Source organism: Ovis canadensis, chromosome 13, assembly GCF_042477335.2.
Source record: "Ovis canadensis isolate MfBH-ARS-UI-01 breed Bighorn chromosome 13, ARS-UI_OviCan_v2, whole genome shotgun sequence".
In the NCBI taxonomy this organism is placed as follows: Eukaryota; Metazoa; Chordata; class Mammalia; order Artiodactyla; family Bovidae; genus Ovis; species Ovis canadensis.
The window spans coordinates 62019828-62150350 of record NC_091257.1 but is presented as its reverse complement, the minus strand read 5'-3'; the positions used below and the strand labels follow the sequence as shown (position 1 = coordinate 62150350).

The following is a 130523-nucleotide window of genomic DNA, read 5'->3' as shown; positions in this document are numbered from 1 at the left end:
AGTCACCATTTGCAGTGATTTTGGAGCCCCCCAAAGTAAAGTCTCTCACTGTTTCCTTTGTTTCCCTATCTATTGGGAAAACAAGATGGTGGAGGAGTAGGTGGACGGAGAGTACATCTCTCTCCACGGATACATCAGGAATACACCTCCCAACACAGAAGTGTATGCAGAACACCAGCTGAGAGTGGACAGGAGTACCTGATCAGAGGAAAAGAATATATAGAACCAGGCAAAACTCACTTAAACATCTGGACAACTCACTTCTGAACAACTGTCAACAGGAGAATGTTGGATCCCACCAAAAAAAGGATACTCCACATCCCAGGGCAAAGGAGAAGCCCCAGAAAGATGGTAGCAGGGGTGAAACTGCATTTAGAATCAAACCCTGTACCCGCCAGAGATGCTTAGAGGGCTCAAAGAAACCTTGTGCGCACCAGGACCCAGAGACCCCACAGAGACTGAGGTAGAACTGTGTTTCAGTGTCTCCTGCAGAGGTGCGGATCAGCAGTGGACTGCTGCAGGGCCAGGGGCTCTGGGTGCAGTAGACCTGGGTACAGCATGTCTTGCAGGAGGTCGCCAATAACCCCACCATAGAGTTGCCAGAACTTACACAGGACTGGGGAAACAGACTCTTGGAGGGCACAAACAAAACCTTGTGCCCACCAGGACCCAGAAGAAAGAAGCAGTGACCCTACGAGAGACTGACCCAGACTTGCCCATGAGTGTCCAGAAGTCTTTGGCAGAAGCGTGGGTTGGTGGTAGCCTGCTGCAAGGTTGGGGGCAGCAGTGCATGCATGGGACCTTTTGAAGGATGTCGTCATTATCTTCATTACCTCCACCAAAGTTTGGCCTCAGGTCAAACAACAGGGAGGGAACACAGCCCCACCCATCAACAGAAAGTTGGATTAAAGCTGAGCGCCAAAGAATTGATGCTTTTGAACCGTGGTGTTGGAGAAGACTCTTGAGAGTCCTTCGGACTGCAAGGAGATCCAACCAGTCCATCCTAAAGGAAATCAGTCCTGAATATTCATTGGAAGAACTGATGCTGAAGCTGAAACTCCAATACTTTGGCCACCTCATGCAAAGAGTTAACTCATTGGAAAAGACTCTGATGCTGGGAAGGATTTGGGGCAGAGGAGAAGGGGATGACAGAGGATGAGATAGCTGGATGGCATCACTGACTTGATGGACATGAGTTTGGGTAAACTCTGGGAGTTGGTGATGGACAGGGAGGCCTGGCATGCTGCGATTCGTGGGCTCGCAAAGAGTCGGACACAACTGAGTGACTGAACTGAACTGAACTGAGCATGGCCCCACCCATCAGAACAAGACCCAGTTTCCCCCTCAGTCAGTCTCTCCCATCAGGAAGCTTCCATAAGCCTCTTATCCTTCTCCATCAGAAGGCAGACAGACTGAAAACCACAATCACAGAAAACTAACCAATCTGATCACATGGACCACAGCCTTGTCTAACTCAGTGAAACTATGAGCCATGCTGTGTAGGGCCACCCAAGACGGACAGGTCATGGTGGAGAGTTCTAACAAAACGTGGTCCACTGGAGAAGGGAATGGCAAAGCACTTGAGTATTCTTGCCTTGAGAACCCCGTGAAAAGTATGAAAAGTGTAATAAATCAATTATTTATCCTGAGGTGACCTGGCCCTGGTGTCAACTGTCTCTATTAGAAGGGTTAATGGTGAACTCCATGTGGGTTTCTGCAAAGGGGTGTCTTCCTGACCTGATGCTGCCAGTCCTCCCATCCCTGTGGTAAGCCCCTGCTGACACATTACTCCACAGGAGACTTTCCAGCACTAGCAGGTAGTTTTGGTTCAGTTGCCAGTGGGGTCACTGCTCCTTTCTTCTGGGTCTTGGTGTGTGCAAGATTTTGTTTGTGCCCTCCAAGACTGGGGGAGTCTCCATTTTCCCCAGTCCTGTGGCAGTCCTATATTCAAATCCCACTGGCCTTCAAGGCCAGGTTCCCTGGGGATTATCACTCCCTTTCTTAGATCTCCAGGCTAGGAAGCCTGACATGGGGCTCAGAACCTTCACAACAGTGGGAGAACTTCTTTCCTGTTATTGTTTTCCAGTTTGTAGGTCATCCCCCCAGTGGGTATGGGATTTGATTTTATCATGATTGCCCACCCCCCATACCATCTCTCTGTGGCTTCTTGTTTGTCTTTAGATGTGGGGTATCTCTTTTTGGTTGGTTCCAGCATCCCCCTGTTGATGTTTGTTCCATAGCTAGTTGTAGGTTTTGTTCTCATAGGAAGAGATGAGTGTATGTCTTTCTACTCCATCATCTTGAACCAGAAGTCCTCTAAAACTCATTTTAAGTGGAATTCTCCTCACATTTCTAGTAATTTTTGTTTTATATCTTTAGTTTCCATGTTATTTGGTGTTTAGATGTTTATAGCTTTCTAAAGAAGACATATCTTTTTTAGAAAGTGTGACTTCTATCATGATAATCTCCTTTATTCTACTTAGTGCTTTGACTTTTAAATTTCATGTTGTTCAATATAAAAATCACCACTTTATTAGCAGTAGGAGGAAGAAAAGGGGTATTTGTGTCTACTTGGTTTCTCTTGCCCATCCCTTTATTGTCTGACTCTTTGCAACCCTATGGGTTGTAACTTACCAATCTCCAATGTCCATGGGATCTTCCCAGCAAGAATATTGGAGAGGATCCTATTTCCTCCTCCAGGGTATCTTCCCAACCAAGAAATTGAACTTGCTTCTCCTGCATCTTCCTGCATTGGCAGGCTGATTCTTTACCATTGAGCCACATGGGAAGCCTTGGGCAAGGACTAATAAATGAGCAGCCTTTCAGGCTGTTAAGAGACAATGTTGACGCCCCAATATCATCTCTGTCCCCTAGCCCACTTGAGTTCGCCTACAGCTGCAAAGGAAGATAGTTTCCAGCACACTGATAGCTTCCTACCACCATAAGCATCTGTGTATCTTGCTTTTTCTCTGCTTAAAACTTGGAAATCATGAGCATTTTCTCAACTGATGGTAGCTGTACACAGAAGTGAATTCAGGGGTTTAACCTCAACCAATGAAGGACTGGTACACTTGGCAAATGCCCTAGTGTTCCACCCTCCAATGAGGTAAGTCTAAGGCACATTCCACACAGTCTCTCAGAGAACTTGTACAATTGAGCTCCCGTTGCCCACAGGGGTAGCCTGCTTATTATCACAACTTTAATTGGCCTTACTCTTCCCCTTGATCCACTTATCCACTCCCTCACTGGTGCTTTCTAGGATTACCTCCCGAAGAATCCAACTGCATCAAAATTCTTATCTCAGGGTATAGTGATTTCAGAATTCTTTAACACTCCTTCCTAAAAGGTAGACCTAATTTCTCTCCTTTGAGTGTGGGTGAATTTTATAACTTATTTCTAAAGAATGCAATAGCAAAGACAATGTGCGTTTTTGAGGCTAGGTCATGAAAGACTTTAACTACTGCCACCTTCTTCTTGGATCATTCTCTCTGAGAAAAGCTAGCCACTGTGTTGTGAGGGCTCTCAAGCAACCTTATCAAGAGGTACATGTTGTGGGGGCAGAACTCAGGTCTCCTGACAAGTATTTCACTAGAATGGAAATTCCATGAGGTATAGAGACAGGAATTTTTGTCCTTTTTATTTACTGCTATGTCCCCAATGTTTAAAATAATGTGTGGTACCTGGGAGCTGCCTATAAACATTCACTGAATTAACTGCTAAAGAAATATACCAGCTAATACAAACATCCTATTAATGTCATTATAATTCAGAGATGAAGATTCCTTGCTTACCTAGCAAAAAGGTCAACCTATCCTTGCTGCCCCTAAAATCAGGCTAGCTACAAACTTCAGCACAGCAACATTCAAAGTGAGAAGAAAATCTTGTACCTGCTATGACGCCATCAAGGCTAGCAGTCTGAGTGATGATTAGTGGGTATTTCCCCTGTGCATGGCTGAGGAGACAGAAAACGTAAGGGTTCGGAGAGGGACTTGAGATTCATTTCCCAGGTTCATATTCCTATTCTAGCACCTGCTGGCTGTGGTCGTGAGAAAGGTACCTAGCCACTCTGTCCTTCAGTTTCCTCATCTATAAAATGAAAATAAAAATACCCCCTTCTCCTTAGGTTGTATGAGCATTAAATGAGTTAATGCTTGTAACTTGGCAAACAAGGAAATATGATTCATTTTCTCATTTGTCAAATATGTGTTGAGTACTTACAGTGTACTGGAAGTACACTGCAGATGGAGAAGGAGGTGAACTGATAAATAAGACACCAACTTGGTTCTTGGGCTGGTTGACCCAAGAAAGTGGTCCTTGTAGATGCATTTTGAAACAGTGCTATGAGAACACTGAGGAATTCATGGGGTGAGTGGGGCCCTCATGGAGAGGGGCACTGCCTAAACATGAACCTGGGCTGCCAGAGGTGTAAAGGCCAACAGATGTGAGATGAACAGATGATGTGACTACTCAGTAGAGACTAAATATTTTTGCCCTCTGTGCACCTGTCCCCATTTTGAGAAGTCCTGGCCCTACCCTGCTGCTGTCCACAGAGACTGAGTGTGTTGAAGCTGGGTGCAGGATCCAAGTGCTTGTAGACTGGAAGATATTCATCTGGGCAGATGTGGAGAGATGGCAATATAAGAAGCAAGGAAGAAGAGAGGGAGGGAGCAGGTAGAAAGACACAGAGACAGAGAGACAGGCGCCTGTGCAACACACACACACACACACACACACACACACACACACACACAGATTGAATCCTGTAGGGCATATTCTAGTTCATCCTGGGCCTGGCTCACTTCCTTCCCATGAGTTCTGGAAGAAAGTCTTGTTTCTTTAAAATCAGTCTCACTGACAGCAAAAGAGACACAGATGTAAAGAACAGTCTTTTGGACTCTGGAAGAAGGCGAGAGTGGGATGATTTGAGAGAATAGCATCGAAACATGTATATTATCATATGTGAAATGGATCACAACTCCAGGTTCGATGCGTGAGACAGGGCACTCAGGGCTGGTGCACTGAGATGACCCTGAGGGATGGGATGGGGAGGGAGGTGGGACGGGGGTTCAGGATGGGGAACACATGTACACCCATGGCTGATTCATGTCAATGTATGGCAAAAATCACTACAATATTGTAATTAGTGTCCAATTAAAATAAATTAATAAAAAAAATCAGTCTCACTTTTCCTAGGCTGGTTCAAATAGCTTCTCTTTCTTGTAACCAAATGATGTAGTGAGTTGATTTATCTAAGTCTCAATTTCCGAGCTTGCCAAATAACATTATTTAAGCAGATGCTGCCTAATATTTTTCTGGGCTCCATTATTCTTATTTCTTACCATGCCTAGCATGGCACCTTGCATACAGTTGATGTCTAGCAAATATCTCTTCTATGAATATAATTTTGAAACTGTATTTAATTTGTCTTATGACAGGGTAACATTTTCACACCAAATAATTAGTATTTCAATACAACCAAAAATGGGAAGGGAGCTTTGATGGAATGTAACCTTGGGGTTAGGGAAACTCAGATGGATTCCTGGAAAAATCATATGTAATCTCCTATCTAATTTGAAACATAGTTCAATTACCAAAGTCTATTTATAAGTACTTTGTTTAGAGGAATACCTACCCAGAGAGTTTAGCCTTAGGGTGCTTCACTAAATACTTTGTGTGAAAAGAGACACATCTCCTGGAAATAAACTAGTCAAGTCCATGTACCTTTGTTGTTGTTGTTGTTGTTTTGGGCCGTGCTGGGTCTTTGTTTCCACACACAAGTTCTTCATCGTGGTACACAGGCTTTCTCTAGAAGCTGTGAATGGGCTTCTCATTGTGGTGGCTTCTCTTGTTGTGGAGCACAGGTGCAGGCTCAGTGGTTGCACTGCACAGGCTCTCCAGTTGTGCACACATGCGTAGTTACCCAGCAGCAAGTGGGATCTTAGTTCCCTGGTCAGAGATCGAACCTGCATCCCCTGCGTTAGAAAGCAGACTCTTAACCAGGGAAGTCCAGGTCCATGTACTTTGAATCCTTTTCCCCTCTTACCAGTCCCTGTCTGCACTTCCACTGGAGGGGAGAAAATCTTACAAGATATGGCTCCTGTCTGGGGCTTGAGATGCATATTCCTAAGCTTACTTAAATGCGAAGCAAACAGAAATGTTAATCCACCCTCCTATCTCTGAGGATGAATCCAGATCCATACAGGTATTTTCAGTTCAGTTCAGTTCATTTCAGTCACTCAGTTGTGTCCGACTCTTTGCGACCCCATGAATCACAGCATGCCAGGCCTCCCTGTCCATCACCAACTCCCGGAGTTCACTCAAACTCCTGTCCATCGAGTTGGTGATGCCATTCAGCCATCTCATCCTCTGTCGTCCCCTTCTTCTCCTGCCCCCAATCCCTCCCAGCATCAGAGTCTTTTCCAATGGGTCAACCCTTCGCATGAGGTGGCCAAAGTATTGGAGTTTCAGCTTTAGCATCAGTCCTTCCAATGAACACCCAGGACTGATTTCCTTTAGAATGAACTGGTTGGATCTCCTCACAGTCCAAGGGACTCTCAAGAGTCTTCTCCAACACCACAATGCAAAAGCATCAATTCTTCGGCACTCAGCTTTCTTTATAGTCCAACTCTCACATCCATACATGACCACTGGAAAAACCATAGCCTTGATTAGATGTACCTTTGTTGGCAAAGTAATATCTCTGCTTTTGAATATGCTATCTAGGTTGGTCATAACTTTTCTTCCAAGGAGTAAGTGTCTTTTAATTTCATGGCTGCCGTCACCATCTGCAGTGATTTTGGAGCCCCCAAAAATAAAGTCTGACACTGTTTCCACTGTTTCCCCATCTATTTCCCATGAAGTGATGGGACCAGATGCCATGATCTTCGTTTTCTGAATGTTGAGCTTTAAGCCAACTTGTTCACTCTCCTCTTTCATTTTCATCAAGAGGCTCTTTAGTTCCTCTTCACTTTCTGCCATAAGGGTGGTGTTATCTGTGTATATGAGGTTATTAATATTTCTCCCAGCAATCTTGATTCTAGCTTGTGCTTCTTCCAGCCCAGCGTTTCTCATGATGTACTCTGCATATAGGTATTTTAGATGCTACGAAAACTTCTTATCAGTGGAAAAAGTAAACTCTTAATTAAGATAATCCTTCCTCATGAAAGATAAACTTGTGGAGTTCAGTGACAAAATCTTTGTTATTAAAATGTCCTTTAGTTCCTCCATTTATGAGAACAAATGGGATCACACTAATAGTCATAAATCTAAATATTATCAGCTCACTCAGGCTTTGGCCATCTGGAAATACCTCTATATTGCTTTGGAAGGGGGTGTATGTAGGAGGAGAGTTCTCCAGGTGCATCTCTCTCACAGGCTCATAAATAATCCAGAGGACTCCAGACTTGTGTCCACTAATAACCCAGTCATTTCAGCCATGGATACTTTATCCTATTCTTTTTTTTTTCTTTGTATTAAAGACTTTCATTTTTTGTGTTTCCTTTTTCCCCAGCTTTATTGAGATATAATTGACACACGGATTTAAGGGGTACAGTGCGATGATTTGATGTACATATATATTGTAAAATAATTACACCAATAAAGTTAGTTAACAAATCCATCACCTCACACAGTTACTTTTTTAAAAAAATCCTGCTAAGGTCTTTAACAGTTAGCTACTGCCATGTAACAAACTGAGGCAGGAGATAGATGGGTCCCAGGCTGAACAGTTTCTACCCTGTGTATAGAAGCTCCAGAAAAGCAGGATGATGGAGGAGGCTGGGCCCTGCTCAGATAAGAGTGAAAGATTCTTCATTCTCCAAGTTAAGGCGACCTGACAACACATGTGCAGGAAGACACCTTGGAGGTCAGAAAGGGAAGGAGCATCACATCATTGTAAGTGACGACAACCACCCATAAGCCTCTTCGCTAGAATCTATCTTGACTAAGAGATAAATATGCACATATGGGAGGTTCTTGAAACATACCAACTATGGCCTCAGAACCAGGCAAATCAAAATGACTGGCCAAAGGAAAATGGGAAGAAACGCCCCCTAAAAGTAATTCAAATTGCCACTAGGGCGTGACTCAGTGACACAAGTCTGCCCGTGTGTCTGTTCACACATACTGCACTCTTTTTCCTCCTTGTTTCACTATTTTCCATTTTTGTAGGAATTTTTTTTTTGGCTGATCACTGGTCCAGTGGCTAGGATTCAGCATTCTCAGCACTGCGACCTGACCTCAATCCCTGGCCAGGAACTAAAGTTCTGCTTTGAGTTGCTGTAGGCTGAGGCCATCCAAGATCAAAACTATCTCAAATTTAGTGACTTAGAATAACAACCATCTATTTACCTTATGCTTTTATTGGTTGGCTATTTGGACTAGACTCAGCTGGGCTCCCCCATCCATCAGTGGTCAGTTCTGGGTTGGGTAAGGGTCTTTACTGATCTTGTTTGTACTCTCCCACATATCTGGGGCCTTGGATGACTAGCTGGGCTGTCTTTTCTCTGGGACATTCTCCAGCCAGCTAATGCAGGTTTATTCACATGGCAAAACAATGTTTCAATAGAGCAGAAGGATGCAAGGTTTCTTGAGGCCCAGGTTCTGGAAAGGTACAGTATGACTTCTGTCCCGTTCTAATGTATTGGCCAAAGCAAGCTGCAATGTCAACCCAGATTCAAAGTGGATAAGGAGACTCTACCTCTTTGTGAGAGGAGCTGCAAAGTGTATGCAGAAAGAGGATACTTGTTATCATTCTGGCAACCCATCTACCACTTTCTGGGTAATGTTGTCAACATACCAAGACCTTGAAATTGAGAAGCTGAGTGTTAGAGTGTTGGTCCCTTAAATATTACTTAGTAGCAGGATCCCCAAGCATGTCTGGTTGAGCCCCAGAGTATCCCTGAAGTTTATGAACCAATCTCTTCCTTTAAGTTGTGACTTAGAGCCTCTTTAATCTTCTCAACCCCTCCCCTTACTATTTGTCCAGGGAATCAGGTTGGAGGCAAAGCTCAATGACAACCTCACCTCCTTTCTTTCAACTAAAGTTTTGTTACTGGGCCAAACTTGGTTTCTTCTTTCTCTAGAATGAAAATTATCTCCCAAGAGGGCCTTTTTTTCACCTCTCAAACAGATTTCTATCTAGATAGCCCACTATGCTATGTCCTGACGTATTGAGGTGCCAGGGGCAGACCTCACTTAGGCTTCCCTATTTCTCTATTAACTCACTGGATCTTTCTTTGCAGATTCTCACCTCCTACATAGCAGATGGAAAAAATGGAGTCTGATGTGATAAGCAGTCCTGTTGGTCTCCTTAGGTTAAAAATTCTGAGTTATTCCTCTCTTTCCAGCTCTCTCCAAGATGGATCTTTAGGGGATATTCTCTTCCCTTCTCAAGGCTAATGCCTCAGCTCCCTTGACTGCCCTGCAGAGGGACTGTTTTGTACCATCCTTCGAAAGCAGAATGCTGAGGGGTGGTGTCCCCATTCATCAGTGTTTGGTTGGCAGATAGTGCTAATATCTGCAGCTTGTATACCTCATGGTTTGGGTGCTCCATTCTCCTTCAGAGCTCTGCAGTGCTCCCTGTCTTCTCTAACCTTAACTCAGCCCTCACCAATGGTCCCTCTGAGTCCCCATCAGCTTCCAGGGTCAACTTGCCCTCTCTGAGTTGGGTCTTAGAGCAGATGTTTTGTGTCACCTTCCCTCAGCCCACTGTTCACTCCCAGCATAGCTGGGGTGGGCAGCTCCACACACAGTAGTTGGTCCTACCTCAAGTGTCAACGGCAGTGGTTCCGGCTTTTCTACCTCAGATGTTTCCTTGAGGTCAAAGATATTCACCCAACCAGGAAGTAAGAAGAGGTAAACTTTCTTGGGAATAATCCAAGATCCAATAATCCAATAATCTTGTGGAATGAGAGTCAGTGGATACATTTCCAGCTCCCTGACCTTCAGAGAGAACAATTCTGAGGTGCATTTTACAGAGTTGCTTAGAGGCCCCAAAGGAATAGAGGACCAGTTGTATATACTGTATTAACTTTTTCTCCTTGTTTGTCTCACATCACTGCTTTCTGAGATCTACTCCTAAGTACATGACTTGCACCCAAGTTCTTTCCTCACATTCTGCTTGAGGAAGCTCAAACTAACCTAGGTGCTACAGAAGGGCATGGTTCACCATTTAGCTTTCTTCTGAGGCCCCTGGTCCTTGGGAGCAGGTGAGAACTCTACCTCAGGTCCATGCCATGCAGGAAGTGTGGGTGACCCCAGAAAGCTAAACCCAGGCCCTCCCTTTGGATAACATAAACAATCCACTAAGTTGACTTTAATGAGGCTCCCCTCCACCCTCAGGTCAGTGTCTGAGAACCTTGGAGAAAGAGGGAGGCAGTCAGTGAGGTGATCTCTTCTATTTTACCCCCAGAGCTCCTTTTGGTCCATCAACATATCTTCTCACTCTGGCTGAAATCACAAACAAAAAAGTTGTAGCATTTCCTATTGTCTATATCCCCTACTTCTTCTTCCCTTCCCCCAGAAAACACTGCAATTAAAGAGTAGGCTTTGAGCCTCCCGACATCTCTGCATCTCCTGCTTTTCTTCCCAGGCACAAAGTAGAACTCTGATCTCGGTAGACAAAGTCTGCCTCTTGAGATGTTACAGGGGAACATAGAACAATGTTGAAAATCATTTTCTCTGACCGTGCTTGATACTTCTGTCACTGTTTCGCTAAAGAGAAAAGGGAAATCAGCTTTGAGACTCCAAGCTCCTCAGTGACCTCCTTGCTCTTTAAATTGTGCAATCCCAATATGGTAGCTACTAACCACATGTCACTATTATGCACTTGAAATGTGACTAGTGGAACTGAATATTAAGTTTATGTAAGCTTAATTATTAAAACAAATTTAAAAACTGATAATTCAATTATTGGGAAATTTTAAGCATGGTGGAACAACTTGGGTACATGTGAATATACTTTTTTCATGTGAAAGTTTCATAAAACCTTAATACAGATCAAGTATTTTAAAACTTTTATTTCAAAATTTAATGCTCAAATTGAGAGTTTCTGAAAAGACCTTGATGCTCGGAAAGATTGAGGGCAGGAGGAGAAGGGGACGACAGAGGATGAGATGGTTGGATGGCATCACCGACTCAATGGACATGGGTTTGGGTGGACTCTGGGAGTTGGTGATGGACAGGGAGGCCTGGCATGCTGCGGTTCATGGGGTCGCAAAGAGTCGGATATGCCTGAGCGACTGAACTGAACTGAACTGAAGTGTAAATACACACCTGATTTCAACCTTAGTACAAAAATGGAATGTAAAATATTTTATGAATAACTTTCTTTATATTGTCTACACATTGAAATAGTAACATTTTGGTTATATTAGTTTATATAAAATATATTATTAAAATTAATTTCACTTTTTCTGTTTTTACTATTTTTAATGTGACTAGAAGGCTTTAAATTGCATCTGTGGGCATGCATTGTATTTCTACTGGAGGATGGCTCTAGAAATACTTTTCTGCTGCTTCTTTGAGGTCATGTGCCTCCTGGGGGTAGAAGTTTGCAAGAAAACATGAAAAACTACCTGGCTGTTTTCTTCAACAGGAGCGTTAAGCCCCAGTGATAGAAGTGACGGCCACTCTTTGGCATATGTCTGGGGTGGAGGGAAGGCCAGTCTATGATGAAAGAGAAGAGCTGGCTCCTCAGAGAAGACTTTCTGGGTTACTGGAAGCCCTTCAAGTTCTATATTTGCTTCTTACGGAGCTCTCCCTGTAATTCTGACCTTAATGTTGGAGGGAAATCCTCATGTCCTCATAATACATTTCCCTGAAGGTGCTCCTATTACCTGCAAAGCAAAGAAGCTTACTGAGAATTAACTCCAAAGTTTGGGGTGGGGGAGGGAGGATTAATGATTGAGCTTTGTGTTTTACAGCTCACTGGGAAGGAACCAGAGAGTTTTTTCCTATAGAAAAAGTTGATCAGTGGTCTCCTTGTTCTGGGGTAGCTGACACAGTTTTCACCACTAACCTTCAGCTGCATTTTGGATTCAAAAGACTTTTGTGGCCAGCCTGGGAAGCACATCACCATTTATAACATTGTTTCTAAGGGAAACACATTCCATGCACCAAACAATGAATTTATAAAGTGTGTCTGGCTTCCAAGGAGGGATGAGCTGACCCAGCTGTACCCTGAGGTATAGTTTAACCCTTAGTCTCTGACACCAAAAGGCCTGGAGATCAACTCTACAGGTCTGGAGTATGTATGTTAGTCGCTCAATCGTCTCTGATTCTGCGACCCCATGGACTATAGCCTGTCAGACTCCTTTGTCCATGGAATTCTCCAGGCAAGAATACTGGAGTGGGTTGCCATTCCCTTCTCCAGGGGATCTTCTCGACCCAGGGATAGAACCAGGTCTCCTGCATTGCAGGAAGCCCATAGTATGTTTGTGGGGCTAGGGGAGAATTGCGATAAGAAGGAGGGAACAGATAAGGCACCCCTCATCTGGGGTGCTCTAGGGATCCCTGTGCACTGAGAGGCCATGAGGCTCAGGGATGGCTAAGAGGGGGAGGTGAGAGGACAAAGAAACTTGGCCTCCATATTGGTGTCATGTGTGCCAGCCCGCGAAAGGCCGCGAAGTCCAAGGGGCCTTGCTCAGCTCAAACCCTTTCTGGAATAAGCAGGTGTTAGAAAAAACATCCCATATTCTCTGCTTGGGGAATCCAGGGCGCTCGACGTGGGCTTCGCGGGGCAGAGTGACTGATCTCTGGGAGTGGCTATCACCGTCCAGAGCGAGCCAAGGGCCAAGACTACATCCCTTTCGGAGGTTTTGGAGAACGCGGTGAGCAAGCCAGCTCATTCTCCCCACCCTCTTACTTCTACCCCTCCACCCCAGGCCGGAAGAGGCGCTGGCAGCCTGGGCCCTGACTCGCAGGAGGGAAGGAGGCGACGCGCAGCCACAGCTTTGTCTGGGAGGGAGGGGAGAAGCCCCGCCCCCAGCGGGCGGGGGGCCGCGAGAGGAGGGGGAAGAAGAAAGGCTAGGGAAGGAGGGTGGAGGGAGCGGTGGAGAGCTAGAGAAAAGAGTAAGGGAGGGCGGTCAGATCCGATAGAGGCAGATAAAGACGGAGGGGCGGGAGAGAGGACAAGGAAGGGCGGAGGGGGGCGGGGCGCCCGACCCCCAGCTGCGCGGCTGCAGCCAGCTCTGCCGAGCTGCTAGGGATCCTGGCCCGCCGATTGCTGAACGAGCTCCGTGGCCACCCCCGCCCCCCTACTTTCCAATTCCACGGTCCCCGCAGCGCGCGCGAGATGCAGCCGGTTCCGGACGCAGGCAAGGCGCGGGGCGCGGGCGGCTGGGAGCAAGGCTCCCGGAGCAAGTTGCGGGGCGCGAGGTGTGGTGTACTGGGCGGTCCTCTCTCCCCTCGCTGAAAGTTTGCTCGCAGTGTCCCCTGCCTCTTCCGTGTCAACCCCTCAGTCCCTCGGCGCCCTCCTTTCCCAGACGCTGGGGGTTCCAGGCTGTGCGGGCTCCGCTGGGGCCGCGTAGGCGCGGAACCCCGGCCAGCCTGCCTTCTGAGGGACAAAGTTGTGGTCCAGGCTCTTCCTTCCCCTTCGATTCCCTGGGGGTTTCTTCCTTCTCTCCGCGCCAAGGGCGGCGGCAGGAAGCCCCCCACCCCCCAACCTTATTCCCGGGGTCCCCCGGGACTCCCTGGCGAGAAGTTGCCGGGCGGGCAGGTGCAGGGACGTCAGACCCCGACAGCCCGGGGGTTTGGGTGGGTGGTGGTGTCCGATCCTAATCCGGTTCTCTTCTTCCCGACTGAACCGAGGGTTCCCTGGAGGCGAGTTCCAACCAACAGCGCCTGAGCCTCCCTTGGCCTTCAGAAGGGCGTTGGACGCGTTGGGGCCCTCGGTCCTCCTTGCACTTCCCCTTTGCCGGCTCTTGGCCTGCCTCCAGAGCCTGAGGTCGTTGAGAACCTCGGCTTTGCGTCCTGTCTCACTGAAGAGGCAAGTGCCTTGGGCCGACTCCGGCCACCACTGCATTTTGAGCCCCTGCATTGCACTCAGTTCCTAAGCTGGGAAAGCCCTAGGGACAGAGAGAGACACACAGTCGCCTGACAGGGAGACATGAGGCTCCATTTTATCCTGGGGCGCTCCTTGGGTCCTGAGTTATTCACTGCACCTCTGCCCCTCAGTGACGGAAGGAGCTGAGGGCCAGGCTTCTGAACCCTGCGATGCACTTTATTCCCAGGTGTGTGGAATCTGGATCCCTAGAGCTTGTTCTCCCAGAGAACAGAGTTGTCTAGAGCTGGCCAAGTTCATAATATGTACTTTACATGTGATGAGTGAATGTAGGCACCAATGAGCTGACAAATAACAATCCCTGTCACAATTGATCTTGGCACAATGGGAAGAAAGAATTAGAAACAATGATTCTTTTAAACAGCTGTGAGACAGAACCAGGGGCCTTCTTTCCAGAGCATCTGGTTGAGGAATCTGGGGTTGGATTTATTTTATTCATCAATCTACATTTACTTACTGGAAACTTTTTCTTCAGGTGGTCTGAAGAATTAAACCTCTTATGGCTAAGCTATATTACGTTGTTTGAGAAGAGGTTTTGTTTGTTTGTTTGCTTGTTTTTGTTGTTTTGTTTTAAACTTGTGTCCAAATTCAGTGTTTCAGGGACTAAAATTGAAGTCAGCCTGCGAGGTACCCATTTGGGATCAGAGACTCTGAAGTAAGGCCATGAGTATGGGCAGCAACTGTGCTTTCTCCTCTGAACAGGTCAGCCTGATGCCTGAGAGCTGCAGCAATCCAGTGGGCCTCAGGGGGATAGAAGAGGGCCTCAAAGGATGACTGAGCTCAGAGAGGCAGGGTAGCTTTAGAAAGAGGGTAGTTCTTCCCCTCGGGTAAGGAGGGGGTGATGCCTGGGAGTCCAGCCTGGTTCAATTCAGGATTCCCTGTGCTAAGAAAGCTGGAAGGTGAATCCTGCTCCTCCTTCAGAAAAAGGGAGAGCAGAAGTGGAGTACTGAGTAGTAGATCTTTGACATGCAACCTAAACATACCCTTGTTTTTATGCTGGTGAAATCTGGTTAGAATGATGAGGACACCTTTGGGGGACCTGGTTGAGAGAAGGCCAGTGGACCAGAGCCCCTAGTCACATCCTTGTCCAGGGGAAGGTAATATGCCCTCTACACCTGGCCGAGCAGGCCAGGGCCTGCACAGTATCTGCCCCTGCTGTATTTCTAGCTGGCAGCATCCCCACCTTCCTGAGAGTGGTTTCACTCTGCTCCAGAGTCCACTTCTCTGGGGTTGTGCAGAGGTGGGACGAGATTATCAGAGAATCCCTTGGAGAGTTTGGGGAAACTGGACGGTCCCAAGAGCAGTCTCAGGATTTGTCCACGTTCCTTTTCCTCTGCTCAGAGTGAGAAACTGGGAAGGTCTCAGCAGGGTTTTGGGGGATGGAACAAGACATCCAGTCTGTCTTCAAGCCATAGTTGCAGTTTATAGGGTTTATAAAACTAGAGCAGTGGTCCTTTTCTGCACCTCCTCACTAATCCCACTACTCATCACAATATGGTCCAGTTATTTATCCCAGTGACATACCGTGCCATTTAAACACTCCCTGCCTCTCCAGAAGAATTTTAAATAAATCCTTAAGGCTGGGTTAGCTACCACAGGCCCATGATTGCTAACTTCAATTGTTTGATTATTTGTGGGTTCCTATGGAGGATGAGGTGGGGGAGGGGGTGGAGCTGGAGGCAGAGGGGAAGCAGAGCGCAGTAAACAGGAACATCCTCCAGATTCCCTTGGCTAGGTGGCCAGGAGGTCAGTTTTAATCATCCCTTGGATGGTAGACTCTGGAGCCTGTAATCAGAGGTTGATGCAGCTGCTCAAGGACTACGGCTTGAGGCTGTAGAATTCTTGCCCAAGGCAGCTGTGACTGAACTAGAGAAGGCAACCTCACTGAAGAAGGGGCAGGGAACAGGCATTTGGTTAATTCTTGTGGGATGAACAAAGTGACTTAGAATGGCTTTTCCTAATCCTTATATTGATAACAATTAGCAAAAAGATACATTTTATTTCCTTGGACATGTTAAAAAAGTCATTTGGCAAATACATTTACTTTTACCAGCATGGCACTTTGCCCATAGTGTTAGTTTGATTAGCTACTCCTTTCTATAATGAAAAAGGTATTGGATTTGGAGTTTGAATGGCTTTCAAATTTTCTACCTGCATAATATTGGGCAATGGAATAGATGCTGTCAGCATCCATTCTGTGTTCCCTTGACCTCAAACAACGCTCTTGGGAGCAAGTGTATAAATGCTCCAGCTCCCTCACTTCTCTGTTGGGGCAGCTTTGGGGCATAGTCTATGCTGTCCTTCAGAGTTGCTTAGTAAGACCATTTCACAGTGACTCCCGTCACTGGCTGCCTTCCCTTCCCTCTTTCACTTTCCCACTCCCTTTCTACTTGCACTTGAATCCTTGTCCTATGGGCAACCTCTGGGGGAATCGACCTAAGTCTTTAGTTTGTAGTTAAAAGTCATTTTAAGTCTGTGTCTCCATCGAGAATAGACCTTGCCAAAGGGGAGGAGTGCAGGAGAGGGTTGGATTAGGAGTTTGGAACCAGCAGATGAAAACTATTATAGGTAGAATGGATAAAAAACAAGGTCATATTGTGCAGCACAGGGAACTATATTCCATATCCTATAATAAACCATAATGGAAAAAATAAAGATAAACCTTGGTTCTGATAGAAAGTGGAAGATTCCTCTCATCCAGCAGGACCTGAAAAGCTTGGGGCCACATTTCCAGCTACTTCCAGTGTCACTGCATCCAGGAATTGTTCCCTGACTGTGCCCCATGGGAGTATGGCCCCATCTTTTGCATTCTTATTCACATTTTGCCCATCCCTTTCTTCCTTGTTCCATTGTTGTCTCTCTCTCACCTTGTACAATTTGAGAGCTGAGTCCTTGATTGATACTTCAGTAGCATCCTACAGAATGCTTTTGACATCTTGGATTCCTTTTAAATATGGTTGAGTTAATAAAAAGTGAGAAGAAAAAAAAGGCTCTGAGTCTCAGTTTCCCCAACTGAATGATGGAAATGATAACTGTCTCACTGTAATACGTACTCAGACACAGCGAGCATCCAGGCAAATGTTTGCTGGCTCTTTGAATAGTACAGGTGAGGCTATGATGGATTTGGGAATGGGCATTGTGGTGGAACATGAATTATGCTTTGGAGAGAGAGGCTTGAGAGCCAGTAGGACCCAGCTCCAGCACAAGCCTGGCCTTGACTGGACTGGGATGTGATCAGTGTCTTAATTTCCGATTTTGTACACAGGTGAGGAGGATAAGAATTACCTAGGTAATTACTAGGAGAAGGCAATGGCACCCCACTCCAGTACTCTTGCCCAGAAAATCCCATGGATGGAGGAGCCTCGTAGGCTGCAGTCCATGGGGTCTCGAAGACTTAGACACGACTGAGCGACTTCACTTTCACTTTTCACTTTCATGCATTGGCGAAGGAAATGGCGACCCAGTCCAGTGTTCTTGCCTGGAGAATCCCAGGGACGGGGGAGCCTGGTGGACTGCCATCTATGGGGTCACACAGAGTCGGACACGACTGAAGTGACCTAGCAGCAGCAGCAGCAGCAGCAGGTAATTACTAGGTAAAAAGAAATACTAGGTGTCAGAACTCCCCGGCAGTCCAGTGCTTAAGACTCCACACTTCTAGCGCTTCCACTGCAGGGGGCGTGGGTTGGATCCTTGTTTGGGGAACTAAGATCTCACAAGCCGTGTAGCATGGCCAAAAATATTTTTTAAAAAAGGATTATACTAGGTGTCGAAATTTAGGGTATGTTCAGCTGTGTCCTAAACTGGCTGAATCATTGTGTATGAGACACTTACGGGATTCAGTTAAAAATTACTGAAGTGTCTATGCTCTGAGTTTTAGGGGGGGGTGGGGCCTTGATTTCCTCTCCTCCAAGGCTAGAGATTAGATGATTCCACAGGTCCCTTCTAATCCTTGGTCTCCTCAAGAAGAGTCCATTACATTCTCCTTCTGTCCATACAAAAAAAACCTTTAACAAAAGAAAACCTTTCATGTGTCTACACATAGGTTACTCACCATGGGGCACCCAGCATTGAGCCATCCTAGAGTTTTAGTTTTACTATAGTCTTTCCTGCTGGCACAAGAGAGTTCAGTAGAACTGTCTCAGTAAATTTTGCCTTCCTTGTGTGCCAGTTTCACTTAATGACCTAGGCAGGCATGATGTGTCCCCGCAGGAGGACTGGGGAGTGGGTAAAGAGGATATGGAAATGATATGCCCTTTCCTGAACCACTGTGCAAAGTTGTAGACACCCACATGGAAAAGTCCATGTGGAGGAAGACACATGGCTTCTATATGACAGAATTCAGCATTCCTGGTTGGGTTCTACTCATAAGGCTCTGTTGATAATCCTCCTGAGGGAGTCCCTGACTCAGCAATTCCACCCAGAGGAATTGGACACATGCAGAAAAATATGTGCATGAGCAATGTCCTGTGAAACGTTGTTTATAATAATAATAAAACCAAAAATGGAGACTCAATTCAGTTCAGTTCAGTCGCTCAGTCGTGTCCGACTCTTTGCGACCCCATGAATGGCAGCACGCCAGGCCTCCCTGTCCATCACCATCTCCCGGAGTTCACTCAGACTCATGTCCATCGAGTCCGTGATGCCATCCAGCCATCTCATCCTTTGTCGTCCCCTTCTCCTCCTGCCCCCAATCCCTCCCAGCATCAGTCTTTTCCAATGAGTCAACTCTTCGCATGAGGTGGCCAATGCCCCCAAATAGTACATTTGTTAATCATGGTGTATCGCTACATTAAAAATACCACGTGATTACAAAATATTTAGGATACAGATATGTATCTGTTAACATGGGGAAATATGCATTTGTAAAGAGCAGGTTACCAAACATTGTGCTGTTGTTGTTATTGTTCAGTCATTCGGTTGTGTCCAACTCCTTAACGACCCCATGGACTGTAGCCCACCAGGCTGCCCTGTCCACGGGATTCCTCAGGCAGGAATACTAAGTGGGTTGCCATTTTCTTCAGTTGCCATTTCCAAACAATGTGGTGGTTTTGTAGGGTCCATTTATATTTGCCTCTGAAAGGGTGTATGGAAAAATATTAATAGTGATTGTCACTGAGAGGTGGAATTTTGGAAGATTTTAATCTTTCATTTTCTTATATTAAGTATTTTCCATTTTATATTGTATTTAAAATATGCACAATATAAAATTAACCTTGTTAACCATTTTTAAGTGTACAGTTCAGGGGCTGTCTTAGTCCGTTTGAGCTATACAGTATAACAAGTGCCATAGACTGAGTGACTTATAAACAACAGAAACTTACTGCTCACAGTTCTGGAGGCTGGGAGTCAGATCAGGCTGTGAACATGGTCAGGTGAGGGTTCTCTTCCGGATCACAGACTTATTATTATATCCTCCTGTGGCAGAAGCAGCTGTGGGTCTCCTTTAATCCCATTCATGGCTCGACCTTTGTGACCTAATTTACCTCCCAAAGCTCCCCACTCCCCCCAACCCTTAATGCCATCATAGGATTTCAGCATATGAATTGCGAGAGGACAGAAACATTCAGACCATAGCAGTGGCATTGAGTGCATTCACTGTGTTGTATGACCATAGCCACTATTCATTTCCAGAACTTTTCCAGAGACTCTGTACCCATTGAACACTAACTCTCCATTCATTCTCCTCACTCCAGCTGCTGGTAACTTCTATTAACACCTTCATGAGTTTGCCTACTCTAGGGTTAAGAGTGGAATTGTACTGTAATTGTCCTTTTGTTGATCTTAACCTTTCTGCTTTTCTATATCTTTAAAATTTAAAAAAAAAATCCGTTTTACTTGTATAAAAGAAGAAAAGGAACAAGGAAGCCCTGGAGAGAATTGTGGTATTTGGTCTCTCGCATGTTCATTTCAGACTGGGCTGCAAGGGCCTGGCCATCCTTGTCGCTTCTGCTGCCATCACCTGGGGTGGAGGTTAGGGTCTGCCCTCCATCTCAGCCGAGCAGAACAAAGGTAGACAGCCAGTGGGCATCAGAACTAATCACATTTGGGACTTGCTGGTTGCTAGCAGCTGGGCCTTGGGCCCCAGGCCTCTACTGCTCAATCATCATATCCCAGGGTTTTTTGTGTGTGGTGGTGGGATAAAGTGTGCTTGGGGTTTACTGTGCCTTAAACCTAACAGCTATCCTATAGTGAGTAAGGTCCAAACCAGATGGAAGTTGGATTGTTGAGACCATCTTCCTTAAAGAATGAGAATGAGAGCCTCAGCCTTTCTATTTGAAACATCCTTTGTGTATTCCAGATCCTATAGCTCAACTCAACTTATTAAATACCCACCATGGCACCTGTGGCGGCTGCTGAATGTTTTGTCCATGGGCAGGGTCAGCCTGCCTGGGATGCAGAGAAGACTTTAACTAGTGGAGTCCGTGAGATCCTAAGTACTCTGGGAGAAGGGTAGTGGCCTCATATAATCAATGCCCTCTTCCTAAAGCTCCATGCAAGCTTTTATAGACGTCTGGGCCAAGGATTGCTCTTTTGTGTGTATGGTGGGTTGTGTATTTGATAGAATAATCAGGAACATGGTGCAGAGGAGTGGAGGCAGGGGAGGTGGTATGTTTTTGTGTTTCAATCTGGTCTGAGGGGAGAGGAGATCAGGAAGCGTCAGTACCCAGACCTGGATAGGTTGCGTGACTATATTCAGGGGTCAAGGGAGTAGGTCAAGTAGCTTTGCTGTGGGACTCCTTGTTCTATGGAAAATGCTTTAAGCTCCTCTTTAATCAAGCTCCCAGAGGAAACTGCCTGCCCTCCACCAAGTCGCTGAGAAAATGTAGGTCTGGGAGGGACAGATGTACGTACTGTGCTCTCTGGAAATTACTTTTCCTGGCTCTGCCTGTTTTCTCTCTGCCCAGCTGCTCTTTGAATCCCAGACAGTAAGGGGGAAGTGAAAAGACTTTACAGAAATGGCCTTTGAAGACCATTTTGAGAAGTTCAGCTTTTCATGGTGCTGATTTTTCTTTCGGGTTAGTCAGCTGGTTGCAGGACATGAGGAGGAGGAGAGTGTGAGTGTGGTTTTGTGGAAAACTTCCCCTGAGCCTCCTGGAAATGTTCTGGAAACCCCTGGATGAGCTGTCTCCCCTGGGTCCAAGATCTGCTGTATGAGGCTGAATTTCCCTGCCTGTACATATTGTAGGGTGTTAACGAGGTTAAGAAAGGGTGGATATAAGATGCACCATGGCTGCCCCCAGGGGGAGGCTCAGTACTTGCTGGACCCTTCCTCTGCTTGCCCTTCTTTACTGTTTCCAAGGGCAAGGAACCTGCCTATACCTGGGGGTGAAGGAAGCCAGCACTTTAGGCTTTTGCATTTCCTATCCTGGCTTGGGGGAAGCAAGGAGGGGAAACCCTAAGATCTCTGCACACAAAGCTGAGTCTCAGTCGATAGCACCAAAAAAGGGAAAGACCGCTGGGGTATCCTTAGGAAGGGGATGTGAGGTCAGAGATGAGTCTCAGAGAAGCACTCAGTAAACAGGAAGTGTGGCCAGAGAGAAACCTGTGCTTGTAGGAAGTGGGGCGTTGGCGGCTGCCTCCCAACTTGGCCTGGGTAAGCCAGCAGTCCCTGCCGAGCTGGTGGCAAGTGGAGGCTCAGAGCACGAGGAGTGACACAGATCTCGGGCCCTCCCTGTGAGACAGGGCTCCACTTAAATCTTGTAATTATTGGGCTGGAGGAGAGCTTAATTTGCCCTTCGGAAGGTAGGACTTTAAATACCCCATAAAATAACCCTCGGTTTTGAGAAATGCAGGTCAAGGAATGCTTAGTCTTATTTTCCTCCACCAACTTCCCATTCTTTCCTCGTGCCAAGTCAGTTATAAGGAATTTTGCACTTTGTTGAGTTTTATCCTGTGAGGGGACGCATCTTGGCAGGAGCCCTTTGGGTGAAGGAGATGGAGGAAGAGGTGACTAGGCCCTTCCCTGGGGGCCTGTAGATATTGGAAGTTATCTTTCTAGGTCTTGTGGGTTCTCTGAGCTATAGTCAAAGTTGTTTATACACACACACGCACACACACTCTGTCTCTCTCCACACACTCTCTCATACACCCCTACTTACACATTCATTTGCACACTTACTCTCTCCCTCACACCGATACACATTTACACATGCATACTCTTACACATTTACGCCTATACGTTTCCTCACACATCTACACCTACATATTCACACACATATAGCTTTTTCTGTATGCAGTCTTTGCTTCCTTTATGTCTTTTTGGTCCCACTCCAACACCCTGCTTATTTGACAAGAGGCTAAGGGTCTTTGGGTTTCCTTCTAAATATCTATCCAGAAAGTCAAAAACTTGTGGCTGTAGATGGGACTTCCCTATAAACAAGTAGTTGCTCATCTGGGCCCGGGAGGTGATTGTTTGGGAGGCTGGGTGGTGACTGTTGTGACTCTCCAGCTCTACTCACCTGGCCACCTGCCTACTAGCATGGGAGTAGGAGACAGGTCTTCTCAGCAGGAAACAGACCATTTCCTCAGAGCTTCCACAGGCACACTGAAGAATTCAGACTAGTGTGCAAAAGGCCTGAGCAAGAAGGATCAATGCCCAAGCTGTCAGCGGAAGGAGCTGGGGCTTTTGCAGACCATGCTCCTGGCATGAGGGAGCCCATTTGACCACCTGCTGAATCTCATGTACCCATCTGGCAGGTGTGCCAGGCGAGGCTTCTCCGGGGATAGGATTGAGGTTGCCTGTCAGTAGGGGCCTTGGACCTGTTGTTAGACCCCCAGGCTTTTTCCAGAACAAGGAGCAGGCAGTTTTGGGGCCCATGAGTGTGAGGAATAGCTTGTTCTGTAGACAGGGTGAGATATGTCTGGGCATTCATGGTCCTGTGACATTGCAAGTGCCCAGGTCTCTGGGTGGGATCTCTATCCCCTGCAGGGTCTGCTTTTCCTGCAGGTTGTCTGCCAGGCCAGTCACTAATTCGCCTGCCTTCCCCAGGACTCTGGGGCATTCTGTGGCTAGCAGCTGAAGCCAGCCTCCTGCTGCCTGTCCTACTTGGAGACCCTCGTACCCAGTGCTTAGCCAAGGCACCAGAGAAGGAGCACCGTTTTCATGTCAGCTCTGTGACCTGGGACAAGTCACCTAACCTTCTGTTTCCTCATCTTTAAAGTGATAAAAATAAAGAGTTCTTTTAAGGAATAGGAGAAAGCTTTTAGAGTCTTGTTACCAGCAACGCTAGCGGCATTTGGAAGCTTGTTAGGGATATACCTTCTCAGACTCCACTCCAGAAGTGTTGAATCAGAAATTGAGAGGGTGGGAGAAACGGAATCTGTATTTAATGAGCCCTCTGGGGGATTCTGGTATATATTTCTCTAGAATATGGCCGGGTCAGGTGATTTTTAACTGAAAACTTCTTCACTGCAAGGCAGCTGTAGCAAATATAAGTTCTGTTTTGCATCAGACAGTCCTGAGTTTGAACTTCAACTCTGTCTCTTCCTGTGTGTCTTTGGACAAGTTATTAATACTTACCTTCTTTGTGCTTCAATTGCTTCATCTGCAAAGTGAGACTATTAAGATTTCTTTCTACATTGGGTTGTTACGGAGATTAAATGAGTCAAAACAGGTAATAGCTAGCATGTAGTAAGCTTGCATTTCTGTTAGTCATTTATTATTCACATCTGTTGTTTTGTTATTAGCTTAGTAATATTGTTGTGATTGTTCTGTTCACTATTTGTGAGGAGAATAGATTGGGGCTTCCTTTGACTAGTCTTCTGTTAGCTCTTTTTGCTGCCTGCCTCTGCATAAAAGTGCCATCCCTCCTCAGGCAGGACACACCAACCTCTTCCCAATTATTTATGTTGGTGCAAACGTTTTTTGTGGTTTTGGACTATAAATTTTTAAATTTAAATCATTATAACTAGGTTCAAACACATCTTTATTAATCAAAATAGGTACCATTGCAATCACATTTTTGCCAATGAGAAATAAGTTTGTTTATTCCTGTAGCTTAAAAATCCCTGCTTTGAGATTCCGCAAACTCTTGGAAAGCATTTTCTGTATTCTGTTGGTTGTGGAAGTATTTTCCCTGCAAAAAAAGTGGTCAAGATCCTTGAAGAAGTGGTAGTTTGTTGGTGAGTGAAGTGAAGTGAAGTGAAAGTTCCTCAGTCGTGTCCGACTCTTTGTGACCCCATGGACTGTAGCCTGCCAGGCTCCTCCGTCCATGAGTTGGCGAGAGCTCAAGTGAATATGGCAGATGAGGCAAAACTTCACAGCCCAATTCATTCAACCTTTGAAGCATTGGTTGTGCGACATGAATTCGGATATTGTGGTGGAGAAGAATTGGGCCCTTTTCTGTTGACCAATGCCAGCTGCAGGCACTGCAATTTTTGGTGTATATCATTGATTTGCTGAGCATACTTCTCAGATGTTATGGTTTTGCCAGGATTCAGAAAGCTGTAGTGGATCAGATTGGCAACAGACCACCAAACAGTGATCATGACCTTTTTTTGGTGCAAGGTTGGCTTTGGGAAGTGGTGTGGAGCATCTTCTCAGTCCAACCTCTGAGCTAGTCATCGCCTTTTCGTCGAACGCCACAATCCGATCAAGAAATGGTTTGTTGTTGCGTAGAATAAGAGAAGAGGACACTTTAAAGTGACAGTTTTTTTGATTTGTAGTCAGCTTATTAGGCACCCACTTATTAAGCTTTTTCACCTTTCCAGTTTGCTTCAAATGTCGAATGACCATAGAATAGTCAATGCTGAGTTCTTCAGCAACTTCTCTTGTGGTTCTAAGTTTCATGATGGCTCTCAGTTGGTCATTGTCAACTTCTGATGGCCAGCCACTACATTCCTCATCTTCAAGGCTCTCGTCTCTTTTACAAAACTCATTGAACCACCACCACACTGTTTGTTAGGAGTTCCCAGGCCAAATGTGTTGTTGATGTTGCAAGTTAATAAGAAAATTGCTCGAATTTGCTTTTTGTCTGATGTCATTTCCATGCTCTAAAATAAATATAAAATAAACAGCAAGTAGTAAGTCATTAGCAATAAATAAATAAATAAAGCAAGAAATATGCATTAAAATGATGCCACATAACCACATTTATTTAAGAATGTATTCCAGGATCAAACAGCAAATTTCAGCAATGCAAAAACTGCAGTTACTTTTGCACCAACTTACTACCTTCCCCTCTCCCTTTTCTCTAACCTCTAACATCTTTTTGGGGTGCAGAGGGGCAAAGCTTTGTATTTGCAGTCATAATAAAGCTGAGGAAATGGAGTACATATACCCAGTACCCTTGACCTTATCTCTCCCTTTTGTGCTGTTTAGTGCTCTTTTCCTGAGCAGAGTGACTGAGAGCCCTGTAGGTGGTTCCCTGGAGGCCTGGACACCAGGGGTGGGAAAGGAATGGAGGAGGCATGTGGGTTTGGCCAGAAAGTGGACCTTTTATTGAAGAAAGCAAGGGAAGGGAAAGTATGCTGTTCCTTGCTAGGCAGCCCAGATTTTGCCGTTGTCTAGGACAGGCTCAGGTGGCATCTCTTGTAATCTCTAGATCTTGGCAGGGCCCCAGGCCATAGCTCAAGTCTCCTTCCTTGTGCGGTGCTGTAGGACTGGGGTTTCCTGTTTGCCATTGATACTTCTTCCTGCTGCCATCCTAGCGAGCTGAAGTGCAGAGGGGCAGCCCTATCTCCTCTTTCACTGCTTGGTTATAAAGTGGAGTCCCTCTGGAGACCCGATGAGGCAGTATTCAACACTCTAGTATAAAGCACCATGTCAGAGAGCGTTCTTCTCCAATCCTGGAGCTCCAGATTGTCCCCAGAGGGCAGGGCAGAGCAGGGTTCAGAAAAGAGGTAGAGAAAGGACTCAAAAGGGGAAGCTGCAGGCCTCCAGTCAGTGTTTCATTTGCATCAGGTGCCTGTAGCTGACTTGCTGGTTTCTGTGGTGTGGTGCCCTGGTTTGCTGGATGGGGCCCCTTGCATCTGCTCTGCGCATCTCTTCTCATCCTTGGGGATGGTCTATGCTGTCCCCTCTCCCCTCTGAAGTTTAGTAATGGGAGGGGAATGCAAAAGACAACTCATTTGTTTTTAGAAAATTATTTTCCTTCCCTTGAAAGACTACTTTGAGATGCGTTTAGGGGTGTCCTCAGTTTATACAGCTCTGTCTCCATCATATTTCATGATGGCTCTCAGCCGTGGTTGTACATTGGCATGACGTGGGGAGGTTATAAAAATGCTCATGCCTGGACCTTCCTGGAGGGTCTGAAGAAACTGGTCGGAGTTGCAGCCTCAACATCAGGAATTTCAAGTCAACCCTCCTACCCCCTCCCTTGGCTCCCCAGGTGGTGAGGTAGTAAGGAATCTGCCTGCCAGTGCAGGAGACGCAGGAGATGCAGGTTGATCCTAGATCAGGGAGATCCCTTGGAGTAGGAAATGGCAACCCACTCTAGTATTCTTGCCTGGAAAATTCCATGGGCAGAGGAGTCTGGTGGGCTATACATAGTCAAGGGGGTCTCAAAGAGTCGGGCACAACAGCACGCACCAACATACCCTACTCCTACTCCAAGAGAGTCTAATGAGCCCCCAGAATTAGAACCTCTGAGATGTTGTGTGTCTTGAGGTCAACTGTTACTCCTTTCCACCTTGGTTTCAGTTGAGGCCTTGCCAACTGCATATCCTTCTCGCTGGTCAGGGCATAGCTCTGTGGAGTTTGCCCCACTGGGAATGCTTTGTGGAATAAGCCCTCCCCTTTCCCAGCCTGTCTCTTTCTTCTAGTTATATCTTCTTAGAGACTGGGACTGCCTGGGTCCTATAAATTGGCTGTTGTTCCCTCACTCCCATCCTACCCGGGGAGCTGAGGTGGGAGTCAGGATGTGGGGCCTGACTCTGGTTCTGGAAACAGGAAGACAGAAAACAAAGAAGCAAAGAAACCACTGAAGAGGTTCTTCATCTCACTCTGGGCTTTCCTGCCAGGGGTTTCCCCTGTTTCTGTTCTTTATTTGCCTGCTGGGACTTTCCAGTTGATCAATAAAATGAGAGACACTTAGTCTCTAGGCGGAATCAGAAGCTTTGTAGGGATTAGCCAGCCTCCTGGCAATGCTCTGAAACCAGATTAGCTTCAGTGTGTTCTCTGGGCTCCCTGACAGAAAGGGAGTGAGGGCATAGGAATTTGGAGGAACCAAGAACCAAGAACAGACAAAGCTGTTCTTTTAAGACAGCATTGAATGCCTTTTCTACCTCCTCAAGCTTCCTAAGGATTTAATGCTTTCTCTTCTCATAGGAAGTTGAGCTGGTTGATTTCAAGGGCCTGGATAGCCCCTCGTTTATTCTTGGGGAGTCTGGAAACACCTGTGAGTGGGGAGTCTGTGAAAAGAGAAAGGGAAAACTCCTTTGTGCAACAGCTACAGGGTAGCTGCAGGGTTTTTACTGGTCCAGAGCTCGGACATCTGTCCCCATTTCTGCAGCTCAGCCTTGCATTGCACCCAGTGATGCTGGGTGGGCAGCTGTTTCCTCCCAGCTTGAGAGTGGGTGGACAAAGGTGACAGAGCCAGGAGCTGTTTCAAGCCCTAACAGGGGGCATGTGTGGTGGTCGCTGCTGGTATCCACCCAATCCCCTTTATCTACCGCATGTTATAAGTGTGGACTGTTGACAGGTCTCAGTTGCTCCCTAGTCTTGAGAACTGCTCTTCAGGGAATGCCTCGGCCCTCACCCCCTCCTCCCAGTTGTGACTCTCAGCCAAGACTGACTAGTGCCAGATACAAAGGCCTGGTCTGCCTCTCTTAGGGTGGGACAGTTCTATGAAGTTGTTCACACCCTAGAGCTCCCATGGGATCAGGCTGTGGCTAGGCTCCAGTTCCTTCCCCAGCCCAGTCTTGCTTCCCTCACTTCCTTACAGGTTTCTCCTGAAGTCACTTCCTCAATAACTCATGTGCACAAGAATCCTCTGCCTCTAGGAATTCCCTGACAGCAGGCTAGCTTTCCTAGGGCTGACTGTTGAATCCATTGTTTCCAAATAATTAATAATGAGAATGAAAATATTTTCAAGAGAGAGACACAGTGTGGGATCTGGGGCCCAAAGAGAGAAACCTCTAGGCCCAGGAGAAGAAAGAAACACTAAATTAGTGGTTTCTGTGTGGTGGTAAGTGCTGTGATGAAGGACAGACTGAGGTGTGGGTGCCGTCCCCTCAACACTACCCAGGGATGGTGGGAACAGTTTGTAGGGAGAGGTAAGTTTTGGCAGGGTTTAGGGAATGTGTGAGTTTCCTTGGGTCTGAGAAGAAGGAGTACCCTCACAGAGCATGAAAAGCAGGCCCCGAAAGTTCTCTGTAGCTGGGATGTCATCATCTTCAATAGCTTAGGAACCTTTGCTTTGTCAAGACATTCTCTTGGATCTTAGGGAAGATTGTGTCCTCAAGTCATGCTGGGAGCAGGCAAGAAGGGTCTTCACGTGAGAAGTACTAGATCCTGCTGACAAGCTGCATGGCATCACGCAGGCATTTAATGGAGCTGAGTAGAACACAGAACATTCTACTAGGGCATGAAGTGGTGCCAGAAGAGAGGACTGATTGGTTAGTGGCCTCAACAAGTGTCCAGTGTGTCTAGGTGACTAGGAGGCTCATGTCCTGACTCAGCAAGCCCAACAGTATTCATGTCTCTAGACATTTTAGCAGATGTGCTTTGTAGTTAATGGGGCTTCCCAGGTGGTGCTAGTGGTAAAGAACCTGCCTGCCGATGCAGGAGACATAAGAGATATAGGTTTGATCCCTGGGTTGGAAAGATCTTCTGAAGGAGGGCGCTGCAACCCACTTCGGTGTTCTTGCCTGTAGAATCTTATGGACATAGGAGCCTGGAAGACTACAGTTCATAGAGTTGCAGAGTCGGATACAACTGAAGCCACTTAGCACACACGCATGCCTTCCATCTTTTAACGTTTTTCTAAAGAGAAGTTGTACTGATTTAGAATTCTTGAGGGCTAAGTGGTCATGTTCACAGGGGGGTTCAGTAGGTTTAAATATGTTTTAAACGTCAAAGATTATTTGTGTCAAATCTGCCCTTTCGTTCCTGTCCCATGCGTTCTCTCTTCTCCTTTCTCTGTATGGGACTCAGTCAGCTGTTTCAGTTCTGTGCCTGAGATGCTGGCTGATGTGGGAAGTCCCCTCCTTCCCCTCTCTCTTACTTTCCCCTCTTCCAAGAGATGGTGAAGAGTTGTTCTGCATTCTCAAGGCAATGTGGAAGTGATGCTTGAAAATGATCCTTACAAGGCATTTTGGAGTCCAGAAAGGCTTCATATATTCTTGTTAACAGAGAAGGCAGAAGAATTGCAACTAGCTAGCTGAGCAGATCTCTCTCTTCAAGACTGTGGATACTGGTGGGCATCCTTGGGGAAAGTGTCCAATTGAATCCATATCCCAGCCCCATCAACCATCTTCCTCTGACTCTTCCTTGTATAAGAAGCAATATTCCGTTTAAGCAAGATTGGACTGAACTCTAAATTTTGGCCTTTTGTTTGCTCTGTTACTGTGTTTGCCTTAAAGTGTAGGTAAATTTAGCCAGCTTTTTTTCCCTCCTCTTCTGCTGGCTGGGGGTAGCCAGTGATTTGTGGTGATGGTTGGAAAGTTTATGAAGACAGATGCAGATGTTATCCTTGAGACAGACAAAGGAGGGCTTGGGTCCTAGAATCAGTTATCTGTAATTTCAATTCAACAATATGGTAGACTGTGTAAGTATTTTCCTAACATTCCTAATCCAAAAAATGTAAAAGTAAAAAACAAAAACAAAAATGAAAAAACAGGTGGGGAGAAGTCAGGCTGGAGACAAAGACTGGGCCAAAGGAATCTATATGTGTGCTCAGTTGTATTCAACTCTTTGTGACCCCATGGACTGTAGCCCACCAGGCTCCTCTTTCCAGGAATTTTCCAGGCAAAAATATTGCAGCAGGTTGACATTTCCTACTCCAGAGGGTCTTTCCTACTCAGGGATCTAACCCACATTTCTTGCATCTCCTGCATTGGTATAACAGGTGAATTCTTTACCACTATGCCACCTTGGAAGCCTAGGTCAGATTTATAGTGATGGCCTTGGTGAAATCACTCACTAGGGAGAGAGTGACTGAACTTTAGAGAATTCCCACATTTGGGCCATCAGACTACTTGATGATTTTTATCAACCTGGTAAGTAAAAAAGTATGCATGGATGTGAGAGTTGGAAAGAAGCCTGAACACCAAAGAATTAATGCTTTTGAGCTGTGGTGTTGGAGAAGACTCTTGAGAGTCCCTTGGACTGCAAGGATATCCAACCAGTCAACCCTAAAGGAAATCAACCTTGAGTGTTCATTGGAAAGGGTGATACTGAAGCTCCAATACTTTGGCTACCTGATGCAAAGAACTGACTCACTGGAAAAGACCCTGATGCTGGGAAAGATTGAAGGCAGCAGGAGAAGAGGACGGCAGAGGATGAGATGGTTGGATGGCATCAGCAACATGAGTTTGAGCAAGCTCTGGGAGTTGGTGATGGACAGGGAAGCCTGGTGTGCTGCAGTCCATGGGGTTGCAAGGAGTCAGACACAACTGAGCAACTGAACTGAACTGAATAGCGCTGGAGAGAGAGGACAGACATTGCAGAAGATAAACCAAGAGTGGAAGGAAGAGAAGCAGCAATCAAAGATAGTATAGGGTAACATTTCCCTGGCTGGAGAAAGACTTGAATGTTCAGGATGAGGTCTGTCAATGGACAGGCACCACTAATCTGATTTCCACTCTATCTAAACTTAGGAACTGGCTCTGGCTGAGGTTCCTCATAACCTTGTGTGGTAAATCAGAGACTACTCTTGGTTTCTATTCCTTGGGTTCCCACCAACAGCTCCTGGCTCTGCTGATCATGGACTCCTTCTCTTGGTTTCCAAGATACTCTGTCTCCTCTTTTTCCTCCTCTTCTAGGGGCTCTTTTTTTCCTGCCTATGCCTAACCTACTGGGTTCATTGGATCCCTGCCCTTGGCCCTGCCCCTTTAGTCCTCCCTACTCTCTCCTTGGTGACCTTGCCACTCTTCTGACCTCCTTCCCCTCAGCAGAGCCAGGATTCCCTCCCTGGGAGCTCCACACTGTCTCTTTCCTGGGGCACAGACCAGGCAGGGCTTCCTGTCTTCAGCATCATAGGGTTCCATGACCTGCCTCAAACTCGGCCCATATTCCTCACAGCCGTGTTTGTGACTGTGCATGGCTACCCAGCAGCCCCATGTAATGTGAGAATCTGGCCCTTTCCAAATCTTTTTACTGACGGGATATGACTTCTTTCTCTACCTCTTTAAACTCATTGGACCCTGTTACTCCATCCCCACTGCCTGCTTCCCTGGGACAGGCCTCTCAATTGGTCCCTTTGCCTCTGTTTTCTTCCCTAATCCTTTCTCAAAGTAAAGAGTAGAGTGAAGTAATCATTCCAAAATTCAAGTCAGATCACACCCTTCCCTTATAACTCCCCTTGTTTTCCTGTTGCCACTGTAAATGATCACAGACTTGGTGGCTTGAAACAACAAAAATGTACTCTCTTACATTCTGGAGGCCAGAAGTCTGACATTGGTTTCAGTGGGCTGAAACCAAGGTGTTAGTAGGGTTGCGCTCCCTCTAGAGCCTTTGAGGGGTGAGAGGGAGGGTTAATTTGCTTGCCTTTTCTCTCTGTGTTCCTTGGCTAATGGTCCCTTTCTCCATCTTTCATCCATAGGGTAGCATCTTCAAATATCTTTCTCTGTTGAGGCTGTCTGTAGCAGAATCTCCCTCTGACTTTCTTTTAAGGATACGTGTGATTATATTTAAAGTCCACTCAGTTAATCTAATTAGGCTTATAAAAGGAAAGCTGAGCGCTGAAGAATAAATGCTTTTGAACTGTGGTGTTGGAGAAGACTCTTTGGAGAAGACTCTTGAGAGTCCCTTGGACTGCAAGGAGATCCAACTAGTCTATCCTAAAGGAAATCAGTCCTTAGTATGCATTGGAAGGACTGATGTTGAAGCTGAAACTCCAATACTTTGGCCACCTGATGCGAAGAACTGATTCATTGGAAAAGAGCCTGATGCTGGGAAAGATTGAAGGCGGGAGGAGAAGAGATGACAGAGGATGAGATGGTTGGATGGCATCACCAACTCAGTGGACCTGAGTTTGAGTCAACTCTGGGAGTTGGTGATGGACAGGGAGGCCTGGCATGCTGAGTCCATGGGGTTGCAAAGAGTAGGACACGACTGAGCAACTAAACTGAACTGAACTAGGTGGCAACCCACTCCAGTATCCTTGCCTGGAAAATTCCATGGACAGAGGACTGTAGTGGGCTACAGTTCATGGGGACACAAAGAGGTGGACATGACTGAGTGTACATGTGTAGGTAATCTAGGATAGTCTTCCTATTTCCAGATCCTTAATTTAATCACATCTGCAAAATCCCTGTCTCCATATAAAGTGACATGGACAGTTTCCAGGGATTAGGACCTAGATATCTTTGGTGGCCATTATTCAGCCAACCACATACTCCATCCCATTGCACTTCAAAGTCCAAACTCCTTGACATGGTCAAGGTCCAGCATATGTACTACCTCATCTTGGTGCATGCTCCTTCTGCCTGGACCGCTCTGCCTTTCACCTTTGCCAGCTCCATCTCATCATTGAGGTCTCAGTTTAGAGTTCACTTCCTCCAGAAAGCACCTGGGACACCACGCAAGTCCAGACTAAGGGAGTTTCCTTCTCCTTCCCATCTTCTAAAAGCCTTTCCCACATTTCCTTGGCTCACACCCTGCTTCCTCCAGCTTCAAAGCCAGCAGGAGTGAGTTGAATCTTTTTCACATTATGTCACTATAACACTGATTTTCTGCCTGGTTTTTCCATTTAAAGTTTTGTGGCTAAACATGCATAAAATTTACCATTATAACCATTTGTAAGTGTACAGTTCAGTAGCCTTAAGTGCATTCATATTGTTGTGCAGCCATCACATTATCCATCCACAGAACTCTTCATCTTGCAAAATTAAAACTACATCCATTAAATATCAGTAGTAACTTGCCATTTCCCTTTCCCCAACCCCTGGCAACCACCATTCTACTTTCTTGTCTCTTTGGATTTGACCTAGGTACCTGATTTAAGCAAAATTATACAGTATTTGTCATTTTGTGACTAGATTATTTCACTTGGCATAATGTCCCCATGGTTCATTCATGTGTGACATATGACAGGGTATCGTTCATTTTTAAGTCTGAATTGTATGTATGTATTATTAATCTAGTCATCCACATTGTTAATCTAGTCATCAGCTAGTAGGTACCTGAGTGGCTTTTGTTATAATTGCTGTGAAGAACACGGGTGTACAAATATCACTTCAAGGTCCTACTTTCAGTTCTTTTGGGTATCTACCCAGAAGTAGAATTGCTGAATTGTATGGCAGTTCTATTTTTAAGTTTTTGAGTAACTGCCATACTGTGTTTTTTGTTTTTTTTAAATTGGAGGATAATTGCCTTACAACGTTGTGTTGGTTTCTCCCATTCAACAACATGAATCAGCCATAAGTATCCATATGTCCCCTCCTTCTTAAACCTCCCTCTCTCCCACCCCCCATCTCATCCCACCCCTCTAGGTTGTCTCAGAGTACTCAGTTGAGCTCCCTGTGTTATGCAGCAACTTCCCAATAGCTATCCATTTGACACATGATAATGTATATGTTTCAGGGCTATTCTCTCAGATCCGTCCCACCCTTTCTTTCCCCCACTGTGTCCAGTCTGTTTTCTATACCTACATCTCTATTTCTACCTTGAAGATATAGGTTCATCAGTACCATTGTTCTAGATTCCATATATGTGCATTGATATGCAGTATTTGTTTTTCTCTTTCTGACTTACTTCACTTGGTATAACAGGCTGTAGGTTCATCTACCTCACTAGAACTAACTTAAAGGTATTCCTTTTTATGACTGAGTAATAATTCCTTGTATATATGTACCAACTTCTTTATCCATTTATCTGTTGATGGACATCTAAGTTGCTTCCATGTCCTATCTAGTGTAAATAGTGCTGTAATAAACATTGGGGTACGTGTGTCTTTTTCAGCTAAGGTTTTCTCAGGGTAGATGCCCCATAGTGGCATTGCTGGGTCATATGGTAGTTTAAGTCCTAGTTTTTTGTTTTTTGTTTTTTTAAGGCATCTCCATACCATTCTCCACAGCGGCTGTGTCAACATTCCCACCAACTGTGCAAGAGGGTTCCCTTTTCTCCATACATTCTCCAGGATTTATTGTTTGTAGATTTTTTTTTTTTGGATGATGGCCATTCTGACCAGTGTGAAGTGATACCTCATTATAGTTTTGATTTGCATTTATCTAATAATGAGTGATATGTAGATGACACCACCCTTATGGCAGAAAGCAAAGAAAAACTAAAGAGCCTCTTGAATAAAGTGAAAGAGGAGAGTGAAAAAGTTGGCTTAAAACTCAACATTCAGAAAACTGAGATCATGGCATCTGGTCCCATCACTTCATGGCAAATAGATGGGGAAACAGTGGAAACAGTGACAGACTTTATTTTGGGGGGCTCCAAAATCACTGCAGATGGTGACTGCAGCCATGAAATTAAAAGACACTTGCTTCTTGGAAGAAAAATTATGACCAACCTAGACAGCATATTAAAAAGCCAAGACATTACTTTGCCAACAAAGGTCTGTCTAGTCAAAGCTGTGGTTTTTTCAGTAGTCATGTATGGATGTGAGAGTTGGAATATAAAGAAAGCTGAGTGCCAAAGAACCGATTCCTTTGAACTGTGGTGTTGGAGAAGGCTCTTGAGAGTCTCTTGGACTACAAGGAGATCCTAAAGGAAGTCAGTCCTGAATATTCATTGGAAGGACTGATGCTGAAGCTGAAACTCCAATAATTTGGCCACCTGATAAGAAGAACTGACTCATTGGAAAAGAGCCTGATGCTGGGAAAGACTGAAGGATCTTTCCCAGCATCAGGGAAATAGACAATGAGATGGTTGGGTGGCATCACTGACTCAATGGACATGAGTTTGAATCAACTCCAGGAGTTGGTGATGGATAAGGAGGCCTGGCATGCTGCAGTCCATTAGGTTGCAAAGAGTCGGACACAACTGAGAGACTGAACTGAACTGAACTGAACTGATTAATGAGCGATGTTGAGCATCTTTTCGTGTGTTTGTTGACCATCTGTATGTCTTCTTTGGAGAAATGTCTGTTTAAGTCTTCTGACCATTTTTTTATTGGGTTGTTTGTTTTTCTAGTATTGAGCTGTATGAACTGCTTGTATATTTTGGAGATTATAACCTTTTGCCAGTTGTTTCATTTGCAATTATTTTCTCCCATTCTGAGGGTTGTCTTTTCATCTTGTTCATAATTTCCTTTGCTGTGTAAAAACTTTAAAGTTTAATTAGGTCCCACTTGTTTATTTTTGTTTTTATTTCCATTACTCTAGGAGGCAGCGGAGAAGGCAATGGCACCCCACTCCAGTACTTTTGCCTGGAAAATCCCATGGACGGAGGAGCCTGGCAGGCTACACAGTCCATGGGGTCGCTGAGGGTCAGACTCGACTGAGTGACTTCACTTTCACTTTTCACTTTCATGCATTGGAGAAGGAAATGGCAACCCACTTCAATGTTCTTGCCTGGAGAATCCCAGAGAGGGGGGAGCCTGGTTGGCTGCCATCTATGGGGTCACACAGAGTCGGACACGACTGAAGCAACTTAGCAGCAGCAGCAGGAGGCAGGTCAAAGAGGATATTGCTGTGATTTATGTCTGAGTGTTCTGCCTATATTTTCCCCTTAAGAGTTTCATAGTTTTTAGCTTTACATTTAGATCTTTAATCTATTTTGAGTTTATTTTTGTGTATGTTATTAGGAAGTGTTCTAATTTCATTCTTTTATACATAGGTCCAGTTTTCCTAGCACCACTTACTGAAAGACTCTTTTCTCTGTTATATATTCCTGCTTCCTTTGTCAGAGATAAGTTGCCTATAGGTGCATGGGTTTATCTCTGGGCTTTCTATCTTGTTCTACTGATCTATATTTCTGTTTTTGTACCAGTACCATACTGTCTTGATGACTGTAGCTTTGTAGTAGAGTCTGAAGTCAGGAAGGTTGATTCCTCCAGCTCTATTCTACTTTCTCAAGATTGTTTTGGCTATTTGGGATCCTTTGTATTTCCACAGAAATTGTGAAGTTTTTTGGTTCTAGTTCTGCAAAAAATGCAGCTGGTAATTTGATAGGGATTGCATTGAATCTGTAGATTGCTTAGGGTAGTATAGTCATTTTCACAATATTGATTCTTCCAATCCAGGAACATGATATATCTCTCCATTTGTTTGTATCATCTTTGATTTCTTCCGTTAGTGTCTTATAGTTTTCTGTATGCAGGGCTTTGGGCTTTCCAGGTGGCTCAGTGGTTAAGAATCCACTTGCCAGTGCAGGAGGCACAAGAGACATGGGTTCAGTCCCTGGATTGGGATGATCCTCTGGAACAGGAAATGCAACTGGCTCCAGTATTCTTGCTTGGAATATTCCATGGACAGAGGAGCCTGGTGGGCTACCGTCTATGGGGCTGCAGAGAGTCAGATACCACTGAGAAACCGAGCACATACACATAGGTCTTTTGTCTGTTTAGTTTATTCCTAGATATTTTATTTTTTGTTGTTGTTCCAGTGGTAAATGAGATTGTTTCCTAAATTTCTCTTTCTGATTTTTCATTCTTAGTGTATAGGAATGCAAGGGATTTCTGTGTATTAATTTTTGTATCCTGCAACTTTAAGTAAATTCATTGATTAGCTCTAGTAATTTTCTGGTGGCATCTTCAGGGTTTTCTATGAATAGTATTGTATCATCTGCAAATAGTAAGAGTTTTACTTCTTTTTCAATCTGGATTGCTTTCATTTCTCTGATTGCCATGGCTAGGACTTCTGAAACTATACTGAATAATATTGGTGAGAGTGGGCACCCTTGTCTTATTTGTGATCTTAGAGAAAGTGCTTTCAGTTTTTCACCATTGAGAATAATGTTTACTCTGGGTTTGTCATATATGGCCTTTATTATATTGAGGTATGTTCCTTCTATGCCCATTTTCTGGAGAGTTTCTTTTATTATAAATCAGCATTGAATTTTTCAGGAGCTTTTTCTGCAGCTATTGAGATGATTATACGGTTTATATCTTTCAATTTGTTAATATGGTGTATCACTTTGATTGATTTGCATATACTGAAGAAGTCTTGTACCCCTGGGATAAATCCCACTTGATCATGGTGTATGATCCTTTTAATGTGTTGTCAGATTTGTTTGCTAGTGTATTGTTCCAGGATTTTTGTGTCTATGTTCATCAGTGATATTAGCCTATAATTTTCTTTTTATGTGATATCTCTACCTGGTTTTGGTATCAGGGTGATTGTGGCCTCATAGAATGAGTTTTGAGTTTTCCTCCCTCTGCAAGTTTTTTGGAAGAATTTGAGAAGCATAGGCGTTAGCTCTTCTCTAAATGTTTGATAGAATTAAACTGTGAAGCCATTTGACCCTGAGCTTTTGTTTGTTGGAATATTTTTTATCACAATTTCGATTTCAGTGCTTGTGATTGGTCTGTGTGTGATTTCTCTTTCTTCCTGGTTCAGTTTTGAAAGGTTGTCCTTTTCTAAGAATTTGTCTGTTTCTTCCAGGTTATCCATTTTATTGGCATAGAGTTGCTCATAGTAGTCTCTTATGACCCTTTCTGTTTCTGCATTGTCCATTGTAACTTCTTTTTCATTTTTAATTTTATTGATTTGTGTCTTCTTTTTCTCTTGATAAGTCTGGCTAATGGTTTGCCAATGTTGTTAATCTTCTCAAAGAGCCGGCTTTTAGTTTTATTGATCTTTGCTATTGTTTCCTTTGTTTCTTTTTCATTTATTTCTACTCTTATCTTTATAGTTTCTTTCCTTCTACCAACTTTGGTGGGTTTTGTGCTTTTTCGTTTGCTTAGGTGTAACATAAGGTTGTTTATTTGGTTTTTCTCATTCTTGAGGTAAACTTGTATTGCTATAAGCTTCCCTCTTAGAACTGCTTTCACCTCTTCCCATAGCTGTTAGGTCATTGTGTTTTCAGAAACTGTTTTCTATAGTGGCTGCCCCATTTTACAGTCTCACCTGTAGTTCGTAAGAGTTTCAATTTTCCTGCATCCTCGCCAATGCTTGTTGTCTCATGTCTTTGTAATGATAGCCATTCTAACAGGTGTGAAATGATATCTCATTGTGTTAAAAAAATAAATTATTGCGGTATAATTGATTTATAATGTCATATTTAATTACTGCTGTATAGTAAGGTGACTCAGCTATACACATACATATTCTTTTTCATATTGTTTCCATCATAGTTTATCATGGAATGATGAATATATTTTCCTGTGCTGTACAGTAGGACTTTATTATTTATCCAGCCTGTATTTAATAGTTTGCATGATTTGCATTTCCCTGATGATTAGTGATATTGAGCATCCACAGTTAGAAACCTCCCAACAAAGGAAAGCCCAAGATCAGATGGTTTCACTGGTGAATTCTACCCAATGTCTAAAGAAGTGTTAATATTGATCCTTCTCAAATTCTTACAAAAAATTGAAGAGGATGGAACACTCAAACTCATTTTACAAGGCCAGATACCAAAGTCAGATAAAGACATTACAAACAAACAAACAAACAAAAACACTACAAGCCGACTCACTGGAAAATACCCCGTTGCTGGGAAAGATTGAGGGCAGGAGAAGAGGGTGACAGAGAATGAGATTGGATGGGATCACTGACTCAATGGACACGAGTTTGAGCAAACTTAGGAGATAGTGAAGGACAGGGAAGCCTGGCATGCTGCAGTCCATAGAGTCGCAAAAAGTCCAACACAACTGAGCGACTGAACAACAGGTCAAAATACTAGATTAATATAAGTAGAAAAAATCTCAACAAAATACTGGCAAACTGAATTTCGAGAGTGCATTAAAAGGATCATGCACTATGATCAAGTGAGATTTTTCCCTTGGAATACAAGTATGGTTCAATATATACAAATCAATAAATGTAATTATTGATTCAACTTATATATTTCTACTTGTTTATCTTGTTTAAAAAACCCAGCTCTTAGTTTCATTGACCTTTTCTATCTTTTTTCTGGTTTCCATTTCATTTATTTCTGCTCTGATATTTGCTATTTCCTTCTTTTTTGCTAGTTGTAGGTTTAGTTTTTTCTTTTTCTAGTTCTTTAAGGTTTAAAATTAGATTGTTCATTTGAGATCTTTTGTTTTTTCTTAATGTAGGTATGTATTGCTATAAACTTCCCTCTTAGAGGTGCTTTTGGTGTATCTCATAACTGTTAGTGTGTTTGCTTCTGTTTCTATTTAAGATGTTTTTTAATTTCTTTTTTGTTTCTTCTTTGTCTCTTTGGTTGTTCAGGAGTGTGTTGTGTAATTTCCACATATTTGTGAATTTTTCAGCTTTTTTCTACTGTTGATTTTTAATTTAATACTACTGTGATTGGAAAAGATACTTAGTATGATTTCAACTTCTTAAATTGCTAAGACATGTTTTGTTTCTAATTTACTTTGAAATGTATGAAAAATAAGATGAATTATTGAATGAATAAAGGGATGGACAGATGTGTGATAGTGTAAAGGATAGTAAATGTTAAAGGTTCGGTTCAGTTAATCACACAGTTGTGTCCAACTCTTTGTGCCCCCATGGACTGCAGCCTGCCAGGCTTCCTGTCCATCACCAACTCCTGGAGCTTGCTCAAACTCATATCCATCGAGTTGGTGATGCCATCCAACCATCTCATCCTCTGTCTTCCTATTCTCCTCCTGCCTTCAATCTTTCCCAGGCTCAGGGTCTTTTCCAATGAGTCAGTTCTTCTCATCAGGTGGCCCAAAGTATTGGAGTTTCAATTTTAGCATCAGTCCTTCCAATGAATATTCAGGACTGATTTCCTTTAGGATGGACTGTTTGGATCTTGCAGTCCAAGGGACTCTCAAGAGTCTTCTCCAACACCACAGTTCAAAAGCATGAATTCTTCAGCACTCAGCTTTCTTTATAGTCCAGCCCTTACATCCATACATGACTACTGGAAAAACCATAGCTTTGACTAGATGGACCTTTGTTGGCAAAGTAATGTCTTGGCTTTTTAATATGCTGTCTAGGTTGGTCATAGCTTTTCTTCCAAGGAGCAAGCGTCTTTTAATTTCATGACTGCAGTCACCATCTGCAGTGATTTTGGAGCCCCAAGAAATAAAGTCTCTCACTGTTTTCATTGTTTCCCCATCTATTTGCCATGAAATGATGGGACCAGATGCCATGACTTAGTTTTCTGAATCTTGTGTTTTTAAGCCAACTTTTTCACTCTCCTCTTTCACTTCAATCAAGAGGCTCTTTAGTTCTTCTTTGCTTTCTGCCATAAGGATGGTGTCATTTGCATATCTGAGGTTATTGATATTTCTCCCAGCAATCTTCATTCAAGCTTGTGCTTCATCCAGCCCAGCATTTCACATGATGTACTCTGCATATAAGTTAAATAAGCAGGGTAACAATATACAGCCTTGACGTACTCCTTTCCAGTCTGTTGTTCCATGTCCAGTTCTCACTGTTGCTTCTTGACCTGCATACAGATTTCTCAGGAAACAGGTAAGGTGGTCTGGTATTCGCATATCTTGAAGAATTTTCCAGTTTGTTGTGATCTACACAGTCAAAGGCTTTGGTGTAATCAATAAAACAGAAGTAGATGTTTTTCTGGAACTCTTTTGCTTTTTCTATAATCCAGTGGATGTTGGCAATTTGATCTCTGGTTCCTCTACCTTTTCTAAATACAGCTTGAACATCTGGAATTTCATGGTTCATGTACTGTTGAAGCCTAGCTTGGAGAATTTTGAGCATTGCTTTGCTAGTATGTGAAATGAGTGCAACTGTGCAGTAGATGGAACATTCTTTGAGATTGGGATGAAAACTGACCTTCCAGTCCTGTGGCCACTGCTGAATCTTCCAAATTTGCTGTCATATTGAGTGCAGACCTTCAACAGCATCATCTTTTAAGATTTGAAAATAGCTCAGCTGGAATTCCATCACTTCCACTAGCTTTGTTCTTGCTACTGCTTCCTAAGGCCCACTTGAGTTTGCATTCCAGGATGTCTGGCTCTAGGTGAGTGATCATACCACCATGGTTATCTGTGTCATGAAGATTTTTTTGTATAGTTCTTTTGTGTATTCTTGCCACCTCTTCTTAATATCTTCTCTTCTGTTAGGTCCATAGCATTTCTGTCCTTTATTGTGCCCATCTTTGCATGAAATGTTCCCTTGGTATCTCTAATTTTCTTGAAGAGATCTCTGGTTTTTCCCATTCCTCTATTTCTTCGCATTGACTGATGAGGAAGGCTTTCTTATCTCTCCTTGCTATTCTTTGGAACTCTGCATTCAGATGCTTATATCTTTCCTTTTCTCCTTTGCTTTTGGCTTCTCTTCTTTTCACAGCTATTTGTAAGGCCTCCTAAGACAGCCATTTTGCCTTTTTGCATTTCTTTTTCTTGGGGATGGTTTTGATCACTGCCTCCTGTACAATGTCATGAACCTCCGTCCATAGTTCTTCAGGCACTCTATCAGATCTAATCCCTTCAATCTATTTTTCACTTCCACTGTATAATCATAGGTGATTTGATTTAGGTCACACCTGAATGGTCTAGTGGTTTTCCCTAATTTCTTCAATCTAAATGTGAATTTGGCAATAAGGAGTTCATAATCTGACCCACAGTCAGCTCCCAGTCTTGTTTATGCTGACTGTAAAGAGCATCTTCATCTTCAGTTGCAAAGAATATAATCAATTTGATTTCGGTATCAACCGTCTGGTGATATCCATGTGTAGAGTCTTCTCTTGTGTTGTTGGAAGAAGGTGTTGGCTATGACCAGTGTGTTCTCTTGGCAAAACTCTGTTATCCCTTGCCCTGCTTCATTTTGTACTTCAAGGCCAAACTTGCCTGTTACTCCAGGTATTGCTTGACGTTGTACTTTTGCATTCCAGTCCCCTATGATGAAAAGGACATCTTTTTGTGAAAAATAAGATGAATTATTGAATGGATAAAGGGCTGCACAGATGTGTTATAATGTAAGGATAGTAAATATTAAGGATAGACTAGCCAAAAGTATATTGCTATTCCTGTCTTCTTATATTTCGTTTCTGAAAAATTTCAGAATAAAATACTTGAGAAAAATTCTAATAATACTATTACCTGAGAGAGCTGGCCTTTCATTCACTTACATATACATATGCCAAATGTTCTCAACTAGGGGCAGTTTAGTTCCCTGGGGACAGTGGTAATGTCCTGAGACATTTTTGATTGTCATGACTGGGGGCCATGCTCCTGGCATCTAGTGGGTAAGGGTGAAGGATACTGCTAAACATGTTTCAATGCACAGGACAGTCCTCCCAACAAAGAATGACCTAGCCCCCAAAGTCAATAGTGCTGAGGTTGAAAAACCCTAATATATATATATATATGTATCCATTCACATGAATGTATGTTGTTGTTCTTGTTCAGTTGCTCAGTTGTGTTTGACTTTTTACAACCCCATGGATCATAGCACACCAGTCTTCCCTGTCCTTCACCAACCCCTGGAGCTTGCTCATACTCATGTCCATTGAGTCAGTGATGCCATCCAACCATCTCATCCTCTGTCGTCCCTTTCTCCTCCTGCCTTCAATCTTTCCCAGCCTCAGGGTCTTTTCTAATGAGTTTGCTCTTTGCATCACGTAGCCAAAGTATTGGAGCTTCAGATCAGTCCTTCCAGTGAATATTCAAGACTGATTTCCTTTATGATTGACTGGTTTGATCTTGCAATCCAAGGGACTCTCGAGAATCTTCTTCAACATCACAGCTCAAAAACATCGATTCTTCAGCATTCAGTCTTCTTTATGGTCCACCTCTCACATCCACACATGACTACTGGAAAAACCATATCTTTGACTAGATGGACCTTTGTTAGCAAAATAATGTTTCTGCTTTTTAATATGCTCTCTAGGTTTGTCATAGGTTTTCTTCCAAGGAACAAGCATCTTTTAATTTCGTGACTGCAGTCACCACCTGCAGTGATTTTGGAGCCCAAGAAAATAAAGTCTGTCACTGTTTCCACTTTGTCCCCAACTATTTGTCATGAGGGGATGGGACCAGATGCCATGATCTTCATTTATTGAATATTGAGTTTTAAGTCAACTTTTTCACTCTCCTCTTTCACCTTCATCAAGAAGCTCTTTAGTTCCTCTTCTCTTTCTGCCATAAGGGTGATGTCATCTGCATATCTGAACTTATTGGTATTTTTCCCAGCAATCTTCATTCCAGCATGTGCTTCATTCAGCCCAGCATTTTGCATGATGTACTCTGCATAGAAGTTAAATAAGCAGGATAACAATATACAGCCTTGATGTGCTCCTTTCTCAATTTTGAGCCAGTCCATTGTTCCATGTCTGGTTCTACCTGTTCTTTCTTGACCTGCCTACAGGTTTCTCAGGAGGTTGGTAAGGTGATCTGGTATTCCCATTTCTTTAAGAATTTTCTACAGTTTGTTGTGAGCCTCACAGTCATAGGCTTTAGTGTAGTCTTTGAAGCAGAAATAGATATTTTTCTGAAGTTCTCTTGCTTTTTCTATGATCCAGCAGATATTGGCAATTTGGTGTCTGGTTCCTCTTCCTTTTCTAAATCCAACTTGTACATCTGGAAGTTCTTGGTTCATATACTGTTGAAGTCTGGCATGGAGAATTTTGAGCATTGCTCTGCTGGCAGGCAGCAAAGTAATGTGTATATATATGCAGATTTTATGCTTGCATGCATGCCTGCTCAGTCACATCATGGAGCTTTGCAGCCCCATGGACTGTAGCCTGCCAGGCTCCTCTGTCCATGGGATTTCCCAGGCAAGACTACTGGATTGGGTTGCCATTTCCTCTTTCAGGGGATCTTCTCGACCCTGGGATCCAACCCACATCTCCTCCTGTGTCTGCTGCGTTGGCAGGTAGATTCTTTATCACTAAGGTAACTACCCTTGAAAGTAAAATTGCTCAGTTTTGTCTGACTCTTTGAGACTCCTTGGTCTGTAGCCTGCCAGGCTCTTGTGTCTATGGAATTCTCTAGGCAAGAATACTCAGTGGATTGCCATTTCCTTCTGCAAGGGATCTTCCCAACCCAGGGATCAAACCTGGGTCTCCAATATTGCAGGCAGATTCTTTACCATCTGAGCCACTAGGGAAGCCTTACATGTATATTAAACAAAATTGGATTCATAGTTTTATAAGTTTGTTTTCATAATGTATTGTCATTTTCTCAGGTAATTAAATTGCCTTTCATATTGTCATGTTTTAATGATGATGTATATGCTGTGATTTATTGTGCACATTTCTCTCCGGGCATTTTTTTTTAAGGTTGTTTACCAATCTTTAGCATATCTCAGTAATATCAACCTTCCTTTTCAGACAAATCTCTATTCTGCGTAGTGAAGTTCTCTTCAGGAAGATTCATTCCTTCAAACCAGCTTGGGTGCCAGCATCGTCTGTGGTTTTGGGGCTGTGCAGGGATTGTTATCTTTTGTTTGGGTTTTTCTCTCAGAAGCTCTGGCAAGCAGAGGCAGCAGCCAACAGTATGGCATCTCCCTGGCCCTTTGTCAGTGCTGGGCTGCTCAAGCTATGTATCTGGTGCAGGGACAAAGAACCATGTGCTCCCAGCCCCCAGCCCATGTTCTGCTGACTTCTTAAAGACACAACTGGACTTTAACTGCTGTCTTCTTTCAAATATAGGCCTCTTCTGATGAAAAGAGAAAGGAAGAATGGACTACCATCACCAAACTTCCCTAGTCCCATGTGGACAAGATAAATACATTTCCAAGTAAGGTTTTTTGCTATGGTGTTGTCTTTGCAGTGGCTAGTCCCATGTGGATGGAAGCCACTGGCAGAGGAGCCTCCTCTGTACACGAGAGGAGCTCCTATGTGTGAGAAGGAGAAAGCAACTGTGTGTGGACTAGTGGGAACATCAAGCGAGTTTGCTGCTATAGTTAAAGAACATGCCCCCAGAGCCTGGCCATACAGAGTGAAGTTAAGAGGGTCTTCAAGACATAGTACCTTTAGAGGCTCAAAAAAGCTGATGTCCTAGAGAGTTTCTAGGAGGAGGAGTTGGTTGTGACAGCCCCAAATCTTTACACTGAATGACTGGACTTAAAGTGACAGAACGCCCTTGCCTCTTGCCTGAGAAGAGGCAAAAGCACGCCTCAGTTTCTCCGCAAGCTCCTCCCTCCTCCCAGGCCTCCCTTCATTTGCTTTCAGATAAACTTGATCAGAGCATTTTCAGGTTTGACAACTTTCACTCTGGTCACAAAGGGTGTCACATGCTCTCTCTTCCATGTTTAGTATTAACAGAGCTATGCTCCCAAGGGAACAACTTGGAAACCAGTATTTAGAGGCCTTGTAAGGTTTTAAAAAAATGTCTTTGTAAACTAAAAGCACATAGAATAAAGAGACAAAAGCACCTCTTGAAGGAGAGAAGAGTAGATTAGATTAGTACATTTGAAAAGTAACGCAGGGGCTTCCCTTGTGGTTCAGCGGGAAATAATCTGCCTGCAATGCAGGAGACATGGGTTCAATACCTGGATTGGGAAAATCCCCTGGAGAAAGGAATAGCACCCCATTTCAGCATTCTTGCCTGGGAAATCCCATGAACAGAGGAGCCTGGTGCGCTATAGTCCATGGGGTTGTAAAGAATTGGACACAACTTAGCGACTAAACAACAAAGGTATGTCAGTGAAGCCTAAGTCAGTGGGGCCCAGAGCTCTCCCTTTTTAACTTCCTGAAATCCTTGGAGTTTCTGAGTCTCATGAAGGTCTGCAGTGAATGTCTTCTCACAGCATGTGTGAGAGAGGAAAGTCTGTGGAGAGGCTAAAGAAACCTTGTGTATGGGCTTTAAAGTGCATTTGCTTCTATGAATCTGCAGTTTAACAAGGCCTGCGTATTTAGCTTGGGTTTGAGAAATGTAGTGAGAGCTGCTAACCTTTGTCAGCAGACCAGACCTGCCTTGGTTTTCTGGAGTTGCTCCTTACATTAAGTCTGTTCTAGGTAGTATTTACTCTTGATCTTGATCCTGGGAAAGTTTGTGATGGAAGATGTGTGGTTCTACACTCTATGGGTGTGTATATTTGTGTGTATACACATGTAGACAACACCCTGACTGGAGTGACTGAAGGCCAGATTAGAGGTGAGAAAAAGAGGGAGTAATTGCATTATAAGTGATTTTAGCTGAGATTGTGACACCTTTTGTATTTTTCTCTTAAGGAATGAACTTCTCCTGCATTTGAAGACCTACAACTTGTACTATGAAGGCCAAAATTTGCAGCTCCGACATCGTGAGGTAAGGAGTCACAGGGAAGATCTGTGGGGCTCCTCCCCTAGCGGCCAGCCCAGTCTTCGTCTCCATGTCTTCTGGGTCTCCATGTCTCCATGTCACCCTCACCAAGAGGGTCTCTGCCTCTCTTGCCGCAGTGAGTAGCCTCTCAATGTTAGTGATGTTATTGGGAGTCCCTAGAGTTCTTTGAAAGTACACCCTGGGCCCAGATTTTTTCTAAAAAGAATGTGTTTTCTGTTCTGGAGATATTCCTGTGGCTGGACTAATACTAGCCTCAGAAGGAGGACCCTCCAAAAGGATGCTTTCATGAAATGACTATTTCAGATGGTACTCAAGCAACCTTTTTCCTCTTGGGCAATTCAGGAACCTCACCCTGTCCTCTGTGTTGGCACATCTGGCCCATGTGCTGTTGCAGCAATCTGGACAAGTTACATAAGCTTTGGGTGGGAACTCGGCTTTTCCCCACAGCTGCAGCAGCCTTCCTAGAATGCTTTCTTAGCATGTCTTTTGTTATCCACATGTCTTTCCCCAGCCCCATCCTGTATCCATTTCTGTAAAGCCTATTTCGGGTAGATGGTGAATTATATGGGAGCCTGGTAGAATAATTTATACTCAAGTGTTCTTGGCTGATAAGAAGGTACATGTAATACCCTTCTAAACACATTTTCAGGTTATCAAGCCATATTGATTTAATCTGTAGAAACAGATATCAGATGGTAGAATTTCAGCTACCAAGGCAGGCAGGTTGGGTATAGTATGTAGTGGTTTTTAGTATGTTCCTCAAACTACACCACTTAGGCAAAGTCCTACTTTGGGTTAAATTCTGCCCTCTAATCATGTGGTATAAAGTATTGATGCCAGCCTTGACCACTTAGAAGACCATACATGTAACCTGTGCTTAAATAACGCTTTTCTCCTTAAGATCCCCAAACACCCTAAAGTTGTTCCACCCCTCTCCTGCCTTCTTTTATTACCCTCTCCCTCTCTAAAGATGATCTTGGGACCCAGATTGGTTGTTCACTGAGCATGTGTCGTCTTCTTTCATGGGGCTTGTCCTGAAGATGTAGCCATAGCCCAGACCTTAGGTCTTGACCCTGCTTATAAAACATGGGTTCAAAAGGTTTTGCTGAGATTCTAGAAAGAAGACCTGACTCTTTAGGCACTGTCCTCAAACCTTCTACTAATTAGTGGCTGGATCAGTAGCAAGATTTTGGTCCTTAAACAGCTTTTCTGCTGCTGCTGCTAAGTCACTTCAGTCATGTCCGACTCTGCGTGACCCCATAGACGACAGCCCACCAGGCTCCCCCGTCCCTGGGATTCTCCAGGCAAGAACACTGGAGTGGGTTACCATTTCCTTCTCCAATGCATGAAAGTGAAAAGTGAGAGTGAATTTGCTCAGTCGTGTCTGACTCTTAGAGACCCCATGGACTGCAGCCTACCAGGCTCCTCCGTCCATGGGATTTTTCCAGCAACAGTACTGGAGTGGGGTGCCATTACCTTCTCTGATACAGCTTTTCTGAGGTATGTCCTATAGATGACTCAAGGGTCTGGTGATTCCTGAGATCCATTTCTTTTTGAATAAAACATCAGATATTTTTAGAAGGCCTTCGCATTTAAATTCTTATCAATCAACAACCCTTGAGTATAAATTTGGAATTCTTGCAGAATTTATTCACCTCTTAGAGAGTTATTATGTAGCACATTAGCTAATTATTGGCTCTGGGAAGTTCTGCTGTTAAGAAATCTGATAACACATCATCTCCCAACTCACGATCACTTGATACTCTTTTTAAGGTAACAGTTCATCTTGCCAGATGAGCTAGTATTCTGTTGAACAAACTTGAGAAAATGTTACTTTAAATCATCAGCCGGTGGGTCAGATTGCTAAACATGTTATAATGAAAGACGCATCACTTTCTATAGTAGGGGAGGGGAAAAATAGCTAATTCAAGGTTTTAGCTCTTGCTTCTGTTAGCAGAATTTAAGAATAACAGGCTATTTTCTCACATACTTTAAGAAATATATTTATCGTTCTTTAAAGTCATTAGTATAAAAAACAACAAAGAAACCATTGTTAGAATTTGCACATGTCTATGAATTTTGAGGCAACTATGTGCAGACCTCCGAGCTCAGCTTCAGAGCCTGGAGAGTGGCTCAGAGCTGAGGTGTGACTATAACTTGGGTGCACCTACCTGGGCACATCAAGAAAATTGTCATTTACCATAAACAACATGGTGCTGGCTTCTTTGGGACTTCTCTGGACTTTTCCAATTGCTTTGTGGCAGGAGGAAGATGAGTTTATTGTGGAGGGGCTGCTGAACATCTCCTGGGGACTGCGCCGGCCCATTCGTCTACAGATGCAGGATGACAATGAACGCATTCGCCCCCCTCCATCCTCTTCCTCTTGGCACTCTGGCTGTAACCTGGGGGCTCAAGGGTGAGTAAAGAGAGATAGGACTGGGGATTTACCAGAGGTATCTGGGGGTTGCATGTGTTCTCAAGCTGGTAAAGGCTACTTTCTTCCAGCAAGCCTTGATCAAGCTCCCGTTCCCACTCCCCCCTGCTCTAGGCTTGGAATGAGGAGAAAGGGGCATATGTTGGTGTTACTGGGCTTCCAGGCCTGGCACCACAATCAATGAACGGAAGAGTGAGGAAGGGAGATGCTGAGTCCAAGAGGAGAAGCACTAAGGCTTGAGTGAGCAGCGTGCCATCGCTGGTGGAGACCCTACCTCTCTGAGGGGTATTGTAGTGGCTAGCCAGCCTCAGTCTGCAGATTTCTGACAGGACACCCAATGCCCCAGCATCCTCCCGACTGGGACCACTCCTCACAGAGTGACCCCACCCCAGAGTCGTTTAGGGCTCAAAACTTCTGTCCAAAGCTCTCTGTGTCTTAGAGGAACCTGAAAGTGGAGAAAGCATGTCAGGCCCTGACCAAGCCAGCCAAGCAAGCTCTGCTTCCTTTAGGTTACACCTGGAGTTGGGCGGTGGTGTGATGGTCTGGGAGGTCCCCTCTCCCGTGTTCCCACTAGAAGGTCTGTGGAGACTAAGCCTGTTCCTTCCTGTAGCCAGATGAGTAGCTCTGTACATCTAGTAAGGCACACCCTCTTTACTGTTGTGTGTGTGTGTGTGTCTGGCTGTGCTGGGTCTCCTTGTGGTGCATGAGCTCTTCATTGCTGCATGCAGGCTTCCTCTAGCTAAGGTGCACAGGCTTCCCATTGAGGCGGCTTCTCTTGGCAGAGCACACTCTCTAGGGTGTGTGGGCTTCAGTAGTTGTGATGCATGGGCTTAGTTGTCCCACGGCATGAGGAATCTTAGTTCCCAAACCAGGGATTGAACCCATGTCCTCTACGTTGGTGGGCAGCTTCTTAACCATTGGACCACCAGGGAAATCCCGACTATCTGGGATTTCAGTTTTTAGGGTAAAGTGACAACCCTTTGTTCCATCCTAAAATTTGCTAATGTTGAATGCCTTGGGGCCAGAGCATGGTGGAATGCACCAAGATCCCAGCCAAAACCACAGTGATGTTTTTTTCTGTTTTAAATGAGAACCAAGCCCTCTCTGTTGGCCCCATTGAACATTTTGTTAAACTCCACAGCCAAATCTCTTCTTGGCTGAATTTAAGAGAAATCTACAATGTTGCCCAAAGCCTGTAGCTGATCTGGTTTATTTCCAAGGGAATTTAAGGAGGAAATTCTTTGCTTGTACCATCAGTGCTGGGGTTGGGGGTATGGGGGGAGCCGCGGAGAGGTCCAGTCAAGGTTCTTTGGTTTCATCTAACTTTGCAGTTTCATACTCTTCTTTGCTTTCGGCATTTTCACTGTATTTGGTTTCAAGTAGGCCAAACCCATTCCATAGCACCAGCCTAGCCCGTGGAGTATTACATTTCGTTCCCTAAGAGAGATGGTTTTTAAAATTCCATTTGACCATGTGGCCTTTGGCTGGCCTGCTCCAAAAGTCTTTCAAGCTGTACACTTGTTTCTTTTCCCTTCCTTATGGCATCAAGCTGGTCTTGGTTGCTTCTTCAAACCTGCAAATACTTTGACAGAGTTTTCAGGAATGATAAATAATGTTATTCCAGTGCCTGCTATAGTAAAGTGAATGCCTGGACCACTATTTTAAGAAGAATGCTGAGTTTGGAGGAGAATGGATACATGTACATATATGATTGAGTCCCTTCGCTGTTTACCTGAAACTATCACAACATTATTAATTGGCTATACCCAAATACAAAATAAAAAGTTGTTTTTGTTTTTTTTTAAAGAAACATGCTGAGACCAGTTTCTGCTTGGGCAATAAAGAGGGTTTCAGACTAGGGAGTAGGCAGTGGCTGCTGTGGGTGCCAAGTGTACACCATTCCTGAGAGTCTCTGATTTCATTCTGGGGCTCAGACACCCACAAGTTATAACTATACAACAAGTAGTTCTTTTAGATGTTCAATTTTCAATTGTCTTTCCTTAAAGTTATCATCCCTGGCGGTCCAGTGATTAGGACTCATATTCTCACTGCAGAGGGCTCAGGTTCAAACCCTGGTCAGGGAACTAAGATCCCACAAGCCACATGATGTGGCAAAAAAAAACAAACAAAAAAGTATCATCCCTGGACTGTAAGTCCTGTCTCTGCTGAGTTGTAGCATTACCAAACCAAATTTGGGTCTGCTCACCTACATGCAGTAAAGCCAATTTACTGACACAAGTTTATGGTGAAGGGAGGTGCTGCATTTATTGCAAGTCCAAGCAAGGAGTATAGGCAGCTCATGCTCAAAAGACCTGAACTCTTTGATGGCTTTCAGGGAAGAGTTTTTAAAGGCAAGGTGAGAGAGACTGTTGCAGAGTGGTAGATGCTCTTCTCATTAATTTGGTGGTAAGGTAATTAGGTGGTACTTCAGGAGTCAACATTATCTGGTTCCAACTGGTTTGGGGTTCACCTGCTTGTGGTCAGAATGCAGTTAACTTCATATACCTGGTGGAGGAGTCAGTATCTGCAAAACATCTCCTGGGTATGGCTCAGGATATTATCTATAGCCCCTGAGGAAGAACTAAAGGTTCTTGAATTGTTTTATGGCTAAACTATTATTTTTTTGTCTTGCTTGGCTGTTTTCCTTTGTTTCTGCATTTTCTCACATCTCTGATTTTTTTTTTTTTTTTTTTTGGAACTCAGAGAAGGCCTAGAAGGCTAAAGCTTTTTAACAAATAAGAAGAGGATGCAGGGGTCTGTTCCTGGGAAGCCCCCATAGGGTCTTGCTTGGTTTCACCAGGGCACCTACATTCTTCTCACCATGGGAAGGTCTTAATTGGTCAAATTCGATTCTCCTTTCTAGCCAAATCCTCTGTTGATTTTGGTTGTGTTTCTCTGAGCTTCTTCCATTGTCCTTCTGAGCTTTGGGAAGTTATTTCCCAGTTATCAGGGCAATACCAGGTCTCAACTCAGATTGCCTACATGTGACCCTCTCTCCAGCAACCCTGAGCACACTGTCATCAGTGCCACTCCATAGTTACTCTGACTCTCATAGCAACCAACCTATTAATTTCCATTCCTGTTAGATTCCAGAAGAAATTTCTGAGTAATTCCTCCAACATAAATGGGTCTGTACTAGAATCTTGTCCCTAAAAATAAATGACCATTATTAGGGTTTTCTAAATAAGGCATAGACTTTGTAGGTGCTTAGAAACCCAGCACAGGTACCACACAGCTATTCTTTGTTGTTCTCTGTCCTGGGCTTGATGTTGCTACAAATGCTGGGAGCAAAACTTTCTCCCTCCAGAATTCACCTTCCTTGCTCAGTGCTTGGCTCAGGAGCTGGGCCAGCCTCATGAGGCCCTCAGCATAGCCTACCATGTCCTTCATCACCTACTGCATGATCCGCAGAAGTATTTCCTTTGCATGAGTGGTTTGGGGTGGGATTGAGGGAGTTCATCTGCAGGGGCTGAACCTTTTGTTTGTTTTTGTTTCCAGTACCATCCTGAAGCCCCTCACCATGCCCAACATTCCAATCTCAGAGGTGGATGCCCTGCCTGAGAGTGATCAGACATTGAGCTCCACAGGTACACGCATGGTGGGAGGATCCTCCGGTTTGGGGCCAACTGTGTGAAGACTGATGTGATGAATGTTGCATACTGTTACTTATTTTTTGGAAATATAAAATTCACATGGTTTGAGATTCAAAACTTATTAAGAAAAAAGAATTCAAAGTTTCACATCTCATCCACCTGCTGATTTTCCCTCCCTAGAAGCAATCTGAAGGCTTTCTTCCCAAGATATTCTTTGCAAACACAAGGAAATACACAGCAACAAAGCTTAATGTTTGGATGTCATTTTTTTCTTTCCCTTTCTTATATCAGTGGCAGCATTTTGCACATCCCATTTCTGTTAGTTTGTCTTGAGGATTGTTCCATACAAACCCAGAAAGAACCTCTGCAATCTTTACAGCTCTGCAGTATTTCATTGTATGAATAAATAATTTAATCACTTCTATTGATAAACATTTAAGTCGTTTCTAGTCTTTAGACAGACAAAAGTGTAGACAATGTCCTTGTACGTGTCTCATTTCACACATTTGTGTCTGTAGAATTCATTCAAATTAAGTTTCTAGGTCTGAGGCTGTGTGCATTTGTAATTTTGATAGATATTATCAGTTCATAATATCTTGCAAGTCCTTATATCATGCTTATCCTGTGCCTGACACTGTTCTAAGTGCTTTCAATTAATCAACTTATTTAAACCCGTACAACAGTCTTGTTAGGTGGATGCTATTATTCCCCTTCTATAGGTGATGTAGCTGAGGCACAGAGAGGTTAGTGATATATGATGTTGGAAAGAAAGACATTTTTCTCTACCTGTTACCGAGTCCAGGCTCATTCTACTCCACCACACAACAGGCCAATAAACTGAAAGCTGAGGTGCTGAGGCAAAGAATATGAGTCAGAAAGCCATAGACTGAGAAGATGGCAAAATAGTGTCTCCAAAAAACCCATATTTATCAGGGTCTGGATTCCAGTTTCTTTTGTAGAACAGAGAAGGAGAGAAGGTGAGGACATAAAGTACAAAGGCCATTTATCTTGTAATATAGGAGAGGATGTGTTAAATTCATCTTTTCTGCAACTATTCTGCAACTGATGGGCAGGGTCAGATTGTCTCCCTGTGAACTGAACAAAGCCACTTTAGCTTAACAGTTAGACAGAGGGGCAGATTTCCTTGAGGCAGGCCATTATGTATTTTTATAATAACAAAAACAAAGGTAAAGTCAAAGAGACAGATCCAACATGGAATCAAAACTGGCTTTTCCCTATTATAATCCCCCACTGTCAATGTCTGTTCCATAATCTTGTGGAAAGGGGGTGATGACCATTCTAACTGCTTCATCAGATGGACCTTTCTGGGAGTGTTCACCATTGGTGCCAGTGTTCCAAATGTTGAGATTTGTCTTCTTTTGTTCCCCTTTGGAAAGTGCCTTCTTTGTACTTGTAGACTTAAAAATATTCACAATCTCAAAGTTGAGAGTTTTGTTTTATTCAGCAAGAATTTTTTAGGACTTCAAACCCAGGAGGCAACATCTCAAGTTAAGGAATTCCATGCTACATGTGGGAAGATTCCGTGCTACATATGGGAAGATACAAGAGTTTGGGCTCACTGAAATCATTCTTTTGATATACTTCTCAGTTAACTAAGGCTCTGTATCCTCTATTCTCACATCCTGAGTTTCCTCAGGGCTCACCATAGGGAATGGCCACAATCTGATGGCTGCAAATGGCAAATAGTCCTTCCTTCTTGAGTTCCCTCAGGGCTCATCAGCTCACACTGGAGAGCTGCAATTGCTGATGACTGATCTCCTCTTGGTCAGGAATTTGGCTAACATTTGGGAAACATTTCATAATCAAGCTTTGTCGCATGGTGCTGGCTGGGAGGCCCATCCAAGATCAGGCGAGAATTCTTGCTATGCCACTCCAGCTGCTAAATTTTTGGTTAGGCCCTGTCAGTAATAAAAGATCATTTAGATCTTCTGTCTAATTATGAACCAAGAGACATTCTCCCTTGTTGCTTCTTCCCACACCTAGAATCACACTATTACAATTACTCTATGTAATAAATGTGGTCTGTGCCTCAAGATGTTTAGCCATAGTTTTGTTGGAGGCCTGGTTACACACTCGGTACTGTAAGAGACAATAATCTTGTAAAAAAGACAGGATATAAGTAACACAGCTAGTAACATTAACAAAGACATAGTGCCGCAGGGAGACACAAAGCACAAACAACTTGGAAAAAAGAATAATTAAAATGATGATTAGTATAACCAGTTGTAGTGTTAGTTGGTCAGTCCTGTCCGACTCTTTGTGACCCCATGGATTGTAGCTCGCCAGTCTCCTGTCCAGGGAATTCTCCAGGCAAGAATTCTGGAGTGGGTAGCGATTCCCTCTTCCAGGGGATCTTCCCAACCCAGGGATCTAACCTGGGTCTCCTGTACTCCAGGCAGATTCTTTACTATCTGAAGCACCAGGGAGTCCAATTGCAATAAAATATCAAGTCCACAGGAGAGCCAGCTGGGGCCTCCAAATTTTGGTTGGATCAGATAGAAAATGAGAAATATTTCAGCTTTGTTTGCAAACATATACTTTATCAACTTGTTGTAGGTCATACCATAAAAGTTTTTTTTTTTAATTAAAGCTAGTATATTTCTCAAAGTCATAAAATTATGAACCATATTCATCAGTCCATGTAAAAAACTTAAAATAGCCTAAAGATTTGAGTAAAATGCAGTTAGCAGGAAACTTGGTTATTTCTGTGAGATATAACATTTTAGATAATATATCAGGACATATCAGATGTTAGGGATTCCACATAAATTTTGGAATATCTACATTAGTGGCATTTATCCATACACTATAACCTAAGGTTCTTCTCCAACCATTTGACAAGGATTTTGAAGTAATTTAACATATCAGATAAACTTAGTTTGACCTTCCTCTTTGAAATGTCTCAGAGATGTTCTTTTGAAGTATCCCAGAGTCAGCTGGAGGCTAAAAAAGCTTTAGTCAGAAAAGTTTGTTAAAAATATCAAAACGGTTTTAAAACACAATAGGTCACTGTGAAACAATATTTATTCATTTAACCAAAGTCTCCAAATGATTAAAAGAAAGCAAATATGGATCACCTAAGGGCCCAGAAACTCATGCAACTGTAACCAAAAAGGAGCACTTCTAATAGAAAGAGATATATCAAATTCCAGCCTTATATTAGTTTACCTAACAAAATCCATTTACCTAGTCAACTTCAGTCTAAATCCTGACCTTGTATAAAACTTTCTCAGTGAAATGTAATCTCATGCCTCATACCTTCTTTTTTTCTTTTTAGCATTTATTAACTGGGTCTTTTTTAACACTGTTAACCGGATCTTCATTGCTGCATGCAGGCTTTCCCTAGTTGCAGTGTGGGATGGTAGGGGGTGGTGGTGGCTACTCCCTGTTGCGGTGTGTGGGCTCCTCAATGTGGTAACTTCTCTTGTTGCAGAGCCAGGCTCTAGGTGTGCAGGCTTAGTAGTTGTGGAGCACAGGCTTAATTGCTCTGCAGCACATGGGATCTGGGACCAGGGATCAAACTCATGTCCCTTGCATTGGCAGGGACATGGACCACCAGGGAAGTCCCTCCTCATGCCTTCTTAACCTCACACATTCTACCATAAAATGTTTTATTGTCTTCAGTAGCTTTAATTATATATTTAAATTAGAATTCCCAACTCCTAAAAATCTTAAATTCTAGTGAAAACCAAGAGACAAATAATAGTTACCAAAATATGGAGAAACTATTTTAAATGATTTTTAGCTAAAGTTATCAAGTTATTTTTTCTTGCTGACAAATTTGCCACAGGTATAACAGAATTTCCTTTAACCTCTATTAAAACTAGGTACAGTGAAAGAGTGCTACTTAATATTGATGGTTCCAAAGACATATCTATATTAATTAGATCAACAAACAAACATTAACATAAGATATTAATTTAATACTAAATACTTTCCTGTTCACTGAACCTAAAACTAATTTAGCTTAATTTCCTTTGTATTTAGAATTGTTTGGTTTGTAAGCACTTACTTTTCTTTAAGGCAATTTAAACAGAGCTCTTTTATGAATTAACCTTAACAATAATATCCAAAGACACTTACTGAGATATACACATATCCACATAGACACAATAAGAAATATTATACTTTATTTTCCAAACTTAGTCATGAATCAGATATCACAATACAGAACTTACTAATTTGTAAATGACAGAATAAGAAAAAATTTTAAAGGCTTCTTCCTTTTTTACTAATATTTATGGAAAACAAGTCAAGTTCTAAATTACTTGACCCTTTTAAAAAATTTGCATTTTAAAGAGATGGTAGAGATGAGGAGACCAGATAGGACATTTGCATCTCAAAGATACAGGGAAATTTCTCCTAAGATGACTTTGTTTCCCCTTTGTTTAATACTTGCCAGCCTCTTACTGGGTAGTATTTGGGGACTTCAGAGGGGAGGAAGGCAATTCACATGGAGATGGAGAAGCAATGGTTGGTCAGAATTGAAAGAGGCACGTGTACCCCAATGTTCATTGCAGCACTGTTTATAATAGCCAGGACATGGAAGCAACCTAGATGTCCATCAGCAGATGAATGGATAAGAAAGCTGTGATACATATACACAATGGAGTATTACTCAGCCATTAAAAAGAATACATTTGAATCAGTTCTAATGAGGTGGATGAAACTGGAGCCTATTATACAGAGTGAAGTAAGCCAGAAAGAAAAACACCAATACAGTATACTAATGCATATATACGGAATTTAGAAAGATGGTAACGATAACCCTATATGCGAGACAGCAAAAGAGACACAGTTTTGTACTCTGTGGGAGACGGTGAGGGTGGGATGATTTGGGAGAATGGCATTGAAACATGTATAATATAATATATGAAATGAATCACCAGTCCAGGTTCAATGCATGATACTGGATGCTTGGGGCTGGTGCACTGGGATGACCCAGAGGGATGGTACAGGGAGGGAGGAGGGAGGGGGGTTCAGGATGGGGAACACGTGTATGCCCATGGCAGATTCATGTTGATGTATGGCAAAACCAATATAATATTGTAAAGTAATTAACCTCCAATTGAAATAAATAAATTTATATTTAAAAAAAAAAAGAAAAGCAATGGTTGATAAACAGATGTTTGCTTGGCCCTGAAAAGACAGTGTGACATGCGGTGAACTTTGATCTCTGTTTCCTTTACCACATTTAGCCCATATTCTTTGTAGATGTCTCTGATGGTAGCTTTAGGCCTGTAATAGGCCTACTATTTTAAATCCTTGACAGTTAGGGGAAAAGTCAGTTTCTTTCTGAGTTTTTTGGCTGAAAACTTATTACAACCTAAAAATTAAGAATTTTAGGGAATTTTTAGGACTTCAAACCTGGGAGGCTGTATCTCAAGGAACCCAGACTGAGAGAGCTGCTCCAAAGAATCCAGTGGTGTGCAGCTAAGATATACAGGAGTTTTGCAACAAAGGACAGTTAATCAGAAGTTAATTGTTAATTTTAAAAACCCAGATATTTCAAGTTAAGGAATTTAGTGCTTTTCTATGTATGGGAAAATGCAAGAGTCTGGGCTCAGTGAAATCATTCTTTTAATATGCACCTCAGCTATCTGAGGCAAATATCCTGTGTTTTCACTTCCTGAATTTCTTCAGGGGTTGCCGTAGGGAGTGGCTGCAGTCTGATGGCTGCAGTCTGATGGCTGCTAACTGGCAGGTATTCTTTCCTTCCTGAGTTCTCTCAGGACTTACCAGCTCACCATCGGCTGTGACTGCAGTCGCTGATGACAGTGATAGCCTTTGTTTCCTGATATGGCGGGTATTGTTCCATTTATCAGTCTTTTGGGTCTTGATTATTTTCAGCAGACCAGTGACATTTTGGGGTGGCAAATTTTGCTTCCCTACAGTGGCAGTGGTAGAACTGGAGTTTGAACCTGGGAGTCTGGCTCTGAAGTCTGTGCTCTAAACTTTGTCACTGTATTGCTTTTTGGTAAATTATGTATCATGTTTTTTCCCCAGCAAGAAATACTATTTTTATAAAATATATTTTTGGGGAAGCTGTACATACTGTAGCATTGGTCAAGAAGTTACTGTAACTGCCACATCCCAGGTCCAGACATTCAGAGCTCATTTCCTCTTCCCATCTCAGACTCCAGGGGCCTGAAGTCCCTACAGGAAGATACCCCACAGTTGATGCGCACACGCAGTGATGTTGGGGTACGTCGCCGTGGCAATGTGAGGACACCCAGCGACCAGCGGCGAATCAGACGCCACCGCTTCTCTATAAACGGCCATTTCTACAACCACAAGGTAGGGGAAGCAGGGTAGCACGGGGCATGGGGCAGCCCTAGTGGGAGCAAGACCCCTTCCTGGGCAACTGCCACATCAGGGCTGCAGACACCACCTGGGAAGCCACTCAGTCTTCACCTTGTGGGTGGGCTGCTGGCTCTGTTAGAGATGAGGGCCTCCAGATCAGGAGCCCCCCTAGGTGGTGGTGGTGTAGGAAAAGCTGTGAGAAGATGATTGTGTCCCAGGTCTTAGGTGAGTCCTTTGGAACGGGCCACCAAATGAGGGTCCTTGGCTTCCCACAATTCAAGAGTGAGCCACAGTAGAGTGAAAGGAGGTTTATTCAGAGAGCTACACATTCTTCTGTAGACAGAGTGTGGGCTGTCTCAGAAGGGGGGGTTGACCTAGGGCATGGGGTCACCTGAGAAAGTGAGGGCAGTGCTGGGAGAAACACACTCCACAGAGAGTGTAGCCCTGGGGGATACACATCCACAGACAGAATGCAGGCCATCTCGAAAGGAGAGTGGTGGCCCCAGGACAATGGGTCATCTGGGAATGTGAGAGCAGCCCTGGGCTATGGGGGTGGTTAGTTTTTATGGGGTGGAGAATTTCCTAGGCTAATGAGTGGGAGGAATATTCTAACTATCTTGAAGAAGGGATGGGGATTTCCATGAATTGGGGTACCACCCACTTTTTGGCCTTTTATGGTTGACCTCAGAACTGTCATGGCACCTGTGAGTGGGTCATTTAGATGCTAATGGATTACAATGAGTACATACGGAGGTGAAGGTCTACTGGAAATCAGATCTGCTGACATCTTGGGCCTAGTAGGTTCCAACCAGTTTTTGTGGTATCCTGTTCACAATGGCTGTGCCGTTCTTTTAATGGTTGTGCCCCGCCCACTTTGTTCCTGTCTCAGTGAGTGAGATGTGAGATGACCCATAGACAACCCTCATCAGAATCACCCCCTTTACCCCCAGTCCACGTGTTACTCTGTTTCTGCACCATGTGCCTCCAGCTGCTATGGGGCCTGACTTCTCTGTGTGTGGGTGTCCTCCCTAATGAGGAGGAGCATAGTAAAGAGGTGTTTAATATAGGGCAGTTCTTTTGGGTCTTTGTCTTCCACCTGGCCAATCATCTTGTTTTGCCACCCTGGCTAATTTGTCTCAAGACCTTCCCCCTACGTGCATATGTACATTTCAGACAAGATGGATTTTGAAGGAAAGCATCCTGGGAGAAGCAAGACTCATCATGGCCTGGCACTGTCTCCTGACTTTTGTCCCCCAAGGAGCCTTTATGCACATGTGCAGTGTCTCCTTTGCCTCAAAGATGGGAAATATGTGGTCTCCTGATCCTTTATGCAAACAAGATTTAGCCCATCTCTGTTCCTGTCAGGACTATTATCTTAAGGTAAATAGATAGGAGACAAAGCCTCCCTATTTACCCTGTTTCTGTTACTCCATTTGGGAGAGCAAACTTACCTAACCTGGAGCCCACCTATCTCCTGTCTCGGGAAATACAAACAGGAGGCTAATTGTAAGTGTCCAGCCTGAAGCCCACTTTTCCCTGCCTGTGAAATGCAAACATGAGACCAGTTGTAAATGCCTAGCCTGTGGCCCATCTAGCTCCTGCCTCAGATTCTAGTGGAAAGGCCTGTGGGTAGTTGACATCATACCCCCTCCCTTTTTGACCTCCAAGGAGCCTTTTTGCACATGTACAATTGGGGAGGTCTCCTTAACTTCCCAGGTGGCTCAGATGGTAAAGCGTCTGCCTGCAATGTGGGAGGCACAGGTTTGATCTCTGGGTTGGGAAGATCCCCTGGAGGAGGCAATGGCAACCCACTCCAGTATTCTTGCCTGGAAAATCTCATGGACAGAGGAGTGGTGGGCTACAGTCCATGGTGTCGCGAAGAGTCGAACACGGCTGAGCGACTTCACTTTCTTTTTTCTTTCCTTAACTTCAAGATTGAGAAATATGTGGTCTTTTTTCTCTTATCTGGGCAGAGCCCAGCCTCCTCCATCATCTTGCTTTTATGGAGTTTCTACTATGAAGGCATTTCTACCCATGGGGAGAAACTGTTCAGCCTGGGGCCCCTCTATCTCCCACCTCAAGACCCCAAGCTAGCTGACCCTCCTTCAGTCTTGCTACTTGGCTTTAATCTGGCCCTAGAAACAATTGCATCATGGAAGGATGATCACAGACTTCCTCCTGTTGAAGTTGTAGTGGAAGGTGCTTTGTGTGTGTTTTGTTTGGATGGAGGGCCTCCCTTATCTGTTCCTCTTTCCCTCCCCAGGCCTGCCAATTGGCAAGCTCAGATCCCTCCAGCCTCCTATGGTGGGGTGGTTGCAAGTTCCTGAGCTAGGCAAAACCCAGGGCTCTTTGTTGACCTCAAAGCCTGATACTTCTAGGTTGTCAGGGGCAGGGGACCCTCAGGAAGCACAGATTGAGTGCCATTGTCCTTGTCTCTTGGATTTTAGTGCCCCATTCTTGTACATCCACTCTGAGTCAGACTCTTCTGTTAACAGACATCAGTGTTCACGCCAGCTTATGGCTCCATCACCAATGTCCGCATCAACAGCACCATGACGACTCCACAGGTCCTGAAGTTGCTGCTCAACAAATTTAAGGCAAGTTCTCTCTGCTGGCTGTCTCAGACAGTGACATGTGTGCCTTGGGGCCCCCAGAGGTGTAGAGGTGGGAGCTATGGAGAGTGTGTGTTGCCTGGTTAGGAGGACCCTGGGCAGAGAAGGTTTAGGTTCTTTAGATCCCATGAAATCGGCATCACCTGGGAGTTTGTTGGCAAAGTAGGTTTTCAGGTCTCTCTCTCCCTTGAATCAGGCCCACTGGAACTCAGAGAGGCCAGGGAACCTGTTCAACAAGGCTTACAGGGATTCTGATACCACTGAAGCCTGGGAAGCACCACCCCTCAGATCCTTCTCCACCAGAGAAGGACCCCAGACCTGATGACTGGATCAGGGCTCCATGTACATATTGACTTCTGTGCATTTAGGGAAGCTACTTTAAAAAATCAGTCTTCAGTAAATGTGAAAATTATAGTGCATGGTGTTTTAAAAGTCTTGTTACTCTGTATGTGTTCCACCATCACCTTCTAAGTCTTTTGGAAACCAGGTATTCTTATTTTTATAGAAGCCAGTGTTTCCTAGTGGTTTAAGGCATGGCCTCTGGGTTTGAATCTCCATCCATCATCTGCTGGTTGGATGATTTGGACAAGTGACTTAAAAATCCCTGTGCTTCTGCCTCCCCATCTGTAAAATGAGGTTGAGAGCACCCATTGCTGGTGTCAACCGAAAAAAAAATTGCACAACCTAAAAGTTGAGAGCTATGTATTTTTTCTATTTAAACAAAATCTTGAAGTTTGTCTTGGAGTATAGCCTATTAACAATGTTGTTAATAGTTTCAGGTGAACAGCAAAGGGACTCAGTTATGTGTATACATGTATCCATTCTCCCTCAAATCCTCCTCCCCTCAAGGCTGCCACATAATATTGAGCAGAGTACCCTGTGCTATATAGCAGGTCCTTGGTGGTTATCCATTTTACATACAGCAATGTGTACATGTCCATCCCAAACTCCCTAACTATCCCTCCCCCCAGGCAATCTAAGTCTGTGAGTGAGAGCTATGTTTGGCGGATATTCTTAGGACTTCAAGCCCTGGAGGCAACATCTCAAGTAATCCTGAGAAAATTGCTCCGAGGAGACAAGGAGGGAGCTAGAATACATAGTTTTACAACAAAGGGCAAGTAGTCTGAATGTCAAAAGATTATTGTGAATTAAAGGAAAACCAGATATCTCAAGTTAAGGAATTTAGAGTTTTTCTAGGTATAGGAGGATGCAAGTGTCTGGGCTCACTGAAATCATTCTTTTGATACGCACCTCAGCTATTGGGCCAGAGTTCGGTCTTTTCACATCCTAAGTTTCCTCTGGGGTCACGTGTGGAGTCGCTATAGTCCAATGGCTGCTAGTTGGCAAGCACTTTTTGTTTCCTTCCTGAGTCCTCATCTGGACTCACGGGCTCACCATTGGAGGTGCCTGCAATCGCTGATGTCTGTAACATCTTTTGTTTACCGATATGCCAGGCAGCATTTTACTTCTCACTGGATTTTCATGAGTATTAGATGAATTAAAACATGTAAAGTTTGTTAGAACTGTGTCTAGCATGGTGCAATAAATATTAGCACCTATTTTATTACCTATTATTATTAATAAAGTTACTTACCTGCCCCATCTCCTTATCACTTTTAATGCTGTAGATAAATAATCCTACCCTCAAAAGAGCCTGTCATTTATTTAGCTTTTCAGTGTTCGAGAAGAAGAAATGGCCACAGTTTAGAAGTGTAAATGTATGCTTTTAGTGAGTATCTTTTGCTCCTTCCCAATTCAGATTGAGAACTCGGCAGAGGAGTTTGCATTGTATGTGGTCCATACCAGCGGTGGTAAGTTTAAAGAACACAAGGCGCTTAAAACTTTTAATTAACTCAAAATAGCAAGTTAAAAACAGAATCTCTCCCTTATTTGCTTAGTTCTTAGTTTTGGAAACCTCCAAATGTTGTTTGCCTTCAAGGCGGGTGGGCTCCCTGGGTTAGTTCACTGGGGAATGCCATATATGGTGAGTAAACAAACCCTAAAACCTAACTGCCTATAAAAAAAAAGGAACTGGATTTTCTCAAAGCACAGAGAAAACTATTTTCTCCAATGCAGCATCTTTCAAAAGGCATGAGGCATGGAAATATTGCTGAGGGGTAGGGGAGCGGCAGCGGTTGCTTTGAACAATACCTGTTGAATCTCTCATTTACAAATCAGTTTTCCTGACTTGTATGGCCGCATCGCCTAAGGTGCCTGGTCCATTTAGCCCATTTAACTCAGGGGCTACTCACTGACAGCTACTTACAGTGAGAAAGACCTCAGGCAACTCAGAGCTGCTCTTGGCTGTGTGTGGTTCCAGAGAAACAGAAGCTGAAGAACACGGATTATCCTCTGATTGCCCGGATCCTCCAGGGCCCGTGTGAGCAGGTCTCCAAAGTGTTCCTTATGGAAAAAGATCAGGTGGAGGAAGTTACCTATGATGTGAGTCCCTTTTCAGTCCGATATCTGTCCCAGGAGGGTGGTGGGTGGGTTGGATAAATGATAACTGGGTTATAAGCTTGGTTTTTTTGCCCAACTTTGTTGCTATTTCTCAATACTAGGTTTTCTTGAATGGTAATGATCATGGGGCCAAGGAAAGTTAATGTAGAGGCTAGGCTGAGGGTGTGTCCTGTGGGAATTAATTGGAAGAATGCTCAGGCACAAAATGATTTCCATAGAAAGAATAAATTTATTGAGGCTTTTAGGTATATTTAAGGGCTGAAAAATTTCTGCAAACCTTTTCTAAGCAATTTCAAGAAGTTAGCTGAGATCTTTACCTTGCACATTAGTCTGCTTTTGCCATAGTAACAAACATTCCCAAATCTTAGTCACTTAACAACAGCAAACATTTACTTTCTTGATCAGGATTCTCCAGGCTGGTAGCAGTCATTCCGCTTTAGATGTGGGTTGACTTCAGGTGGCTCAAATGGCAAAGAAGTTGCCTGCAATGCAGGAGACCCAGGCTCAATACCTGGGTTGCGGAGATCCCCTGGAGAAGGAAATGGCAACCCATTCCAGTACCCTTGCCTGGAGAATTCCATGGACAGAAGAGCCTGGTGAGCTACAGTTCACAGGGTCACAAAGAATAGGACACGACTGAGTGACTTTCACTTTAACTACATGGTGTGTCTTATTCAGAGGCCAAGGGTTCAGAGGCAGTGGCTACTTAGGTATGCTCCCTATGGCAGATGGCTGGAGTGCAAGAAACCATGTAAGCTCATTTAAAGCCCCCACTTGGATTTGACACATGTCACACCCACATACATGTTCCATTGGCCGAAGCAACTTGCATAGCTGAGCCCAACATTAAAAGGGTGAAGACATATACTTCTCACGTGGAGAAGCTGATAGAGCAGGGTGAGGATTCGGGTGAGGGAGGAGGAGTGGCTGGTAGGGGCCACTCTCTCACTTACAGCTTCTCAAGAGGAAGTTCACATTTGGATACCTGTTTGAGACTTGAGGCACAAATCATCATTCTGAGCATGGTTCCTTAAATTCTTTTAGGGGAGATCAGAGGGGTTTATTGAATGTTATGAGTTCCAATCTTCTCTGCATGACTGAATCAAGAGAAAGTGCTTTTCTGTGTTTGACATTACCTCTCGTGGTATTGAATACATGAGATAAAAATGAAAAGTCATGAGATAATGTATTAAATATCATGTAGATAAAGCAGTCTTTATCATGGACTCTTTGCCCACCTTGAGAAGAATAAAACTTGGTTCCTGTCTTTGAGGAAATCCTGAATTAGCACAGAAACAGATTTCCCAAGCCTTTGTGCCTAACATGAGAGAGATGCCCAAAAAAGTTGGAATAGTGCTGATAGAGGTCTTATAGCCCAGACTTACTTTTTCCTCCTCAGGTGGCTCAGTATATAAAGTTTGAGATGCCTGTCCTTAAAAGCTTCATTCAGAAGCTCCAAGAGGAAGAAGATAGGGAAGTCAAGAAGCTGATGCGCAAGTAAGCATGGCCCCTGGGGTGGCTGGTTGGATTCTCCCGAGGCCTCAATGAGAGAAGGCTCTGCTCTGGAGCCCTGCAGGGGCTACGTGAGCTGCTGCCGGGATCTGGGTCTTACGGACTTTGTTCAGGGGACTTCCTGTTGACAATGCCATATGTCAGGTGGGGACATGAAACTTGTGTTGGTGTGTTCATCTTTCTGCTTCTTATTCAACTTCTCATTTTGATATGGGACATAAAAATATTCCAAAGATTTTAGGAAGATTGTCTCGGTAGTGGAAATTCATCTGAGCAGAGTACCTCTAAAATCCCTTCCTTGTATCTTTCCTCCTTTTTTTTTTTTTTTTAAACATCTCTTCTGGAAATTGCATTTGAGTTGAAAAGTCCAGTACTAAAACTTTGTTCTAGGAAGGATTTTTTTTTTGGTCATATTTAGTCACAAAATAGATTACATTTCACAGATATGGCAGAACAACTGAGGTTTTCTTGCCACTAGAGAATAAAGTGATAACTAGTATGATAGCAATTAACATTTATTGAGCACTTACTATGCCAAACTTTAAAAATAGTTTTTGCTGTGTAGTGGAAAGCCATGTTCACTCTGTATAATAGTGTCCACTCCAGTATCTGAATTGCCATAATTCAGGAAAGGTATAAAAAACAGTACTTATCAATAAGCCATGGACCTCCATGCCTGGTAGTTACTATATCCTCTTTGGCAAAATGCAGATACTAATATTAGGTTGAACCATATGAAGTTGCCATTTTTGTAGGCTCTTCCAAATGGTAAAAATAATGGCAATTTCCTATGGTCCAGCCTAGTTGAGGATTATGTAATCCTCTATGTATAGTGCCTTAAGCATATTAAGCACTCAGTGAAGGGAACCTTATTACTGTTCATGTTATTTCACCTTCTCATTCTTTGTCAGATTTTCTAATAATTATAAAATAATTATAATAGTTTGGAGTGAGCCTCTTCAGCCCTTTCATCCTGTTGTGGTAATGAACACAAGTGATGAAGTGGTTCAAAAGTGGGCCAGTAAAAGAAGCAAAGGGTTGACGCATCTGGCCCCGCTGTGACCCAGGTGGTGGGGAGGGTCACGAGAGGGAGTGTGTTGCCTTCTGCTCTCCACTGCAGCTCTTCTTTCCCCAGGTACACTGTGCTCCGCCTAATGATTCGGCAGAGGCTGGAGGAGATAGCTGAGACCCCAGCAACAATCTGAGCCACTAGAAGAAGGGGATCCAGATGCTGCAGAGGCCTTTGTTGCCAGAGAAGACTCACAGGAAGCTGGATGCCTTCCATGGAAACATTTAAAAGCAAATCTTTCCAGCTTTCAAACCACAATGGAGAAGCCAGCAACTCCCTCTCCTTTCTTTCCCTGCTCCTTTGCTTCACTCATGAGGACTTTCAATTTTTATTATAAGGAGGACCCAAAATGTGTGCACATGTGTGTGCTCATATGGTACACATCCACATGCCTACATGATATATTCACATGCAGTTCAATTCCAAGCAACCAGCACTAGTGCTTGAGGCTGGCAAATATGCTGCTTGTAGGCAGGAAAATCAGAGAAGTCACTGCCAGTCTGAGGGGTTTCAGACTGAAGAAAAGATTTCTCCTCTCAAGTGCCAGGGAGCAACCATACATATCTGCTCAACTTTAGAAGGAAAAGAAGGCCTAGCAAACTCACCATCTGGGGTATTTATATGTTAATAGGAGCTTCCCTGGTAGCTCAGCTGGTAAAAAATCCACCTGCAATGCAGGAGACCCCAGTTCGATTTCTGGGTTGGGACGATCTCCTGGAGAAGAGACAGGCTACCCACTCCAGTATTCTTGGGCTACCCTGGTGGCTCAGATGATAAAGAATCCGCCTGCAATACAGGAGACCGGGGTTTGTTCCTGGGTTGGGAAGATCCCTGGAGAAGGGAATGGCTACCCACTCCATTATTCCTGCCTGGAGAATTCCATGGACAGAGGAGCCTGATGGGCTACAGTCCATGGAGATAAGACTGAGTGGCTTTCACTTTCACTGTGTTAATAGATATTCTCTTTGTATGCCTAGAAGGATCTGTGAGTCTGAGATCCTTGGAAATAAACAAATTAATTAACAAACCATGCCCTCAAGGCAGGTCTGATGAAAAAAAAGAAGATAAACTATCAGTGGGATAGATGCAATAAGCCCACAGGTTTTTACACTGGAAACTTTGATTGTTCTAAATAACAAGGATGTATCTGTCTGGATGCCAGTAAAGAATGGACCCTTCCTTGGCCCTTGCCTCCCTAGCTACTTCTTGGAGATAGGGGGAGCCTGATGTTTCTCTCAGCATGCCAAGTTGTTGACCCCAATTCTTTGGTGCCTCCTGCGTTGAAAGAAATGTCTTATGAAACAGGTCTCACTTGTTTGTATAAGGTGCTGACTGGCTGGCGAGATCAGGGCCTAGTCTTGGGTGGCTGGGAAATTTCCCCTCCTTAGGGAAATGTGAAGACTTCTTGTAGAATGACAGGTGCCTGTAAGTTCAGTCTATTTGCACATAATCAAGGAGTCTTCCTGCACTCGGAGCTGAAGTCCTATGTTTGAAGTCAAGGCTTTAAACTTTCCATCCACTATATTCTTGCAGGTTGCTCTCACATTGTATGTGGAAATGGACTCTTAGGAATGAAGACTTCTGCTGTTTACCAAGTATGGGGTTCAGAGATGCCTTTTGGGCTGCCCTGTGATGGTGCATAGTTAAGATGGAGCCTCTCTCTCAGCTTCTCTGAGCAGCTACCTGGGTGATATTTAGAGAGACTCCAATGGAGGGGAAAGGGCAAGAAGAGTCTGTCCCCTGGAGCCCCCATTGGGAAGACTGACAAGTAGCTCAGCCCCAGTACAGCTGATACTGTTTGAAGAGGGTTAGATGGATGGTTGGAACAGGGTGCTGGCTGTGGAGGTCAACCAAGCAGGGCCAGAAGCTCCTAACAGCAAGAGTCTGAGTTGGGGTAGAACTCCCCATCTCTTCTCTACCTCCTCTCTGAAGATTTGGAGAGCCGGGCAGTTGAGGAAAGAAGAGCCACTGATCTGTGCTTGCAAGGAAAGTGGACCTTTGCAGCAGAGCTCTTCCTGCCCTGGGCACCCTTGCCCCCATCTGCCCCTATGGCTTCCAAGAAAGACCTCTTAAGATGGCTTACAGCTGTGGTTTCATTGTTGACTTTTGAGAAGATGATATGCTGCCACCTGTCATTTGGCTAAGCTTACTGCCTCTGTGGGGATATCCACCAGCCTTGTGCAGGGTGGACTGGAAATCAGGAGGGCCTTAGCCTCCTCAGTGGGCTTCTGCAAAATGCACAGAAAATAATAGGAGCCCAGGGAGAGGCTTCCTTTGTTACAGATGGGAAAGAACAGTTTTGTGAATGCAAACATACTTCCTGAATTTTGCATTTGAGAAATGACTTGGAAAACTTTTCTTCTGGTTATTTTTATTTTGAATGTTCAAAGCCTTTGTTGGCCCTAATAATCTTCCTTGAATGGCTTGGGAAAAATTTTTCCACAATGTAAATTACTAATGACTAACTTTTATTGGACAGCTATTTTGGTTTATGAAAGTTCTCTTTAATTTGCACTAACATTTTGATAGTATTAAACATGGAAATGTTGCAAAATGTCAATTTGCCAGATCACTTTCTGAGAAAGTGATACTGGGGTAGACTTGGTTTTTTTAAAGATTGGGGATTGGGGTGGAATTAAGGGAAATCTCTTACATGATACATTCCACTTAATGCAGACCCCAATTTTCCATTTTGGCTCACCCTGTTTAGAAATCATTTCTCATGTACTAATAACCCAGTCAGGAATTTTGGAAAGATTCTTTGAAATAGAGACACTGCTGTGATGTAGAGCTGTATTTTCTCACTGGTATCACATGGCCTTGCAGCTTTGAACTCCTGGACAGATTTGTGTGCATTTATGTAATTGTGTGCAATGAACCTGAAATCGTGTGATGAACAAAGGGCCAATTTATAGGGTTTTTTCCCTCACTTGTGAAAAGCAACATAGCCTCATCCAACTTAATCTTTTTCCCGGAGCTTATGTTATAAGGTGATCAAATGAAGGAAAAACTTGAGTTTATCTGATTGGTGATAAGGGGATCCAGTCCTCCAGGTGATGTTGGAATTAAGCACAAGGTAACATTCTTAGTAATTACATTAGTGAGAACGTGAGGAGTTAAATTGTAGGGGGAGGGGGAGTGGTTACCTTGAGGAGGAACTGAAAAGCACAAAATAGGCTTGACTGTGCAAACTGTGACGAATGCATACTGACCTCCAGGCTTTTGGACTTTAACTCTGAGTTGAGGCTGAGGTGGGAGAATCTGAGATTAGCCATCCCTGTGACAGATGTTGAGCCCTGAGGTTGAGGTTTTGGCCTGAGACTTCAAGGAATAATATATTCACCTTTCCCTCCTTTCTACCAGAAAGAAAACAAGACACTCTCCTAGAGACTTCCAGATAATGATATTTTGTCATCTATGTCGATAAGACTTTAGGACATAAAGACCAGAAAATAAAAAAGTCACTCAAAACACAATCTCTGATGCAAAAATGTCTTGGCCAGAATTCTTTCTCTGGAGTTTGGGCAGTTATTTCAGGGTTAGGAGATTGGAAGGAGAGATGGATCACAGAAGGAGAAGAAGCTCTCTTAAAGAAAAGAGATGCTGTCTTTAAAAAACAAAACTGTTTCAAAGCTCTGTAGCACAGAACACGGTGCCGTAGATACATCTCCAAGAGAAATTTCTGTATGAACAAAGGAATTCCATAGGTGGCCCTAGTAGTAATGAACCTGCCTGCCAGTGCAGGAGATCTAACAGACACGGATTCAGTCCCTAGGTCAGGAAGATCCCCTGGAGAAAGGCGTGGCAACCCACTCCAATATTGTTGCCTAGAGAATCTTATGGACAGAGCAGCCTGGCAGCTATAGTTCATAAGGGTCGCACAGAGTTGGATAGGACTGAAGCAACTTGGCACAGCAGCGTAGCGCCCAAACCATGATGTGAAGGCCTAGGTAGAAGGCAGAGATCTCCTTGAGCACCGATGCAGCAATACAGATTCTCTAGTCGTCTCTACTTAAATTGTTTTACACAAAGTCTTCTTGTTGGAGGCAGACGAGATGAGAAATGATCTAGAGAGGTAAAAATAGAGAAATGCGGCACCCTTTCTTTCTGAGAGAATTGACAGCATTTATCCAGTGGCACCCCACTCCAGTACTCTTGCCTGGAAAATCCCATGGACACAGGAGCCTGGAAGGCTGCAGTCCATGGGCTCGCTGAGGGTTGGACACGACTGAGCGACTTCACTTTCATGCATTGGAGAAGGAAATGGCAACCTACTCCAGTGTTCTTGCCTGGAGAATCCCAGGGACGGGGGAGCCTAGTGGGCTGCCGTCCCTGGGGTCGCACAGAGTCGGACACGACTGAAGCGACTTAGCAGCAGCAGCAGCAACCCTGTCGTGGGAGGTTACAGCTCCCGCTGTGTTATAGCCGAGCGCTAGACATGGACCAGCTGTAAAGGGAGAATCTCAGTTTACCCGTGGAGCCTCCCCAGCGGATCGCAGACCTGTTTTCCAAGCTGCTGGTTTCTGGTGTATAACTGCTAGTGTTTCTTAAGGGTTTCCCCATTTGATTTAGCTTTGTGAAGTATCTTTTATCATAATCATAACTTGCTTTTCAAGCAATGGTACATGACCTGGTTCAATGTTTGGTTCTGAATTTATAAACTGATGTGTTTAGATATCTTGATGTAACTTGACAAGTCCTCAGTAGGGAACTGTGAATTTCTGTAACATTTTGATATGTTTTAAAGCACCTGACTTAGATCTTTTTGAATAAAGCACTCTCAAAAAGAATTTTCTGGTGGACGAGTATGTGTGTCTGCTGCGTTATAGGAGGGTTGGGGATGGGAATGTGAAGGTGCATCTGGGAGAGGCTTTGATATTCTTCCTTCAGAGTTTATGGTTTGAATGTGTTTGGACTTGGTTCCAGTTTTCCAAATAGAAAGTGAAATTAGAATATTCCTTAGGAATCTTGAGTTCAGGCCCCCGGTGGAACCAAGAATTGTAGGAATAGCTGGGGACAGCTGTTCAATGAGGCTGGATTTTTGTCCTAACTCTACCCTGGGTTTTTTGGGGCCAATTCATTGAACCTTTTTCTAGGACTTGTTCCCTCATCTGTAAATGGTCAAACCACTGTCTTTGGGTTGAGGACCTGGGTTTATCTCTGTTGGTGGCAGCCCCCCAGGGGTTGCCAAACCTAAGACCTACCAATTAGGGCCCAAGTTCCATCAGATGATATGGGGGAAGGATGATGGTTAATTTTATGCACAACTTGGCTAGATCATGGCACCCAGATATTGGTCAAACACTAGTCTGGCTATTGCTGTGATATTTTTAGATGGGATTAACCAGGTGGCACAAATGGTAAAGAACCCAACTGCCAATGCAGGAGCCGTAAGAGAAGCAGGCTTGACCCCTGGGTTGGGAGGATCCCCTGGAGGAGGGCACAGCAACATACCCCAGTATTCTTGTCTGGAAAATCCCATGGACAGAGGAGCCTGGCGGGCTACAGTCCATACAGTCACAAAGAGTCGGACATGACAGAAGTGACTTAGCATGCACGCAACATTGAAATCAATAGACTTTGAGTAAAGCAGATCACCGTCTATGATGTGAGTAGGCCTCATCCAATCAGCTGAAGGCCTTAACAGACAAACACTGGGGGAGAGGGAGAGGGAATTCTGCCTCCAGTCTGCCTTTGGACTACAGCTGCAACACTGGCTCTCCCCTGACCTCCAGACTGCCAGCCTACCCTTGAGATTTTGGATTCCTCGTCTCCCACAATTGCATGAGTCAATTCTTTAAAGTAACTCTCTCTATATCTATCTATCTATCTATATCTATATCGATATAGATATACATTATATCTATATATTATATATTTAATATATTATGTATATATAGATATGTATATATATGTATATGTATCTCTTCATCCTGCTGGCTCTGTTTCTCTGCAGAACTCTAACACAGAGAAAGGTTGTGTAGTTGGTTTAGAACATTTAAATATATGATTGACAGTTGTCTTCTTAGGATATCTGGCCATGGAGCATAAAGAATGGCCAGCATAATTTGGCCTCTAGAAAAAGATAACAACCAAGACTATATTTTTATCAGTGCCACCAAACAATGCTTGTGTATTTAGAGTTTTCACTCCAAGCAGCAGCGTTTTAGGTGCTGAATTAATTAAACTGAAATAGATGAGCAAACAGCTAAAACATATAAAGCAGTGAGGTTTTTGTACTGTACAGTATGTGGATGTAGGCAACATAAACAAAAGATAAATGGTCTTTTTGGGGTCCTACTAAGACCTCAAATCGGGCAGTAAACTTTATAGAAGTTAGAGCGCCTGAAGTCACCCAACAAATACTAATAGCTGCTGCCAAAGGAGTTGGCAGTTTCTGTCTTGCTTTATGAAAACAAATTTTATGACATAATTTGTTGGTATCTGTTTTATGTAATGAAGCTGTTATTAACCGGAGTTTGCTATGAGAACAAGACTTTACTGTAAAGTTCTGAATACATCTAAGTAGGTTTTCCTGGAACACTTAGATGCAAGCAAACCTACTGAAGATTGAACCTGGGTAAAAACTGACAGACGAAATAGGGGGTGGAGAGAATGCAGGGAAAAAAGAGGCAACCAAACAAAGTAAAAATTTTTACTTATTATTTAAGTATGTAGTTATGTAACTATGTAAATGAACTTTATCATAATGGTAACATGTATTTTATAAATACGTAAGTTTAGCAGTTTTTAAACTATGGGCTCATTGGTAGGGGCTGTAAGTCCTGGTTGCTCAGGACAACTCCAACTTATGTCTGTTACTCTAGTGTAATTATCAATAGCCCCCCCTTTTGTTCTCAAAATGGCCCAGTGTGGGTGATAAATATGGTCACTGTGTGCATTGGCCAAAATCGGCGTACCACAATTTTAGTATGTAAGATGTTTAAGAAAAGTCATAAATTAGAGTTTAAATGTTAAATTTAAACTTTAGAGTTTGCTGAAACCTACCCATGTTTTGATGGAAGGCAGACTATAACGTGGATATTTTATTTATCACTATTTTGATAATGCTGATTTAAATGTTAAGTTGTAAAATTGAACACAATTCAAATTCAAACTCGTGATTTTCAATGTCACCCTAACTGCATCTTCACAACCATTTAAGGGATCAGGAACACTACTGAGAGAAACCTGGGCTCCCAGAGTGTGCATGTGTGTGCTAAGTCACTTCAGTCGTGTGACCCCATGGACTGTAGCCCTCCAGGTTTCTCTGTCCATGGGATTCTCCAGGCAAGAATACTGGAGTGGGGTGCCATACCCTCCTGAAGGGGATCTTCCTGACCCAGGGATCGAGCCTGTGTTTCTTATGTCTCCTGCACTAGCAGGTGGATTCTTTACCACTAACACCACCTGGGAAGCCCCTCCCAGAGTGTAGTTTGTACCAAAGTTTGGATCAAAGGAACAGGACAAGCATGGGTTGTCTTATTAATGGAAATAATTATGTCTTAGAGATGTCTGAAGTGTAATTTCAGGAACAAACTGCTGATGAGAACTCCCACACATATTGAATATCTGGACTGTAAAAAGCCTGGAATCCAAAATGACCCCAAGGAAAGATTTTTAAAGGCAAGGGACATATTTACAGAAATGTAATGAGTTAAATTGTTAAAGTTCCTTTTCCAAATTTTGGCAATAGCACAAGTCATCACAAAAATTAATATTAGTAGTCTGACCAGAATCTTTTTGTTAATTAAGCTCAGTCACATCCAAATCTTTGTGACCCCATGGACTGCAGCCTGCCAGGCTCCTCTTTTCATGGAATTCTCCAGGCAAGAATACTAGAGTGTGTAGCCTTTCGTTTCTGCAGGGGATCTTTCCAATCCAGGGATCCAATCTGGGTCTCCTAAATTGCAGGCAGATTCTTTACCATCTGAGCCACCAGGGAAGCCCCCCAGTTAACTCAGCAGAAAGAACAAACTGCAACATCCATGAGCCACTGAAAGAAAGCAAGTAGAAGCTGAATTTAAAATGATCATAACAGGACTTCTCTGGTGGCCCAATGATTAAGAGTCCGCCTACCAATGCAGGGGACATGGCTTCTATCCTCAGTCCACAAAGATTACACATGCCTCAGGGCAACGGAGCCCCTGTGCTGGTTCACAAATCACACTCTGAACACGGCTGAAAGCCACATAAGCCCAAAGGGTCCTAAGAAGACTAAAGCCACCCTACATTCTAAAGTACCCTCAAAGATCCTAAACAGAACTAAACCCTAAATCCCAGGCAACACAAAACATCCTCAAGTTTCTTAAGAGATGCTTAAAATCTTAAGCCCCAAATTACCTAAACTAACTCAAACAACTCTACATGACCTAAGGATCACAATAGACTCTAAAAGATTTTAAGCTTCATACTTCCCTAAAGCGCCTTAAAAATTCACATTTGCTTTAAATCTATTTTAATGAATTTAAATCTATTTTAATAGATCTAAACCCTTTCAGTCCAAAAGGCCATAAAAAACCCCAAGAAATCCTAAATACACTTAAATTCTAGATTGCCCTAAACAGTTCTAATTGTTCCAAAATTATCCTGTGCTTGCTAAGTCACTTCAGTCATGTCCGACTCTTAGTGAGTCCGTAGTGCTATAGCCTGGCAGGCTCCTCTGTCCATGGGGGTTTCCAGGTAATACCGGGGTGGGTTGCCATGCCCTCCTCCAGGGGATCTTCCCCACCCAGGGATCAAACCCCTGTCTCCTGTGTCTCCTGCATTGCAGGTGGATTCTTTACCACTGAGCTACCAGGGAAGCCCCTTTGCAAGCACTTGCTAATAGGATTCAACCCATCCTCCTCATCTAGGAACCTGGATGCCCCAGGGCCCTAAAAGGTGGGGAGGCTGCAAAACATCCCTCTCTCCTGAGCAGGGGAGTGCCTCTTCTCTAAGGAAAGTCTTGTAGGCATCTGGCTGCATGGCTGACCAGAGGCCCAAGTGGTCCTTTTCACATCAGTGACTCTCCATACTGGCTACACATTCTAGCATCTTCAAACCAATGACTTGGTCAGCTTTGACATGCGTTGTCAAGAGCTAATGCTCTATCTCTTGCCCATTTGGAGCTTCTGTTAGGACCAGCAAGGTCATTTTGCTCAGGCTCAAATTAATGAAGTACCTTAAGTGGATGCTTTTGACATTATCACTAGGTGACACGCAATTGTGTTTTAGTTTGGATTCAAACTTAGTTTGGGAGTTGATTCCACAGATGAGGTGGAAGAGGAAAGTGTGATAGGAAAGGGAAGGAAAGGAAGGAAGCCAATACAGGGTTTGTTATTAAGTTACCACTTGGGCAACTACAGCTCAGTCCTGCTGAAGACCTTTGGGAACATGGTAGAGTACACCTCAGAGTTCTCCCACTGCAGGGCGAGACAGCCGGGGTATTTAAATACCAACCTTCATCAGGCAATGGCAGAGGGCTGCTCTTGGGGGAGGAGGGAGCCATTAATTCCCTAAGCACATCAGCTTGCAGGTGCTGGCTGTTAATGATCAGGTGTGTGTACACAGAAACAAGTGATATGAACAATATCTCCTACAGGAAATCATCGTATCTGTATATGTTAAAAGCGACAATTTGTTCGATGTAAATCTTAAAGCTATTCCGCAGCAGAGGTTTGTAAACTTGTTTCTTCATTCTTCATCTTACAATTTCCTGGATGTCCTAAAAAGAAAGGCTTTTCTCCTTCACTCCAGGAATTCATCTAGGGTCCATATTCCACCATAATTTCTTCCTTTCAAAATCTTTAAGCACATTTGCAAGGATCTTTTTTCCATATAAGATAACATTTATAGGTTCCAGGGATCGGGACCTTATATTTTGGGCATCATTTGTCAATCTACAGAACTATGGAAAGCCTGAGCTACTTTGGAAACAGTGAAGTTAGACACAAATATTGCCCATAGTTGGCCGCATGATCCTGTTTAGCAAATTAGAAAATGTATAACTGTGAAGGCTGGAATAATGCCCAGTCATGAGAAACAAAGTCTGAGAGAAACAAGGCCAAAGCAGGGCTGACCCCAGACCCCCAACTCCAGGGATCCATACTTCTTGAAGCTCATTCCCTTCTTCTAGGCCATCTCAAAGCCACCATATAATTGTGAGTAAAAGCAATTAGTGAACTGAAGAAGCTTTGGTTCTTTTGCTTTGTCATTCATTTAACATTGGAATCAATTAAGATCCCAGACAGAGAAAGATGAGAAAGATGATGTCTTTTGGAAAGACGGTGTGTCTCAGGGGAGGAGCCCTTCTCTGTGTAAGCCTGACTGACATGCTGAAATTGCCCACCTATTTTCTTGCTCCTGCCCAGCAGTTAGTTCCAACTTATTTCACTTTGGTGAGATCGCTTCCATTCTCAGATAACAACAGATGGCCCCATCTCAGATATCCAGCTTAGCTTTTCTTTCTCCAGGTCATTTAGATATTTGGGGTGGCAGCTTTCAGTTGGTTTTCTTCATTCTGAGAGTGCACAGCTGACAACCCAAAGGTATCTACCAGACAGAAACAATGGGGAGTGCAGGCATTTGGGGGACACTCTGCTGATATTTCAGTCACCTGACCATATGAGAGAAACCCTTTGCTTGCAGAATTGTGGGTTAATTTATGCACCATATGGACCAACCAGGCACCTGTTTTCCTGGAACACTGGACTTCCTAGGGTGTGTCTACAAGATGGCTGCTGGACTCCTAGGAGTGGGCATACAGGGAGCTCAGGTCAGTGGTTGGGCAGTGCCCTTCCTGCTGATGGCATTCAGCCTTGTCCCTTTTCTTCTGACTCACTTTTCAACTGGCTCATTTCAGGAGGCATATATTGGTGCCCACTTGTGGAATACTCCAGGCCTGGGAGCCCTCCAGGTGAACCTGGCTCTTTCTGACTCCTCTACATCCTGCCCATTCCTTGCTGTGCTTTCCATCTGTGGGCACAATGCCTACCCTGGACAACTTGGACCCCTGTTGCTTGTCTGCTGTCCAGGCCACTAATGTCAGTTCTCAGGTAGTTTCTTGACTTTGCTGCTTCCTCCTCCCTCTTCTGTAGACTCTGCCTGGAGATGGTCTGGGGTTTACCAGGCTCAGAAGCTCTCTTTCCTCCATGTCCTCTCATTCCTCCCAGAGACTTCCAACTGCACTTAGAATGAACTCCTACACAGACCTTCAAGGCCTCCTCAGCAGCCCCTGGCTACGTCCTCAACCTCATCTCACACACCTGCTCCTCTGCTCCCTTTGCTCACGCTTCCCTCCTCACGCCACCAAACACATTCTCAACGTGGGCTATTTGAGCACACAGGTTTCTCCTCCTGAAGTATCTCAGCTGCATGGTTACCATGGCTAACTAGTTCATTCTTATTCTAGCTCATTCTCATTTTTCAAGTCTCAACTCAGATGTCCCCTCTGCAAAGAGGCCATCCTGATCACCCTAGTAATGTCTTCCTTCTCCAGTCACTCTTTTCATTATTTAAGAAAGTTTTTTATTAAGATAAATTCTACTTATTAAGATAAAATGTACCTATCTTAAAAGTAGAGCATAGAGAATTTTGACAAAGGTATACATCCATCTGAGGGTAGCAATACCCCAATCAAGATCAAAATCAATGGACATGAGTTTGAGTAAACTCTGGGAGATAGGGAAAGATGGGGAAGCCTGGTGTGCTGCAGTCCATGGGGTTGCAAAGAGTCGGACACGAATTAGCAACTGAACAACAACTCCAATCAGGATACAAACTTTCCTCAGTGCTTTCTTATCACACTGTCTGTTTCGTCAGCTTCACTCTGTAGGACATTTCTTACTTGTTTTTGTCTGCCTCCCCCTCTAAAATGGAAGCTCCTGGAAACCAGAGATCTCCTCTGTTACCTTCACTGCTGTATTCCTAATGGTCAAAACATTCTTCTCTGTGGCACAGAATGGAATTAATGAATGATGTTTTCTATTGGTATAAGCATGGAGTCCCGCCTTCTAATGCTGCAAACTCACCCACGGTATTCTGTGGGATTTGGCATTGCCCTTTCTTTGGTGGAAAGGAATATAAGATGCTGGTACCAAAAAAAAAAAAAAAGGTGCAGGTACCGCTGGAGTGAGTAACACTCTTAGCCCCTGGGCCTTTGCCAGAGTGAACCTGTCAGAGCTCTTTCCTCTAACTCATACTCTGCTTCGGTGCTGTCACATTCTGCATCTGCCCAGCCTCAGAGGCCGCCTTGGAGAGTCAAGGTTAGGGTCCTCCCATGCAGTCCCAAAGCCAAAAGTCATTCATGTTAACCTCAGAAGTTTGGATGATGCCTGTGTGAGTTAGAGGGTTGTTTTTTTTTAAGCAGAATGTCTTAACAGGCCTTTCCCAGGCCAGGCTCCTCTGTCCGTGGAATTCTCCAGACAAGAATACTGAAGTGAGTTGTTGTTCAGTCATTCAGTCGTGTCCTACTCTTTTTGACCCCATGGACTGCAGAACGCCAGGCTTCCCCTTCACTATCTCCTGAAGTTTGCTCAAACTCATGTCCATTGAGTTGATGATGCCATCTGACCATCTCCTTCTCTGTCGCTCCTTTCTCCTCCTGCCCTCAATCTTCCCCAGCATCAGGGTCCTTCCCAATGAGTTGGCTCTTTGCATCAGGTGGCCCAAGTATTGGAGCTTTAGCATCAGTCCTTCCAATGAACCTCAAGGTTCATTTCCCTTAGCATTGACTGGTTGGATCTCCTTGCAGTCCAAGGGACTCTCAAGAGTCTTCTCCAACACCACAGTTCAAAAGCATCAATTCTTCGGTGCTCAGCCTTCTTTATGGTTCAATCTTTGTGTTCATCCGTACATGACTACTGGAAAAACCATAGCTTTGACTATACAGACTTTGCTGGCAAAGTGACATTTCTGCTTTTTAATATGCTGCCTAGGTTTGTCTTAGCTTTTCTTCTAAGGAGCAAGCGTCTTTTAATTTTATGGCTATAGTCACCATCTGTAGTGATTTTGGAGCCCAAGAAAATAAAGTTTGTCACAGTTCCCATTTTTCCACCATCTATTTGCCATGAAGGGACGGGACTGGATGCCATCATGTTCGTTTTTTGAATGTTGAGTTTTAAGCCAGCTATTTCACTCCCCTCTTTCACCTTCATCAAGAAGCTCTTTAGTTCTTCTTTGCTTTCGGCCATTAGGGGGATATTATCTGCATATCTGAAGTTGTTATTTCTCCCAGGAATCTTGATTTCAGCTTGTGAGTCACCCAGCCCTGTATTTAGCATGATGTACCCTGCCTAGAAGTTAAAAAAGCGGGGTGACAATATACAGCCTTGTCAGAGTCTTTTCCCAATTTTGAGCCTGTCCATTGTTCCATATCCAGTTCTGACTGTTGCTTCTTCTCCTGTTTACAGGTATCTCAGGAGCCAAGTAGGGTGGTCTGGTACTCCCATCTCTTGAAGCCTGGTGTACTGCAGTCCATAGGATCGCAAAGAGTTGGACACAACTGAGTTTGAACTGAACACAATGAAAGACTTCAGTGTAGTCAATGAAGCAGATGCTTTTCTGGAATTCTCTTGCTTTTTATACTATCCAGTGGATGTTGGCAATTTGATATCTGGTTCTCTCTGCCTTTTCTAAACCCAGCTTGTACATGTGGAAGTTCTTGGTTTATGTACTACTAAAGCCTTGCTTGAAGGATTTTGAGCATTACCTCGCTAACATGTGAAATGAGTGCAGTTGTATGGTAGTTTGAACATTCTCTGGAGTGGGTAACCATTTCCTTCTCCGGGGATCTTCCCCACCCTTGGCATCAAACTCAGGTTTCCCACATTACCGGCAGAGTCTTTACTATCTAAGCCACCAGGGAAGCCCCTGAAATTGTTAAAAAACATCTTTTTAAAATCTGTCTCCAGGAGGTGGTAGATGTGGAGGCAGCAGGTGGGGGCAATGCCCCCTTGTGTTACCTTCTAGCTCTGGGACTCCCTGAGAATTGCATGGTCCTTGCCCCATCCGGGTATTAGCAGAGATTAACACCTAGGCTTTTCGTCCTCCCAGGCCTAGCGCTGAGACGGATTTGGAATTAAGACAGGCCCATCTTTCAAACTGGATGAGTCTGATGGCTAAGGAGCAAAGCAAACTCGGCAGAAAGGTGTTCAGGTCGTGAGTGCCGTCAACAGGTTTGGCCCTTGCTGATCAGGGCCGGTTGGTTTATGGCGCCCCTTGGTGGTCGCGACTCTGTGTTGCATCTATTTCTCTTCTGAGTAGTGGCTTCCAAAGTGAGGTAGGACAAGACCTCCATTTTAATTGAAATAATTGAATTTTTTAAATTCTTAAAATAGTGACACTTTGATCTTTGTGCCCTTTCTTGGTTTGTATGTCAGCTCCGTAGCTTGTTGCGCAAGTAAAGCAGAAGGGACGCTCTGAGAGTACGTGAGAGCTTCATGCCTTGAAGAGGCCGCTGGTGACACCCTCCCTGGGCGCAGTGTTTGGGACATCAAAGCTTTTGACGCGTCCCGGTGTGTTTTGATGCTTTCTGAGCCAGACTTCTCTGGTTCGAATCCTCACTCTGCTATTTTGAGCCCTGGCTTGCTCACTGTCTACTTTCATTTCTTCATCATTTGAATGGGAATAATATTAAGGCCCATCTCATGGTGATACTACAGGAATTAAACATCTTTAGAACATTTAGAAAAGTGCCTTGGTAAGGATGATATAAGTGACAGGAAGTAGTACTTTTAGTTTTACTGAGCACGTGTCCTTGCTAAGTCACTTTAGTCATGTCTGACTCTGTGACGCTATGGACTGTAGCCTGCCTTGCTCCTCTTTCCGTAGGATTCTCCAGGTAAGAATACTGGAGTGGGTTGCTGATGCCCTCTTCTAGTTTTACTGAATCCCTCACCAAAAAACCTAAAAAGCTTTAAAAAAATCACTGCAAAAAATAAAAATAAAAAAATAAATCAGATAGTATGAATAATGCAAGTGCAAGAGGTCATTAACATTAGTATTTAAAGGTATCTGTAAAGTATTTAAGAGCACAAAAAGCCTAAAAGACTTAAAAATTACTGCCAAAAAACATAGATCTAAGATAATATGAATAATGAAAGTGCAAGAGGCGACTAACAATATTCAAAAGTACATTTATATAATTTATAAATAAGAATTAGCATATATTAAGAATGCTCACTGCTGCTGCTGCTGCTGCTGAGTCACTTCAGTTGTGTCCGACTCTGTGTGACCCCATAGACAGCAGCCCACCAGGCACCCCCGTCCCTGTGATTCTCTAGGCGAGAACACTGGAGTGGGTTGCCATTTCATGTATGTCTAATCAGAAAAATTTTAGAATCCACTGGTTCTGAGCCTGGGTGGAAACACATGATTCCAGTGGAAATGCTGGCTTCACCCAATGTATCTTCTTTAATGTTGCCCCTTGGGGTGGCAAAGGCTTTAGTGCTTTAGTGTCATGTTTCATATGAAGATACTGAAGCACAGAGAGATCAGAGACTTTATCCCGAGTTGCTTGGTGTGATCACCAGCTGAGCTAAGCCTCTTCACTCCAAGGACTGCTGGTTTTCACACATGCCTAGATGCTCTTCATGAGTTTTAACCTCTTGTGGACCTCATTCTTCACAAGAGGTGCAAAGGGAAACCCATCAACCTTTGCAACCCTCTCTCTACCTCTGCCTGCTGCCACTTCCTTCTCTGGAGAATACTTACGTTTGAGACCAGGAGAGTTTGTGGCTGGGCTGAGCTCTGGACTTTACTGGTTCTGCCATGTCCGGGTGGAAAATGCCTTGCATGGTCTTTGTCCTGGTCAGGGCCACTTGCACGGGCTTTCTCCACCATTTTGGACCATGAGGTGGCTCTTGTGGTTCTCAGGCCATGTCCAGAGCTGCTGACAAGTAGTGCGTAGTTGTACATGAGTAATAAAGAGCTCCATCATAAGAAGAGCTTGTGTCCAAGACCGTCTCCAACCAGAGGTATTTCTGAGAAGCCAACAGTCACGATGATTTTATAGGATGTTGTTTGGACTTCAGCATACATTTTTGGTTCAGGAGTTCATTAGCATGTATAAAGGACTGGTTGAACATCTATCACGTGCCCAACACTGTTCTAGGTGAAGATACATAAGACAGATAAAGGCCTTGCTTGCTCAGAGCTTATGTTCTAGTGGAGAAGGGAGAAACAAAAACACGGGCTTAAACATGAGACTTGCTTTGGCCAATGGAATGTATGTGTGGTTGAACCACACTGACTCTATTTTGTCAGTCCCATCTTAGGCCCACATCATAACCCCCACCCCTTTCTGTGCGACTGAACTTCAGCCTACTCTCAAGGAATGTGCCCCAGCCAAATAAGTGCCTATCATCTTTTAACCTTGCCTTCATCTGGTATGAAAACTGGAAGAATGCCTTTAGCTGATGCAGATGGGGAATGGTCATAAGACCCCCAGGGAGAAGAAAAAGTCCCAATTCCTGTCATTCTTGCTTGGTAGTCAGGTTCTGTTTTTAGATTCAGGCTCTTTAAATCTCTATAGACCCATTTTGGTTTTGGTCAATGTTTCCTGTATAACGTTACAAATCCTCCATAGTTCGCATAGTTCTTTAGGCACTCTGTCTACTAGATCTAATTCACTGAATCTTTTCGTCACCTCCACTGTATAATCATAAGGGATTTGATTTAGATCATACCTGAATGGCCAAGTGGTTTTCCCTACTTTCTTCAATTTAAGCCTGTATTTTGCAGTAAGGGCTTCCCGGGTGGCTCAGTAGTAAAAAAAAAAAAAAAAAAAATCTGACTGCAATGCAGGAGCCTCAGGAGATGCGAGTTCAAACCCTGGGTGGGGAAGATCCCCTGGAGGAGGAAATGGCAACCTACTCCAGTATTTTTGCCTGAAGGATTCCATGGACAGACCATGGGGTCGCAAAGAGTCAGACACTACTGAGTGACTAACACTTTGCAATAAGGAGCTCATGATCTGAGCTACAGTCAGCTCCCTCTCTTGTTTATGCTGGCTATATAGAGCTTCTCCATCTTCAGCTGCAAAAAATATCATCAGTCTGATTTCGGTATTGACCATTTGTGATGTCCATGTGTAGAGTTTCTCTTGTGTTGTTGGCAAAGGGTGTTTGCTATGACCAGTGTGTTCTCTTAACAAAACTCTGTTAGACTTTGCCCTGCTTCATTTCGTACTCCAAGGCCAAACTTGCCTGTTATTCCAGGTATCTCTTGACTTTTTACTTTTGCATTCCAATCCCCTATGATGGAAAGGACATCTTTTTTGGGTGTTAGTTCTAGAAGGTCTTGTAAGCCTTCATAGAACTGGTAACTTTAGCTTCTTCAGCATTAGTGGTTGGGGCATAGACTTGAATGCTGAATGGTTTGCCTTGGGAATAACAGAGATCATTTTGTTGTTTTTGAGATTGCACCTAGGTATTGCATTTTGGACTCTTGTTGACTATGAGGGCTACTCCATTTATTCTAAGGGATTCTCACCCACAGTAGTAGATATAATGGCCATCTGAATTATATTCGCCCATTCCAGTCCATTTTACTTCACTGATTCCTAAGATATCTATTTTCACTCTTGCCATTTCCTGCTTGACCAAGTCCAAAACCTTAATTCATGGACCTGACATTCCAGGTTCCAATGCAATATTGTTCTTTACAGCATCAGACTTTACTTTCACCACCAGACACATCCACAAATGAGCATCATTTCCACTTCAGCCCAGCTATGTCATTCTTTCTGAAGTTATTAGTAATTGCCCTCTGGTCCTCCCCAGTAAGCATATTGGACACTTGACTTGGGGGGCTCATCTTCCTGTGTCATATCTTTTTGCCTTTCATACCGTTCATGGGGTTCTCCCAGCAAGAATGCTGGAGTGGTTTGCCATTCCCCCCTCCCATGGACCATGTTATGTTAGAATTCTCCACTATGACCCATCTGTCTTGGGTAGCCCTACACAGCATTCAAAACTTAATTGAGTTATGCAAGCCCCTTCACCATGACAAGGCTGTGATTCACGAAGCAGTTTGTAACATTGTACAGGAGTCAGTGACCAAAACCATCCCAAAGAAAAAGAAATTCAAGATAAAGTGGTTGTCTGAGGAGGCTTTACAAATACCTGAGGAAAGAAGACATGCAAAAAGCAAGGGAGACAGGGAAAGGTATGCCCAACTGAATGCAGAGTTCCAGAGAATAGCAAGGAGAGATAAGAAGCTTTCTTCAATGAACAGTGCAAAGAAATAGAGGAAAACAATAGAATGGGAAAGACTAGAGATCTCTTCAGGAAAATTGGAGATAAAAAGGGAATATTTTGTGTAAGGATGGGCACAATAAAAGACAGAAGTGATAAGGAATTAACAGAAGCAGAAGAGATTAAGAAGAGGTGGCAAGAATATACAGAACTATACAGAAAAAGCCTGGAAACCATGATGGTGTGGTCATTTACTGAGAGCCAGACATCCTGGAATGTGAAGTAAAGTGGGCCTGAGGAAGCATTACTATGAACAAAGCTAGTGGAGGTGATGGGATTCCAGCTGAGCTATTTCATCCTAAAATATGATGCTGTTAAAATGCTGCATTCAAATGCCAGCAAATTTGGAAAGCTCAGCAGTTGCCAGAGGACAGTCAGTTTTCATTCCAGTTCCAAAGAAGGGCAATGCCATTTTGTCATGTTCACACTACCGTACAATTGCGCTCTTTTCATGTGCTAACAAGATTATGCTCAAAATCCTTTAAACTAGGCTTCAGCAGTACCTGAACTGAGAACTTTCAGATATACAAGCAGGATTTAGAAAAGGTAGAGGAACCAGAGGTCAAATTGCCAATGTTCATTGGATCTTAGAGAAAGCAAGGGAAATCCAGAAAGACAACTTCTTGTTTCACTGACTACACTAAAACCTTTGACTCTGTGGATCACAACAAACTGTGGAAAATTCTTAAAGAGATGGGAGTACCAGACCACTTACCTGTCTCCTGAGAAACCTGAATGCAGGTCGAGAAGCAACAGTTAGAACCAGACACAGAACAACGGACTAGTTCAAAATCGGGAAAGGAGTACCACAAGGCTGTATATTGTCACCCTGTTTATTTAACTTCTATGCAGAGTACATCATGTGAAATGCTGGACTGTATGAATTACAAGCTGGAATCAAGGTTACTGAGAGAAATATCAATAACCTCAGATATGCAGATGATACCACTCTAATGGCAGAAAGTGATGAGGGTGAAAGAAGAGTGTGAAAAAGCTGGCTTGAAACTCAGGTTTCAAAAAACTAAGGCCATGGCATCTGGTCCCATCACTTCATGACAAATAGTAGGTGAAAAGGTGGAAATAGTGACAGACTTTATTTTCTTGGGTTCCAAAATCACTGCAGATGGCAACTGCAGGCATGAAATTAAAAGACGATTGCTGAAGGAAAGCTATGATAAACCTAGACAGCATATTAAAAAGCAGAGACATCAATTGCCATCAAAGGTCTGACAGTCAAAGCTATGGTTTTTCCAGTAATCATGTATGGATGTGAGAGTTTGACCATAAAGAAGATTGAGCACTGAAGAATTGATGCTTTTGAACTGTGGTGCTAGAGAAGACTTTTGAGAGTCCCCTGGGCAGCAAGGAGATCAAACCAGTCAATCTAAAGGAAATCAACTCTGAATATTCACTGGAAGGACTGATTCTGAAGCTGAAGGTCCAATACTTCGGCCACCTGACTCAAAGAGTCAACTCATTGGAAAAGATCCTGATGCTGGGAAAGACTGAAGACAAAAGGAGAAGAGGGCAGCAGAAGATGAGATGGTTATATAGCATTATTGATTCAGTGGACATGAATTTGAGTAAACTCCAGGAGACAGTGAAGGACAGGGAAGCCCTGTGTGCTGCAGTCCATGGGGTCACAAATAGTCAGACAACTTAGCAACTGAACAGCAACATACCCTTTTTGGCGTATTGGCGTGCAGCAGCAAATGCCTCCGGATCATCTGCCCAATCCTGCCTGTAGGTAAGTTACCAAAAATAAACTTCATAATTTCATTTTATGAATTTGCCTGCTTTGTTTTGCTGTCTCAAAGTTCCTTCTCAGTTCATAGGATATTATTCTAAATCTCTGTTTTCTGACAAAAGAGATGGTATGTCAATTCTGAGTGTAGGTCTCAGGAGATCTTATACATTTCTGCTTACTCTATTGCTCCTCCACCATTGCTGTGAGAAAAACATACGTGTCTGGTTCTAGCAGGATGATGAGAGACATATGGAGCTGAGATGCTCCCCCAAGCAACCCATAGCCCTGCCCTGAGGAACAGAGCTGTGCCCAGCTGAGCCCAGCCAACCTGCAGATGTGAGTGATAATATAGGATTGTGATTTCAAGCCATGGAGTTTTGAGATAGTTTGTTACACAGCAATAGCTGACTGATACAGGTGCCCTGAAGGGAAAAAGAAGCTGAGATAAAGAAGCACCTGAAGGAACATACTGAGGCAGGATGGTATGAAAAATTCTGGAATGGAGCTAATACTTAGGCTGCGACCTGAAGGTTAAGAAGAAGCTCCCCACATGATAATGAGAGAGGAAAAAAAGTTCTGAGGCTGGAAATAACTTGTGTTTTAGCAGAAGACCTGGGTGGCTGAAGCAGAGTTGTTCCAGGAAAAGGGGCAAATGAAGCTAGAGAGAGACACAGAGCTTTGCAGGCCAGTATAAAGTGTTTGAATTTTATTTTCAGTACAGTGGGAAGATTTGAAAAGGTTTTAAGGAGGAGGAGAGAGAAGAAGACGAAAAGAGGAAGGGAAAAAAGGAAGGAGGTGAGGAGATCAGAAGAGAGGAGAGAGAATTGCTTTTATGGTTTTAACTGTCCATCTTTGTCTTTGTGCAAATAGAAGCAAGAATGCCAGTTGGAGGACTGTTGAAGATATCCAGGTGAGATAATGGCAGAGCCTGGGCCAGGTGGTGACATTGGCAGTACCGAGAAATGAGTGGGTTAATGCTGCATTTTAGAATAGATTTCGTAGGACCAAGCCTTCTGGTTTGGGGTATGATGGAGAACTATCATCAGCGACTAATTCCCCACCCCTAGAAAACTATTCCTGGAAATCCAGAGGGAAAACAAAGAAGACAGATGATGGGTATGTCCATGGCATTTGAGTAAGAGTGTAGAAGTAATACAAGCAGTGTAGTAACTATTTGTCGAGCATTTACTATTTTCTATATACTTCCCTAAGCCGTTGACATCTTACACCAACCTATGAGGCAGGTCTGTATCTCCACTTTACAAATGAAACAGAGATACCATGAGGGTCAGTGACTTGTTCAAGGGCACACATAGCTGGTAAGAGGAGCACAGCGATCTGGGATTTGGCACAATCTCTCTTTTGGCTACACTCCAGGGGAGGATCCTAGGAAAATGGTGTTGGACTTTGCCTTTGCAAGTCTTTCAGAGATCCCTCATTCAGATGTAAGCAGTGTCCCCCATGTGGTGAAAAGCTCTTTTGTCTTCTTAGGTCTATACCTAAGACTAGAGCTGACACCCGGTCTTTGAAGACTGGTAAAGTCTGCAGGGTTTTCAGTATTGATTAGCCATTCTGTAGTGGGTAGAGGGAGACATGTTGGATGCAAATCTGGTTGAGCTGATCCTCCTGGACTCCCAGCAGCTCCAGCCCCACCAGTTCATTCAGTATCTTAAGAAGATGCCCTGATGAGGCAGGAAACTCCTTCAAAGTAACTGCAAGCACTTCTCAGTAAAAGAGCCCAATCTGCCTCTCAGCCAGGCCTGGTTGAGGACTCATGTGAACTGGAAATGCCTAAATTAGGAGAAGAATGTGCCTTGAACATTGTTCTCTTCCCTGAGTGGATTTGATAAATGGAAATAGAGAGGAAGCCAGGGGACCAAGCAGGGAGTGGTTACAGGGATTGGTTCTATGACCTATAAGCTGAACACAAGATTGTTGACACCAGGCTTTCCAAACCTCTTGACAGGGCACCTGGGACGAGCAATGCCGTCTGCACCTGGTTCTGCTTCGGTGGAGACCATGTCAGTGCGGAGCCAAGTGGAGTCTCCTGCCCGCATACCAGGGCCATGGCCTTCACTTGAAGACTCCAGCAGCAAAAGATGATTCTCCAGCCTTGTTGATGAAAAATTTTTAAATCTGAAAATTTATTTTTGGCTGTGCTGTGTCGTCGTTGCTGTATACGGGCTTTTCTCTAGTTTCAGAGAGTGGGGACTGCTCTCTAGTTGTGTGTCAGGAAGCATTTAACAGGAGGCTTCCTGTGTGCTGTTTTGGATCTGTCAGGAATTCTCTGTTCCTTATTAATTCCAAATATTCAGGAATTAAGAGGAGAGGCAAACCTCTCCCAGGGGGCTGAGGAATCCAGGCATTTCCTTCGTTAGTTTTTCTATACGGTGATAAGTACCCTCTTCCTTCTTGTGAGCCATATGATAAAAGTGATTATTTACAACTCTCTCTCTCTTTAATATGGATCGCCTATGTTTTGTAAATTTGGAATTTTAATCTTTATCTTTGCTGAGAATAACTACAGTATATATGCTCACACCATGTTGATTAAAACACCTTTGCTCCATCAGAGCTTTGGTCCCCATGTCTTGCTTTCTTTCTCTCTCTCTCTCCCTCTCTCTCTTTTTCAGGCTGATCCCCTGGAGCACAGAGGCTTTCTGAGTTCACTTTCCTGCCTAGGCTTCTAAGACCCTCTCTAGAAGGCGCTCTGCACCTTCACCCCATAGAGAGGGCGCCTGAGGCCTTCGTGAACAGAGCAAGCCCCGGGCAGGGGCTTTATTGGCTTTCTGCATAAACCAAGGAACATCGCCTCTTTCTCTCTCCTTTACTTTCTTATCGGACAGGGAGGCCTGGTGTGCTGCGATTCGTGGGGTCACAAAAAGTCGGACACGACTGAGCAACTGAACTGAACTGAACTGAAGAATGAAATTCCCCTCATGGTTTATTTATTTATTTATTATTTTTTTTAAATTTTACTTTACAATTCTGTATTGGTTTTGCCATACATCAACATGAATCCACCACAGGTGTACATGTGTTCCCAATCCTGAACCCCCCTCCCACCTCCCTCCCCATACCATCTCTTATAACTGGAAGTTTGTACCTTTTGATCCCCTTCACACATTTTACACCATTCCCCCTTCCTCTGATAACGACCAATCTGTTCTCTGGTCGATGAGCTTGTCTTCTATTTTTTTTAATATGTTTAACATTTTTAAATGTTACTTACTTACCTTTGGCTCTGCTGAGTCTTCATTGCTACACATGGGCTTTCTCTGTTGCAGCAAGTGGGGCTACTCTTTGTTTCTGTGCACAGGCTTCTCATTGTGGTGACTTCTCTTGTTGCAACACGTAGGCTCAGTGGTTGTGGACATGAGCTTAGTTGTCTCTTGACATGTGGGATCTTCCTGGACCAGGGATTGAACCCGTGTCTCCTGCATTGGCAGGTGGATTCTAAACCAATGGGCTATCAGGGAAGTCCCTTGTTTTTTATTTTTTAATTCCACATGTAAGTGAGATCATAAGGCATTTGTCTTTCTCTGCCTATTTCACTTAGCATAATGTCCTCAAGGTCCATCCATGTTCTCTCAAATGGCAAGATTTAATTCATTTTTATGGATGAACACTAAGAGTGAATATTGTAGACATTCTCATCCCCCCAAAAAAGAGTAGCTGTGTGTGGTGATGGATGTTAACTAGACTTATTGTGGGGATCATTTTATAATATACACAAATATCAAATCATTGTGTTATACTCCTGAAAACAATATAACGGGCTTTTATATCTCAAGTTAAAAAAAAGAATTTCAAAGCAGTGATAGCAGAGCATTGAATCAAGCATAGGGCCCTTCTGATGGCTGCACAGTCCGCATGCACATGAAGCTGACCCTGATGACAGAGGTGTGCTCTGCTTATTGCATTTTCCTGGGACTTCTGAAGCTATTTCTCTCTGTTTTTGTTTTCCTTGGAGATATAGTTCACATAGTCTAAAATTCATTCCTTCAAAGTGTACACATAGTTCAGTGATTTAGAGTATATTTGTGAAGCTATGCAACCATCAACACTATCTAATTCCAGAACATTTTCATCACCTTGAAAAGAAACCCCATGCTTACTAACAGTCCCTCCCCATTCTTCCCTCCCACAGCACCTAGATAGCATCAATACACTTTCTGCCTTTATGGATTCCCATATTCTGGACATTTCATATAAATGGAATCATATAGTTATGTGGACTTTTGTGTCTGGTTTCTTTCATTTAGCACAATATTTTGAAGATTCATTCATTTTTATTCCCTTTTATGGCTGAATAATATTCCATTATAAGGATAGACCACATTTTATGTATCATTCATTTAATATTTCTTTTTGAAAATTGATCTCTACATGATGCAGTGAGTACAAATAATTATCCCATACTCAAAATTCACATACTTCCTCCTTTTTCAGTTCAGTCGCTCAGTCATGTCCTACTCTTTGCAACCCCATGAACTGCAGCATGCCAGGCCTTCCTGTCCATCACCAACTCCCGGATTCCACTCAAACCCATGTCCATTGAGTCGGTGATGCCATCCAACCACTTCATCTTCTGTTGTCCACTTCTCCTCCTTCCCCCAATCCTCTCCCAGCATCAGGGTCTTTTCCAATGAGTCAGCTCTTCGCGTCAGGTGGCCAAAGTATTGGAGTTTCAGCTTCAACATCAGTTCTTCCAATGAACACCCAGGACTGATCTCCTTTAGAATGGACTGGTTGGATCTCCTTGCAGTCCAAGGGACTCTCAAGAGTCTTCTCCAACACCACAGTTCAAAAGCATAAATTCTTCGATGCTTGGCTTTCTTTATAACCAACTCTCACATCCATACATTACCACTGGAAAAACCATTAACTTACAATTAAAATTCAAGCATCTGAAGTGTGCACTTGATTAGTTTTTACCTGTGTCTATACCTGAGTAACCACCATCCAGATGCAGATATAGAGCATCTCTTCCTCCCATTAGGCTGTTTCAAGCCTCCTCCAAGGGACCGCCCGCCCCCCCCCCCCCCAAAGCTGCTATGCCAATTTCTATCATCTTAATTTTGCTTATCCTTGAACTTCATGGAACATGAAGACATGGAACCATACGATAAGTTTTTTTTTTGCATCTGATTCTTTTTTTTTTTTTTGCATCTGATTCTTTTGCTCAGCAATAAGTCAGTGAGGTTCATTCACATTATATGTGGCAATAGTTCTCTTTGGTTGCTGTACCATTTAGCTATTCCATTTAGCAATACTATCCATGGACATTTGGGTTGTTTCCGATTTGTAACTACTCTGATAAAACTGCCATGACCCCTTTTGTCATTTGGTAGACCATGAAGCCTCACTTCTGTTGTGTATTTACCAAGAAGTGAAATTGTTAGGCCTTAAAACAGGTGCATGTTTAGTTTGGATAGATTCTGTCCAAGAGTTTTCCAGAGTGGATTGTGCCAGTTCCACTGACAGTCTAGCTGCTCTTTCTCTTCCTCGACATTCAGTGATGTCAGTCATTCTAGTATGTGATAGTATCTCTTTGTAGTTTTAATTTGCGTTTTCCTGATGATGAATGAGATTGAATACCATCTTATGTCTTTGCTGGCCTTTGGATAGCCACCCATCACTTTTTTTTCATTTAACACTTTTGAATCATATTTTTCTTTAGAGTCTGACAAAAGGATGACAAAGAGATAATGCCTTTTCTTTCCCTCTGTGTGTGCTTGCTTATTTATTTTTGGTTGCAGTGGGTCTTTGTGGCTTTTCACAGGTTTTCTCTAGCTGCAGCAAGCAGGGGCTGCTCTTTGCAGTAGCGTGCGAGCTTCTCTTTGAGGTGGCTTTTCTTGTTGTGGTGCGCAGTCTCTAGGCACATGAGTTTCAGTGGCTGCAGCATGTGGGCCCAGCATGTGCTGTGTGGGCTTCGTTGGTCCACGGCTTGTGGAATCTTCCCAGACCAGAGATAGAATGTCCCTTGCATTGGCAGGTGGATGCTTATTTGCTGTACCACCAGGGAAGTCCCGGATAATGCCTTTATTTCCTCTGAGTTTTCTTAAAAATTCACTCATGTTAATTCATATTTAATGACACAAGTTTATGTGAATGCATTTTCATTGTTTCCTCACAGCCTTGCTAAGGGTGTCTATCATCAGTCCTCTAAATTGATAAGGGAAAAACTATCTTATCAATAGTTTAATGTAATGTGCATTTCGGTGATTGTTATGAAACTAAGCATTTTTTCCTATGTTTATTGGCCACTTGCATTTCTTTTGTGTGCCTTTTCATATCCTTTGTCAATTTTCCTATCGGCTTGTCGGCCTTTTCCTCATTGATTATGGAAGTTGTTTCTATAATCCATGTAATCCATAATAATCTATGAAATCTGTTATATATTGCAAATACTTTTTTTGCTGCTTGTATTTTTTCAAGACTTGGTTGTTTAGAAAAGTTTTACATTTACTGAAAAGTTGAGAAGATAGTTCCCATCTAACGCATACCCAATGTCCTCTATTATTAACATCTTACATTAATGTGGTACTTTTATTACTACTAATGAGCCAATATTGAAGCATTATATAGTTGCTTGTGTTTTTAGGCTTCTCTTGGCTGTGATAGTTTCTCAGAATTTTCTTGTTTTTAACCATCTTGATGGCTTTGAAGAGTACTGTTCAGATATTTTGTAGGATGTACCTCTACTGAGTTTGTCTTTGTGTTTCTCTCATAATTAGACTTGAGTTATGAATTTTGGAGAGGAAGACCACAGAGGTAACATGCCATTTCCTTCACATCATGTCAGTAGTACATACTATCAACATGATTTATCATTGTTGATGTTGACTGTAATCACCTGGCTGAGGTGACATTTATCAGGTTTCTCCCTACGAAGTTACATTTCCCATCTTTCTGTACTGTCATCTTTGGAAAGATATTACTAATGCAACTCACACTTAAGGAGTGAAGATTATGCTCCAGTCTCTTGAAGGCAGAGTATCTGCATAAATTATTTGGAATTCTTCTACGCAGGAGATCTGTCTCTTCCCTGCTATATACTATGTATTCAATCATTTATATTAGTATAGATTCATGGGTATTTATTTTATTCACATTATAATCCAATATTATTTTTTTTGTTGTTGCTCAAATTGTCTTAACCTTGGCCCCTAGAAGCTCTTTCAGCACTCCTGTATCAGACAAATCTGTATATTATCACTGTGCTTATTTAACTTCTATGCAGAGTACATCAAGTGAAATGCCAGACTGGATGAATAACAAGCTGGAATCAAGATTGCTGGGAGAAATATCAACAACCTCAGATATGCTGATGATACCATTCTAATGGCAGTAAGTGATGAGGTACTAAAGAACCTCTTGGTTAAGGTTAAAGAAAAGAGTAAAAAGCCGGCTTGAAACTCAATATTAAAAAACAACAACAACAACAACTAAGATCATGGCATCTGGTCCCATAGTGTTGAAAGTGTTAGTCACTCATTTGTGTTCAACTGTTTGTGACCCCATGGACTGTTGCCCACCAGGCTCTTCTATCCATGGAATTCTCTTGTCAAGAATACTGGAGTGGGTAGTCATTTTCTTCTCCAGGGGATCTTTCTGACTCAAGGATCCAAGCCAGGTCTCCTGAATTACCAGCAGATTCTTTACTATCTGAGTCACCAAGGAAGCCTTAACTTCATGACAGATAGAAGGGGAAAAGGGTGGAAGCAGTGGCAGACTTTATTTTCTTGGGCTTCAAAAATCACTGTGGATGGTAACTGCAGCCATGAAATTAAAAGAAATTTGCTCCTTGGAAGGAAAGCTACAACAAACCTAGACAGTGTATTAAAAGCAGAGACATCAATTTGCCAACAATGGTCCATATAGTCAAAGCGATGGTTTGTCCAGTAGTCATGTACAGATGTGAGAGTTGGACCATAGAGAAGGCTGAGTGCCAAAGAATTGATGCTTTCAAATTGTAGTGTTGGAGAAGACTCTTGAGAGTCCCTTGGACTGCAAGGAAATCAAACCTATCAATTCTAAATGAAATCAACTCTGAATATTCATTGGAAGGACAGATGCTGAAGCTGAAGCTCCAGTACTTTGGCCATCTGATGTGAAGAGCCAACTTACTGGGAAAGACCTTGATGCTGGGAAAGACTGAAGGCAAAAGGAGAAGGGGCCTCAGAGAATGAGATGGTTAGATAGCATCACTGACTCTGGATATGAATTTGAGCAAACTTTGGGAGATAGTATAAGACAGAGGATGTGGTCCACTGGAGAAGGGAATGGCAAGCCACTTCAGCATTCTTGCCTTGAGAATCCCATGAGCAGTGTGCAAAAAGATATGACACTGAAAGATGACCCCCCTCCCCAGGATGGTAGGCGCCCAATATGCTACTGGAGAAAGTTGGAGAAATAGCTCCAGACTGAATGAAGAGACTGAGCCAAAGTGGAAATGATGCCAATTATGGATGTGTCTGGTGGTGAAAGTAAAGTCCAATTCTGTAAAGAGCAATATCGTATAGGAACCTGGAATTCTAGGTTCATGAATAAAGGTAAATTGGAAGTGGTCAGACAGGAGATGGCAAGACTGAATATCAACATTTTAGGAATCAGTGAACTAAAATGTATGGGGGCGGGAAAATTTAATTCAGATGACCACTCTTTCTACTAGTGTGGGCATGAATCCCTTAGAAGAAATGGAGTAGCCCTGATAGTCAAACACAATCTGAAATGCAGTACTTGGGTGCAGTCTCAAAAACAAGAGAATGATCTCTGTTTGTTTCCAAGGCAAACCATTCAGTATCACAGTAATCCCAGTCTATGCCCCAACCACTAATGCCAAATAAGCTGAAGTTGACCAGTTCTATGAAGACCTACAAGACCTTCTAGAACCAACACTCATAAAAGATGTCCTTTTCATCATAGAGGACTGAAATCCAAAAGTAGGAAGTCAAGAGATACCTGGAATAACAGGCAAGTTTGGCCTTGGACCAGGTCAAAGGCTAACAGAGTTTTGCCAAGAGAGTGCACTGGTCATAGCAAACACCCTTTTCCAACAACGCAGGAGACAACTCTACACATGGACATCACCAGATGGTCGATACCAAAATCAGATTGATGATATTCTTTGCAGCCAAAGATGGAGAAGCTCTATACAGTCAGCATAAACAAGACTAGGAGCTGACTGTGGTTCAGATCATCAGCTCCTTATTGCAAAATTCAGACTTAAACTGAAGAAAGTAGGGAAAACCATTAGGCCATTCAGATATGATCTAAATTAAATCCCTTATGATTATACAGTAGAAGTGACAAATAGAGTCAATGGATTAGATATGATGGTCAGAGTGCCTGAAAAATTATGGATGGAGGTTTATAACATTGTACAGGAGGTGGTGACTAAAACTGTCTCAAAGGAAAAAAAAAAAATGAAACAAGGCAAAATAGTTGTTGGAGGAGGCCTTACAAATATCTGAGAAAAGAAGAGAAGTGAAAGTCATAGGAGGAAGGAGAAATTATACTCAACTGAATGCAGAGTTCCAAAGAATAGAACGGAGAGATAAGAAAGCCTTCTTTAGTGAACACTGCAAAGAAATAGAGGAAAACAATAGAATGGGAAAGACTAGAGATCTCTTCAAGAAAATTAGAGATACAAGGGAGCATATCATGGACAGATGGGCACAATAAAGGACAGAAATGGTAAAGACCTAATAGAAGCAGAAGATATTAAGAAGAGGTGGCAAGAATATATGGAAGAACTGTACAAAAAAGGTTTTAATGACCTGGATAGCCACGATAGCTTTGTCAGTCACCTAGAGCCAGACATTCTGGAATGGGAAGTAAAGTGGGCCTTAGGAAACATTTCTAAGGAGGTGGAGGTGATAGAATTCCAGCTGAGTTTTTTCAAATCCTAAAAGATGATGCTGTGAAAGTGCTGTACTCAATATGCCGGCAAACTTGGAAAACTCAGCAGTGGCCATAGGACTGGGAAAGGTCAGTTTTCATTCCAATCCCAAAGAAGGTCGATGCCAACAAAGGTTCCAACTGTGACACAATTTCTCTCATTTCACTCACTAGCAAGGTAATTCTCAAAATCCTCCAAGTTAGGTTTCAACAGTACATGAACTGAGAACTTCCAGATGTACATGCTCGATTTAGAAAAGGCAGAGGAACCAGAGGTCAAATTGCCAACATCCATTGGATTGTTGAGAAAGCAAGGGAATCCCATAGAAACATCTACTTCTGCTTCACTGACTACACTAAAGCCTTTGACTGTGTGGATCACAAGAAACTATGGAAAATTCTTAAAGAGGTGGGAATATCAGACTACCTTACCTGCCTCTTGAGAATCCTGTATGCAGGTAAAGAAGCAACAGTTAGAACCAGACATGGAACAATGGACTGGCTCAAATTTGGGAAAGGAGTATGTCAAGGCTGTATATTGTCAACCTGCTTATTCAACTTCTATGCAGAGTAGATCATGCAAAATGCTGGGCTGGATGAATCACAAGCTGGAACCAAGATTTCTGGGAGAAATATCAATAACCTCAGTTATGCAGATAATACCACCCTAAAGGCAGAAAGTAAAGAGAAACTAAAGAATCTCTTGATGAAGGTGAAAGAGGAGAGTGAAAAAGCTGATTTAAAACTCAATATTCAAAAAACTAAGATCATGGAATATGATCCAATCACTTCATGGCAAATAGGTGGGGAGAAAAGGGCATCACTGACACCTTTATTTTCTTGGGCTCCAAAATCACTGCAGAGGGTGACTGCAGCCATCAAATTAAAAGGCACTTGCTTCTTGGACGGAAAACTATGACAGACCTAGACAGACTATTAAAAACCAGAGACATCAATTGCCATCAAAGGTTTGTATAGTCAAAGCTATGGTTTCTCCAGTAATCATGTATACATGTGAGAGATGGACCATAAAGAAGGCTGAGCACTGAAGAATTGATGCTTTCAAATTCTGGTGCTGGAGAAGACTCTTGAGAGTCCCTTGGACAACAAGGAGATCAAATCAGTCAATACTAAAGGAAATCAGTCCTGAATGTTCATTGGAAGGACTGATACTGAAGGTGAAACTCCAATAATTTGGCCACCTGATGCGAAGAGCCGACTTACTGGAAAAGACCCTGATGCTGGGAAAGATTGAGGGAAGGAGGAGAAGAGGATGATAGAGGATGAAATGGTTGGATGGCATCAGTGACTCAATGGACATGAGTTTGGGCAAACTCCAGGAGATAGTGAAGGATAGGAAACATGGCATCCTGCAGTTCATGGGGTCACAAAGAGTCAGACAAAAATGAATGACTGAACAACAACACAAATTCTGGTGCTTTCAAGACAAAAGGATGGTGGAAGGAAAGAGATTCAGGAGAGGTGAAATTCCTGAGACAGACATGTAGAGAGGCATTTAGGACCCCACTGTGAGGGTTCTAGTCCCTGCAGATATCTGACAAGACTGGGTCAGCACTTGTGTAGAGGAATGCAAGGTGATCAAAACTTATCATTGGATTTGGAGACACTCACAATCTGCTGTTAGAGATACACATGTCAATAAATGCTTGGGCTTCCCTGGTGGCTCAGAGGTTAAAGCGTCTGCCTGCAATGCGGGAGACCTGGGTTCAATCCCTGGGTTGGGAAGATCCCCTGGAGAAGGAAATGGCAACCCACTCCAGAATTCTTGTCTGGAGAATCCCATGGACGGAGGAGCCTGGTGGGCTACAGTCCACAGGGTCGCAAAGAGTCAGACACGACTGAGCTACTTCACTCACTGTCGATAAATAATTACACCACAAAACCACAAGGAGACTGGTTATCTTACCCAGAATCTTAAGACAGGTCTTATCTGAGGTGGTTCTGAGATGTGAGTAGGAATTCTGCAGAGGGTAGTTGAGGGCTTGAGAGGGCTGGGCAGTATGGTTGTGTTGTAAAGCATGGGTTACGGAAGGCGAGCTTAGAGAACAAAAAAGGACCATGTCGTGAAGGACCTTGTGCACTTTGTTAAGGTACCATGACCTTCTTCTGTGCAAGGCAGAATGCTCTTAAAGGGATTTGAATAGATTTGAAGGACTTTCAAAAACAAAGAATCTACCATTCTTTGTTAGATCCAAAATAGATTGTAGTTATCACTTCATGCTTTCCTTGAAGAATCTGAAGTGTTTATAACATGAATTGTTTCTGATACACCTGAAGAATGTTCTTAAAAACCTGCCATATCTTTTTTCAACAATTTTGTACTTTGTCTTTGTGTGTGTGTGTGTGGTGCAGGTAAACTCTTGAGTACCTGAACTTTCGTGTGAATGGGAAAACAAAGAAATTCTTCCTGTATATCTTTGAGCCACTTACATGTATTGTTCCTATGACACTGACAGAGATATACAAAGTTCTTTTAAGACATGATAGACTCTCCTAAGTGGGTGTGGGAGTAGTAGGAAGTAGGAAACTGGGTTTCCAGGGGCAAGACAGAATAATTCATTCATTCACTCATTCAACTGATGCACTCAGTTCTGTGCTAGGTGCTGTGTGGGATACAAAAGGAGCAGAAACTTCAGCTCTTATCCCTGAGGAATCCATATTTGACTTGGGAATATATGGAAGAAGAAGGCAATGTCAGTAAAATAAGACAGTGAGGTCTGATCTGTAGAGATGTGTTAAAGACATTTCAGTGAGATACAGGAAATCTTTCTGGATTCACAGTGTTGCTAGTTTTGAAGTGATAGACATAAATGGGGGGAGTGCAACCAGGGAGTGCAACCAGGGAGAATTGCATGCTTGAGGTAGGGCCAGGTGCATATGGATGATCTCATGTTGGAAGCCATCAGGATAAGCACCCCCAGTCCAGGAACCTGAGGCCATAAACAGAGAATCTTTGCTGGCATACATAGGAATTGCCCAGCAGACCAACACTCCCACACACGCCCAGAGATCCTATTGCTTCTTGTCTTAGTTTGTGCAGCTAAAGCAAACTAGGTGGTTTATAAACAACACAACTTTACTTCTCAGAGTTCTAGAGTCTGAGAAATCCAGGATAAAGCCATTGGGAGATTTGGTGTTTGCTGGTGTCAGAGGCAATTCCTGGTTTTTAGACAGCTGTCTTTCCTCTGTATCCTCACAGAGGAGGAAGGGAGGAGTTCTCAGGGGCCTCCTTTTTAAGGGAAGCCCTCTCCCTTCCCCTCCCTTCACTCTCTTCCCTGACAGCTCAGTTGGTAAAGAATCCACCTGCAATGCAAGAGACCTGGATTTGATCCCTGGGTTGGGAAGATCCCCTGGAGAAGGGAAAGGCTACCCACTCCAGTATTCTGGCCTGGAGAATTCCATGGACTGTATAAGTCCATGGGGTTGCAAGAGTTGGACATGACTGAGCAACTTTCACGTACTCACTCACTCACTCACTCCTTTGTTAGGGTGCAGCCTTTATAACCTATTCATCTCTCAAAGGCTCCACTTCCTAATATTATCACATTAGGGAGGGTAGGATTTTGACATATGAAGTATGGGGAGACACACGCATTCAGTCTATTGAACATCTCATTCCCCACCTCCAAGCACTTGGGCCTTGCAAGTTTGGGCCGCATGAGACAGTAGACTCTGGAACTAATAGCTATATCTTCATTACCTCTAACACCCACTCAAGATGAGGTGATAAATCGCCTCTTTCCTGAAGGCTCTCCATAATTAGAAGTTGAAACTACTCTTATATTTTTTAGTGCTTAGATAGATGTATATTCTTTTGCTAAACAAGAGTATCTTCCCCCTCAGACATTTGCCCTAGTTTTTATGTGATTGTCCACTCACTTATTGATGGACATTTAAGTTTCCTCCAGGTTTGGGCTATGGGCTATTCTGAAGAGAGCTGCTATTGACATTTGAAATATACAAGGTTTTTTTGAGGGCATATGTTTTCATTTCTCTTGTATATATATACCTAGGAGTGGAATTGCTGCGTCAATATGTTGAACTATTAGAAGCTGCCCAACAGTTTATCAGAGTGATTGAACAATTTTTCACTCTCAGCAGCAGGGTAAGAAAGCTAGGAATGGGTTTTCATGTGCCTCCCAGGTGGTGCAGGTGGTAAAGAACCCACATGCCAACGCAGGAAATGTAAGAGAGGCGGGTTCAATCTCTGGGTCAGGAAGATCCCCTGGAGGAGGGCATGTCAATCCACTCTAGTATTCTTACCTGGTGAACTCCATGGGCAGAGAAGCCTGGCAGGCTGCAGTTCATAGGGTCACAAAGAATCAGACACGACTGAAGCAACTTAGCACGCACACACTCCCACATAATCTTAGGTCTCAGAACTTCCCTGGTGGTCCAGTGGCTAGGACTCTGCACTCCTATTGCCAGGGGGGCACAAGTTTGATCCCTGGTCAGGGAACTAGATTCCTCATGCTACAGCTAAGAGTTTCAGTGCCGCAACTAAAAAAATCCCATGTGCCACAATGAAGACCTGACATAGCCAAATAAATGAATAAAAATTTGTAAAGTAAAAAAATAAAATAAAATAAAATCTGAAAAATAAAACAAAATAAAATATCTAGTATCATTGCAAAATATATATATATATTTTTTAAATCCTTCAGATCTCAGCACAAATATTAACCCTCAATTTTAATACCCAGTTCCCCTTTACTCATGTCAAATTGATTAGCCATATTCATTGTTTGAGTCTGTCTCCAATATTGACCTATTCTAAACTAACTGTGGTCTCTATCACTGTAGCCCCAAGGCCGAGCACACAGGAGTAGCTCAGTTGTCTGGCAGCTTATCTGCTCTCCTTTTGGTCTGCATATAAGGTTGTTATGTCCTGTTTTCTAATGATCATACACTTTCATTTCTAGCCACTCCCCTAGTCATAGTCCACTTTAGAGTTATACCAAGCTGTCTGTGGTGCCCTTTTCACCACTTTCTAGCCCTTTAATTCATTTGGCATGCTATTTCTTCTTAATAGGAGCACGCTTCTGTGCTCCATTGTCTTACTTTCTAATGACCTGTACCTAAATCTCATCTCTAATCTCCCCAGGAGCAGCTAATCGGCTCTACTTTAAGCCTCCACAGCAGCCTCCCTAGCCCCTTTGAGCCTATGATGTTTCCCCATCACTGTGACTGTAAACATTTCAAAGCAATATATCCTAAAATTTTGGGGAATCTGATTATAGCACAGGTTTCCCCCATGGAATTCAGTAAAGATTAATTAGAAAGAATAAATGACAACCCTCTGGGGACAGGTACTTTTAAAACTAGTGAAATAATTTCTACCCCTAAATGAAATGACTCTGTAGTATAATAAGACTGAGTGACAGAAGGCATAAATTTGCCTGAATCTTGTTTAGACTGGCATCCAGATACACGAGAAGATGTACTATAGTGAGAATATTTCTGGGGGGGGGGGGTTCCAGCATTTCCCCTGGGAGGGGAAACATGCAAGGCAGGTGGTAAGGACAAGGGAATCAGACAGGGGAGGACAGGCAGATTCAAGATGGAACACCTCAGATGCACCATGTGCCAGACTTAACCTTTTTCCTTTTGCAGTTCTGGTTGCCTGCAGCCCGTTCCCTGCCCAGCAACTAGAGTCATATTTCTAAATATGACTGAAGCCTGAGGTAGTATTCATGCTTGATACAGTATTCCTAATACTCTTCACTGCTTGCTCTTACCTACACTCTTCTCAAAGCATAGTCCATGGACCAGTGGTGTTGCCTCACTGGGGTCTCCTAGAGCTGCAGAATTTTGAGCCCACCCACCCAAACCTGCTGAAGCAGAGCCTGCATTTTACCAACATTCCCAGTAAAGCTTAAGAAAGTGCTGCCCTGTAGGAGCAAAAGAATGAAGGAACATTGTCGGCCTTGCTCTTCTCATTTTCTAGCCTTATGGCGTCAGTCTTCACCACATGCCTCCACATCTCTATTGAGCTGAACAACTTTGCAACTCCTTGAAGGTGCCTTGGTGGTTTTGGTTTTGTTTTTTGCAATAATACTGCACTTCCCTATCTTCTTCACCTAGGTATACCCATTCATCTTTTCAGACTTGCCCTCTCTGGAAACCTTTCTTGCTAGTGCCCATGGGTAGACAGAACTTTCCCATACTGCTCAGTCATTATCCACTTCCTCAACAGACTGAGACCTGGAAGGCAGCAGTGGCAATTCTTTCACTGTGGTATCTGCAGAGCCCTGGGGATTGTCAGGCATGCGATAGAGAGTCAGTAAAGATTTATTGCTAACTGATCCTAAACTCCAGTGGGGGCCCAGGTGCCATCTCTCTTCTGCTCTGGACTGGCTCTTCCCAATCCCATGTACCACTGGGGGTCCATCTCATGTGAGGAGAGAGATATAGAAGGCAATCTTCAATCATCTACAGCCCTCAATTTGAAATGACTTCATCTCTGACTTGAGAGGGCTACAAAGTTGCCTATGGAATGAATTAATATGTGTAAAGTTTATAAATTCAAATTAGTTGTCCTGGAACCAGTTACAAATGACTATGTACATCTCTTCTCCCTCTGCAGTCAGCTGCTAGTTTGAGACTAGCCAGGTATACTAATCATGTTTTTGAAAAATTCTGCATATTTTGATGTTTTGATATCCTAAAAATTGCCTTCTCAGGACCAGCCAACTTTTAAAGATAGCAAAGGCTTAGCTGAGAGAAGTGGAGCTTGCTCTCTATCAGACCTGCGCATTCCTACCTTAAAGAGTTGGGAGCCAGAAAACTAGAGAGCAACAATATAAGCTCAAAGTCCGCTGAAATTATCCAGGCTAGCCAGCCCTAAGCTGTTTACTGAATCCTGCTTTGCCCTTCCTGAGGAAACCCCAATCGAGCCCTGACTTGGGCTCTCCCTTCACTCTTGCTTCTGCTTCCTAACCAGGCTGGTGTTCGTTCTGTGACCCTCTGGTGCTGGCAAGGTGTATCTCTCATTTCGAGGGAAACTGTGATCCGTGACATTGACTTCCTGCTGCTGTCACTCAGTCATCTTCATAAATTCAGACCTGGGCACAGAACACCAGGTCACTATTGGTAAATGGTACAAACCAGGGCTCCCCCAACTCCCAGAGAGCTGGCCTAGCAGTTTATCTGTGGGTATGTGTATGCGCTGGTGCCACCAGAAAGTAAAGACCCAACAGCAGGGATGTTGCCTTACTTGCCCACCATTATAGCTCCAGCACAGAGTAGACCGACACAAATATTTCTTGAAGGAAGGCATGCCCAAGATAAGGCATGAAAGGACATTGGCTAAAATAGTGAATATAATTTAAGAGCTGAGCTAGTGCCCAGGGGAAAATTATCTGTAATTCTAAGCAAAAGCCCTCTGCTAAGGCAGAGGGCCAACAGCCTTGAAATATAGATGTGGGAACTCCAAAGACAGGGTCAGGTCCTGTCCTGAGAAAGTCTGGCAGCTGGACTTATGGAGACTTCCATCTGCCCAGGTCAGTCTCTTCACTGAGAGGGAGCAGTTCACTGACCACACTAAGTTTCAAATTCCAGATGGGACATTTTAGAACCTGCTCTATGACAATAAGCCCAGAAAAGCCCGTTAAGTGTGAGTGTCGAGGGAGGGGGTGGTGCTGTCTCCACTTTGACTATGCTATGTAGGCCAAAATCTGAGGGAAACCCACCGACTCTTTGCCTCTTGCTCATCTCTATTTTATTTTGCTTCAGGGGAGCAGAGGTGATGATGATGTTTGGTTTAGGCCCAAAGAAGGATAGATAAAATGAGTTTTATAAGATGCTAAAAGGATTCTGGAACCAATTCCAACGTGTGTGTGCTGGGGCATGGGGTGGATAACCCCACACATCTGAGCAATTCTCCAATATCAACTGGGTGTTTTGAACATAATTCAGCTGAATTTTGACAGTATCTGCCTGGATATATTGTCAGATCCCACAGGTTAAGGGTTCATCCTATAAGACTGCCTGCTCTCTACCCCCATTTCAGATACCAGTCCCAAGCCCAGGATGTCATCTGTGCTTCTGACTGACCAACAATAATCTGAGATTCCAAAGACCTACTCCTTGAACTCAGTTAAGTGGCTCATGATATGAAAAAGCAAATACATCACTTTGCCAACAAAGGTCTGTATAGTCAAAGCTATGGCTTTTCCAGCAGTCATGTATGGATGTGAGAGTTGGCCCATAAAGGCTGAGTGCTGAAGAATTGATGCTTTTGAATTTTGGTGCTGGAGAAAACTCTGAGAGTCTCTTGGACAGCCAGGAGATCAAATAAGTCAATCTTAAAAGAAATCAACCCTGAGTATTCATTGGAAAGACTAACGCTGAAGCTAAAGCTCCAATACTTTGGCCACATGATGTGAAGAGCCAACTCACTGGAAAAGACCCTGATGCTGGGAAAGACTGAGGGCAGCAGAGGATGAGATAGTTAGAGAGCATCACCGACTCAATGGACATGAATTTGAACAAACTCCAGGAGACAGTGAGGTACAGGGAAACCTGGTGTGCTGCAGTCCATGGGGTTGCAGAGTTAGACATGACTTAGCAACTGAAAAACAACAAAATGGCTCCCAGAACTCAGAAAAACATTTTACTTGCTAGCTTAACAGTTTATTACAAAACAATATGACTCAAAAACAGCCAGATGGAAGAGATGTGTATGACAAGGGATGGGGAAGGGTGTGGAGTGTTCATGCCCCTCTAAGTGCATCACGGTCCTTACATCTCCACATGCTCACTACTGGGAAGCTCCAAACCCACCCTTTGGGGTTTTTATGGAGGATTCATTACATAGGGGATGTTGGTTAAATCACTGGCATTTGGTCATTAATTCAACCTGCAGCGCCCTTCTCTCCCCAGAAATTAGGGGTTGGGACTGAAAGCTCCAAACCTTAATTCATGGTTGTTCCCCCTGGCAACAGTCCCCATCCTTAGGTGCTCTCCAAAAGTCACTACATTAATACAAATCCAGTAGTTGTAGAAAGGCACTTGTCATTAATATCAAGACACCCTTGTGGCTCTCAAGTGATTTTAGGAACTAGGGGAAAGGACCAAATATTATGACAAAATTGTTCTAATCCCATTGGAAATTTTTCTAATCACTTAGGAAGTTCCAATGTTTTGGGGATCTGTGAACAAGTAACCATGGACAAAGACCAAATATATATGAGAAATGTATTTGGTCATCTGAATGACCAGAAAATGACCAAATATATTGATACAAAAGAGGCAGCAGGCCCCAAATGTACTAACTGCATGTCACTAAATTGAGATTTAATATCTAAATTAATTACAATTTCAACCTCTCCCCAGAGTGGAATCTTAAACCAGTCAATCTGGAATTACTTGGTGAAGTGAAATGAAAGTCGCTCAGTCACATCTGACTCTTTGCGACCCCATGGACTATACAGTCCATGGAATTCTCCAGGCCAGAATACTGGAGTAGATAGCTTTTCCCTTCTCCAGGGGATCTTCCCACCCCAGGGATCGAACCTAGGTCTCCTGCATTGCAGGTGGATTCTTTACCAGCTGAGCTATCAGGGAAGAACCTAGTAAGCACTAGTAATATAATCTGCCTGTTAGGCCCCTGCTGTCCCTTAAAGGAAGGCAGCCTTGCCACAAACAATCCATTGTTTGCTGGTTACTTCCTTTTTCCATCCCTCTTCTGTCTATAGAAGTCTTCCATGGAGAAGGAAATGGCAACTCACTTCAGTATTCTTGCCTGGGAAATCCTACGGACCAAGGAGCCTGACAGGCTACAGTCCATAGTGTCGCAAAGAGTCGGACACAACCTAGCAACTAAACAAGTCACTGTATAAAAATTTTATATATTAAAAAATAAACAAATATAAAAGTCTTCCATTTTGTACAGGTCTTTGGAGCTCCTTTCTATCTGCTAGCTTGGATACTGCCTGATTCAAATTGACTTTTGCTCAAATAAACTCAAAATTTTAAATATACTTCAGTTTATCTTTTAATAATATATTTCTTATAAATCACAGCACTACAGATGTTATAAAGCTCTATCATTTTGTTCTTGAGTGGCAAATAAACTCGAGTCAAAACAGCCAGTTAAAAAAATTAGAAACCTGAATTATGGATTTGGAAATTCAAGGAGAAATTCAAGTGTTCAAGGAGAACACAACTACAGGTCCTACCTAACCAGGACCATTCCGTGGGTCCCTTCCCTCTGCTTAGTCCTTGAACATCTCTTTCCTTGGTGTTAAACCTTGTTTATTGAGCCTAGAGCCTTGTTGGATGCTGATGTCACCTCTGATGAGCCTTACATGAGTAATTCTTCCTGTGGATAGTGTCAACTGAAAAATAAAATGTATAACATGAAAGTTGTGAGTCAATGGCACCTCACTCCAGTACTCCTGCCTGGAAAATCCCATGGACAGAGGAGCCTGGTAGGCTGCAGTCCATGGGGTTGCAAAGAGTCGGACACAACTGAGCGACTTCACTTTCACTTTTCACTTTTGGAGAAGGAAATGGCAACCCACTTCAGTGTTCCTGCCTTGAGAATCCCAGGGACAGGGGAGCCTGGTGGGCTCCCATCTATGGGGTCGCACAGAGTAGGACACGATTGAAGCGACTTAGCTGCAGCAACAGCAGGGCAAAATGAGGACTACAGCCTAGGAGACAGCATCTCAGAGAGCTCTGAGGAACTGCTCCAAAGACATAGCGGGGGAGGTCGGTATATACGTGAACTGGTGAATGTATGCCATCAAGCACATGTCTTGGCAGAAGCTTGCTGCTAGTCATGAGGAGCAGATGTCACTGTTAATGATTTTAGAGCTTTTCTAGATATGAGGAGATGGAAGAATTGGGGCTCATAAAATCTTCTGAAAATATCTAACTATTTGAAGGCCTGTTCTGCCAGTTTCTCCCAGAGCGTAGCGTGCCTCATTCCTGATCTCCCCTCTGAACTCCTTTCAGTGTGTGTTGAAGATCAGCGACTGCAGTGGCTAGAGAGTTAATCCTTGTAGAGGTAGATGGCAAGTGACAATTTTTAGCTAACAGCAGTTCCCCTGCCCCCGCCCCAAATCTTTCACTCTCATACCTCCATCTATTCAAGGACACCAGCTGTGTTAGGTCCTCTGGTCCTGATTTGTTTCCAGCTTCCTCGAGTTCCTTTCTGGCCTTCTGCCAACTTCCCTGTACAATTTAAGGCCAAGCTTATTGGAGTTAAAACAATTTGTATTGTTTAAGAATGCAATGCTTTCCTACAAAAAGATGTGGAAATTCCAAGGGAAGATCAGGGAGGGGTGGGTGGGTGTTGAGTGGATGAATGAAGATAAGAAATTCACAGATGGAAGCATCTTGGGGATTCAGGGACATTTAGATATTGGAGGATAACCTTTTTCTGGGTGATTGGCTTTGGCCTGGATGCAGCTGCCAGGAAGATCCTTTTGGGAGTGGGGTGGTCAGTCTGAGGCCTCTTGTGGGTCCAGGTGAAGGCTCCCATTTGCCAAGGGAAACAGCTGAGTCTGTTTTTCTGGAGCAGGTTTTTGATGGGATTGGCTAAGAGATGTCAAAGATATATCATCTTATTTACATTTTGCAGGTGTCTGTTTTTCCCAGTAGCATAGGGATTTGGCTCCCTTCTCTTCTACCTGTGAGGCTGGGTGCCCAACTGAAACAGGGACTTCTATGGGCAGTGAGGATAAGATAAGGACAAGCCCTCTGCTGTGCCTGACTGCGTGACCTTTGGGCAGGAAAAGTGGACATGCAGCCACTGACCTGAGCTAGGATTATCAGAGGTCTGCTCTTCAACTGAGCAGCACCTGAGCTTTCAGCTGGGGAAATGAAAAAGCCATCGTGCCACATCTGTGTAAGTTTTCTTGACTACTCCCCTGGCATATGTAGTCTGCCCATGCGTTATCACTACCTGCAAATAGGCACATGGGCCCCACTCTCAGCATTTCAAGTTGAGACCCTGGCAGATTCCAGAGTGTGCCACATAGCAACATGTGGATGTTAATATCTTAGGGCATCCTTGTCCAGCCAGATACAGCACATGAAGAAAAGATAGAGTTGAAAGATGTGACCAAACTGAAAGTGCAAAGTCAAGGCCAGGGGTCCACTTCCCAAAGTCAGTCACTTGTTATCAGAAAGCTTGAGGTAGAGAGTAGGGGCAACTCAAGACAAACTCATGGCCACTATCTGGGACAAACCTCGTTAGGACCAGAGGGTGGGGTTTCTCAACATTGCCAGTCATATCCTAAGTCAGGTGGGGTGTGAGGGCTCCGGGAAGATGCTGATCATCTGCCCAGACAGCTCAGAGGAAAGGAGAAGCATGGGCTATTTACACTGTGTGCTTGATTTCTTCTTCTTTTGATTTTTACGACCTGGAGAACATTCTTGCTGGGATGCAGATATTTTTATTTCTTATTTTACTGAAGATCAATAAAAAGGCTAAGACCAAACATCACACTGTGCTTCTTCTGCCAGTTAGGGAGTGTGGAGTTGTGCAAACAAATCACCCTCTGAGCAGAACCCCCCACACATTCCAGCTTTCCAGATGTTTTGGGCCACAGACTAGGTGTAGGATGGAAACTGCTAACAGTTTTACAATTTTCAAATAGTCTTTATACTCAGAAATTAGTTGGAAAACTTTAGGTGTGTTGTATGCAAAGTAGTAAAGATGCTCAAGCACCATTTGGAGAAAAGGCAGTTGCTGTAACTTAAATGACATAGAGACTTTTAAAGTTAGCACAGAATACTGCAAGGGGTAGAATGAGAACTGCTCCAGCTATTTAGGAACATAATCTAGTCATGTCTAGAAAAATTTAAATTGCACATAGCTTCGTTCTAGAAATGTTGCATGTATAAATCTACTCCACAGAAATAAAAGTAACAGATTGCATAGTTGTCTGTACATTGATGTTTGTTATTTGCAGTGGTAGAAAACCAAAGACAACCTGAAGGTCCATCAACATGGAAATGATTAAATCAATCAGAGTCTAGTCCATGGTATAGAATATCATGCCACATCCTAAAGGACAAGTTAACTAACTAGGTGGCTGTTGCACTAGGGTGAAGGTGATAACACAGTGAGACAAACTGCAGAAGAATAAATGTGAGTTGTATGATTACAGTATTTTTTTAATATAAATTGATTTATTTTAATTGGAGGTTAATTACTTCACAATTCTGTATTGGTTCTGCCATACATCAACATGAATCTGCCACAGGTATACACATGTTTCCCATCCTGAAGCCCCCTCCCTCTCCCCTCCCCATACCACCCCTCCAGATTACAGTATTTTTTTTAAGTGATCAAACAAAAAACTATCTGAGCACAATGAAAGCATGGAGGCTACATCTCAGGCAGGAAGGAGAGTGGGTTGGGGAAGGCAGCAGGAGGCAAGAACCCCTAAATCATAGAAAAATGAAAAACGCATAGAACAAAGTTGAGCAAAAATTTAGAAATATATGATCACTTAAATTATTATTGCAAATATGTACATTTGTATATGCAAATGGTAAGGACCAGGAGGTTATAGGGCAAAATGAGAACACTGACAATCAGATGCTGGAACTGTGGGCAGTGTTTGGTTTTGGATTTCTGTTGTAATTTTAGTGCCATTTTTACAATAAACGTATTTTTAAAATGAATGCTTAGAAGAGACAAGAAATCAATGGTTGGTGAAATTATTCACTTTTAAAATGACTCCATCAAGAATAATTCAGAAATCCTTCACAATGTCTTATACATAGTAGGCACTTGACCAACCTTTGTTAAAGTGAAAAACTAGACTCACAAAGCCTTGACTGGATCTCATAATTCATAAACATGAGCAAGGATGTTCAAATAAATATGGAATCAATTTAAAGTTCCAATAATAAATTTGACATTTAAATCACTATATACCAATTCACTACACACCCACTTAAATCTGGTTTCTGGAACTATTAATGAAATGAGGAAAGACACTGGCTTTCTATGTAAAAACCTTCCAACTGTATCCTTGAGAAGAACACTGATTAGCAGTGGAGGTTCAGAACAAGAGGTACCATTATCAACACTCACATTTTAAAATACTTTGGATAAAATCATCTGACAATGCACATTTTTTCACCCATACAGACAATTGATAATACTCAGCAACTTTTATCACCAAATATGGTTCAACAACTCCTGAGGGTGGGGGCTGGGTACTCTGAGCATATCCTCAGAGAGCCTCTGGGGGCATCTTTTAGAGTATTAGATTCATTATTTTTATTTAAACTGTATTGATATTTTGTAATATAAATGTAGTTTAATGATAATTCTTAATTAGGGCATGTATGAATTCATTAATTGATCTTCTTAAATATATATTTTATTTTTAACCTTTCTACTGAGGAATTGTGTTTTTGAAGCTGTAAGTGGTTCATGGAAATGATGGCCCCTCACCAAAGTAGCAGTAAAAGAATGACTGGAGATTGTATGGAGCACCTGTATAAAGGGAATATATTTAAAGATGCTTGTATGCATGTATACCTAAAAACATGCACACACGGTTGGAGGAACATTAGAAAGGAAATTTATCATTTAGAAATAGTTTCTTAAATACATTAACTACTTCAGAGATGCGAGTAGCAAATGCTTATACTTCTTGTGAAAAAACATCTTTATGCCATAGATCTAGACTACTCCAGGAATCAAGCTGGTAATACTTCCTTACTAGGCAATATGGACATTTGTCTAGATTTTATTTATATTTTAGCTTAATTCTTTCATTATATCTTACTTTAATTAAACTAATTAACTTCCATGTAATAAGTTATCAAAAATGTGGCCATCGGCATCAATCATTTCGTATTTCCAAAAGTAGAAATGTACAGAGCAGGAATCTGGGTTAGATAAGCCAGGGTTGAATTATGGCTGATACTTTCTAACTACTTTACTATTTTATTTCTTGGAGCCTCAATTTTCTCATCTATACCAAGAGAATAACACTTATTACACCTACCTCTGAGAGTTGTCAGGAAGCATTGTGAAGTGCTTGGTATGGTCCCTGGCACATTCTTTTATCTGCTTACCAAACATTTATTGCATAATATGGTGGGCCAGATGCTACACCAGAGTTGAGAATGCAATGATGAACAAGCCAACTTTAGGTAGAACCTGGAGAGGATTGATACCCACACATTTATCAAATATAATCAAACACCTGAGTGAATACTTGGGAGTGCTATTTCAAGTGCTAAAGAATCAATCACACTGTTCTTTGGTACCTTCAGAACATGTGGAGTTTGGGGTTAGAGGAGAAGAACTGGAATAACTTGCTTATGGTTTGCTTGCCTATTGATCTCTGTGGCTGCCAACTTGCCTGCAAGCTTATTTCACAATAAACCAAATGAAAACCAGCAGGCAGAGCATCATGGGCTGGTCCAGAGTGACCTGAAGTCCTGCTCCCCTTTCCAACCAAAAGTCACAGTGCTTGATGGAGCAGAGCTCCCTGATCAGCTGCCACAGGACCCGCTGGTAAAGCTTGTTGTCTTGTTTCTCACGGGACAGTTCCTCTTGATTTGCCACCTGGGTGGCATTAATGCAGCTGGTGACAAACTTTTCCTTGGTGACATTGGCCTCGGAGCAGCCGTTGTAATGGATGCCGTCAGGAAACTGCCAATAGTTGGCCTCATAGTACCTATTGCCCTCCACTCCAAAGTTGATATCCAGCTTTCGGCCTTGCTTGATGAAGGCCCCTGGGCGGATTTCCGCAGTGTGGGCCTCCGTGACCTGGGAGGTACTTGGCAAGACCTTCCGGTTCCACTTGATTCTGTGCTTTATGCCTCTCGCCTTGACTGAGGAGAGTTGGCTAAAGAGCAGGACACAGACAATGGCCAACCAGCATCCACCCAGATGTTTCCTCATTGTGTCGGAATCTGCAACAGAAAAGGCTGGAGCAGTTAACTTCCTCAGTGGAGTTCTGAGTCTCCCATGTCCCCTCCTGTGTGTAGAAGACTCTTTGAGAGGAATGTCATTCTTGCACCTTTTACATTTTTCCTGAAACATAACTGTTTCCCCAGGCTTGGTCTGCATAGGGTTAAGTCAAAACCAAGTTTCTTGCTCTGGCCTGGAATTACACCATTCAGGATGGTGATCTTGGTTTTCTCAGACAGATCAGAAGTTGCAACAGGCAATTTGATTATTCATGGATATCTTTTCTAATCACATCCTGGGGAGAGTGGGGTCCCACCCTCCTCCCTCAACCAGCTTCTTATTGCACATACCATGCCAGCTGCTGACATTGCCTAACTTAATTCTCACATGGGGTAGATATGTTATTATCCTCACTTTATAAAAGTTGTATTGGGTTTCAGAAGTTAAGTAATTTTCCTGAGGCCACACAACAGCAGAGAATGGGGGCAGATTTGAATCCAGCTCTGTGATGCTTTTCCCAGGTACCCAAGGGCCATGTCCCATTACCCTTTTGAGCTGCTAAAGGGGATGGTGCTTTTGAGTCACTGGGCGTGAGGTTAAGTGAATAGCAGCTCTGATGGCCCCTCAGTTAAGTGAACAGCAGAGCCTGTGAAGAATTTCAGAGGAAATGAAATAAGAGGAAGAACAAGAGGGCTTGGGGAAGCACCAAGAGTCAATCTGGCCCCAAGACATCTGAAAGACTGCTGATGACCTCAGGAAATATCCCTCCTCCTTAAGGCCCCCAGTCTGGTAGTTAGTCACAACTGGTTCCTGAAACTACAATAGCTATTGTGGAACTCCATCTCTTAAGGTCAAATATTCAGGACATTCAGCACCTGGACCTTTGTCCATGTGGATCAGGAATACACAGAGAGTTACAATAGCAGAGCCTGCTTAGACGGTCTTCTAGGAGATTTCCTGAGTTCACCAGTGCCAGAGCTGAAGGAGGTTGACAAGTTTATCTTGCTTAGGCCCTAAGATACCCTCCCTGCAGTATTCCTTAAAATGATTAGTACTTCTTTGTTCAAAATATTCAACTCTAGTGTGACACAGCTTCTTATGCAGAAAAATAGGCAAAATGCAACCTAACTGCATGCACATCCACGCTTCTCTGGACTCCTGCAAAGAGGCCTCTGCTGACCTCTCTTTATATGCAGACATCACCTAGTCACTGTCCCAGGGTGGGCATGAGTGTGCCAGGCAGCAGCCTGAGCACCTAACCTTCCAGCATCCCATTCATCATTGCCCACCAATCACAGCGAGCTCAGACAAGCTTTCTTCAAAGAGATCCAAGAGATCCACACCCCTTGGTAGGAGAAGCTTTAAATAAGAATAATAGCATAAATTATGCATGCATCAAATTAAAAAATAAAAGCATAGAGACCTTGAGAAATAGATTAGTCTTCAGAGGCAAAGGCTTAAAAACAAAAGAAAATCCTAACCAGCCAACCCTTAAGCTAGCATTTTATTACAGCACCAAAACATAGACAGGAACCCCAGTGATGTTTGAATCTTCTCTCAAGTGTCCCCAGACTTGGGACCCATCCCAGGAGGTGAGATTCAAGAAATCACTGCATGGTTTGTAGTGGTATTAAAAATGAACAGCCCTGGCCACAGAAATGGTTATCACACATAAACTCTGCTCCCCACATACCTTAGGATCTCTCTGATGCACCTCTGGAGCCACGGGCACACTGTCCTCTTGTGCACCTTCTGCACATACTCCTGGACCTGCCTAGCTATGTAGGAGCTGCAGGGGGAGGTGCATTCCTGCTGCTTTCCAAATATGGGAGCCTTTCCCTCCTGGCAGGACCAATCAGGGGTTCCCAAGTACTTCTTTGCCTTGAGACAGATGGACCCTTTCATTACTCTTTACTAATAAACACCAATAAACACCATGTGAAGAACTTGGTAAAGTCCAGAAAGACTTGAGAGGTGACTTTTATTTATCTTATTTATTAAAAATATTTTAAACTTACTATTTCTGTTCGATTAAGGAGGATATAAATGAACAGCTAGATGAAGAGGTACACAGGGCATGCCTAGAAGGTTTCCAAGCACAAGAGTGTGGAAGCACATTCCCGTGGAGTGTGGGGTACATCACGCTTCCTGAATGTGAATTCACTGACCTGGAAGCTCTTTGAAACTCATGCCAGAATCGGGTGACAAATCAAATATTTTAATGAAAGATGTTCCTCTCACCCCTGTCACTCAGGAAGTTACAGGGTTTTGGAAGCTCTGTGCCAGGAACTGGGAATGAAGATCAAATATATATTTCTTACTATATCAAAATGTCAAAGCTGAACAGATAAGTGGCTGTATCTGTTCAAGGAGTCTGGTTAGGGCTATTTTAAGACTGATATTTGGAGAGGTGACTTTTAGATTGAAAAGAAAAAATGTTAGAAGGAAAATGCTTTTCCTTCAATATTTATACAAAGGTGTTTTATTTATTTAATTTTTAAATTTATTTATTTTATTTTTTAACACCAAAAACATTTTGTATTGGGGTATTAATTATGTTATTACCATATGTTCTGTAATGATTAGTTATGTTATTAACAATGTTCTGTAACTTTGAGCAGAGTTCCATGTGCTATACAATAGCCCTTTGTTGTTTATCTATTTTAAATATAGCAGTGTGTACATGACCTTCCCAAAGTCCCTAACTATCCCTTCCCCCCAGCAACCATAAGTTTCTAAGTCTGTGAGTCTATAACAGGGCACTTTAAACAATCCTTGTTGGTTATGCATACTGTCCTTCACCTAAAGACCAGTTTCAGAAGCTAAGAGTCCTTTGCTAGGCAGTCTCTGTGGGAAGGATCAGGTTGGGAAATGGGTGAGAAACCCATTGAACCTCATGACCCACAGCCTGGACCTACAGGGAATGAGGAAGCTTCTTCAGAGTAGCTTCCTTGGAAAGTAGGGCTAATGTTGGGTGGAAGACAAATGAGAGCACTTGCCAGAACTTTGGGTTGCTGCTGCTGCTGCTAAGTCACTTCAATCGTGTCTGACTCTGTGTGACCCCATGGACTGCAGCCCACCAGGCTCCTCCACCCATGGGATTTTCCAGGCAAGAGTACTGGAGTGGGGTGCCATTGCCTTCTCCGCTTTGGGTTGCTAGGAATGGTTAAACCAATGAATTATTCCAAAGGCCAATGAGGTGAATATTTATAGAAACCCAAGGGACAGAGACAAACGAAGATGAAACCCACACTGTTCAAAGATGGTGTGGATTGAGAGTGGGTTTCCTGAGTGCCTCTCTCCAGTGGTGCCCAAGCCTAGTGGGGAGAGACCTGGAAGATCTGCCTCATGTGGTACAACGGGCTGTGCATGGTTATCAGGTGAACACACCGAAGGGACTTACTTAAGTGTTCCTGTTAAAATCATTACTGCAACACCAAATCAAAAGTGACTTCTGGAGGTGAAACCGGAATGAGATTTACCTGTAAACAGAATACCATTTTCACCCTGAATATGACCCTATCAATGGTCCCCCAAATTCACTTCAAAGCCCTTTTTTGAACCATATTAAGTGGTTTCTTCTGGAATGACCAGCAGATGATGCCAGAAGAGTTTACAAAGACATTTCACCTTGGAGGTGGGAAACCCCAAATCAAATGCTGTCCCTGCAGGGCTTCTGCGCTAGGTGGATTTTTGGCCTCCACATGGACCTTTCTTTCTTCTCTGCCTCTGCCTTTAAATTTTATTCATTTTTCCTCTCTTAAAAAAGAAACTTTTTCATTTTCTTTCTAGAATCATAGATATTTTGGTTTTGTGGACATATGCACAAACACACATTATCAGTAGTGGAAAATTAGCACAAACTATTTGTGAAATGCAGAAGAGAGGAAGAAAAAGACTTAATATTTCACTATCCAGAGACAAATGCCAGTACATGTTTGTTCAACATAATAGATGCTTAGGGTAGTAATTAGGTTTGGGATGTTTAGAGCTGGGAAGGACTCAGAATCCTCTAGTCCAGCTCCTTCACACTATAATGTCATGGGGCCCAGATAGTCCCAAGGTCACCCACCCAGGAGGCTGTGTTGCCCCTGCAGGCCCATTGCCCTGTTCTGAACTCCGTGTTCTGTCCACCCTGCCTGTCCCCATCTGTCGCAACCACCTCCAGGGCCCCTCCCCTCCAGGCCTTCCCCTTCTTTCTTTTCCCTTTCAGAGGAGGACTTTGCCCAGAGGGTTGTGGGAGGTTGGTTTAGAGCTGATGAGGCTGCAGATTCCTCTTGTCAGTGAACAAAAGGCTGTTCTTGGAGGCACAGAGGAGTGTAGAGGGCTGTGAAACGTTTGAGACGATTGGAGGAGCCCTGGAAGCTACAAATGAAGCGAGAAAACTGTTAACCAGATACAGAGTGCAGAACGGCTCTGATTCTGCCCCACACCCAGCTGATGAACAAACAGCCAAGGAATTAGTGAGAGAACATTAGTTTCTTCAAATGAGCTGAAAGGCCAGGGCTGGGTGAATTGTGTCTTCCACGCTTGAAAATTATAGTAAGACAATAATAGAATTTTGATCATATTTGAGAAAACTGGGAGAATGAGACTGATTCCACCGAGTTGGGCGCTCCATGACACAAAGACTGTGATGTATTTCTCTCCAACATTGTTGTCAGCCAAAATCTGGCCTTTCTCTGCCCACCAAAGCTGAATAAAATATGTGGAGACAGAGTCTGAAGGTAATAGAAAGTTGACTTTAATTCTCAGCCAGTGGCAAGGGAAATACAGTAGGCTCATGCCTCAAGACTTTGCTCCCCACTCCATGAGGAGTCTAGGGGCTTATACAAGATGAGGGATCGCAATCAGGAGTCAACGATGAGGAACAAAGGTGTTAGGATCTTGCCAAAAATAGTCATAGGCTGGCAGCAGTAACCCAGTAATTGAGTCCGGCAGCTCTGCGGCTCTGTGGCCTTCCTTCTCATATGTAACTACATGGGTAAAGGAGTGTTATAAGGGTAAGCAAAGGATAATAGGTGCGAAATGTAATTCCTGCAGAATTAGGGGGCCGAAAAGCAAACTTAGTTGCAGACATGCAGAGTTAGGAGCAGTTAAAATTAAAAAGAAACTAGGAATGTTCAGGTCTGCTCAATGTTCTGTTTACCTTTTTTGTTCTCAGGAAAGGGAAAGAAAAAACTCTTTCCTCTTTTTCCTTTTCACTGAAACAATACAAATAATCAAAAATTATGTGCATTAAAAAAAAAGCAAAACAGGGAAAGACTGAGTTTTAAAATGCATGAAGGGATTATTATTATATCAATTCTATGTTTGTTAGATCTTGGGCCTTTTTGAAAACATTTAGAAATAAATAAAGTGATCATTAAGATAGAAGATGCCATGGCAAAATCACTGTATACAGAAAGGTTAGTGTGTGGGAAGATTACCCACCATATCTTGGCTTCTTGAAATTTATCAAGTGTCTGTTATGTGGGAGAGCATAGAGATGAATAAGGCAGCTAAAGTAGCTCATGACCTAATGATAAAGAAATGTGTTTTGGAAAAAAATACTTATTAGATAGCTGTGTAGTTGTCTAAACAGCCATACTCAATTTTTCTTTTTATTGAAGTCTACTATACACACAGGGGGCTTCCCTGGTAGCTTAGCTGGTAAAGAATCCACCTGCAGTGCAGAAGACCCTGGTTCGATTCCTGGGTCAGAAAGATCTACTGGAGAAGGGATAGACTACCCACTCCAGCATTCTTGGGCTTCCTTGGTGACTCAGCTGGTAAAGAATCCACCTGCAATATGGGAGACCTGAGTTTGATCCCTGGGTTGGGATGATCTCCTGGAGAAGGGAATGGCTACCCGCTGCAGTATTCTGGCCTGGAGAATTCCATGGATTATATAGTCCAGGGGGTCACAAAGAGTCAGACACATCTGAGCAACTTTCACTTTCAGTTTAATACACACAGAAAGCCGAACATATCCTAAGTATACAGCATTGTGTATTCTTACAAACTGAATCCACCCATGTAATGAGCACCAAGATTAATGAGATGAACATGACAAAGTCCAAAGCCTTTTATCTTCCCATCCGGTCACTGCCCCTTCCCTATACTGACCACTGTGCTGACTCCTTATACCGCAGATTAGTTTTGTCTGCTTTTGTACTTCATATAAATAGAATTATTGCAAAGAGCTGGACGTGACAGCACACACAAGCGTGAAAAACATGCTCATAAGTAGGAAAAAAGGGAACTACTGAAGTACTGAAAATAGGGAACTACTGAAGGAGTAACGGCATGAACTCTGTGTTTTAAGTTGATCCAGAAAGGACTGGAGTGTGAAGGCAGATGGGCTTTAGGAAGCATTGCTACAAAGCTAGTGCAGGTGATGGAATTCCAGCTGAGCTATTTCAAATTGTAAAAGACAATGCTGTCAAAGTGCTGCACTCAATATGTCAGCAAATTTGGAAAGCTCAACAGGCCACAGGACTGGAAAAGGTCAGTTTTCATTTCAAAGCCAAAGAAGGGCAATGCTAAAGAATGTTCAAACTACCTTACAGCTGCACTCATTTCACATGCTAGGAAGGTTATGCTAAAAAACCTTCAAGCTAGGCTTCAGCAGTATGTGAACCGAGAACTTCAAGAAGTACAAGCTGTGCTTGTAAAAGGCAGAGGAACCAGAGATCAAATTGTGGGCACTCATTGGATCATAGAGAAAGCAAGGAAATTCCAGAAAAACATCTACTTCTGCTTCATTGACCACACTAAAGCCTTTGACTGTGTGGGTCACAACAAACTGTGGACAATTCTTTAAGAGATAGGAGTACTAGATTACCTTACCTGTCTTCTGATAAGCCTGTATACAGGTCAAGAAGCAACAGTTAGAACAAGACATGGAACAACTGACTGGTTCCAAATTGGGAAAGGAGTACGAAAAGGCTGTATATTGTCACCCTGCTTATTTAACTTCTACACAGAGTACATCATGTGAAATGCCAGGCTGGATGAAGCACAAGCTAGAATCAAGATTGCCAGGAGAAATATCAACAACCCCAGATATGCTGATGATACCACTCTAATGGAAGAAAGTGAAGAGCCTCTTGATGAGGCAGAGGAGAGTGAAAAAGCTGGCTTGAAACTCAGCATTCAAAAAACTAAAATCATGGCATCCAGTCCATCACTTCACGGCAAATAGACGGGGAAAATGTGGAAGAAGTGACACATTTTATTTTCTTGGCTTCCAAAAATCACTGCAGATAGTGATTGCAGACATGAAATTAAAATGCTCTTGCTCCTTGGAAGAAAAGCTGTGACAAACCTAGACAGCATAGTAAAAAACAGAGACATCACTTTACCGACAAAGGTCTGTATAATCAAAGCTATGGTTTTTTCAGTAGTTATGTATAGATGTGAGAGTTTGACCATAAAGAAGGTTGAGTACTGAAGAATTGATGCTTTTGAATTGTGGTGCTGGAGAAGACTCTTGAGAGTCCCTTGGACTGCAAGGAGATCCAACCAGTCCATCCTGAAGGAGATCAGTCCTGGGTGTTCGTTGGAAGGACTGATGCTAAAGCTGAAATTCCAATACTTTGGCCACCTCATGCGAAGAGTTGACTTATTGGAAAAGACCCTGATGCTGGGAGAGATTGGGGGCAGGAGGAGAAGGGGACAACGGAAGATGAGATGGCTGGATGGCATCACCGATTCGATGGACATGAGTTTGAGTGAACTCCGGGAGTTGGTGATGGACAGGGAGGCCTGGCGTGCTGTGATTCATGGGGTTGCAAAGAGTCAGACATGACTGAGTGACTGAACTGAACTGAACTGAACTGAACAAAGGCTGAAGAGGTTGGTTCCAGAGGCTGGGTCTGTGATGGCCTTCAGGCAGGAGAAAATTGAAGCATTATCAGGACAATTCATATTCGGTGGGAAAATTGGTGGTCAAGCTGCAGAGCCAAACAAATTAACCATGCAGGGAGAGGTCACTTGATGTTAGTGGCTTTATCGGGATGAGATTCACCAGCAGGTGGGAATGCTTTTCCAACATTGTGAACAAATGCTTTTATTGAAGCACAACATGTATATGGAAAAATGTACATTTCATAAGTGCAGGGTTCAATAAATTTTCACAAAGTAAACAACCTTATGTAGCCTGCAGAATATTCTAAACCCTTACAACCACACCCACCCACCCATCCAATGGTATGCTGTCCTGACTTCTAATGTTCAAGCTAGTTTCACCTGCTTTTGTATTTTGCACAAATGGAAACATGAGTGCTCTTTTATTGCTGGCTTTTTTGCTCATCATTATGTTTGTGAGATTCATCAGTGTTGTTGCCTAGAAGTGTTATTTTTCAGTTCTCATTCCTGCATGATATATGGTTATATGAGTAGATCACAGTTTATCTCTTCACCTCTTGATGGATATTTGGGTTGATTCTCGCTTGGACCTATTTATAAATGCAGGTGCTTTGAAAATTCTTATGTACATCTCTTGGTGAACATAGCTCTCATTCCTGAGGCAAAACCCTCAGGGGCAGAGAGGCTTGGTCATCAGATACATGTCTTTTCAGCTTTAGTTTTTACTAAAACTGCAGCTAAACAGTTTTCCAAAGTTGTTCAACAAATTTATATACATCTGCATGAGAGGTCTCCCAGGTTCCTCACGTTTCTGTCTGCTGCATGCTGGCCCCACTGTGAAGGAGACTTCTTTTAATTCTTCCCACCATTATGGGAATGGTGCTCAATGGAGAAGTTTTGCTGCATTGTTTAATAAACAGTAACAACAGCTTGGTAAATAATAGCAGAGTTAAGAACAAAGTATAAAGGTTAGGAGATTAGGCCTAACTTTGTCCTGCTAGTTGCAGGGGTTCTTAAATTGGCAAGGGGCAGTCCATGGATAGAATTTGGAAGATTCATGAACTTGGGAAAACTATCACATCTTTATTTCCACTAACCTCTACCTGAAATGCAGACTTTCCTCCATGAAAAGTGCAGATAGTAGACACAGTATCATTAGCTATACCTGTGACCATAACCGACTAGAATCACAGATGTTTTCAGGTCACATTACAGGAAGGGCGACCAACTGTCCCAGTTTGCTAGGGAGTGAGGAGGCTCCTAGGACATGGGATTTTTCAGTGCTAAAATGAGAAGTATGAGGCAAACCAGAACAATTTGATCACCCTGATTCCAGATTTAGCAAATCTCTAAATATTGTCTATACTTACACTTATCACATGAGGTCATTAGGCCTGCTAGTAGATCTTATTTAGTGACTTTATAGATATTTACATTTAATCAGTGTAAAAGTGTTTTGATAACTCTATTTCAGCATAATTGGTTTCCTGTATAACCTCTATATTTTATGAATTTAAAAACATTATTCTGAGTAAGGTCCATAGGCTTCATCAGACTCACAAAGAGGTCTGGCAGGGAAAGACATTTCAGCTGGGTCTTGATGTATAAACAGGAGTTTGTCAGATGGAGAGGGGGCAAGGAAGACATTCCAGGTGGAGGGAACAACATAGGAAAAGAAACAGAAGGCTTCCCTGGTGGCTCAGTGGCAAAGAGTCCACTAGCCAGTATAGGAGACACGGGGTCAATCCCCAATCTTGAGGATCCTACATGCTACATGGACTACTTAAGTCCATGTGCCACAACTACTGAGCCTGTGCTCTAAAGCCCGGGAACTGCAACTACTGAGACCATGTGCCTCAACTACGGAGCCCTGCTGAGCCCTAGAACTTGTGCTCTGCAACAAGAGAAGCCACTGCAAGGAGAAGCCCATGCACTGCAACTAGAGAGTGTCCTCCCGCTCTCCACAATTATAGAGAAAAGCCTGCACAGTCACAAATAAATTAAAATTAAAAATTTTTTAAAGGAAAAGGAAGGGAAGCATCTTAGGAGTGCCTCTAAGGTACAATAAGGTAAGAATTCATGATGTGTTTGAATACAGTTTTTAAAATTAGGCTTGAGGAACTGACGGTAGTTGGGTGTGATTAATAATATTTGTAAGCCACAAAACAGCCCCTTGGCTCAGTTTATATGATGCTAGGTGCCAGGCAAGGGTTATCAGAGTGTAGAGGAAGTGGTGATCATTTTGGTGGAGGTCTGCAGAGATAACTGCTTAGAAGGGAAACAATGAGACTAGTTTTGGGGAAGGAAGTGAGGATGGGCAAGATAGGTGTGCTTATTTTAGGTGTGCTTATGACACCACCCTTATGGCAGAAAGTGAAGAGGAATTAAAAAGCCTCTTGATGAAAGTGAAAGAGGAGAGTGAAAAAGGTGGCTTAAATTTCAATATTCAGAAAACTAAGATCATGGCATCCGGTCCTATCACTTCATGGCAAATGGATGGAGAAACAATAGAAACAGTGAGAGACTTTATTTCTTTGGGCTCCAAAATCACTGCAGATGGTGACTGCAGCCATGAAATTAAAAGACGCTTACTCCTTGGAAGGAAAGTTATGACCAACTTAGATAGCATATTCAAAAGCAGAGACATTACTTTGCCAACAATGGTCTGTCTAGTCAAGGCCATGGTTTTTCCAGTGGTCATGTATGGATGTGAGAGTTGGACTGTGAAAGAAAGCTGAGCACAGAAGAATTGATGCTTTTGAACTGTGGTGTTGGAGAAGACTCTTGAGAGTCCCTTGGACTGCAAGGAGATCCAACCAGTCCATCCTAAAGGAGATCAGTCCTGGGTGTTCGTTGGAAGGACTGATGCTAAAGCTGAAACTCCAGTATTCTGGCCACCTGATGCAAAGAGCTGAGTCATTGGAAAAGACTCTGATGCTGGGAGGGATTAGGGGCAGGAGGAGAAGGAGATGACAGAGGATGAGATGGCTGGATGGCATCACTGACTCGATGGACATGAGTTTGAGTGAACTCCGGGAGTTGGTGATGGACAGGGAGGCCTGGCGTGCTGTGATTCATGGGGTCGCAAAGAGTCGGACATGACTGGGCGACTGAACTGAACTGAATGGAGGACCAGATTGCCACTGAGAGGGCTGTAGGGAGGAAGGCACAGAGAGGGATAACTGACATCTTTAGTGTTCTGCTGGATTTCTTTCACAATTGTTTCTGTGCTGCAAATTTTTCCATATGACTCAGTTTTGTGGTCTGTAGGAAAGGCTAATACTGAACAATGCATTCTCCTTTCTAGCCCTGAATGGTGGTCATTGTAAGGGGAACGATTCATCCTGCAGATATATCTCTACTAGCAGCTCACAGACCACATCCACCTCTACCATAGATGTCCTTGATTTCAAGGGTTTTTCAAGGGATGGAAAAGATCTTCTCAGCCATTCACTTTAGCTGCCATATGAAAACACTAAAAATTTTTCAACTACATGAACTAATGCCCCTCTCCCATCTTTTCTGATCTCCTGACCTCAAGTGGTCAGGAGAATTGAAGAACCAAAGAACTGATGCTTTTGAACTGTGGTGTTGGAGAAGACTCTTGAAAGTCCCTTGAACCACAAGGAGATCCAACCAGTCAATCCTAAAGGAAATCAGTCCTGAATATTCATTGGAAGGACTGATGCTGAAGCTGAAACTCCAATACCTTGTCCACGTGATGCAAAGAACCAACTCCTTTGAAAAGGCCCTGGTGCTGGGAAAGATTTAAGGCAGAAGGAGAAGGGGACAACAGAGGATGAGATGGTTGGATGGCATCACCAACTCGATGGACATGAGTTTGAATAAGCTCCAGGAGTTGATGATGGACAGGGAAGCCTGGCGAGCTGTAGTCCATGGGGTCGCAAAGAGTTGGACATGATTGAGCAACTTACAGAACTGAACTGACCTGACCTCAAGTGGAAGTGACATATAGGTATGAAATGACCAACAGGGAAGGAGAATCAGATAAAAACTTGGGAGGAAAAACCAAATGAAATGAGCACCAATAGAGGAAAAACCAAAACATCAGATGCTTTATTCAGATGGGTTCTTAAATGATATAGCAAGGCCCCTGAACAAGGAAAGCAGGTCAAAGTAAAAAAACATGGAGGTACGGAAGGGTGGGTCCTTAATCATCTGTGTAACTTCTCTACTCAGTGGAAAAGAAACAACTGGGCTACCTCTGCTGGGCAGATTGAGAAGTCCAGAGAAATGCCATCCTTGGGGAAAAGGGTAAAGTTTCCACCAGGTGGATGAAAGTTGTTGCAATAGTTTGCTGGAGGAGTGACTTGTAATGTAATAGAAAAGGCAGTCATCACAAAAACTGGTGCAGGAAACAACTTCCAGGTCCTCCAATTGTTTATCAAAGATCATAGTTTTTCTTGAGGAAATTTCAGGATTTAATGTTGAGTAAAGGGGGTTGAGCTTTTGCCACATTATTTACCTGGTAACAGTTTTATTTTACCGGGTAACAATTCTGTCACCTCTTGACACCAGCATGTCCTCTAATATAACATATTGCAGGAGGGGCAAGCAGGTTTTAAATTCAACCACTTTGTGGTTAAATATTGTGGTGCTCACCTTTATAGAGGCAGAGAATTTTGTATAACATGTTTCAGCTTTCATTGAATAGGCTTTGATTCTATGGCTAGAAAAGGCTTTGGACTCAAGGCTTTTAGGAGAAAAACAAGTGGGTTGAAATATTCTTATAACAGATTAAATTTCAAACAAATGCTCAAATCTCCCTCTACCCATTCATCACTTCTATTCTTAGGTAGGTAATTCTATGTTTAAAATTTTTTTCATTTAAATATAATTCAAATACCATGAAACTCACCATTTCACACTGTACAATTCAGTGATATGTAGTCTACTCACAAAGCTGTTCATTGTCACTATCTCTTATTCCAGAATATTTGTGTCATACCAGAAGAAAAGCTCACATTCATTCAAAGTCACTTCTCATTACCCCTTCTTTCCAAGTGCTGGCAATGAATAATCTACTTTCTGTCTTTATGGATTTGACTACTCTGGATATTTCATATAAATGGAATCATGCAATATTAACCCTTTCGTGTCTGACCTTTTTTCACTTTAGCATCATGTTTTCAAAGTCTGTTCATATTATAGCATAGATCAGAACTTCATTCAGTTTTTTGTGGTTTACTCTTGTCACTCTGGAGGGCATAAATGCTCCTCAATTTGATGTTATGGTTTGATAATTGCAAACTAGGAGACACTGAATAAGATAATGTCTCTGCTGTTCAAGTACCCTTCAGGTGATTTTGTCAAAAGAAAGGTTATAGCTTTCACAGGGCATTTTCCATAACTTGGCTGGACAGAGCCAAACAACCCAACCTGGTTTATTTATTAAGTTCTTCTTCTGGCAGGTTCTGAGGAATGTGGCTGCCCTAGCTGTGGGAGTCAGATGTGCAGCAGAGCCAGAGTGGGCCTCCTCCATTGGTGGCAGTGAAAAATCATTCTCCTAAAATTCTCAAAGCTGAGAATTCTGATACATTAACCAGGGGAATCTGGGCTTGACTGAGTATATCCTCATTGATCAAAGATCCAGAGATGTTTCTTGAAGAAACATTAGCCCTGCCTGATGGCTTTAATTGAAGGTGGGAAACCTTTCCTTTGGACTTTCCTGATGGCTCAGCAATAAAGAATCTGCCTGCCAATGCTGGAGACACAGTTTTGATCCATAGATTGGGAAGATCCCCTGGAGAAGGAAATGGCAGCCACTCCAGTATTCTTGCCTGGAAAATCCCATGGACAGAGTATCCTGGCAGGCTATAGTCCGTGGGGCTGCAAAGAGACACAGCTTAGCAACTAAATGATAACAGCAATAACCCTCTTGGGCTAGTCTGGTCCACAACAATAGGCTCAGTGTTTGCCTGATACCATGGAAACAGCAAACGCACAATGTTTTGTCACCTCCTGGCAGGCAGTATGGAGAAGGCAATGGCACCCCACTCCAGCACTCTTGCCTGGAGAATCCCATGGATGGAGGAATCTGGTGGGCTGCAGTCCATGGAGTCATTAAGAGTCGGACACGACTGAGCGACTTCACTTTCACTTTTCATTTTCATGCATTGGAGAAGGAAATGGCAGCCCACTCCAGTGCTCTTGCCTGGAGAATCCCTGGGACAGGGGAGCCTGGTGGTCTGCTGTCTATGGGGTCACACAGAGGCAGACATGACTGAAGTGACTTAGCAGCAGTAGCAGGAAGGCAGTATAGAGAAAAGATTCTTCAGATTGGTTGGAGAGAAAAGACATGGTTGGAGAGAAAAGGCCTCCTTGGAGGGCTGGAATAAAAGGAGATTCAGAGACATGCAGGGGGATGGGAGAAACATGGCTGGACAAACAAGAGAGTGTCTCCTTTTTTACTGAGTTCCTGGTCTAGACAATGGGAAGACCACCTGGGTAGGCCTGGAATCTGTGGGGTTCTCCCTGCACATTGAAGCTGGGGCCTTGGGAAGATGAGCTGGGCCTAAATGAAACCTGAGTGGGAGCATTCCATATGTGGGCAGATACCATGAGCAGGGTGATGGGCGAGACTAGCATTCAGAATTTGGCAGCATGAGGGGATAGAATCTTGCCAACTTTCTATAGTACCCCTTAAATTATAGCTAACACTCAGTTTTATGTCAATTAATTCATAATCAGTGTATCTCTAAGCCAGGTGTGTTTGCTGTGTATTTGACTGTGTGGATCACAATAAACTGTGGAAAATTCTGAAAGAGATGGGAATACCAGACCACCTGACTTGCCTCTTGAGAAATCTGTATGCAGGTCAGGAAGCAACAGTTAGAACTGGACATGGAACAACAGACTGGTTCCAAATAGGAAAAGGAGTACGTCAAGGATGTATATCGTCACCCTGCTTATTTAACTTATATGCAGAGTACATCATGAGAAATGCTGGACTGGAAGAAACACAAGCTGGAATCAAGATTGCCAGGAGAAATATCAATAACCTCAGATATGCAGATGACACCACCCTTATGGCAGAAAGTGAAGAGGAACTCAAAACCCTCTTGATGAAAGTGAAAGAGGAGAGTGAAAAAGTTGGCTTAAAGCTCAACATTCAGAAAACAAAGATCATGGCATCCAGTCCCATCACCTCATGGGAAATAGATGGGGAAACAGTGGAAACAGTGTCAGACTTTTTTTTTTTTTTGGCTCCAAAATCACTGCAGATGGTGACTGCAGCCATGAAATTAAAAGATGCTTGCTCCTTGGAAGAAAAGTTATGACCAACCTAGATAGTATATTCAAAAGCAGAGACATTGCTTTGCAGACTAAGGTCCATCTAGTCAAGGCTATGGTTTTTCCAGTGGTCATGTATGGATGTGAAAGCTGGACTGTGAAGAAGGCTGAGTGCCGAAGAATTGATGCTTTTGAACTGTGGTGTTGGAGAAGACTCTTGAGAGTCCCTTGGACTGCAAGGAGATCCAACCAGTCCATCCTGAAGGAGATCAGCCCTGGGATTTCTTTGGAAGGAATGATACTAAAGCTGAAACTCCAGTACTTTGGCCACCTCATGCGAACAGCTGATTCATTGGAAAAGACTCTGATGCTGGGACGGATTTGGGGCAGTAGGAGAAAGGGATGACAGAGGATGAGATGGTTGGATGGCATCACTGACTCGATGGACATGAGTCTGAGTGAACTCTGGGAGATGGTGATGGACAGGGAGGCCTGGCGTGCTGCGATTCATGGGGTCGCAAAGAGTCAGACACAACTGAGTGACTGAACTAAACTGAACTGTGTGTGGGATGAACGTTATCTGGCTTAGAGTTTTAGCTCTTCATAAATATGAGCCAAACTAAACAAATTTGTTTGGTTATGAAGCTCTTTGTGTGAGCCATGGGGGCATGGTGGCTGGGTTTCAGGGTCTGTATCCAGAATGGAAGCATTTTTGTTTGCTCTGCAATGGGCACTATGAGATAGGTACCCTTGGCAATCCTAAGTGGATTGGTGGGCAGTGGCTCAGTCTATTGAAGGAATAGTGTGATCCTGATAAAGGAATAGGACGTGACTGTGAGGCTGCCATTAAGGTTGTCTTAGTCTTGGGACTGCCTTTGAGCTCTCTTGAGAATTACACTAACATACTGCTATGACATTTCTTGATAGGTGTTGAAGTCATAGCCCTTAATACCTCAAAAAAATGACTGTATTTGGAGTTAGGGCCTTTAAAGAGTTAAAGTTAGGTTAAAATGAAGCCATTAGGGTGAGCCCTAATCCAATTTGAGGAGTGATGACTTCACTTTCACTTTTCACTTTCATGTACTGGAGAAGGAAATGGCAACCCACTCCAGTGTTCTTGCCTGGAGAATCCCAGGGACAGGGGAGCCTGGAGGGCTATAGTCCATAGGGTCTCAAAGAGTCGTACGTGATAGAGCATCAACTGGTCCTTATAAAAAGAGATTAGGTCCTTACAAAGAAGAAAGACTGTGGGAAGATCTAGGGAGGCCTTCTACAAGCCAGAGAAGAAACCAACCCTGATGATACCTTAATCCCAGAAGAGTGAGAAAGTAAATATCTGTTGTTTAAGCCACTCAATCTGTGGCACTTTTTTTTTTTTTTTTATGGCAACCCCAGCAAACTAATCAAGATGGTATATTCAACAAGAAAGGCAATGAAACAAGGTCCTATAAAGTTTTCTTAAATGATTAGGTTGAGTAAGGGTGCTAAAGAATAGAATTACTGAAAACGTTTATCTTTACTCGATATAAAGATTAAGATAGTGATCTTGCTTTTGTTTGTTTATTGTTTGTTTTTAGAGAAGGAAGGAGGAAATGGGCAGATTTGCCAGGACAGTTAGGGAGAAAGAAGCCGCCAGTCCCAATCATCCTGGTAGCCTCCAGCCTAGGGGCTCTGGCAGGAGGTGACATGTATGTGTTCTAGGGGTTAGGGAACTATGGTTTTATTAGAGAGGGCCACTAATCTATGACCCCTGGCTATAGGTCACTTCTGAAATAATATGAAAGAAGTGTGTAGGGGACAGTGAGTGATGAAGGAATCAAATAGGGTAGGAGGCATTTTAGGCTGAATTTGCTTTTAGGATTTCTGACCCTTCCTTCAGGTTCCCCTTGGATTCAACTGAGTCCCCTCAAGCTGGAGCCCTGCAGAAGACCAGGGGGTGCCCTTGACAGAGGCCATGAGTTGTGCACAGTGCCTGAGGTGTCGGACCTTTGAGCCAAACCCTTAAATATAAACAACAAACCAAGGCAAAGAGTTTCCACAATGTGCTTCGGTGAACATACTATTTGTGTGGGCTTCCCTGGTGGCTCAGGCAGTAAAGAATCTGCCTGCAACATGAGAGAGGAGGGTTTGATCCCTGGGTCCAGAAGATCCCCGGGTCCAGAAGATCCCCTGGAGGAGGGTATGGCAACCCACTCCAGTATTCTTGCCTGGAGAATTCCATGGACAGAGGAGCCTGGCAGCTATAGTCCATAAGTTTGCAAAGGGTCAGACATGACTGAGCAACTAACATTTTCACTCACTATTTGTATGACCTTGAAAAACTGACAGAATGTCTCTGGATTTGATATTTCCCATGGGCAGCTAACTAATTCGGCTTGTTTCTGAGATAATACACAAGCTGACTTCACTGCTGCCGGCAGGAGGTTGATTCTTTTAACTCAGGCCAGGTAAGAGGAATGTGCTCTCAAAGCAAGAGAGGCAAAGCTTAGGGCTAAATCAAGAGAAGGTAAAGACTCTCTATTGGCTACTCCCCAACTCCCCCCAGCTCCTGAGACTTCAGTCCTTCTTCAAAGTCTTGGCCAGGGTGTGAAGAGATGACTTAGGCTTCTAGGTCCTTGTTTCTTGGTGCGGTCCTGGGACCACTGGGACCACACATCACCCAGGAGCTTATAGAAATGACAAATTTCCAAGCTTACATCAAACATGTGGCCTCAGAACTGCATTTTGACAGGGTTCTCAGGTGATTTGTGTGCATATCTGAATTTGAGACATGCTCCATTTGTGGCCTGGGTACTATTCCAAGTTTAGCTGAATCTCTCACTAGTGGTGGGCCTCAGGACTCACCAGTCCTTCCAGTTTTTCAGGAAGCAGGTATTAACTACTTCCTTACATCTCCTTTGCTTTTCATCCCTAGAGCTCTCAGCTCTCTCCTCCCCAGGGAGAGTTCCAGTCAGGTTTTTAGTCTCCTAACTGCTCTATTTTTCAGGGCCAGGTTGCCTTCTATTTCATGTACATCTCCCTGCAGAGCAGTGGAGCTCCATTTGCAATCTCCACATCAACAGCATCATTGCCGGGGAGTGTGTTAGAAATGTAAATTCTCTGGTCCTACCCTGCACTCTGGAATCAGAAACTCTGGGGTGGGATGCAGCAACTT

At 43.3% G+C, this 130523-nt stretch overlaps 2 protein-coding genes across 8 annotated transcripts; one reads left to right on the top strand and one right to left on the bottom strand.

Annotated features, from left to right (window-relative positions):
* Positions 1-12914: 12914 nt before the first annotated feature.
* Positions 12915-69932, top strand: RASSF2 (Ras association domain family member 2). 7 transcript variants are annotated; one of them, XM_069548027.1, is made up of 12 exons: positions 13039-13071; positions 17512-17644; positions 44838-44925; positions 46362-46437; positions 48717-48868; positions 52385-52473; positions 58637-58797; positions 61299-61400; positions 63175-63226; positions 63736-63857; positions 65275-65372; positions 66523-69932. In XM_069548027.1, the coding sequence occupies exons 3-12, from the start codon at positions 44867-44869 to the stop codon at positions 66590-66592; spliced, it is 981 nt and encodes a 326-aa protein (XP_069404128.1). In that variant the 5' UTR covers positions 13039-13071; positions 17512-17644; positions 44838-44866; the 3' UTR covers positions 66593-69932. The 7 variants fall into 7 exon arrangements, with proteins under 7 accessions (XP_069404122.1, XP_069404126.1, XP_069404125.1 ...); XM_069548028.1 differs by lacking the exon at positions 13039-13071 and adding an exon at positions 14655-14764 and having other exon boundaries at positions 17328-17644; XM_069548021.1 differs by lacking the exon at positions 17512-17644 and having other exon boundaries at positions 12915-13316.
* A 39560-nt stretch (positions 69933-109492) lies between these two features.
* PRND (prion like protein doppel) lies at positions 109493-114050 on the bottom strand. The gene is made up of 2 exons (XM_069546571.1): positions 113958-114050; positions 109493-112266 (listed from the first exon to the last, which is right to left on the bottom strand). Exon 2 carries the CDS (start codon positions 112253-112255, stop codon positions 111719-111721), a length of 537 nt encoding a protein of 178 aa, XP_069402672.1. The 5' UTR covers positions 112256-112266; positions 113958-114050; the 3' UTR covers positions 109493-111718.
* Positions 114051-130523: the final 16473 nt, after the last annotated feature.

Excerpts from the sequence above, each read along its gene's own strand:
- RASSF2 (XM_069548021.1), top strand. The coding sequence starts at position 44,867 with ATGGACTACCATCACCAAACTTCCCTAGTCCCATGTGGACAAGATAAA. Across the intron at positions 46,438-48,716 it reads TGCAGCTCCGACATCGTGAG|GAGGAAGATGAGTTTATTGT; the intron begins GTAAGGAGTCAC and ends GCTTTGTGGCAG. Across the intron at positions 63,858-65,274 it reads TGGAGGAAGTTACCTATGAT|GTGGCTCAGTATATAAAGTT; the intron begins GTGAGTCCCTTT and ends TTTCCTCCTCAG.
- PRND (XM_069546571.1), bottom strand. The coding sequence starts at position 112,255 with ATGAGGAAACATCTGGGTGGATGCTGGTTGGCCATTGTCTGTGTCCTG.